At 45.2% G+C, this 143,675-nt stretch overlaps 4 protein-coding genes and 1 non-coding gene across 8 annotated transcripts; 2 read left to right on the top strand and 3 right to left on the bottom strand.

The window, feature by feature from the left end:
- Positions 1-6,180: 6,180 nt before the first annotated feature.
- LOC102573189 (uncharacterized) lies at positions 6,181-16,281 on the bottom strand. 3 transcript variants are annotated; one of them, XR_002088288.2, is made up of 4 exons: positions 16,145-16,281; positions 14,916-14,974; positions 14,699-14,809; positions 6,181-10,218 (listed from the first exon to the last, which is right to left on the bottom strand). It is a non-coding gene; the product is annotated as an uncharacterized LOC102573189 (transcript). The 3 variants fall into 3 exon arrangements; XR_363300.3 differs by lacking the exon at positions 16,145-16,281 and adding an exon at positions 16,014-16,134; XR_002088287.2 differs by lacking the exon at positions 16,145-16,281 and adding an exon at positions 15,373-16,005.
- Positions 16,282-16,370: 89 nt separating this feature from the next.
- CDKN2AIP (CDKN2A interacting protein) lies at positions 16,371-24,858 on the top strand. The gene is made up of 3 exons (XM_059721845.1): positions 16,371-16,600; positions 16,691-16,830; positions 20,232-24,858. Exons 1-3 carry the CDS (start codon positions 16,374-16,376, stop codon positions 23,873-23,875), a joined length of 4,011 nt encoding a protein of 1,336 aa, XP_059577828.1. The 5' UTR covers positions 16,371-16,373; the 3' UTR covers positions 23,876-24,858.
- A 23,618-nt stretch (positions 24,859-48,476) lies between these two features.
- ING2 (inhibitor of growth family member 2) lies at positions 48,477-56,869 on the top strand. Of its 2 annotated transcripts, none has more exon segments than NM_001317144.1 (3): positions 48,477-48,556; positions 48,558-48,562; positions 55,532-56,861. In NM_001317144.1, coding segments are annotated over 3 exon segments (741 nt in total). In that variant the 5' UTR covers positions 48,477-48,488; the 3' UTR covers positions 56,200-56,861.
- An 8,035-nt stretch (positions 56,870-64,904) lies between these two features.
- On the bottom strand, positions 64,905-90,806 carry LOC132248559 (uncharacterized). The gene is made up of 8 exons (XM_059721844.1): positions 90,605-90,806; positions 90,033-90,163; positions 88,607-88,782; positions 86,920-87,074; positions 85,330-85,536; positions 83,976-84,070; positions 69,674-69,798; positions 64,905-67,639 (listed from the first exon to the last, which is right to left on the bottom strand). The coding sequence occupies exons 1-8, from the start codon at positions 90,671-90,673 to the stop codon at positions 67,401-67,403; spliced, it is 1,197 nt and encodes a 398-aa protein (XP_059577827.1). The 5' UTR covers positions 90,674-90,806; the 3' UTR covers positions 64,905-67,400.
- A 2,228-nt stretch (positions 90,807-93,034) lies between these two features.
- Positions 93,035-126,003, bottom strand: LOC109281608 (NACHT domain- and WD repeat-containing protein 1). Its single transcript, XM_059721292.1, has 15 exons — positions 125,570-126,003; positions 124,985-125,139; positions 124,179-124,387; positions 121,636-121,775; positions 120,727-120,840; positions 118,111-118,234; positions 111,679-111,888; positions 109,306-110,180; positions 108,716-108,855; positions 107,378-107,506; positions 105,183-105,514; positions 102,325-102,461; positions 96,386-96,514; positions 95,953-96,200; positions 93,035-93,459 (listed from the first exon to the last, which is right to left on the bottom strand). The coding sequence occupies exons 1-15, from the start codon at positions 125,884-125,886 to the stop codon at positions 93,257-93,259; spliced, it is 3,462 nt and encodes a 1,153-aa protein (XP_059577275.1). The 5' UTR covers positions 125,887-126,003; the 3' UTR covers positions 93,035-93,256.
- Between the last annotated feature and the right edge of the window lie 17,672 nt (positions 126,004-143,675).

Raw genomic sequence — 143,675 nt, 5'->3', positions numbered from 1 at the left:
GTTTGGGTTGTGAGACAGAACTGGTCTGGAGAAGAAATGATGAAAGGTTGGAATGGAGACCTTCAAATTGCATTCAAAAGCTTGTTTATGTCTATCCCAAACATGCAGTTAGGCCAGGGGTTTTCAATCATTTTTAGTCTAAGTACCCCCTGGCGACCAGATGCCTAGTGCAGGGGCAACTGTGCATGGCTAAATAACAGGGGTGGGGTGTAACATGTGGCCAAACACTGAGCAGGGAGGCGAGAACAGCGCATGGGCGGGCAGGGACGGAGTGCTGCCGCCTCCCAGGAGCAGGGCCAGGGCAGGGCAGAGAAGCTCACTGGGCTGGGGTGAGAGTAGCGGTGCCCCTCCGTGGGACGGGAAAGCTCACTGGGCTGGTGTTTGGCGGTGGCAGCCACCACATATGAACTTCCCCGCCCCGCAAAGGGGCGTCACTGCCCTCGCTCCACCCCAGCCCTTCTTCTGGGAGGCAGCGATACTCAGTCCCCATTCACCCACCCACACGGACCCCTTAGGACCAGTCCAAGTACCCCCGTGGGGTGTGTACTCCCGGTTGACAACCCCCGAGTTAGTCCAATAAAAAATATCACCCGCAAAAATCCTTGCCTCATATTTCTTGGACTGGTACAGCTACAACATGTCTCCAACACTACCATGGGGGGGATTCTCAACCTTGCTGCAAAAGGCATAACAAGATCCAGTGGCCAGAAACTGTGAGTTAGACAATTCGGTCTTGAAATCAGATGCAGTTCCTAGCAGTCGGGATAATTAAATATTGGAACTGTATTGGAATCCACCATGGATTGGGGTCTTTCAGACAACATTAGATATCTTTCTAAAAGACCCGTTTTAATCCAGCTTGTAGGAAACATTCTATGGCCTGTATATATAGGACCCCATTTTATGTGATGACATTGTTCCCTTCTAGCTTTTGAATATGTGAATATAAATCTCTGAATCCAATGCTATGTGATGTCAAACCATACTGATTGTGTAGGGGGAGGGGCTATAGTTTCAAACTGGTAACGTCACTTTTGAATGAAACAGTGCCAGCGAATTCCAGGCACAAATTTGCTCTAAATATTTATAATCTACTATCTTGAGACAGATTTTTAAATTAAAACTGTCAGGAAATCAAACATGCATTGCCTATAAATATTTACAAACTTTTCATGGTTAATGCTGTTTTTATGTATCACTTTTTAAAAGCTTTTTGCTAAGTACCATGATTTTAAAAGTCAGAGATTTCTAGCTGTTCATGCACAAATTTTCCTGGCAGATACAATGGAAAAAATCCTTACTGAAGATACTATCAAGAAGGATAAAAATTGCAAAATATTAAACTTTGTTTTGTTGTTTCTTTACTATGTAGCTGGGTAGTTTACAGGTTGTTTAAATGTATGCTCCTGCTATCATGTGTACTGCCTCTGACATAAGCTGAGTAACGAATAGGTTGATGACATTATAAAGTTTATTATGATTGCTTGCATCTTCAGGGAACTAGATCCCTCCCTGTGACATTAAACAATTTAAAAACACCAGGAACAACCATTCTAATAGCAGGAAGCTATTAATTTCCATCATTTTCATAATTTCACAGGTGTCAAGTCTTAATCCATTATGCTCAAGCACATTATGTTGCATAGCTCTGTGCTGACTTGCCATGGGCTAATTATTGATGGTTTACTACATGCTAATAAAATCTCTATCACATCTGCCTATCCAATAAATGTGAAGCAATTGAGAGAAGTTGCTAAGTGAACTACTAACTTCTTTAAAAAATACTGAAGAGGAGAAAGATGCACCATTGTCTTCCCCTTCCCAGGACATGCTGAATATAGCCATTGTATAGAGTTTTTGTTTCACTTTTTAATTTACCTAATTTAACTTTCTTCAATAAAGAATTATTCTTGACTTGAAAATTAAACTGGACATTCTTTCCAAATAATTTAAAGATGATGCTTATGCATTTTAAATCACTTTCTTTGAGAAGACCACAGCTATTCTGTCAGCAGCTCTGGAATCACATCACCAGCAGACACAGGAGTTTACACTGTATTTAGGGTCACATTTCAGATCTTTGTTTCTAAGAAGGATGATCTTGGGATTAATGTAGTGGGAGACCGGAGATCTGGGTCCTACTCCCAGCTAACAACAGACTTTCTGTGCAACCTTGGACAAGTAATTTAAGTTCTCTATGTCACAATTTCTTATCTGTCAAAGAAGGATAATATTATGTAGGTGCCTCTCCAGGGGTTTTGAGCCTTCATTCATTATTTTTAAATGTTTTGATAGACTGGAACAGACAAAATTTTCAACACTGAAAAATATCATTATAATGCCATTATGATAATGTGGTTTCCTATGTTTTAAGAAGAATCAATATAGAGAGGAAAAAAAGGAGAACAGAAATCATGAAGTCCATGAACTATGTTAGCAGCATGGTTCCTGACTCCCATTTTTCCTGCCCCTTGTTTTGTCATTCACACGATGCAAGAATGATGACTTTTTGTTTGATACCACATTATGGTCCCATGGCATAGGTGTAGCTGTAAGGCAGTGAAGAATCAGACCTGTGCTATTCAGAGATTATCTTTTGAGGCACTTAAATGTCCTCCAATTGCTAATATTTTGGAGTGTGTTGTTTCTAAAACTTAAATTATATATCAATTCAGCACTGTATGTCATCCCATTTAAGTGCATACTTATGTAGTAAGTAGAGAAGCACCAATACATCAGTCCCATATAGGATCAGCACTGACATAAGGTAAATTGACTGTATTGGCAATTGGCTTTTTTTGACTGATGTGGCCAATAATGTGGCTGATAAATGCCCTGTGCAGGCTCAGCTGCAGCGCAGCACGCAGGCGGCCAGGAGCACAGCCTAGCAGTCTGTTGTGAGGGAAGGGGTGTGGGGAGAGAAGGGGCATGGTGTGGGTGGGGCTGATTGAGGCCAGTGCAGTGAGGGAGGGAGTGGGGCTGGGGCAAGTGCTGCACAGCTGGGGTGGAGTGGGGGATGGAGCTGCAAAACCCTGTGCTTCCCTGGGAAGCTGGGCCCCAGGCTGCAGTGCAGCCTGCTGAGGCCCCGGCCCAGAGTGCACCCGTCAACGGGCTCCAGGGGTGGCACTTGGGAGGGGTGGGGGTTGGGAGGGCTATAGCCACTCCCAAATTCACCTTTGCACCCCCACCCCCCATAGCCACCCCTCCCAGCACTGCCACTGCCACCTGCCCTGCACAGCTGCGCCTGCAAAGGTGCAGTGCTTCTGGCAGGGGCAGCACTAGCCTCTTCCCAATATGGGGGCTGAGCTGGGAGCAGATGGAAGGAGGGTGGGCAGCCGGTGGTGGGGTTGGGAGGGGTGGCTACGGCAAATTTTGGAGTGACTATAACCCCCACAGATCCTCTCTTGCGCTGACTCTGGCTCCTGGCCCAGCTAAGTCTAGCCCTGCCCCACCCGCACCAGGAAGAGGCTGGCACCGTCCCTGGCCAGCTGCCTCCTTCCTGGGGTGGGGGGCCCCCTGCCCCAGGGCTGCAGCTGCAGTGCAGCAGGAAGGGGGCAACACAACAGGCTGGGTGGGGAGGGGATGGCAGCGTAATCCCAGCCCTGCTGCTCTTACCTCGGGCTCTCCTTGGCCAAGCAGCTCCAATGAAACTGTAGCAGCCATGAGGAGCCAGGGCAATGCTGCTGCTGCTGCTGCTGCTGGAGGGGGAAAGAAGAGGGAGGGGAAAAGCCTACCCTGCTGGTGATGGTAGAAGGAGAACAGAAGGGGCTTCTTCCCCACACCTAATAGCTCTTCCTGAGGGCTCTTCAGGCAGCATCTCCTCCTGAGTCGCTTGAAAGAGCCTGGAGCAGCAACTTTGAAAAACATTTTTTTTTAAAACAGTCTCCTAGGCACATGTCCTGGCATGCCAAGGAAAAAGTCTCCACGTGCCACAAATTGGCATGAGTGCTAGGGGTTGCCTATCCCTGGCCTAACCATTTACAGAAACACAGAACCAATCTTAAAGGGTGAAGTTCCATGCTCCACTTAGACCATATTAAGGGCACTTAAAACTTACTGAGCTTCTGCATATTAAAGCTCATTAACTCATCCTAAGTGCCCTCTAAATGTCTGTAAGTTACAACACTTAAGGCAAGGGCTATGCTACTTAGCTCATGTTAGGATAACTTCAGTCTGCTTCACAGAGATAAAACAAGCAATTTGCAGTCCTCTAACATCCCAGGACGCACTGCTCCCCGCTCCACCTGTTTATAACAAGTCTACACTTTCAACAATCCCAAAAGTAGGAAACATTTTTTCCCATTATTTTGATCCAGCAAACCGACGAACCCTATTGCAGCAAACATCTTTTAATGAACTTTTTCCATAGACCCATGGGGCTTATTATAATGTGTGTATACAGCAGGGGCAGGCAATTATTTTGGGTGGAGGGCCGCTTACTGAATTTTGGCAAGCCATCACGGGCAGCATGACAGGTAGACAGGGGCAGATAAATATTGTCTAAATTTTTTAGGGGCTCCATGAGCTGGATAGGATGGCCTGGAAGGCCGCATCTGGCCCGCGGGCCACATTTTGCCCACCCCTGGTATACAGTCACAGCAAGAAGCCAGTAAGAGGTCAAGAAAGAAAACCTTAGAAACATGGTTCTAAAGCAGGGGTGGGCAATTATTTGGGCTGAAGGGCCACTTGGGGAGCTTTGGTGAGCTGTCACAGGCCAAGTCAAAAACCCGCACCCTCCCACCAGCTCACCAAAACTCCCTAAGTGGCTCTGCCCTGTGAGCAGCCAGGTGAATGGGATGGGGCTGCAGGTGAGCAGGGAGCAGCATCCAGGAGTGGGACAGGTGGGCAGGGCTGTGATCTTGGGGTCATAACTGCAGGGCCAGTACCTTACAGGTGTTGGCTCTGCAGGCAAAGGCATGTGGGAAGTGGATCATCCCCTGAGCCCCAGCCCCATGCTGTCACCACCCCGCAATCCCAGGTTCTCTGTGGAGACTGGCAGGGACCCATGCAGGCAGGGCAAGTGGCTAGGTGGATGAGACAGATCCACCGCCAGGTGGGGAGCAGTATCTGGGACTAGGATGGGCAGGCAGGGGCCAGGATCTGGGGGAGGTGACAGCTTGCAGCCAGGGCCTGGGGCAGAGCCACAATCTACAATCCCTGAACCTCCTTACCTGTGAAACCAGTGCCCGTCACAAAGGCATGTGAAGAGTGGATCATGCATTGGGCCCAGCCTGGTTCGCCCATGTGCCCTGCCTACACAAGTCCCAGCCTGGTCTCATTGGAGACCCCATCTGTCTGCCTGCTCTGGCATCAGCGGCAGAGCCTGGCAGCAGCAGCTGGCAGGAGCTGTCACCACTGGGGCTCCTGGAGAGCAAGACTGGCTAATGCACTGCTCCAGCCCCACTGCATACCTGGAGGTGGGTGGAGCAGCTACATGTTCTCTGAACCAGTCTGCCCCCAATGCCTGGGCTGGGTGGGGCTGAGGGACCCATCATGAGCCAGAACCTGGCTTGGGGACCATATTTTGCCCACCCTTTTTAAAGGTACTTGAGAAAGTCAGAGGAGTATAAAGTAGGCCTGAGAAAAGAAAGCTGCAGTAGTTAGGATGGGAGATGATAAAGAGTTGGGTAAGGATTTTAGTGATATTAACAGGAACGATGCGTGCCCTCGGCAGCTGTGGGGGGCACAGTGGCAGCGAGAGCACAGCAGCAGTAAGCAGAAGCTCCCACAGATGCTGCCGGCACTGTTAGCAGCAGCTGGGGGAAGGGGTGGGGTGGCGAGCACAAAGATAAATGTGCAAATCTTAAAAGATTTTATGGAAGAAAAGGTAGCAAGATTTGCATACAGGTGGGAGGTGTGAGTTAAGAAACAGAGTTAAAGATGACTTCCACATTATGCATCTGAGTGATAGGGAGAAACTGCATTTTCAAGGAAAGATCCAGGTCCTTACCTAGAGCAAGGCAGGGCACCTTGAAGAGACTGCCCCTGGAGCTCTCAAATCTGGAGGCTCTCCCAAACACTGAGTTAATTTTCCTTAAATTTGCAGGAACAAGTTTTTAATTTACAGAGATTTATAGAAATTTCTTATGCATTCTAAAGCTAATGTTATTAAAAGTTAATTTTCAAGGATTTGCAAATGATCATTTTGAGCTTTCAAATCAAAGTATGAACTTACTGATGTAGTCTAGATAATACTTTTAATGGCCTTTCAAATCCAAACCAAGGAATATGCAAAAATCAAAAACTTACATCTCACCCATGTCCCCAGAGAGGACTCAGGGATATGGAGAGTTGGAGCCCTGATTAGACTCAATACTGCAATTATTCCTCTGCTACTAACTTGTAACTACAGTTAGGACTTCTTAATAAATGCTTTGATTATTAATATATTGTATCAGAATTGAAAACTGGTCCCTACTTGTCTGATATTTCATCAGTGGCACAAATAAGGAAGCCACTGTCATTTTTAAAAGTTATATTGAACTTCTGGATATATTTACACACGATCTTGTCTCCTTCAGTGCCACCTTCAGTGCCATCCAGTGGAATGAATGTGAAATATCATGGCTGTAAGGAGAGAAGATATAAGGAAATATTGCAGCATGCAAAACAACCCTTTATCTTCAGGATGTGCTGTTTATGCCAGGTAAATTGCAGGTTGTCAGGGCTATTGGTATAACAACAATGAAAAAACAGAACTATGATTTTCTATAACAATAATTCAAATTAGACCTGACATTTGTGCCTGGAGTCCCCATAAAGCTCGCTATAACATTTCTAAATCAGTTATTTGTGTCTGTAAAATATGTGACACATACAAAATTCATGATAGTGCAGTGCAGTATAAAGATTTAATAGCATCCATTTGTGTAATGCAGCCATCCCCAACTCATGCCAATAAAATATTAGTTATAATTTTTCTCTCCCTCCAAGGCCTGAGCAATGTGGCTTAGGAAATGAAGGCTCTAGATTTACAGGCACTCATAGCCTCAAAGAATACATGCATACACATTTATATTTTTATATTTAGAATAAAAGAAGGCATCTTCTCACCTTGTTCCATATATTTTGGAGAACCATTTTACCCTTTGATATTACTTCTATTTCTATTGGGTTACAATGATCTTACTCTCATTTTACTATTATCATTAAGAATCTTTGGACCTTATCACTCCTTTCTTTGTTTCAGCTGTCAACTGAAATCCTATTTTACTTTATGCACTCAAGTGACACTTAGCCAGCTGCATAATGGCCTGTTTGCCACTTACGCACAGTTTGCAGTCCTATTCTGTGCATAGTGAACACACGCGTGTCCATAAGGCTATTAATCATGCACACTAGACTGTGCTCTGGCCAGGTAGGTGTCCCTACACAAATGCCTAAGTGCAAGTCCCCAGATTATAGCTGGTCAAGAAACAGAGAGAGGTTAAAGGGGGAAGAAAGAGGGCAGTCCTCCCCTGTGTTAGTCCCAAGGCTTCAGTCAGGTCACTTACCCAGGAACACAGAGACCCAAGTTCTAGGTCCCACTTACCTAGAGGGGGTTTGACTCTGCTACTCTCTGACTTGCCAGCATAGTGTTTTAAGCACAGGTTAGGCATCCAGCCCTCCTCTTAATGCAAAGCCACCACCTCTTGCATTTAACAGTATTCAGATAAAATGAAAGGAGTAAAATGGCTGGCGCTCTGGGAGCACGGGTGCAAGCTGGAACCTATTCCCTTCCAAGCCAGCATCATTTTCACTGAGTCATAACCTTGAGCTTGTTCTTAACCTCCTACTCCCACATATCTTCCTTGGCTGCCCAGCTTCAAGAGGAGAATACCCAACCCATAGCTCAGTGGTTCAAGCACTGTGATAGCAAGTCAGAAGAATGTAGGTTTGTACTTCCTCTTGCTGAGAAGCCCCCCTAGAACCTAGGCCTCTCATTTCTTGTGCAAGTCCCCTAATCACTAGACTATTGAGCTAAAACGTAGGAAAACCTGCCTGGCTACAAAATTTAAGATTTATGCTCACTCAGGTACAGCTATATAGATCTCCCTAGCAGGAGGGCAACTTACTGTGTGCATTCAGTAGCCTTGTGGGCATTTGCACATCCACAATGTACACCCCGTAGGACTGCAAACTTTATATAACTGCCAAAAGTGCAGTTACTCACCTGGGTAAATGCCATTTAGGCACAAAAGTGAAACAGGAGTCTGCCCTTACTGTTTGTAAAATTTTTCAAGGTGACTGCAGGGGTGAAAAATGGGACTGAATTTTTGTTTTGTTATGATGTACAAAGGAGGTATGAAAGGCTTTAGACATGAAGGGCAGGGGGCCTTTCCCTTGGTTATTACAAGACAAACTCAGGTCTTGTTTATCTTAGCAGGAGTTATGAAAAATGAAGGAGTATTGAAATGCTGACATCTCAAAAGCTAGACATAAAAGCTTAGTAATTTTTAGTTCAATCATTTAAAACTTTGTTTACCTCTCAACTCCTACGTCTATCCAGGACCTGAAAGAAAATATGTCTTCATTACAGATCCCTCATCTCCTTCCCCCAAACAGAGGACTGACTAGAAGAAGAAACAAAGTTTGTAGTACTCTTTCAGGTCTTGCCCAGGAAATCAGCTCGTCCCTTTTGAATTGCCAAACTGAAAGCATGGACAAGAGATTGCACAATGTTCCAAATATGTTGCTTTACAAACCTGCTAGTTTAGCTCTGTTCTGATTGGACTTCACTATGGCTCCTGAGCCTTACCAGACTCCTTGAGATAAGTTGTGGTATCTCCTAAGCACTAGGGGCAACACGTAGGGAGTGCACGCGGGTGCATGTGTACCCCCTGAGCGTGGCAGTGCACCCCCTACAAAAAGGCACTGCTGACACTGTTAATGGTGCCTGTGGGCAGTCACTGCTCACCAGCCCACCATCGCCACCACCACCAGCATCTGTGGGTGGTCCACAATCCCCGCTGGATGCCACCAACGCTATTGGTAGCATCTAGTGGTGGTCGCCAACCCCTGGTCGGTGTTTGCCACTACCCCCCCCGCTGACAGCACCAGCGGCATCTGCGGGAGCTCCCTGCTTACTGTTGCCTCGCTCCCGCCGCCATTGCTGCACTCCCACCGCTGCTGCCACGCTCCTGCCACCGCCATGCCCCCCCAGACACTGGGGGCACACATCGTTTATACTAAGCAACATCTACTGCTGGCACTATGACGAGACCTCACTGCAGTGAACTGTACATAGCTGAGAACTTTCAATTTATTCTTGTGTGTAGAAAAGCTTATAAATGATCATTTTTGGGTATCTGTCTTAACGCTGTCTTGAGATGAATGGGGAACTTTATGTCTTAGGGCAGATGTGGAAAGAAGGAAGTTCTTTGCAGAACGATCTTAAGTAAAATATTTTCTTCAGTTTCTTATTAACTTTCATATATGAAGAATAAATGCAAAAAATACTCTTTCCATACCTCCACTTATTTAAGGACATTATGTTGAACTTCAGAAGTCTAGGATTTTTTAGAGTGAATTTCTAGATCTTAGGGTTGCAAAGAAAATATACAACGTATAAAACTGATGCAAAGATGAATGTCCAAAAAGGCCATTTCCCTTGCTGTTTTCCAGTCCCAGTCTCCTTGTTCAGAAAGACTAAGCCTCCCCTGCCCCTCATGCCTGAGTCCCAGCCTCTTCGACAAGTGAGTCAGAGTTTATCTCCCCCTGATTTCCAGCCCCTCATCTAGCCAGTCCCAGTCTTCTTCCTCCATGCCTATTTCTCTACCAGTCCTTCCAGTCCCAATCTCATCACACACCTTGAATCAGTCTGGGAAGATCCTTCTGGGACCCCTTAGCTCACAACTGGAGCATTCTTAACCACTTTGTGGGGGTAGCATAAGCCCAATCTCAGTGTTGAGTTTATACCATACTGGTATTTGAGTGTCATACAGAGAGTATGAGGCAGGCTCAGCAAAGACTGAACTGTCAGTGATTTTAGCTGTTAAAAACACAAAATATATCCTGAGTAAACTGATTTTTTTTCAAACTATGGCAGATTTAGGCAGATTTTCACAAGGAGGACAAAAATACAGTTCTGATGCTCAGGAGGCAACCCCCCTCCCCAACTCCCATCTTCATTAAATTGTAAGTCCCTGCTCCAAAGCAGTGGGGCACAATAGTGTTTCAAAGAGATGGCTTCAGGAATGTTTTGTGATGAGCAGAACATTTTCAGGTCTCTAATGTTGGCTGAAATAAAAAAATAGAATAGAATCAGCCTTAAACATATACTTGGCATGGGAAATTTCAGCAAAATAGTTAAGTTTTAACTAAACTGAAACTATGGTCATTTAATGGGAAATACTGGACACCCTTATAATCAAGTAATATGCAGTGCTTTTGGCTTCACATGTAACTTATTATTAAACACAAAAGAAAGTTCTAACATTAAGGATCAGATGTTAGCACTGCACAAAAATGCACAAAGAAAAGAGAATCAGTTAAGACTTTCATTGCTAGCTGTAATTTTATCCACTGTGCTTGTATCATAATTGATTCTCGATTACGAAGCCTCAGAAAAGTACGTGATTCCAGAAGTTGTATTGAGTGGCACAACAGGATGAAGTAAGAATTCAACAACTGTCTTAATCTGGCTTTCCTTTGCCAATGGGTTTAAAGAAAGCCCTCAATGCTACTTTAACAAAAATGTCTTTGTATATTGGGTAGCAACTGAAAGTGTGGTACCTAACACAGTTCCATGGTCTGAAATAATTAGCTCACAGGACAAGTACCTATTTCCATGTTTCTAGCCCATTGCCTGGGCGTAGGTCAGTGGGTGGGTGTACACACATACACACACATAATGCCTCAGAGGAATTATAGCACGCTGGTGTCTCTTGCTTGGATGCAAGAATTCCCATGTGCTGCTCTAATAGAATATGAATGCCATCTTGTGTGATAGCGAAACTTCTGTTCCAACTTTCTTTTCCAGGCTTCTGTCTACTGGAAACTAACATGGAACTTTCATTGTAAGTAGCTGATTAAAATTACTTCTTCCAAGGACCCACCCATGGATGGTGTTCAGAAAATGTATCACAATTGCTATTAAGACCCCTCAGTTGTTACCCCACTGTGATATTAACCCTGAGCTCTGACTTTGTATTGGTGTGATATTGGGTGCATCCTCATAAAAAGGTGTATAACTGCTTATCATGCTTATTGCAAAAATATAATTGAACTCAAAGAAGAAAATGCCCTATATGTTTTAGTAGGATCTTGCTTTGTAAAAATAACTCTATCTAGCTATACTAGTTTAAGGAGGCAGAAATACTTTTTCTTATGCAGCAAGTGAGAGTGCAATAATTTGACTATACACACTGGCACATTTCACCGAGAGATTTTAGTTACTCACTAACAGAAGCCATTACCAAGCCCCAAATGACTCTGACAACACCAGCATCAATGAGGTGTTTAGAACTGTTATGCCTAGTGGGAACAAAAACACCTTTTTTGTTCCTATCTCGAAAATTAAATGCACAGTATTAGCACCATCAATGAGGTGTTTAACTTCAAAATTGCCTTCCCTGGTGAGAATGAAAACACTGCTTTTCTTTTGTAAAATTACCAGCGCACTATTTCTCTCTCTGCTCTCCTATGTAAACTTCTTTAATCAACCTACAGCAGTATAAATAGATGGGGAAAAGACAAGGCCCAATTTTTGCTGCTGTCTCTGTGCACCTAAGAGAAGTACTGTATGCAAGGGCTATAAGGCAGCAGTTCAAGGAGCTCCTGGGTCTAGCTGTATTCAGTGTGCTAGGAATTCCTGGGAAATGACAGAAACTTAGGGTGTTTATTAGGGTTAACATACATCCAAGGTTTCCTGGACACGTTGTCTTTCTGGTTCCTCCTATCTCTGTCTGGGTAGTTTTCTTGAAATTTGAACAATGTCTAGGATTTTGCTTTGCTTCGCTGATGGGAGCACACATGTGGCTGCCATGCAGCCAGGTAAAGTGGTGGGAGCTGCTTCAGCAGCTGGATGCAGGTAAGTCTGTGGGCAGTGGGGGCTGGAGGGCCAGGGCTTGGCGACTGCCCATGTCTGTGTCCTTGTGTGTGTGTACCTGCCTGCCGACATAGGGGGAAGCTGCCTAGGCGCTGGGGCTGCGGCAGGGTGTGGAGGCACCTGCCCCTCCAGCAGAGGAAGGGGGCAGAGGGCCCTTTCAGGGGTGGCAAGGAGCTCTGTAGCTGGGCTGGTGGCACCAAGGCTGGTGCCCATGCTCACAGGGGTGGGGCGGCCGGGAGATGCTGCCTGGGGGCACTTGGTGCAGCCCAGGAGCCCCAGGCCAGGGCAAAGGAGGGGGTCACAGGCATTCCCTCCTCCTACCTCCAGCCCGCACCAGGGCCAGATTTGCTCTGCTGTCATTTGCTCTGGCCCAGTCAGGATGGGGGCAGGTGGGGGCCCCCTCTGGCAGGACTGGGGGGAGCAGGGGGCTGTAGGTAAGGAGTGAGGGGCCTGAGGGGTAGGGGACTGTGGGTTGTGAGTGAGGTGTCCCCCCTGACAGGTGTCGTTTTTTGGAACTGGAAATATGGTAACCCTAGCATTTATACACATGCTCTGGGAGTGGGGGCACTTTAATTAGGTGCTCAGAGCACTAATTAAAGTGCCCAGAGCATCACATGTATCAGTGTCCCCATGCTGAAAAATGGCAGTGGGGGCACTTTAACTAAAGCTCATCGAACGACCTTTAGTTAAAGTGGCCCTGCCACTGTTTTTCACTTAATCAAGTCTCCTCCGACATGCTGTAATTGCATGGTTGGACCAGCCTTGCTGCACATGTATAGGCTCCTTTAAGGGTATGCTCTGTGCCCTAGCTCTTTCCCAGCTGTCAACATACTTAAGGGGCAGCCAGTGAACAATGGGATGAAATGGTCCTCCACAGTTCCAGAACTGGGAAGGTACAATTTTTTTCCATTGCTCCTATCTTGAACCCTAGCATCAAAGAATGAATGAAATCTCCCCAACTACCAGAGTTCTACACTTGAAAATCTGTGCGGTAATTCAAATTATTTCACATTTAAGAGTCTTTTATTCACAAAGAATGTTTTTTCCTCTTTGGTGAACAACCTGGTGCTTTGATACAAATTATTAAATTCATTTAGGAAGCAGCTTCATTAAGATGTGGTATGAATTCACCCACAACAAAGCAGAATTGGATGTATCTCCATCTCAAAGTAATTACTGCAATCAACATGCTGGTGTTCTACACCATTTTGTTGGCTACTTGTCCACTTATCTGGGCACACACTATTGTTAGTGTCCCCCTGGCTGGAGGTCACATCCTGGTTTAAATGCTGGTATGCTGCCTTTCCTGATTCCAGATAATGGGGAGCTTCCATCTCTGTACAATATTCTTGATTATTTTGAAGACTTACCTCACACTTTAGCATGGTACTATACAGAGAGATCAGACATTGTTTGCCTCGGAGGAGAGGTACATGTACGTGCTCACTTGCAGTCATTCAGGACAGCTCTCTAAGTGGTATCCAAATGCATGCTAGACAAGGACTCTCAAATGGGATGCTTAACCACTGCTGAAATAAGGCAATGGAACTTCAGGACATGCAGGAGTGTTATGTACAATACATGGCTCTCTTGAGAGCTTGCTTGGTCTGTAGCTGCTATGAGAAGTTGGATGATATGATCCTACCACTCACCCACTGACCACAACTGACCCTGAAATCCAGGATTTTGTAGAGTTGAAGAGACGTAGGACATATCCAGACCCAAAATCATGGCTTGAAGACCCCCATGCAAAACTCAGAGCTCACCTAACCCTTTCACCAAATTGCTACAAGTCACCCCTACCACAGACCCAGATGTCCCACTCAAAGGTGAATTAGCAACATTTTGCCATCTCCAAACTCAGCCAAGAGTGGGAACAATGTTTGGGAATAGAATTCTAATGCCAAACAGAAAACAACATTTCATCCCTGCTGGATCAGATCCGCGATCTGGATAATCATCTACATTGTCCATGTATCTGTTTTTTGCTTTGCGCAACTACACTGACAGGGAACAAGAGGTGGGGTGGAACAGAAAGAGAAGCACAGGGACAGACTAGCTGCTGGGAGTGGTACACAACTTTCTTGGAGCTTGAAAGCACAAACTTGTTTGCATGCAACCATTTGTCTTTTTACAGTTTGTTAATGACTGTAGATGTCCAACAGCTTCTTTTTACTCTCTCCCAACATTCAACATTGCATGTCATTATTGTTAATTAGAAACAATCAAAAAAGATGCCTTTACATTCAGGATTTTACATACTGCGTAAAATAATTAACCAGCATCATCCAAAAATCCAACTAATTTTATAAAAAGATCCAAATGTGCAATATTATTACAGCTTTCACTAAAACCCTACATGGTAAAATGGACAAATGAATCAGTAGAATCTTGTCACTATTACATTGACATGCAGTCATCCTGCCTGATGTCTTTTTCTATAAGACAAACATTCTTCACAGATGGCCTTCTAGATTTGAAGTATTAGCACTTAATGCTGCTTGCATTTATAGAACAGGGACCAATAAAAACTGCAGATTAAATCAGGATAATGAGAACGTAGTGGCCTTTTATTGTGCAAAATAATGCAGGGAGTAAGGAAGGAAATGTCCTTTGTTAAATATTTATCAGTTTGGTCCTAACAATCATAACAACGTTATCAGTAATTACCTCTATAGGGGGGCAACAGCAGGAACTGAACACCAGATCTACAAAGCCACATCACATGCATCTTCCAACATGTAACTCTTTGCTAGAGAATAGTCAGGCAGGATTCTTGGTCTAGAAGAGTAATGTGGTCAAATCACTTAAGAAGTGATTACAAGATTTGGAATGCTCATTTCAAAATATAATATACCTAGATGAGTGAAACTTGGGGCTCCCTTACCCAAAGTAACAATTCTGTTCTTTGTTGTGCAAGATAGTCCTCTATCACCTCTCAGTTACCTGTAAAAAAAGGAATGATATTTTTGTAAGTGTAGAGCAAACAGAAATATTAATAGGAAAAGGAGTGAGTCTTCTGACTTTCAGCTGAGTACACCTTTCCCTAGGTTAAAACCCGAGGAAGAAGCAAGTCTTCTTACTTCACACCATCCCTAGACTTAAAATTTGAGGATGAATGTCTTGCATTCAAAAGCTTGTCTAACCTTATCCCAAACTACATAGTTGGTCCAATAAAAGATCTCACCCCAAGAAATCCTTGCCCCTCACATAATTTCTAGACCATCATGGCTACATCACACTTACACTACTATAGACTAGAAACATCTCGTGTTGGTAAACATCCACTTGGTGCGACAGAATTCTGTGCGCGCAAAGAAATCTAGTAACAAAAAAAAAGTCACCTTTTTAATCGGTTGGGTCCTGGATTTTGACATATGCCATGAGAAAGGTTGGAAAGCATTTTATGGAGAGCCTCCTTTTGTCCTTTCCCCCGAGAACTTAGCCTGAATGCAGCCGAGAATCTAGTCACTAGATACAGGCACACACATGGCACCTTATTATAAAGAGCCAGACAATCCCAACAGCAAGAACTGTTATCTTCTTGCTATTAAGCTGTAAACAACTGATACGAGAGGCAAGGATTTCTTTGGCTGAGACAAACCCTGCTATACTGGGCACCTCTACACATTCATTCACCTGCCTTTGCATGAAGTAGTAAATAAAGCTGCTGTGGCAATGCATGGTAGCAAAGGTGAACTTTTTTTCTGCTTAACATAGCATAGGCTAATTCTACTGCGTATTAGTATGCTTTTTGCCTTGATGCATAAAACAGTCCACTGAGCATTAAAACAGCTCGTGTAGATGCACCCACTGTCATTAACTCCCCTCGGGGGTGGTCACAAGGAGACAGCACACGGCTGATCACGACGTGGGCGGGAGCTGCAAACACAGCCTCATGGGCTGAGGCTGCCTCCATGAACCCCAATTCCCCCCGCACTGCTCCTGCCAAGCGGCGGCCGAGCCGGACCCCCTACCCAGCCACCTGGGTCTAGCCCCGGGTAGGATCTGCCCAGCCCACGGCTCCAGCCAGCGCTGACAGACTCAAAACGCGAGACTACGTCACAACAACCCCAAGAACGCGACATGGGCGGGGACGCTTCTATTATGACGTACATCACCACGCCCCCACCGGGAGGGCGGGAAAGGAGGCAGGGATGAGATTTGGCGCTTTTCCTCCGTGAGGCCGTCCACCGGATGTGAGGTCATCATGAGCGGCCGGAAGGAAGCGCTGAGGCAGCCGCTTCCGGTGCAGTGGGCTCGGCGCGAGCAGGTTCTCCTGCGCCCGGGGCGGCGGCTCGGGGGGGCGGCGGGGCTGGGCCGGCGGGCGGGGCTCGCTGCGGCCATGGCGGGGGCGGAAGGGGGTGCGGAGCCACTGGGCCGCAGCCGCGCAGAGCTGGCGTGGGTCGAGGCGCTGCGCGGGGACTGCGAGCCCGAGCAGCACTGGCGGCACCGCCGCGAGTTTCTGCTGCGCAACGTGGCCGCGCCACCGCCGGCCCCGGGCAGCGCCGAGCTGCAGCGCCTCGTCTCGCTCTCCATGGTCTGGGCCAACTACGTCTTCCTGGGCTGCCGGTGAGTGCGGGGAGGACGTGCTCGGCGGGGGAGGCGGGAGGGCCCGGCCGCCGGCGGCGCTGACCCGCTGCTGCTCTTGTGCTCATGCAGGTACCCAGCTCAGGTTATGGCGAAGGCGCTGGACATGGCCCACGGGCTGGTGGTGAACAGCGCGCCTGCCCACTCCGCTGCCACCACCACACACCACCTGGTTGCCAAGGTGAAGAAAAGAGGCATATCGAGTAGCAATGGTTAGCAGATCCGAGCCGCGCCGCCACCAGGCCTGCGGGTCACCCCTTGGGATGGGGAGGGCACCGGGAGCCTGGGGAGGGGCTGCGGGGGCAGGAGCATGGGGCAGTGCGTTGGGGGGGGAGGCAGAGCAGGGTGCCTGTGGGCCTAGCAGGGAGGCAGTGGGCGCCATCCAGTGCAGCTCTGCCCAGAGACAGGCGTGGGTGTGTCGGAAAGCAAGGACAGGGCCCCGCAAAGAATTTGTCAGGTCCACCTTGCTAGAGAAGGTTGGTAACTGCACATCTGCAGATGCTGGGGGACAACCGAAGTGTGATGGGGAGGAGAGCGAGGGTCGGGTGAATTGCAAGTGCTCTGGGGGGGGCACCCAATAGAGTATGCTGGCCAGCGCCCGCTGGCTCTTGGAACAAGCCCAAGGAGCCAGTGGATACAGTACAGTGCAACTGTCTGGAGATACGAGTGGATGAGGGACAAGCCTGTTTGGCTCATAAAGGATCACGGGCCTACACAGAACCGGTTGGCAGGGGCTATTACGTGTGTACCTGGAGAATGCTTGGAACAACTAAAGCAAGGACGGGGAGAGGAGTGAGCGTCAGAGGTGAATAGAATCATGGAAAACTAGGGTTGGAAGGGACCTCAGGAGGTCATTGGTTCAACCATTTGCTCAAAACAGGGCCCTCCCCACTATATCATCCCAGCCAAGGCTTTGTCTACCTGGGTCTTAAAAACCTCTAGGATGCAGTGTTCCAGTAACAAGTGCTCCAAGGGGAATGCTGAGTAGAGCACGTTGGCCTGTGCCCACTGCCTTTCCAGCGAGTCCAAGGAGCCAGTGAAAGCCACCCAGAGCCTGGAGATGTGAAGCTACCCAATGCAACTGTACTTGGAGATGTGAAGGGATGAGGGGCAGGCCTATTTGGGACATGGAAGAATCATGGGTGTGGGCCCATACAGAAACAATTAGCCCCCTCCTTTTACAGAGGGGGCTATTAAGTATGCACCAACAGAGTTGTGGGACAACTAAAGCAATAACAGGGATGGGAGTGTGGTTCAGAAGTTAATACAAGTGTTCCAAGGGGAAGGCACCAAGCGGAGCACACTGGCCTTCTACTGATTCCAAGGAGCTAGTGGAAGTCACCTAATGCCTGGAGATATGAAGGCATGAGGGCTGGGAAGATCAGTCTCACAGTCACTGGAGTCCTGCCAGCTGCATCTTCTTTTCTGGTCAGATAGATGGCTCATTTAGCTGGGCCAGGAGGAGGCTGACTGGTCCTACTTGGTACACAAGATAATTATAGGTATAAGTCCCCACAGACCTGGCTAGCCTCCTTTGTTCTTAGAGGGGACCATTAAGTGTGCACCAACAGAGTTCTTGGGACAGCTTAAGCAATAACAGGAAGAGGAGCATGGGTCAGAGGTTAATAGGTGTTCCAAGGGGGGATATCACACAGACCACACGAGCCACTACCTGCTAGTCCTCCAACAAGTCCAAGGAGCCAGTGGATACAACTTAGTGAAACTGCTTGGAGACATAAATGAGGGACAGGAGGGTGGTACCACAGTCCCCAGGGATCCTCCCAGCTGTTGTCTCCTTCCTGGTTTGGTAGACAGCTAATTTAGCTAGGGCTAGAAGGATGTTGACCATGAGGTCCCAGGACTTGGTGTGGCCACAGATGAGGTGTAGGACAGCCAGAACAGGAGTCAGCAACCCCCTAGCACATGTGCCAGAACCATGATACACAAAGGTGTTTCATTTGGCACACATACCTCAGGGTGGGCAGTGGGGAATGGGGTGGGGCTGCGCTGCCACAGCAAGGATCAGGCCCCCAGCATGCCAATATCTTATAAGTCGAGGCTGCAGGTGTTTTGGGCACTCAGCCCAAAAATGTTGCTGATCCCTGAGCCAGAACCTCAGCAAGAGATTCTTGTGGATGCAATGAAGGGCCTGCAGTCTGGCACACTTGAGGTGTGTGCACAAAGGTCTTCCTCTGCTGACGGAAGGAGCTGGTGTTGGCATGATCCGTAAAACATGCCAGATATGCTCCTGTTGGTGATCGCTCCGTGGAGGAGCTACCAGGACACCAGGCCTATTTGCACACAGAGTCATGGGCTTGAGCCCACAAAGAACCTGCTGGACCCCTATGTTTTTTGAGGGAATCACTAATTGTCATCAACTTATGATGGGGGACAACGAAAGTAAAAAACGGATGGGAGTGGGGGGGGGGTCCGAGGTTAAGAACAGAGCACCTTGGCCAGCACCTGCTGGCCCTCCAATGAGTCCAAGGAGTCAGTGGATACTTCACAGTGAGACACGGCCTGGAGATGTGTGTGGATAAGGGTAAGAAGATGGTTTCAGTCTTAGGGTCCTCTTGGCCACAGCCTCCTTCCCAGCCAGCTTTAGCCAGGGTCAGGAGGAGGCTGACCAGGTGGGCCCAGGACTTAGTGGGGCCAGAACTGCAGCAAGAGGTTCTTGAGGTGGCAGTGAAAGGGCTGTAGCCTGGCACACTTGAGAGAGGTATGTGCTAGGGTCTCCATCTACTGACTGAAGGGGCAGGTGTTGGGGGTCTCTGTAAAGCATGCCAGTTACACATCTTTGGTGATGGTTCCAAAGAGGAGCTGCCAGGGAACCAGGGAGGTTTCCTGGCCACGATGAGTCTTCCTTCAGGTTTCTTCCCTTCCTCCCTCCTCTCTGTTTAAAAAGGAACTAGGGAATAACCCGGGTTCAAAGCTGCATGTGGAGGGCTTGTCCCACTGCCAGCTTTGGTTGGTCTCAGTGCTGTGCTGGAAAGTGCAATGTAGAGAGTCTGGGGCTTTGCTTTCATTGGTGGTGCAGTTACAGATTTGCGTAATCCAGTTTCTCAGAATAGCCAAGTCCAGTTTCTTCCACCGGTGGATTTTTCAGTGTGTTACAGGAATTTGTGTCCCTGGGATCCAGTTCTAGTTGTGCCCCAGTTTAATGCATGTTAAAATGACACTTGAGTAGGAGATGATAATAATCTTTCAACTCCACCCATGTTGTATCGAGTGATGTTCCCCAATTGGAGCTTTGGAGAGCCTTCTGGTAAAAAATCAAGTTTCTTGCTACAGGGTCTGTTTTTGTTTTGTTTGTATGTCACTTATCATAGTGGAATTTGTGTCCACAACATGGGCTTCCTTCCCTGTTAAAAGAAGGGGTGAGTCTAAATCAAAGCCTTGCCTTTTTTAAAAAAAAAAGAAAAAAAAATGGGGGGAGGGTGTGTGTGTGGTGGGCAGGGAGGAAGCGCACTGAAATGTCTGAATAGCATTTGGAGTCTGATTCTGAACTGAACTGTTTTGGCCCATCTGTAGAAAGTTTAAATCAACTGCCAGTAGTCAGGTACCTGTAATACACTGTTAAAGAATGAAAAAGTAACACTGTATTTGTTTTTAGAAGGGGTAGAGGAGCCTTGCAAGAAACAAGCTGTTGAGAAAAGCAAAGATTCCAAGGATGTTGGAAGTGACGGCAAATCTACAAAGACAGAAGCCTGCAAGGAGATGGAGAGCAGCTTGCCTAAAAGGCAGAAAAAGGATGCGGATGAGAATTCAGCAAAGGATTTGGAAAGCTCAAAGCCAGCCTTTACTTTGAACCAAATACCTGGCACAGCACGAGATGCAGGCACAGAAATGAAAGCTGCTGGTCATGAAACCACCACCAAGCATAATCCAGCTCCCACCTCTTCATTGGCAACTGAATCAAAGGCAAGCTGTAGCTTGAATCTACAGGATAGCAAACAAGAAAATGTGTTGCTGACTGAAAAGAAAAATATATTGGTGAGCGCTCCAGCACTAGTGGCCTCCAAGAGCGGTCCCCAAGCAAATGCTCCAGTGCCAGTGGCCTCCAAGAGCAGTCCCCAGGTGGGCGCCTTGGTGCCGGTGGCCTCCAAGAGTAGTTCCCAGGCAGGTGCTTCAGCATTGGTGGCCCCCAAGAGCGGTCCCCAAGTGGGTGCTTCAGCTCCAGTGGCCTCTAAGAGTGGCCCCCAGGCAGGCCCTTCGGTGCCGGTGGCCTCCAAGAGTGGTCCCCAGGCGAGCGCTTCAGCGCCAGTGGCCTCTAAGAGCAGTCCCCAGGCAGGTGCTTCGGTCCCAGTGGCTTCCAAGAGCAGTCCCCAGGTGAGCACTCCAGTACTGGTGGCTTCCAAGAGCAATTCAGGGGCAAATGTTCCACTGCCGGTGGCCTCCAAGAGTGGTCCGCAGGCGAATGCTGCTGTGCCGATGGCCTCCAAGAGTGGTCCGCAGGCGAATGCTGCTGTGCCGATGGCCTCCAAGAGTGGTCTGCGGGCGAATGCTGCTGTGCCGATGGCCTCCAAGAGTGGTCTGCAGGCGAGCGCTGCTGTGCCGATGGCCTCCAAGAGTAATTCAGGGGTGAGCACTCCAGTACCAGTGGTCTCCAAGAGTGGTCCCCAGGCAAGTGCTCCAGTGCCAGTGGTCTCCAAGAGCAGTCCCCAGGCAAGTGCTCCAGCACTGGTGGCCTCCAAGGGCGGTCCCCAGGCGAGCGCGCCAGCGCCGCTGGCTTCCAAGGGCGGTCCCCAGGCGAGCGCGCCGGCGCCGCTGGCTTCCAAGGGCGGTCCCCAGGCGAGCGCGCCGGCGCCGCTGGCTTCCAAGGGCGGTCCCCAGGCGAGCGCGCCGGCGCCGCTGGCTTCCAAGGGCGGTCCCCAGGCGAGCGCGCCGGCGCCGCTGGCTTCCAAGGGCGGTCCCCAGGCGAGCGCGCCGGCGCCGCTGGCTTCCAAGGGCGGTCCCCAGGCGAGCGCGCCGGCGCCGCTGGCTTCCAAGGGCGGTCCCCAGGCGAGCGCGCCGGCGCCGCTGGCTTCCAAGGGCGGTCCCCAGGCGAGCGCGCCGGCGCCGCTGGCTTCCAAGGGCGGTCCCCAGGCGAGCGCGCCGGCGCCGCTGGCTTCCAAGGGCGGTCCCCAGGCGAGCGCGCCGGCGCCGCTGGCTTCCAAGGGCGGTCCCCAGGCGAGCGCGCCGGCGCCGCTGGCTTCCAAGGGCGGTCCCCAGGCGAGCGCGCCGGCGCCGCTGGCTTCCAAGGGCGGTCCCCAGGCGAGCGCGCCGGCGCCGCTGGCTTCCAAGGGCGGTCCCCAGGCGAGCGCGCCGGCGCCGCTGGCTTCCAAGGGCGGTCCCCAGGCGAGCGCGCCAGCTCCGGCGCCGCTGGCTTCCAAGGGCGGTCCCCAGGCGAGCGCGCCAGCTCCGGCGCCGCTGGCTTCCAAGGGCGGTCCCCAGGCGAGCGCGCCAGCTCCGGCGCCGCTGGCTTCCAAGGGCGGTCCCCAGGCGAGCGCGCCAGCTCCGGCGCCGCTGGCTTCCAAGGGCGGTCCCCAGGCGAGCGCGCCAGCTCCGGCGCCGCTGGCTTCCAAGGGCGGTCCCCAGGCGAGCGCGCCAGCTCCGGCGCCGCTGGCTTCCAAGGGCGGTCCCCAGGCGAGCGCGCCAGCTCCGGCGCCGCTGGCTTCCAAGGGCGGTCCCCAGGCGAGCGCGCCAGCTCCGGCGCCGCTGGCTTCCAAGGGCGGTCCCCAGGCGAGCGCGCCAGCTCCGGCGCCGCTGGCTTCCAAGGGCGGTCCCCAGGCGAGCGCGCCAGCTCCGGCGCCGCTGGCTTCCAAGGGCGGTCCCCAGGCGAGCGCGCCAGCTCCGGCGCCGCTGGCTTCCAAGGGCGGTCCCCAGGCGAGCGCGCCAGCTCCGGCGCCTCTGGTTTCCAAGGGCGGTCCCCAGGCGAGCGCGCCAGCTCCCGCGCCTCTGGTTTCCAAGGGCGGTCCCCAGGCGAGCGCGCCAGCTCCGGCGCCTCTGGTTTCCAAGGGCGGTCCCCAGGCGAGCGCGCCAGCTCCGGCGCCTCTGGTTTCCAAGGGCGGTCCCCAGGCGAGCGCGCCGGCGCCTGTGGCTTCCAAGGGCGGTCCCCAGGCGAGCACGCCGGCACCTGTGGCTTCCAGGGCCGGTCCCCAGGCGAGCGCGCCGGCACCTGTGGCTTCCAGGGGCGGTTCCCAGGCGAGCGCGCCGGCACCTGTGGCTTCCAGGGGCGGTTCCCAGGCGAGCGCGCCGGCACCTGTGGCTTCCAGGGGCAGTCCCCAGGCGAGCGCGCCGGCACCTGTGGCTTCCAGGGGTGGTCCCCAGGCGAACGCGCCGGCACCTGTGGCTTCCAAGGGCGGTCCCCAGGCGAGCGCGCCGGCACTTGTGGCTTCCAGGGGCGGTCTCCAGGCGAGCGCGCCGGCACCTGTGGCTTCCAAGGGCAGTCCCCAGGCAAGTGCTCCGGCACCTGTGGCTTCCAAGAGCAGTCTTCAGGCAAGCTCTCAGGCACCTGTGGCTTCCAAGAGCAGTTTGCAAGCAGGCACATCACTGTTGGCTTCCAAGGGCATTTCACAAAGTGCTCCAGCGCCATTGGCTTCCAAGAGTGGGTCACAGGCAAGCACACCAATGCTGTTGGCTTCTAAGACCGGTTCACAGGTGAGCATTCCAATGCTGTTGGCTTCCAAGAGCGGGTCACAGGCAAGCGGTTCATTCTTGGCTTCCAAGAGTGGATCCCAGGCAAGCGCTTCACTTTTGGCTTCCAAGGCCGGGTCACAAGCAAGCGAAAGTTCTGCTAAAGTACTGCGTAAGCCTTTAACCAGTGAAGATGCAAAGGAAAGACAACCTTTTTTTAATAGATTGTACAAAGCTGTAGCCTGGAAATTGGTTGCTGTTGGAGGCTTTAGTCCTAATGTGAATCATGCAGAACTCCTGAACTCATCCATTCAGTCTGTAAAAGCTACCTTAGATGTTGCTTTTGTTCCACTGAAGGAACTTGCAGACTTGCCTCAAAATAAGAGCACTCAGGAAAATGTAGTTTGCGAACTGAGGTGCAAATCTGTCTATTTGGGTACTGGATGTGGAAAAAGTCAGGAAAATGCCAAAGCAGTTGCTTCAAGAGAAGCTTTGAAATTATTCCTGAAGAAAAAAGTCATTGTAAAGATCTGCAAAAGAAAGTACAGAGGAAGAGACATTGAAGATTTGGTACTACTTGATGAAGAAGCAAAACCTTCAAACTTACCTCCAGCTCTAAGAAATCCTCAGGAGATTCTGTAGGGCGGTGGGGGGAGGGGGAAATCACTGTTTATACCATGTATAGTATTCCAACATAAGAACTGAAGGTTAATTTTGTACTCAAAATGTAGGCTTCCGGAGATTTTGTATTTCTTTCTCGGTTATGCAGAACAGTTATATTGTTCCTTTCACTTGGTAGCAATTGTAAATAATTTGTTAGAGATGAAAAGTGCGCATTTAAAGATATGCCTTAACATATAGCACACTAGTGTGCTGTTTTATTTGCTAAATAGTCTAAGTCTTCTATTTTTAATTAAATAAGTAAGGTACAATTTGCTGTTTATAGTCTGAGAATTTTGTAATCTTACAGTTTGGTGGCTGTGTGCTCAGTTGTATATGACATCTTTTTTTAGCTGCATAGGAATGTGTATATAGAGAGACCATAGCACTTGAATGGTCAAAAGTTGTTAAAAATTTCAATTAGAGTTTAATCATTTTGTTTGAAATACATGTATGTTGCCCATAATGCTCACTGTCCCTCTTGAAAGGAAAGAAAATAGTTGTTGGACTATTTTTATGAAAAGTTGTAACATTTTAAATCTAATTATAAAATGATATGCAGATTCTATTTAACATTATTATACTAGCAAATTATCAGTAAACAATCACCAAGGTGACTTCAACTACGAAAACTAAGCAGATTTAATTTGAGACTTTGTGAAATACCATTTACACTTTTTTCCAAGTAAACATGGATTTCTATATTACGCATATTTTATGACTGCTACTAAAACAATCTTCTGAGATGCCCTCTTCTACTGTTTTGTTTTAGCTGTTAAGCATTTTGACCATTTTGATAATTGTTGGTAACACTTTTTTAAAAGAAACGTACACTAGCTTCAGTGTGAGGGGTTTCAGGATATAATCCCAGAAGTACTAGTTGCTCATTCTGTATAGTTTTATTGAGGTGATACAGATGTAAAACTCAGAAAGCATTTTCTAATAAACAATGGAATGCACACTAATCCTACTCTTGTGATATAAATTAAATAGTTGGGGGATAAAAAGCACTTTTTCTTGAGCAGAGAAGTTTCTAAAGAAGCTGACTAAGTTCATGCTAAGTTTCTAAAGAAGCATGAACTTTGCTTTGGTTCCATGATCAATGATTTTTAGGTAGTTTCAAGCAAAGCTAGGGAGAATATGAGTCTTTATACATTTGTTACAATATTAGATAGTAAAAAATATCTCTCACAGTCTTTCATCTCAGATGCGTTACACAATTTAAATAACTAGCACCATTTTATAAGAAGGTACTTCTTGGTTGATAGATCTACTGTCAGCTAGGTACTTCAGGACTGAACCATGGGGTTCAGAGAATCTCTATGGCAGCTAATATTGGACTTGAGGTGTTTATGTTTTATAAAGCAGGGGTGGGCAATTATTTGGGCCCGAGGGCCACATAAGGAGTTTTGATGAGCTGTTGCAGGCTGGGTCACCACCCCCCAACAACTCGCCAAAGCTCCCTATTGGGCTTTGGGTGCACGAGGAGCAGCAGTGTTCAGGAGTGAGACTGGCATGATTTGCTCCCTGCTTGGGGTGAGGGGGAACACGACACTGCCTGGTAGCCAGTTGGTGGCGAGGGGAGGGGGAGATGGATGGCATGTGTAGCAGAGCTCAGCAGGTCAGTGGGTGTCTCTAGCACTCTGCATGGGTCCAAACCCTGTGTCACAGCCCATGTCCTGCTCCCACCCGCACTTGCCTGTCCAGGCCCCAGCTAGCACACAGCTTCTGGTGAGGCTGTTCCCGGTGGGGCTGCAGCTGGCCGGGCTTACACTCTCACTGGGAGGTGAGGGGAGCAGAGCAGTATCCAGGTTGCTGCAGCCACATAGAGAACAGCCCCACTGGAAGCTGCACATGTTGGCCAGGGGCTAGGCCCTGGCTGCCTTCCACCTGCTCTGACCGCCCATAGGTGGCCTTTCATCTCTGGGTGGGCAGGAGGTGTGCAAGGCAGTTGGGAGCTAGAGCTGGAGCTCTAGGCACTGGGCAGCAGCCACCCAGCTGAAGCTTCCCCCCTGCCCTCCCGGAGCAATCACAGCTGGAAGCAAGGGGAGCAGAACAGCAGATGCTGGCCAGCCTACGCAGCCTCTAGTGGGGCTGTTCCCAGTGCAGCTGCAGCCACTTGGGTGATGCTCTGCTCCCCTCACCTCCAGTGGAAACTCCTCCCACTCTTGTTCCCAGTGCACTGCTCCAAGCGGGCTAGTGGGAAGCTTCAGCGGGCAGTTACCACTGGAGTTGGGAGCAGAGCAGTGTCTGGCCAGCTGCAGCAGGATTGGGAACAGCCCTGCCAGAAGCTGCACTGGGGCCCAGGCTGGCAGGAGTGCGGGCTGCCCTGGCAGGAGCAGATGAAGCTTGGCCTCATGTGGAGCACTGGGGGCAGCTGCAGGCTGGATTCAGGCAGTGACTGGGCCAGATGTGGCCCATGGACCATATTTTGCCCATCCCTGTTACAAAGTCACAGTGCATCTGGCCTAAATCCAAATATTGGCTTAATGTGGATCAGAGATCCTCAAAGTCCTTGCACATCTGCTGTGTAATCACATGGCACCTAAAAACTCTTGGTGGACAGTACTAATTCTGTCCATGTCTTGATGCTGTTAAACTGCTCAGAGCCCTAGTTTATGCCTAAGATCAGGTAGACGTCTCAAAATAGGTACTCACCTGATGATCATGCCTGCAGGGCCTGGTTGATAACACTTAGTAGGCTGGATATCTCTCAGGGTGAAAGAAACACTGGTGGCAGCAGAGTGTGTACTGCACATTTTGCCAATAACACAGTGGTTGGGGCATGAAATAAGGAATGGGGAGACCCCTCTGAATTCCTACTGTGTGTGATCATTTGCAACAGGAAAGGCAGAAGGCAGGGCAGAGTGACACCTTGAAGAATCATTCAGATTTGTTCTGAGTGGGTTAGTCTACAAGCCCTGCCTTCTGCTTGACTTCAGACAACACAGCTAACTACCTCTCTACAGCAGAAGAGGGTGAGTCAATGCTTTTGCTAACTGGTCATGGAAGAAAGTTGTGCTCACTGAACAGAACTTGTCATGGAGTCAGCAACTTGTGGGTACTGTTTCTTGTAACTTAGGCAAATTATAACATTCTTTGAATTTTTCTCTTCATCTCTACCAGGTTGCAGGGAAGTTGTGGTTTGATAGTTAAGCTTTGTTGGAACCTTAAATAAACACAGTTAAATGTGAATGGTTAATAAAAAGTACTCTAAACCATGCCATACACCAGGGATTGAGGACTGCAGAAACTGTGATCTGACTGCAAAAATGTGGGAAAAATAAAGAATATAATTTGAAATTAGTCATATTTCCAGTGAAGGCATTTAAAACACCTAAATGTATGTAGTGATATTATTGTTCCATTAGTAATGGCAAACTGCTAATTAAGTTGATGAAGGAACTCAAGGCAGCTGCAATCAAAGAAAAGAGGATTATTTATTTATTTATTAGGTGCCTGTGCTGCCTTCCCTAGAAGAGGCTCTAAGTGGCTTACAGTATAAACTAGATAGATTATAAAGGTGTTAAAATGGTGTATCATAAAATAAGCTCCGTAGACAGTACTCCAAACCTTGCCAGCTGAAAGCCTGCCTAAATAAGACCTTACAACCTTTCAGAATATGTCCAGGCTTGGGCTTTGATGAATTACAAGGGCAGAAATGCACTGGGTTTTTGTTTTGTCTTTTTCTTAATTCATTTTTTTGTTAACTACTTTAAATCTTGGGTATAGGTTGTAGCTGTGTTAGTTTAAGGACGTAGGCAGACTTTGAATCTTGCACTTTTATTTTACAAATAAGAAACTGATATATGAGAAGCTATTTTGAGGAATAACTTATTAATGAATAGATGGGAAGTTACATTTGTATCTCTAAATTTCTGCTTCTCTAATTTAAAGTATTTTATTGATCACGTGAGATACATTGGTGTCTTGCTTGGTTTTCTTCCATCCAGTAGCAATTACATATTATTATAGTTAATGAAAGAAAAAGCTTGTTCCTCTTATTAGTATATGGTTAACTACTACATAAATGTCATGCTTGTTAGAAATTCTACACTTTAATGTGAGACCCTATTTTCCATCTACTCTGAAAATCTATGACCTGGCTATTTCTATCACTTCTGATGTGAAGTAATGTATCATGGAAACTTGCATCTAAAGTCATTTGTGCTTGTAGATGTCTTTCATCAGAGGGCACAAAAGGACTTTAGAAAGGTGGGTAAACTCCTCCTTCTGTGGAGAAGAAAATTAAGGCATGTAAGTTAAATGAATTTGCCAAATTCGTGTAGCAATACATCCTGGAATGAAATCCTTTTAATCTGCCAGTTCACTGATCAAATTCTGGAGTAGTGGTGCTCTCAAACCGTTTGGTCCCATGTGCTGGATGGATGGCATACAGTTGTTAGTCTATGAGTGCAAAACCAGCTACAGAGCACCCTCGTACACCAGTCTGACCCCATATGCTGGATCCAGCTGTGAAGCAACCCCATGTGCAGGCCACAGCCCAGCCCTGCATGCCAGCATGATCTGGCACACAGGGCCATGTCATCCATCCTGTGGAGTTCCCCACAGGTCCAGAGTTTTGGTGATGGGGGAGCAGTGGCAGTGCCCTGGCTTCCAAAGAACAGTAACACAGTTGATGCTGTTAATGCCAATCAAGGGCAATTAACGCTGCTACCTCTTTCCCACCACCAAATGCCCAGACCACTGGGAAGCCCCATAGATTAATGTATTTCCTTCATGCCTAAAATCAATATTATTTCTTTCATGGTTGTGGGACCACATGTAAGATCAAATGGCAATGGCTGAAGATGGGAAAAGACAAGGCTGCTGTCCAACTTTAAAATATAAAAAAACTGAGGATGGGAAAAGGGAAAGGAGACTTATCTTTAAACCATTTAACAACTTTAGGTGTCTCAGAAAGCAGATTGTGGACCATATCCAGCCTGTGGAGTTTAGGCTGAGCACTGCTCTACTAGATCATATACAGTCCTTTGTGAATTTGAGCTTTGATGTAACAATATTTTAGTTTGCTTGCTTTCAAATAAACAGCTGGATTTTTCTAACAATTGTCATCACAATTTCCTACAAGCACAAGTAGAGTCTCTTGAAAAAGTGTGAACATCCACTGTTAATACAACAAAATAGCTTCCCAGGTCCAGGACTAAAGCTGTTGTTTTTTAATCAGTCTATTCTACTAAGAGCTGTGATGTGGCACTAGTAGGAGTGAATAATGGATGGACTATACATGGGTTGTGTACACTTACAGAGTTGCAAAAGTAATTCAGTCCTTCCTGCTGTGCGCCTCATGTCTTCTTGTAAAACACATTTGTACCCTGAACTTTGTGCTTCTGCTATATTTGAAACAAGCCTATAACGTCCTAGACCTGAAGATGCAAGAAGGTCCCCGGAGTCGTGTCTACCTCTACATTTGTACACGCTCAACAGTGTGCATATCATCAAAATAAACTTTTTTAACATGTTAGTACATGCTTTATTGATGTTTTACTCTACAAAATCTACTGGGATTTTAAAACCCCTTTCTTTGCAGGCTTTGAATAATTGAAAGGTATCTCAAAAGACTCAGGTAAATAATGTGAAGATAAATTGTATATATAAAAATAACGTATGTGAATGCTTATACCTTCCTCCAAGAGCAAATATATCTGAACATTTAGAATCCTTTGTATTCCTCCAATACCATTAAAAGTAGGACTGTGGACAGCTCTTGTGGGTATATGATGTATTTGCTAGCTTTTACTCATTTTTCTTTGGTCCACTTTATAACATTTATAAATATAATTTTGCAGTTTTTAAAATCACAAACACCTACTTCATTATCAAGGTGCCTTATGAGAAACTATCTTGTGGGGCTAAGCAGTTAAAAATGCAGATGTCCCAAAACACAAGGACAAGATGAAACCACAGCAGAGATTGGGGGTATCCATATATAGTGGGCACAGCTATAAAGATACAAAATAGTTGATCTGAATACTGGTTACCTGCTACACAGCTCCTCTTGTTTCTCTAACTGCGTATTACTGATCCCATCACTATGCCTATCTGAGTTCTGTCCACAAATTTAAAGTCCATACCTAGTCCTAGAACTCTACTGGATTTCAACCCAGGTAGTATTTTAGGTGGAAGCCTTGACAACAGTCCACTGTAGTTAAATATGAAAAAATGATTATGAGATCATCAACCCCTCTCCTGTCATTCCTGGAGTTTGACTTCTGTTTGGGAAGGTGCCACCAGTTGCACTTATGTCAGTCAGTGATAGAAGGTACCAAAACTCTTCTCAGTGCCTTGCACTAAGCTCCGTCTAGTCCTTAGTGTCTAGTTCACAGAATCATAGAGATGTGGGGCTGGAAGGGATCTCCTATGGTGCCCAACATTTTTCCCCCTTGGGCTAGATGGACAGTGCTCAGTGCCCTGGTGGGCCCTATGGGGGAAGGTGTGGCCTGGTCCCCATCCTTTGGTGTGGGGGATGGAAGGGAGCATGACCTGACCCTGATCTGGTAGTGTGGGGGAAGGAAAGGGGAGTGGCTCAACCCCAATCCAGCCATGCAGGGAGGGTGGGAGGCAGAGAAGGGGCTTGGCCTGGCCCCAGTGTTGCCCTGTAGAGCTTGGGAATTTGGCAGCAGGGAGGGATGGTAGTATTGCCACTGCTACCACACTGCCAAGTTATCCAGCCCAAGGGGAGCCCTGCAGGCCAGAATCTACAGGCTGGAGGTTGAGCACCCTTGATCTAGTCCAAACCCTTGCCTGAGGCAAAAATCAGCCCTATTAAAACCATCCTATACAAACCCAGGCAAAGCTACTCCATCAACCCTGACATAAGCACAAGACCCAACACCCTAGCCTGCCACAGGTAAAGCAGGGGTCCCATGGCAGACAACATCCTCCTTCTGCAAAGGTTGTTAACATCAAGAGATCCTAGGAAGGGGGTCACATCCCCTCTTATAGAGGAAGGCAAAACCCTCACAGTCCATACGAATCTGGCCATGGGGTAAAATTTCTTCCTTATGCCAAGTGTGATGATCGCGCTGACCTTGCGGCTCTGGTCCCAGCAGGAGCAGTGGCACACCCCCTTCAAAGTCCCCAGCTCTGCCTGTCGCCAACATCCAGTGCCTCTGAGGAAGACCTAAAACACCCTGGCACATGGAGCGGAAAGAAGAGGAAGGGGAGCCAGCTCGCAAATAATATTTTTTCCAGCTATTTGAGTTGCTCTAATAAAAGATACGGGATTTACCCAAGGAGCCTTGTCTGCCACGGAAGAACACAGGTAGCGCTGGGCGAATCATCCCCAGCCAGGGGCTGCCCAGCCTCTCAAAGCTCCTCCAGTGACGGAGTCTGCAGCTTCCCCGGGCAGCCTGTCCCACTCTAAACGTCCCTGCTCTAACACCGACGTTTCCCGCTGTCCAGGCTAAATGGAGTTTGCTGCAACTTCAAGCCGTCGGTCCCTCCAGAGACTCCCTGTAGCTGCCCCCATGCCCCCACCCCAGGGCTTTCTCGGGCTATTCAGGGGGCCGGCAGCATTTGCCACCCCCGCCCACACAGGAGGAGGAGGAGTCACGGCGGTCTTTATTTGCATAATATCTGCAGAAGGACCTCTGGGTAAATGGTTTTCTCTCACAGGCAGCGCCTCGTAAGAGGGCTTCCAGGGGCGACTACCCGTGGCCGCCTGGAGGAAGCTCTGAGCTGTAGTTAGAATTCCAGTCTAGCAGAACTCCAGAGGCTTTTCTGGCCGATATCCTTACCATGACAAGACAGTGTGGAGCAAGCGCGAGCTATATAAGGTGGCGGAGTGGCGTATTGGTTCGGGTGTTCTGAAGACCTGCTTTCTAGGCCACGTGCTGAGGACGCTCGTTCCTCTCGGGCCGCGCGCCCGCCTAGGGGAAAGTCCCCGGACCCCGGGCAGAGAGTGCCGCGTGCTCCGGCGCGCTGTAACCTGTCTCGCTGGCTCCGCGTAACACACCGCCAAGACGCCCCCGGGCGGAGCGGGGAGCTGGGACAAGGCGCCCGTCAGTCCCATAGGAACGCAGGTGGTGCCGCCCGACCGCACCAACACAACGGGGCTCACTCTCAGAACACCTGGTCTTTTGGGTGGAGATCTCACCTTTCTTCCTCCTTTTTGGCCAGTATTTACAGCATTGCTGCTGCCTCTTCCCGTAAGAGGGCAGTTAAAATGCACAAGAAAGCTCGGAATATCTGAAGACAACGATACGAGGTGACATTCCCGACATAAGAGAAATTCTCTTAGGACATTGGAAGGGGAAGGGCTGTGGAACCAGATGGGTTCACATTAAGTCACTCTTGCATGTCGGCGCAGGAAGAAACTTGGCTGTTGGGAAGTTGGTGAAAGACCTAATCATGTCAGGGTTAACTGGTCTGACCAGCTGTGAACCTTGCCCTATCTAATTATAACGAATTAGGGACTCCTCACGTGCCTAAGACATCCAGCCATTTAAATACATTGCAAAGAAAAGGATAGCACAAGTATGACACACCTGGAGCCAATGCGAGCTTTGCTTCAGCAAGCTGATGATGTACGAATTGGATGGATGAAATAGTTTTCAGTGGACGTATCTACCCACGTTCCTACAGCACCTTTGTTACAGCCCATACTGTGCCATGCACAGTTTTTTTAGCTGCTATGCCTCTGTAGCAACACGCTATAACAAGGGAGCAGGGGTTTAGGTTGTAGCCGTGTTGGTCTAAGGATATAGGCAGACAAGGTTCCTTGGGTGAATTTGATATCTTTTATTAGACCAACCCAAATGGTTGGAGAATAGTTATTAAGCAAGCTTTCAGGTTCAAAAACCCTTCGTCAGGCTAAGGACGCCGCAGCGTGCTCTTCCTGGATGGAATGAAAAGTAAACAAGCCAGGGGCTGGGCTGGGCTGGGCTGGGCTGGGCTGGGGAGTCAGTTGCCAGGCAGATTAGAATGTATCAAAAATCCAAGGTCTATGTTTAGTCCCTGATCTCTAGTATCCAGCAGGTTGATGAAATGGAGCTCATAGGCTCGTCTCTGGGATGTGTTGTGTAAATTTCCCTTGAGGATCAGGACTGAGAGATTGGAGAGAGTGTGGCCCTCCTGTGTAGGTCATAACCAACCTATCACCCATCCCTTGAACCTGTACGGAAAATCCTCAAAAAATTGCAACCCATATTAGAAAAAGACCCTATTCTTAAAAAAATCTTCCCAGAGCTACCCTTCCTAGCCTTCAGACAAGCACCGAACCTCGCCAACCTCATCACCAGAAGCAAACTTCCTCAACCCCAGAACACACCAAAAGGATCCAGACCGTGCCATGACAAGAAATGCAAAACCTGCCAACACATCTCCACCACCCCCACTATTACTACACCCCACAACAGAGCCATCAGCATCCCAGGATCTTACAGCTGCACCTCCAGGAATGTAGTATACCTCATCCAATGCACCAAATGCCTTGATGGAAGATATGTAGGAGAGACCAGACAACAACTGCGCACCAGAATGAATGCACACCGGAAATCCATCAAAGACAGAAACACCCAATTACCGGTGGGGGCACATTTCTCACAGGAGGGCCACTCTCTCTCCAATCTCTCAGTCCTGATCCTCAAGGGAAATTTACACAACACATCCCAGAGACGAGCCTATGAGCTCCATTTCATCAACCTGCTGGATACTAGAGATCAGGGACTAAACATAGACCTTGGATTTTTGATACATTCTAATCTGCCTGGCAACTGACTCCCCAGCCCAGCCCAGCCCAGCCCAGCCCAGCCCCTGGCTTGTTTACTTTTCATTCCATCCAGGAAGAGCACGCAGCAACTGCTGCAGCGTCCTTAGCCTGACGAAGGGTTTTTGAACCCGAAAGCTTGCTTAATAACTATTCTCCAACCATTTGGGTTGGTCTAATAAAAAATATCAAATTCACCCAAGGAACCTTGTCTGCCTATAACAAGGGAGTGCATTACTACGGTGACGTGACCGTGGCATCATGGCTTTTGCCTGCAGACGCTGCATCACCATAGCACATTGCTATGGTGATGTATGGTCATGTGTAGGTGCACCCAGTGAGCTCAAAGAATCAGGACCATTAGGAGGAAATCACTGCAGCAGGCCAATGAAACATCCACATCTTGTGCACCTGACGCATACAAATAAATAGAAGTAGGATCTAGGCTTGTTGACTTTAAGGGATTAGTTGCGAGAATAATGGAAGCAGCGTCTGTGCCCAAATCTCAGAAATGAAAGACAAATTTGGCTTGGTAACACAGAACAAGGTAGGTGTTAGCATGACTCTAATGGCTTGAGGTCTGACTACAGATGTGCTGATTAGAAAGGTAGATACAGGAGCAAATCTAACTGCAGCCCTGTTGAGAATGTGACAGCATGGGAATGGTCATGTTCAGCTCTACAATACAGTTGCTCACAAGTGGGTTTGGCACACAAGCTGCCATGCACAAAGCCAGGATGTGTGTACTCTGGACTGTTGGCACATTTTACGAGCTCCTCTTTCAGGCTGTCTACAAACTCATCCATACCTTGCTTATACTCAGTTTACATTTTGAAAGTTTTCACCTCAACTATACTAGCTAGAGATTTAAAACACTTGCTAGATAACAACATATCTTCAGAGAAGTGCCAGCACAGCATATGATCACACACTGATAGTTTCTGAGCCCTGCTCTGGGGCCTCTCTCAGTTGGGGGTTGTTGGCTTCAAAAACAGTCACCTGGAACAGTCATTTTGTTACTACCTGGAAGTTCACCATTGTTCACTTCACAGTTGTTCTTATTTTACCTTTTTCTTCCCTTCTGTCAATGTTTATGCTAAACAGCCATAGCAAGCTAAGCTAGGATAAAACAAAATTAAAAAAAAAGAAGAAAGGGAACATTATCAAAGAACAATCTATAAAAAAGCCATCAAGGGATGGCATAGGTCTGTGAAGTTGTTTTTTTCAGAGAAACTGTAATGAAATCCCTAGTGTCCTAGTTTCATCAGATATCTCAGGCTGTATAAAGCTAATATTTCATGCTTTGGTTCATGCCTAGTTTATTGGAGGAAGCAGCTTTTTCTCTATCTAGAAAATTATTTGGAGTAAAGTGAATAAACAGGTGAAGCTACAGTCTGGAATTATTAGCACTTAAGCCTTGGATCTGATTCAGGTTATAGACACTGAAGGACTGAGCTATAGTATATGCATAGTTTCGACTGGTTTTTCTTTAAATGTGCAACACAAATCCTTTTACTTGCAGGTTGTAATAGTTGGAATCATTCAACCATGTTGAAGCAGAGAGAGACAAGTATAAATACAAGCTAACTTACAGTCTTGAAATTAATTTAGAACGAAATAGTCTAGTGGCCTGAGAATTTAGAATGAGATAATCAAGGGATCTGAGAACTGGAACTAACAGCAGAGGTCAGGGACCAGGTAGGTTGGAGATATTCTGATATAACTTTTGATACTGGCTGTCTTAATATTGGACAAGTCCTGAAGATCTCTGTCTCAGTTTCCCTATCTGCAAAATGGGTAATAAAAGCTACTTAATAGAAATGTATTGTTCTCAGGTTTTTCTATCTCTGTTTGCCATGTAAATATATTTATCCATACAATGTTTCATATATGATATCTAATTATATGTGATGGACAACCCTATGACTTTGTGTGCCATCTAGATGACTTTGTTAGTTGCTGCTATTATAAAAGTTTCTATTTACTAGGTTTCCCTTGAAACAGATTTTCCATCATTTAAGCTCATTTCCCCCATTAGTTTCATATTTGCAGTCATATTTTAATCAAGTGACAGATTCTTAGGTTTTTCTAGGATAAAATTAATTTTTATGAAGGTTTCTCATGACAGGAAAAGGAACATATCTGACTCAGAATTGCATCTGATATGCCAGGTGCAGAGGCCCAGAGCAGCCCTGGTGGTGGCAGTGGAGAGGAGAGCCCTGGCGAGGGCTCTAGGCAGCTGCAGTAAGAAAGTGGCAAGGGGGAGGAAGTTGCAGCTGGCACCAGGTCCCACTTTTTCTGCTGTGCAGCAGCAGCTTCTGCCTGGCCCTGGGCAGAAGGGGGTCAAGGTCCCTGTAGCATTCATTCCAGACCTGCTTGCCTGAGATATGGTGAGCAGTAGCAGCAGTAGCCGGGCAGGAGCTGCTGCTGGGCATAGGAACTGGCAGTGGGCAGCTCCTGCAGCTCCTACCTGCTGCTGCTGCTGCTGCACCACTGGAGGCAGGGGCCTGGGGTGGTCAAGAGGCAGTACTGGTGGCAGGGAGGAGCTGCAGGGCAGCCCTAGCACAGGTTCCAGACAGCAGCAATGAGAATGGCCAGCCAGTGGCAAGGGGGAGGTAGCCATGTCTGCCATCAGGTCCCACTTTTTTCCTGTGCCCAGCAGCAGTTTATGCCTGGCCTACACCATTCATCGTGGCTGGTACGGGTGGGTCCAGAGTAGGCATAGGAGGGGTATTGACCCCCTGCATAGGATGGGCTGGGCTGGGCTGGGCTGGACTGGGTCTGCGCACTCAGCCCTGAGCTCAGGCTCTGCCTGCACAGGTCCTGGCCCGTACAGTAGGGCTGTGCAAAGCTTCAGTCCCTGATTCAATTCGGCGGAGATTTGGCCCGTTTCAGTAGCCAGATCTCTGAATCCAAATGGTATCAGAGTGTTGGCTACAAATGTCCAACTCAGGATCCTTAAAATTCTGGTTTATTAGGTGGATTGAAACAGTGTAATGAGTTAAATCATAAACCTTGGGGCTGGTCCTTCCACACACACACACACACACACACACACACACACACACACACACACAGTAGCAAGCTACAAGAATCAAGTATACCCATCCCACAGGCGCTGGAGTTTGTCATTGAGGCTTCTTTCAGCATGGTGTTATCTTCCAGAAGGGGGTCGCCGGCTGGTCCTTCTGGCTGGACAGGTCGGGTGCTGGTCAAGTTGGAGATCAAGAGAGCACCGCTGAGGGTCACTTTTCACTGCTTTTTATCTGTCCTTGGCAGACTTTGGTGACTCCCCAGTTTTCAGGTTTGCCCAATCCAGGGGTCGTTGACCCTCGTGGGACTTCCCCCCTCGGTGGCTACTGGATGGCATCTGTCAGCCCCAGGGGTCGTCCGCATGTACGTGCAGGTTTGGGAGTCTGTTGATGAATTTTGAATAGGGCTCTGGGAGCGGTCGATCTGGAGATATTCAGCCCAAAAGTTGGTCCCCGGCGTTGATTAACTCAGGCCAGGGCTTCTAGCCCTTGATCAGTGATGTTTAGAGATTTCCTGGTTGTTACATTGTCTTCTATTTGGAGTTCTTCCCTTGGTTGATCTGCAGTTTTCTTAGGTGTTAATTGCTACCTGTTACCGTGTTACACATTCAATCACTGATTCACTCACTCTTTCAGGGGCCAGCCTGATACAGGGAAGGGCAATTTGATTCCTGCCCTTGTTAACATTGTTACAATGTATAACTTACTCATGAAACTAAATACATTTAGTTGAAAGTTGAAAGGTGAGGAGTATAAAATATAAGCTACAAAAGTAATGCCATGGCACACAAATAGATAAAAATACCAAAATGCAAGGGGAGATACAAAATGCGCACACACAAATTTCAAAACACAATTCCTTATCTTAAAGTGAAAGAAAGAGGAAGGAAGAAAAGGTAGAAGAGGAAAAACATATCCAAGGAGGGGAGAGCAACTGCAGGCAAGAGGAAAAGGGGCTTTCTGCTACAAGAGGACCCTTTAATCTCTCTGAATTGAACTGGAACCCTCCAAATTGATTCAGACAGATTTGGAAAGATTCGGCAATTCAGACATGGACACAGCTTTAAATGTTTTTTCTACATACCTCAAGGTAGCAGGCAACTTGTGAATGCTGCAATGCTGTAGTGCATGGAGTGTCCCACAGCAGCATGGGGGGCTCCCCAGTGCACTCGGCAGCAGATCCAGAAGTGGACCAGAAGCACTTCCAGTCCACTTCTGGGTCCACAGGGGAGCGTGCTGCCTCCCCTCCTCCCCCCCCCTCCCCCCGGCTCACCCCCAGCTCAGTGACTGGTGCTGCCTGGGTTGGGGGGGGGGGGGCACTTGGGGTCTCCCTGCAGAAGTATTTCTGGTCCACTTCCAGGTTTGCCACCAAGCATGTGTAAGGTCCCCCTACACTCCTGTGGGACGTTGCATGCGCCCCAGCATCGCAGCATTCACGAGCCATGCTGGTACCTCGAGTTATGTAAAAAAACATTTAAAGCTGTGTCTAGGTCCTAATCACTGATTCTCCAAATCAATATCGAATCTTCAGATTCAGATTCAGGCAAATCGAATCGGGGACGGTGATCCAAATCAACGAATTGCATCACTGTCCCTGATTCAGGCCAGATCCAAATCCAAATTGAACAGGGCCCGCTTCGCACATACCTACTGGCCAGTCTCTGTGGGGCCAGGGTCAGCAGCGGTGGCAGCCAGAAGAAGTCACCCTAGCCCTGCTGCGTACCTGGAGGCAGCGGGATGCACCATGGACCAGATGGCGCCTGGGCCAGGCAGAACTCAGGGATGTGCTATAGACTGGACAAAGTCCCTTAATATTTAACACACCTCTGATCTACATAGAAGACAATGTGGGGCTGACTTTCAATATGTCCAACTGAGTATTTTTTTCCCTGAAGCAGTCTTCCCCCTCCAGAAAATGAACTGTTTCGTTTTGACATTTGAAACTAGAACCCATTAATTAAAGAACTGCCAATAAACATTAATGGTTTGGCTCCAGTAGACTGCAAAGCTACTTCTTTTTAATGCTATTGTCTGGGATGAATTTACTTGGAGAAAAAATAATTTTACCTAACCAGAAAAACAGATTTTACCACTCCTTGACATTCCACCCCCTAAAACTTTCTGTATTTTTTTACCTTTATTATGTTGTAAGAAACTTAATAGAGGTAGAGTTATTCACTGAAGTGCTGCCAATATTTTAACAATAGTCTTCCACAAGAAGGCTGTCCTTGGATTGTGATAAATGCCAGGACTTACTTATACATGTGTGCACAGAGAAGGAGTAAGGGGGCTGAGTAAACTATTCATATGTTGTTTAAACAAAAACATTTTCCCACAGTCAGAATCAATGTGGTCATCAAAAGTACTAATGCTGATCCATAAAAGCAGGAAAATACTGAGCAGAGTACCTCAGGTGTCTGTACACAAATGCACGGAGCTTGAGAAACAAGCACGAAGAACTGGAGGTCCTCACATAGCCACAGAACTATGACGTGATTGGAATAGCAGAGATTTGGTGGGATAGTTCGCATGTCTGGAGCTCTGTCATGGATGGGTACAAACTGTTCAGGAAGGACAGGCAGGGGAGAAGAAGAGGAGGAGGATTTTTATGTAAAAGAGCTGTATGATTGCTCAGAGCTCCAGTACGAAACTGGAGATAGGCCTATTGAGAGTGTCTGGGTTAGGGTCAGAGAGGAAAGTGACAAGGGTGATGCTGTGGTGGGTGTTTGCTATAGACCACCAGACCAGGAGGATGAGGTGGATGGGGCTTTCTTCAAACAGCTAGCAGAAGCTTCATGATCACAGGCCCTGGTTTCCATGGGAGACTTCAATCACCCTGACATCTGCTGGGAGGTAGAGTCGGCCGATGTGATTGCAGAGCTGCCGGCCATTATCTTTGAAAACCTGTGGCAATTGGGAGAGGACTTGCATGATTGGAAAAGGGCAAATATAGTGCCCATCTTTAAGAAAGGGAAGAAGGAGGATCTGGGAAACTAACAATTGGTCAGCCTCACTTTAGCCCCTGGAAAATTCATGGAGCAAGGCCTCTAGGAATCCATTTCTAAGCACTCGGAGGAGAAAAAGGTGATTAGGAACAGTCAGCATGGATGCACCAATGGTAAGTTATGCCTGACCGACCTGATTGCTAAGGACCCACTCAAATCACAATTTCATGGATTTTGCAGACATTGTGAAATCAGGCAATGTCCACAAAATCCATGGGGAAAAAAAAACTTACTAAAAATAAAATACTGGCTCCCCAGTGGGAACCAGCAGTCCTCCTCAGCCCAGCACAGAGGGCTGCCAGCATGAAACCAGCAGGCAAGACGGCTGCCACCTCTACCCATTGCTGTTGATTGGCTGAGGCTGCCTGTCGTGTAGTCCCCCCCTCTCCACCACTCAGCAGTAAGGGGGCAAGTCTGTATAATGTACAGCCCTCTCAGCCGATCAGTAGTGAGGGGCACGGCCCATGAAATCAGCCAGCTGCCACATTGAGTTGGGTAGGCCCCTACTGATTGCCTTCTCTGATGAGATGATTGGTTCTGTGGGTGTAGGGAGAGCAGTGGATGCAATATACCTTGACTTCAGCAAGGCTTTTGATTAGGGCTGTCAGTGAATTGCAATTAACTTATGCGATTAATGCAAAGACAAATTAATGCATTAATTTTTTTAATTGTATTAATTGCGCAGATTTTGACCAGTGAAGTGAACCAGCTAGAACCCATGCACACAGCCCTGCCCCCAGCCTGCCTTGTGCCAGCTCCAGACTCACCCGCCCATCCTGAGCAGTGGCAGCGGTCAGGCAGAAGCTGTTACTTGGCATGGGGGAAAAGCAGCCCCTCTCCCTCACCACTGCTGGGCCCTTCTTGCTGCAGCCGCCCAGAGCCTGTGCCTGGGCTGCCCCATGGCTCCTCTCCATTGCCATCACCACCTCCTCTGGTCTCCCTAGCAGCAGTGGCAGTGTAGAGGAGCTGCAGGGCAGCCTGGGCATGGGCTACAGGTGGCTGCAGCAGGAAGGGCCCAGCAGCGGTGAGGGGTGGGGGGGTACTTTTCCTCTGCACTGAGCAGCAGCTTCTGCCTGGCCGCTGCCATCACTAAGTGTGGGGAGGTGAGTCTGGAGTAGGTGTGGGGTGGACCAGGATCAGGGCTTTTTGCACAGGTTCCAGCTGGTCCGCTCTGGCCAGGGCGAGTCTGGAACGGGTGTGGGACGGGACGGGGCTGTGCGCTGTTGGTGGTGATGGTGGGGAGCTGCAGTGTGCATGGGTTCTGGGCTGTTGGGTGGGGGGTGCTGACTGTTGTTTAACTGTGCAATTAAAATTGTGATTGTGACTTTTTTTTAAATCTTGCAATTAATTGCTATTATTTTTAAAAATCATTTGTCAACCCTATTTTTGATATGGTCTCCCACAACATTCTTGCAAGCAAGATAAGGGAGTATGGGTTGGATGAATGGACTATAAGGTGGCTGGATCATTGGGCTCAAAGAGTAGTAAATATCAATGGTTCACAGTATAGTTGGCAGGCACTATGAAGCGGAGTGATCCAGGGGTCAGTCCTGGGGCTGGTTTTGTTCAATGCCTTCATCAACGACCTGGAAGATGGGATGGAGTGCACGGTCAGCAAGTTTGCAGATGACACCAAGCTGTGGGGAGTAGCAGATACACTGCAGGGTAGGGCTAGGATTCAGAGAGACCTCGACAAATCAGAGGATTGGACTAAAAGAAATCTCATGAGGTTCAATAAGGACAAGTGCAAAGTCTTGCATTTAGGAAGGAATGATCCCATGCACCAGTACAGGTTGAGGACTGACTGGTTAAGCAGCAGCTCTGCAGAAATGGACCTGGGGACAATAGGCTGTGGACAATGAATTGAATATGAGCCAACAGTGTGCCCTTGTTGCAAAGGCTAATTGGCATACTGGGCTGCATTAGCAGGAACCTTGCCAGCAGATCAAAGGAAATTACTTTTCACTTCTTTTTGGCACTCTTGATCCACATCTGGAGTGGTATCTTCAGTGTCCCGTCCCCCCCCTGAAAGGATATGGACAAATTGGTCCAGCAGAGGGCAATGAAAATGGTTAGGGGGCTGGGGCACATGACTTATGAGAAAAGGCTGAGGGAACTGGGTTCATTTAGTCTGGAGAAGAGAAGACCGAGAGGGATTTACTAGCAACTTTCAGCTACCTGAAGGGGGGTTCCAAAGAGGACAGAGCTGAGCTTTTCCCAGTGGTGGCATATGAGATGACACAATAAGGAGCAATGGTTTCAAGTTGCAGCCAGGGAAGTTTAGGTTAGAAAGTAGGAAAAACTTCTCACAAGAAGTGTAGTAAAGCACTGGAACAGGTTACCCAGAGGGGTTGTGCACTCTCCATCCTTGAAGATTTTTAAGAACCCAGTAATCAAAGCCTTGGCTGAGAAGATGTAGTTGGGGATGGTCCTGTTTTGAGCAGGGGGGTTGGACTAGATGACCTCCTGAGGTCTCTTCCAACTCTATGATTCTATGAAAATAGGGAAACAGAACTACATCTGTAGGTGGCATGGGTGAGATCATTACTGGAATACTAGCTCCTGTCCATATCACAAATATCATTACCATAACTAATCAAGACTCATAGTAGAGGTGATATCTTTTATTAGACCAACTAGATTTTTGCAAAAAGATTTATTTAATTACATTTAAAGATGTTTTTTGTGCAAAAATCTAGTTGGTCTAATAAAAATATATCACCTCTTCCACGAGTCCTGATTGCTTTTGCCTGTAGACCAATACGGCTACAACCTAGATACCCATTGGCAGTGGGTATCCAGGTTGGTAGTGTCAGTTAAAAGGCCAAGAACAGAAATGTCATGGACATTGAGATGACAGTCACCCACAGAGGCATCCCTGCTAGACTAGGACTGAGGCCCTTGGGTAAGAAAAGGAAAATTCAAGGTAGTGCTCTGCATGCTATAGATAAAAATTGGACTTCAATCTCCTAGGTTGTGATGGCTGCTGAATATCTTCATTTTTTAAAATTCATTAAAAAATTATTATTTTGACTGTCAGGGAGTGTGATTCCATTATTTTCTTTCAATTGTAATTTTGTGTGAGATTATAAGATTAGATTACTTCCGGTTTGGCTATGAGCAGACTCCAGGTCTGTATGAAGCAGTTGTGGTTTCCAGCACCCAGGAATTAAATCCGCTTCTGCATCACAGGCAAGGACAACTCCCAGTAGCTGGATCCTCAGCTATCCAGCCCTAGCAGCAGTTAGATTAGGAGACCACTTTAATTTCTGCCATTGTTTTAAGATCCATAACATAATGGACATTATGTCATTGATAGATTGGGTACACTGGAGCTCTGCTCCATTATGCTCCTTCCCATGCCCAGAGTACCACTGACATCCACCATTACAGAAGGGGTGAAGCTGGATAGCATAGATGGTGGCAAAGGTGCTTTTCCCACCTTGCTGCCAAGTGACAATTTTCCTACACAAGGGAATTCTCCATCACCAATTTCTAGTAATTTAAAGCCACCAGCAGCTAACAGTATCCAGGATTTCTTTGCTGCCTCTCTCCCCTTCCCCATTCAATGAAGTAGCTAACTGAGTAAAAAAAATTTCAAGCTATCCAAAAATATCAGTTTGATGTTAATTATATGTTCTTAAATGACACATTTTACATGTTTAGGTTATCATTCAGCAAAAGAACATGTGTAAAATCAAGATGGGAGAGTTTGTCACAGCTGTGTCCTAAATAGTGCTTGCCTTTCAATGCCACATAATTAGCAAATGTTTATCCTTATTAGTAAAATTACACAGAAGACACCACCTTCTATACATCATTTTCATGCTCCCTATGAATTATCTGGAACTGACTTTCCTATATGTTACTGGTACTTTTCCAATGGTTCATTCTTAGCTTTATTGGTTTTAATAGTTTATGTACATGAATTCAATATATAAAATACAACATAGAACAAACAGCATAGGTCTTCTTGCCTTTGTTCCAGGAATCAATGAGATTTTTTTCTGACACTTGAAAATATTACTAGTGTAGCAGAAATCACAAGTAAATGGCTGTAAAGGGATTTATGGATGAAATCCAAGCCTTTTGGAAACTGAAATAGCTTAATATAATTCTCTCAAGTCTTTCGCTACTAAGATGTACAAGCCTATGTTTCTTATTATCAGTGTCAGATACAAGTTCTGCATCAGACCTTGGGGAGACAGGGTGCTCTATCAAAACTAGAGATTGTTGGCTTGCAAGTGGACTTTTAAAAGACTAAATTTCTTTGACGCTTTATTTAAAATTCACTGAAATTACTCTTGGGGGATAAAATGTCACTGAGCTTCCTTAAATAACAGTTTTCCATGAATCATTACATTGCTCTTCTTGAAGGATGAGTAGGATAACTCTTACCGTGGGCTACAATGGCCTAAGATAGAGCTACTCACAACTCAAAAGATATAAATTACTGAGGCATCTCACCATTTCAATTGCCATTGCAAGAAAAGTGTGACTTCAGAGCATACTTTAGCATGATGGAGACTTACTGTTTCCTGAGTGTAACCTATAACTATTCTACTGATATAACGTCTCCCCAACCTGAATATTGCTCATCATTTACATATATATATATATAAAACCATAAAACCAGCATAACGGATGGCAGTGTTTTGTGGTCAATGTATAAACCACTTGCAAATATAATTTATTACCAAAGATCTTGGTTTTCTCTGTTTAAAAATAGCAAATTCTCTGATAAAACCCCCAAATTGGCAATTAAAAGATATATATAGCTATCAACTGGACACAATGATTTATTGCTATATATACAAGTTTTTAAAAGGGCTTGCAGCGTCAAGGAGCTTCCCAGCCAGGCCCCACTCTGCCCTGCTGCGCTGGGTCCAGCCAGGGCCATGGAGGCCCTGGGGGGAGGGCAACAGGGCAGGGAGCCCCGAGCTCACAGCAAGCAGCCTGCCCTCACCCCCACCCTGCACACAGATCTACAGGGCACATGTCTGCCTGCCCCCGCTGGGAGTGCACTCAGCATTGGGGAGCCAGCCCCCCCTACCCCTGGATGAGCTCTCTGTGGCCCCATTCTGCTCCCTGCCGGGGCCCTGCAGCCGCACATTCTGGCCCCGGGCCCCAAGCTCCACACGCTGCCTGGCTGGGCAACAGCCCCAGCCCTGCTCAACTCCCTCCCTCAATACCTGCTCCCACCCCGCCAGACTTACCTGCAGGAGCTGTTCCCCAGGCTGCCTCGAGGCAATGTGCATATATCCCCTTCCTGACTGCCCTCCTCCCGCTCTCCCAGACCCTTGCAGGCTGGAACTCCACATTTCTCTGTTAAAATGAGAAATCTGCATTATTCTCAGTTCAAAGGGAAAATCCACATTTGTTTACATTTTCCATGGGAAATAGAAAACCCAGATGCCTGTTTATCATCTGTATATGCATTAAAATAAAAATAAAACAAAATTGCTTGGATACAATGCATTTGGAAAGCAGCACTTCCAGAAATTAGGTTTCAGCCTTAGAGAATGATCTCCTCAGGAGTACCAGGAAGGTGGGACCTTCAGCATGGCAGAGCAAAGGGACAGGACTGGTTGTCTTCAAGTGTAAAAGGGAAGTTGACATAAATATTTTTTACATCAAACCTTCTGGGTCCTCGATGGGCCTCTTTCTGTAGGTGTATGCAAGAGAAGAGAATGGTAGTGTAAGAGTGATGTTGTAGCCCTGATACTGCAGAAATGAACACAGAATTGCCATTTGTTGGGTCAAATCATAGATCCATTTTGCCCAGTCTCCTGTGTCACATAGTTGCAGAGAGCGAATGCTGAAAGGGAGAGGGAACTGGGTATGACCAGGATTTTTCTTTTCCACTATTTCCATCTCACTTGCAGCCTCCTGCATTTAAGGCCTAGGAAGTTCTAATTCAGAGGCTGTGTCCGAGGGTGATCTCACCCATCCCTAATTGGGTGGGACAGTCCTGAAATGTAAACATCAAGTCCTGCCCCAAGCTGAATGACTCTGTCTCTGGGACAGCATTTGTCCTGGATTCCCCTCGACACAGTCAAACCATCGGCCCAGTATCATGTGCAGGGATCCAGGTTTTCTGTTCGCTGCTGAAAAACACGGATTTTCTTCTTAAACAGACAAAACCGTAGGAAACTGCTAAATTCCCTTTTCAGGCTGGCAGAGTTCCAACATGGAAGGAGCTGCTTGGGGCTAATGGAAGCAGGAGGCAGGGCATGGGCGACTGGTGTCTCCTGAGTCAGGGAAGGCACCAGTGAATGTGGGGGGCCCGGGGGGGGGGGGGGACGCCACGGCCAATTGCACCAACCTGGGGGGGGGTGGGGTGGGGAAGGTAGCTGGCATTTCCACGTTGGCACGATCAGCCGCAGGGGAAGGTCAGCGCGATCGGTCACATGGGGACCACAGGGATTGCTTCTCCTGGCACCCCCACTTCACAGACCTCTTGCTTGCCCCCCTACCAGTTGCTTAAGCAGGGAATGCTGGCTGTCAGGGAGTGCACCAGTGCTCTCAGGGGGTGCATGTGCACCCCAGGCACCTCCTACGCATTGCCACAGATGCAGGGGCATCACATGCCCAGCAATACAGCCAGGCAGCGTGGAGCAGCTCCCCCAGATGGCTATAGGTAAGTCTATGGAGGGGAAGGGAACATAGGGAACCTGGGAGGGGACAGATTGACACCCACATGGTGAGGGAGGGAGTGGGGCAGGGTTGGCAGCTAGGGCTGGGAGGCAGTGTAAGGGGCACAGGACTGAGGCAGGAATGTGATTATAAGATGACTGATGCTGAGGCAGTGTAAGGGGCCCAGGGCTGAGTCAGGTCTTGGCCACGGAGTGGGATGGAGCCATGGGCAGCTCGTCCAGGGGGCAGCAAGAGGGCATGTGTCCTGCTTTTGGATTTGGAAAAGATGAGTCACCCTACTGTGCCCCTAACTCCCATGCTCAACAGCTACCCATGCCCCTTTCTTCCAAGAACCTGGCCTATCCCTTTTCAAACCTGGCTAACGGGAAAGGGATCTTGGAGTCCTAGTGGACTCCAAGATGAACATGAGTCAGCAGTGTGACGAAACCATCAGAAAAGCCAATGGCACTTTATCATGCATCAGCAGATGCATGACGAATAGATCCAAAGAGGTGATACTTCCCCTCTATCGGGCGCTGGTCAGACCGCAGTTGGAATACCGCGTGCAATTCTGGGCACCGCACTTCAAGAGGGATGAGGATAACCTGGAGAGGGTCCAGAGAAGGGCCACTCGTATGGTTAAGGGCTTGCAGGCCAAGCCCTATGAGGAGAGACTGGGGCACCTGGACCTCTTCAGCCTCCGCAAGAGAAGGTTGAGAGGCGACCTTGTGGCTGCCTATAAGTTCATCACGGGGGCACAGAAGGGAATGGGTGAGTATTTATTCACCAAGGCGCCCCCGGGGGTTACAAGAAACAATGGCCACAAGCTAGCTGATTTAGACTGGACATTAGGAAGAACTTCTTCACAGTTCGAGTGGCCAAGGTCTGGAACGGGCTCCCAAGGGAGGTGGTGCTCTCCCCTACCCTGGGGGTCTTCAGGAGGAGGTTAGATGAGCATCTAGCTGGGGTCATCTAGACCCAGCACTCTTTCCTGCCTATGCAGGGGGTCGGACTCGATGATCTATTGAGGTCCCTTCCGACCCTAACATCTATGAATCTAAACCGACAGCTTTCCGCAACAAATCCAGTAACTGAACAAGACACCGTGGGACAAAGAGCTTCCTTGTGTTACTTCTCAACTTCCTGCCTACAAGTTTAGTGTGGTGACCCCCAGTTCTTGCCTTGTGAGTGTCCATAATCAATCCCTATTGCCTCTCTTCGCCATTTAGCATTTTGTAAACCCCTTATCGTGCCCTCCCCCTTCCACGAGGTGAGGCTTTCTTAGGCTCCCTCTACACCTTACATGCCCTGCCCGACTGCCTGGTTAATCGTGCAATTCATCTGTGTCAGCTGCACCGAGAAATTCACTATCCTGCCTCAAAACCAACTCTCAAGTGACGGCTAGCAAACGTGCAGTAACTTTGTAGCTGCTTTGTGTCCAGCTCTCCCGCGCGCGCGCACGTGTGTGTGTGTGTGTGTGGGGGGGGGGGTAGTTTTTATTGGACCCACTGCACATGGGTGGGAGTCAGACAAGGATGCAAGATGCTGCCTCAGCTGTACAGACGTCACCCTCAGGGAAGACAACAGCACGACGTGCGTTACGTTTAGAGCACCTACGTCACGGGCTGGCAGCCTACACTTTACGGGCGGCCCATGAAGCGATGAGAGCCGCGACCCCCAGGAGCTCAGAGCTGCGGATCCCCCGCCCCGCCATCAGGCTCACGCTCTTCCCCCCATGCTCCACAGCCCTGGGGAGCTTCGTAGCGTCAGCATAACACCACTACATCCCTTCCTCTCCGGAAGGACAAACCCGAGGTGAACGATCGCGCTCCAGCTCCTTTAAGAGTGCTCCGCCTCTTCGCCACTTCCGGCCTCGTGCCCGGCCCACCAGCCAATGGGAGAGGCCCGGGGGCGAAGGCGGGAGAATGCGAACCCCTCGCCGTGCCACTTAGCCGCGCCTTATAAGGGCAGGCCCCCGCGCATGCGCAAAGCTTCACCGACCGGGGCGGGGGCTCGGAGGGGGTTTGCTTCGGCAGCGGCGGTGGCGGAGGCCGCGCGGGCCGGGGCCGGAGCCGGAGCCGGCCGGGGCGCGCGGCCATGATGCTGGGTGGGCCACAGCTGGCAGCGGGCCCAGCGGCGGGCGGCGGCGACCGGAGCCGGCTGCTGGCGCTCTACGTGCAGGACTACCTGGAATGCGTGGAGTCGCTGCCGCTCGACATCCAACGCAACGTGTCCCTGCTGCGCGAGATGGACACGCAGTGCCGAGGTGAGCCTGGCGCGGCCCGGCCCGCGGGACACCCCTCCCCCACGCGAGACCCCAGGAAGGGGGGGTGGAAACGGAGCCGCCGCGCATGCGCCCACGGTCGGGGGCGGGGCGGCCCCCACGCCACGCGCACGTTAGGGGCAGCGCGTGGGGGGGCGGTGCCAGACCCCCCCCCCCCCCCCGTGCCAGTGCCCACCCCCCTTTGCCGGCCCCCCCTCCCCCCCGCTGTTGCCTCAGTCCCGAGGCGCCTGCCTGAAGCCCGTTGCTGAGGTGCTGCCCTAATCCCCCCCCCCGCCTGTCTCTCCTGAAACATCTCTGCGTCGGGGCAGCTGCCCAGGTTCACCCCTGTGCCCAGCCGGGCAGGGATGCGATGGCCCCCTCAGCCGTCTGTCCCTGCTAGGTGAGCCAGCTGGCCCGGGGTCAGGAGCTTCAGATTAACCAAAGGCAGCGCTTTTCCCATAGCAGCTGGCTTGGGCGTGGGCCCTGGAGCTCTGGAGCTGATGTCCCACCAGGCCAGAGTAGGGCTGAGGCGAATCCTAGGAGGAAAGGGGTGTGGGTGTCTGTGGAGCCCGCAGGTGAGGGGCTTGGCCTCAGCATTGGAGCTTCTTCGCTCGACCTTGAAGGTTGCAAGTAGGAGAGGAGCAAGGGGGAAACCCCAGTCGGACCCAGCTTGCTCTCCCTTTCAGCCTCCCCTCTCTGCCGCTGTATGACACGGGGCCAGACAGACTCGTGGTCTGACCCAGCCAACGGCAGCTCCTGTGCGTGTATGTGCTGCAAGTCGGTAGCAGAGGGGAATGGGATCGGAGGAAAGTCAGGTTGGGAGGGACCTTGGAAGGGCTAGTCCAGTCCCTTGCTCCAGGCAGGAACATCCCTGGCCCAACCATCCTAATACCTGTGGCCCATTTCTCATCTTGCTTTTAAGTTCACTCCTAAATCTGAATGGAGAAGGAACAAAACCTTTTCAGTGGTTCTCCTCTCCCTAAAGGATGTTGGTAGTGATTTCTCCTTATACCCCTCTTCCCCCGAGCTTCCTAGGGTGTGCGGTCTCCCTGCAACCTGGCTGATGTGCTGCTGAATGGCCAGATGCATCCAGGCCGGGCTCTCCGAATGAAAAACTCATGTGAACACTTTTCCCTTTCCAAAAGCTGTTCCTTTGCTTTGTATGAAGTAGGAATAATGTCAGTGTCAGCACACCTGAAGATGCAGGTGGGATTCATCATTACCATGACAGCTGTAATTGTGCTGCACTGTGTATTTGATGAGGTATTGACTTAACATAGTACTTGTTCAGATGTCCAGAAGGCTGTATGTAATCAGCTGAATAACTGCTGTTATGTTCAGGCCATTTTTACTACAAAATATGAGCGCCCTCTAAACTCACCTGGGCTGGATTTGACCCACAGGGCTCCTTGCAGGCACATGGCATGCAGTGGTGGAAGCAGCTCTGGCTCCTGTCAATATACCCCAACTGGAGCCACTGCTGTGTGCACTGGGTGGTACTGGCAGCTCTGGTTCCGTACAGGGTATATAGCAGCAACTCCAGCGTAGCATGGGAGTGGGGTGGCAGTAGTGGTGATGGGCAAAGCAGCCGGAGGGGGACCAGGGCTGTATCAGCTCTTGCTGGCTCGCTCTCCTGCTGCCAACTGCCCAGTGGTCACTGTGGTCCAAGGGCCCAGATTCTCTGGCAGGCCACTGCCCTGGCCACTCCCTCAACTTCCAGTGGCCTGTCAGTCCAGATGGAGCAGTTCCCCAGGCCTTCCATGTGACATCCCTGCTTTAAATGATTGATTTGCTATAACAAGTTGGATTCCCTCTTTACTTAAACCAGAGTAACCATTGTGTTTGTGCTAAAGCAGTCTGTAGTACAACACTGCACTTAAATTTTTTCACTTGTTCTGGATTGCAAATTAGACCTGGATTTAAAAAACAATCTTTTAAGCTATTTAGCTCTAAAGCCCATCCTTTCTAGTTAAGTCTAGAAGTGACAGCTGTTACTTCTTTCTCTCTTCCATCTTTCAGCCAATAATAGTGATACACCAATGTATCAATCCAACATCGGATCAGTACAGATATAAAAAAAAAAAATCTATATTGGATATATGCCTTAAGTGGCTGATAATTGGGCTAATAAATGCCCATGCTGCATGCAGCCTGTATGCAGTGAAGAGACAGCCCACAGTGTGGAGAGCTACTTCCAGCTGATAAATCTGGGGGTGGGATAGGGAGAGGGAGGCTGGAGCAGGGGCAAGTGTTGCCCTGTCTGGGCAGGTGGGCAGAGGATGAAGCCTCAGCTTGTCTAGGGGGCGTGGGATGGAGCAGGGCTTGTCTGTGGGGTGCAGGGCAGGCGGAGGTGACTCCTGCTGCTGCATGCAGCTCATCCTCTGGCTCCCACTGCTGCTGCTGTCACTTGTCACGGTGGGGGGGAGGGGGCCAGGTGTCCCCGGATGTGCATGGGGCGGAGCGGGCTGGGGCTGTGCCCATCAAAGCCTGGGCTGGGTGGGGTAGGTGGCAGTGCCGCTGGGAGTGGGGAGCTGTGAGAGGGCTATGGTGAATTTTGGGGTGGTTGCAGCTTCCTCTAGCCCCCTCCCAGTGGCGTTGCCCCCCACCCCGTGTGGCCCAGGCTCTGCTGGCAACAGGACCCAGATCTGCATGAGGCGAACTGGGGCTGGGGCAATTCCCAGTGGAGCCTGGGCTGGGTGGGGCAGGGGGTGGTGCTGCTGGAAGGGGGCTACAGGGGGAGCTGCAGCCACCCCAAAATTTGCCGTTTCCCTCATAGCCCCCTGTTCCCAGCAGCATCACTACCCACCCCTCCCAGGCAGCTCAGGCCCCATGGGGAACAGCCCTGGCCCCAGCCTGCCTTGTCCAGTGCAGATCCGGGGGCACACGCTCTTTGTCTTCCACCTCCCACCCCCATGCCCTCCTGGATGAGTGACAGCAGCAGTGGCAGGAGCCACCTTACCCTCCCCCTGCACCCCATGGATGAGTTCTGCTCCATCCCACACCCACACAGATGAGCTGCAGCTTAGTCTCATTGCCAGCCTGCCCTCCCTGACTGGGCAGTGCATGCCCCTGCCTCCCTCCCTCCTTCATGGCAGGGCCTTGATTTGCCCCCACCCCCTTTCTCCTACCACACCAGACTTACCTGCTGCAGGTAGTGTATTGGATATCGGATTGGTATCAGCCGATATGCCTCCTTAAATATCAGCAATTGGTATCGGCCTCAAAAATCTCTATTGGTGCACCCTCAGTTGATAATATACCAGGCTATCACTAAGAGGGGAAGTACCAATCCTTATTCACAAGAAGCTACACTACAGGATATTATGTAGCTTTAGTTAACATAAGAATGGTTTAAATGGTCTTTAATTTTGGGATATTACTAAGGAATCAGAACTCAGAGGTGATGCCTTTTATTAGGCCACCTAGATACTTGCAAAAAAAAAAAATATATATATTTGCAAGCTTTTGGGCAATCTAACCCTTCCTCAGGCATCAGAGAATGCAAGGATTGTAAAATTTCTCCTAGGTGGAACTGAAAATTCATATTTCACAGGAGAGCTGAAGGTGTTATAAAGTCTCGTGGTTGAAATAGTTCAGTTTGTGCAAATTAGGCTCAGATAAAAGTTAGAACAGTCTATTTACCTCAGTGTTGTCTGGTGTCAAGCAGGATGTTGAATTACATTTCCTTCTGGTTATGATGTTTCATATTTCACAGGAGGATGATGTGATGGATGCTTTCCTGAGCAGGAAATTCTCTCCTGTTGGGGCAGTTTGGGCTGTATGAACATGCAGATTGAGCTGGAACAATAGGCAGGAGCCAGGGAGTCAGCTTTCAGGTTGTTCCAAGGTGGTAAATTTGTTTCCTTGTAAAATTATGAAGTTTTATACTATTCAGGTATTAAGCAGGCATTCCCTTGAGATGCCCATTGTAGCTATTGCAAAAGTAAGTCTGTGCATTATCTTTCTAACTGATAAGGAAAAGAGCATAAGAACAGGCTTTTATGTAAACTTTTTAAGTTCCAGAAGTTTATAAAATGCTTACCTTGTTTGAGGGTAAGCACTTAGAAGAGGCCTAGCTACTTAGAAGAGGCTTACTAAATCTTTCTTGAACCTCTCTACAACTAAACAAAATAGTTCTACAAGCAACCATTTTTTTGGACTCTTACCTTTTAATTTATGATCTTGTTGCCACGCACTAATGTGCAGTTCTAGGCTGAAGGGTGGGGGGAGCATTAACTTAACTTATTTTAGTCTTAACTTATTTTAGATTACTTATAAACAAGTGGGGTTTTTTTAAAGCAATCTAACTGAATGGAAGCTGTTTCTTTAGGCTTTATCTGAGGTTAGTTTTCTAAATTTGGACCCCTGTTTATCCAAAGGTCCCCACCCTTCAGGCATGTTTAGGAGGATGGGTGGAGAGGGATACCTGTTTTGCTCATTCATGATGCACTTGGTGGTGTATATCTGCAGGCAAATGCAGAGCACCTTGTGTATGTACCTAGGGTACAAAATAAAATTCTGTTCTTCAGTTTCCCCTTTTCCTTTTTTCATTTAGATTTTAATATTGGAGCAGGGAGCTGTTAGGCCTCTTTAGTTATACTGATACTTAGTGGAAATACTAGAAGAAATAAATCCCATCCCTTTAAATTGTAAAAATAAAGGTTTGTGTTTTCTGTAGCCTTGCACCCAGTATGTTTCAAATCATAGGGCAGAAGCATCCAGACTCTCTCTCTTTTTTTAAGGCCCTAGGTTTCCAGCCTTTTCAGTCCAAGGCCTGCAGTATTACTTTAACCACCCTGTTCCTGCTCTTCCTCCCCACTCCCAAAGGAAGAAGAGTCGTGGGCTCCGTGTTAATACTGTTGGGGGCTCCATGTTAATACTGTTGGGGGCAATAGCTTGTTTGAATTGTAGCCTTTGTTCTTCTTGCTTCACCTGCATTAAAACAGAGGTTGCTTCTAGGTTCCCCTATGCAGGGACTCCTGTGAAATTGAGGTAGCCAGTTGCAGGTAGTTCCTATACTTTCTGTCTTTCTGCTTTATGGGACTAAACTCTAAATCAGAGAGAGTATAGATAAAGCACTGCTTATTATCAACTGTTAATATGATCCCCCTGAAATCTGCAGGCTGTTTTAACCTGTTGGGCAAGGCTGCAGGCTGCTTTAACCTGTGCCAGGCAAGGCAGAGAATCTAGTAAGTGTGTGCAACTGGTTTGTACCAGTGGGTTGATGGTTTAGCAATTGGTTTGGGATGTCAGAATTCTTTGGAGGGCAATGGTGCTGCAGGTTTCTGCTTCGTATTAAGCTTGTCAATCACAGGGGCTAGATGCAGATCTCTTAAAATGGAAACTAGGTTGTGGTGCATAATTCTAGAGCAGATTCTATAGATGTTGAAGTAGTGTACATTCTGCAGTTCTGGTTTTAATTCAGTTGATTTAAATTGTTTGTATCAAGAAATCCTCTGTAGTTTGTCACTTCCCCCCTGCACTCAGACTTCAGTAACATGTGGTCTGGCAGTATATCTATGCTAGCAGAACTCCTGGTGTGGGCTCACTTATGCTATTGGAAATATTGTACTGGTCTAGCTTATGATGTTTCGGGAGGTGGTATAGGCAAGGCAGCTGAAAGACCCCCTCTGGCCTGAACTACGTCTCAACTAAGAGACAAGGCCAGCATGATGGGTAGCAGGGGTTCCCACTCCGGAACCCTGGCTAACAGTGATGAGCTGTCATCAGATTCAGTAAACTCCTTGACAGTTGATCCATTTAATGCTCTAACAGGCCTTTGCCTTTTGTTTTGAGTGCAAAGGTTCTGGACTCACCACTGGTCTGGGGTAGGGCACTTCTCACAGAGGAAGAGAATGGAGGCTCACTGCAAGTTAATCTCATATTTGAGTACAAAATAAAAGCAGCTGGTTTCTAAATCTGGCAGTCTTTCACCTTTTACTTGAATAAAGTTGAACTTGTTTTTATAGGAAAAAGCTTGCACTCAGGATTCCTTGCAGCTCATCTGAGAGAGCAGGCGAGATGATAGTGCATGACTTGCAAAAAAAAATGCAAATACTTCTAGAAACTAAACAGTGAACTGTATTAGTGAAGTTATTTTAGTATTGTGATTAAAAGTATCCTGTGATGATACACCAAAGACATGGCTCCTACCCTGAAAAGTTCAGTCTATAGCCTTTTCTAAATGTGGGGGGAGCTGGTCTAGAGCTTGTGTTAAAATTGTAATGATACTTTTAAACAGGCCAACTGTAAACCAGTTCAAGTGGATCCCCAGAGGTCTTTATATTTATCATATAGCTTTGTTTGATCAATTTACCTAACCCATGTAGAACTAAGCCTGATTTATTTTTAATAAAGGAAAGAAAAAAGATTATCTTTAGTACTAAGATTTTCACAGAACAGAGGGGAGGTTGAATATTCATAATATGCCTGTTATTCCTAGACATTTAAGTGGCCACTTGTGTCAACAAAATTATATAATGCAGTCATGTCAATGGTATAGAGCAGCACAGTACATTATTACTGTTCATTGCCAGAAATGAGCCATATGCTACTTACAACAGGCTGGACCAAAATCCCTGGCTTGTCAGTTGAATCTTGGAGACTCAAACTATTGAAGCTTAGTAAGTACCAAGATTAATTTTTGTTAGCTGTGTACAGGGTTATACAATGTTCTGAATAGCCTTATTTTCTTCCTTTAGAACTTGGAAGAATTATTTTGCAAGAGATTGTGATATATATTGGTTACTTGAAATCAGCATTCCATTTTTGAGTAACTGGTCTATCATTAGCATTAAGAATTGGCTCTCTTCCTCTGGCATGTGCTTCTAGCTGAAGATATTGTATCAAGCAAATTGAATTGCTGTTTAAAACTTTTTGAGGATGTTCTGGGTTTTTTTTGTTTGTTTGGGTTTTTTTGATGCGTAAGCCTTTCCCAACCGAGAACTATTCTGTTTATTTCTTCTCTTGTAGAGGCATTAAAAGAAATAGATGATGTCTATGAGAAATACAAAGCTGAAAATGATCCCATTCAGAAGAAACGCTTGCAACAGCATCTTCAGCGAGCGCTAATCAACAGCCAAGAGCTTGGAGATGAGAAGATTCAGATAGTTACTCAGATGCTTGAACAGGTAGAGAATAGGGCCCGGCAAATGGAGACCCATTCTCATTGTTTCCAAGATATGTCTGAAAATGAAAAACCTTTAGAAAAAGCAAAGGTGGAAACTTGCCAACCAGAGAGATCTTCACGTAGGCCTCGTCGCCAGCGGACCAGTGAAAGCCGTGACCTGTGCCATATAACAAATGGAATAGAAGACTGTGATGATCCACCTAAAGAGAAGAGATCCAAATCTTCCAAGAAGAAGAAGCGCTCCAAAGCCAAACAAGAAAGGGAAGTTTCACCTGTAGAATTTGCAATAGATCCCAATGAACCAACCTATTGCTTATGTAACCAAGTGTCTTATGGAGAAATGATAGGCTGTGACAATGAACAGTGCCCTATTGAGTGGTTTCATTTTTCATGTGTTGGACTTACCTATAAACCAAAGGGGAAATGGTATTGCCCCAAGTGCAGAGGAGATAATGAGAAAACCATGGACAAATGTACTGACAAATCAAAAAAGGATAGGAGATCGAGGTAGTGAATGCAATTCATGTTTTAAAGAGTTGCGTATTTTATATATATAAAAAAAAGTTTAATTTACAGAAAAATGTTTTAAGAAATGCATAAGACTATGCAATAATTTTTAATCTATAGTATTAATGGGGTATTAAAGGCTGTTGTACTTTGTTCTCTAACATTCTGCACTGAATAATTGAACAGGGTGGCTTCAGAACTGCACAAAGAGAATTACCAACTTTGGTGTTCTGGTTTCAATTTAACTTCAGTAGCGTTTTTAAGTCCCACTGCCCCCCCCAACCCACCCCCAAAACAAAACAAAACAAAACAAAAACAACCCATAAAAGCCTGAAAGAGCAATTGAGGAAAAGACTGAAGAATTAGCTGTGTTTTATTGGAAGTGGCATTTGACCGTTCTTACTTTTTGTGTAACATCCTCTGTTACTAAAATCTTGTCTGTTAATCGAGTTGTTCCACCTCCCATACCTTTAAAGTTTTCAGATGCGTCCAGGTGTGTGACGTTACATAAACAAGGTTTTGAGAACTTTGCTGTAATTGTAAGATAGTCTTCCAAGTCAAAAGCAGCCTGTTTCCTCAGTGGCTTTATATGACCAGTGTTTGTTTCAAGGAAGAAAATTCCACTAATTTATGCCTTTTTATGTCAATATTAAACTCTTGCCTTGGTGACTTTATATTTGGGAGTCAGTTTCTGGATAGGGTAGTAATTTGTAATGGTTTCTGATTTGATTTATCTTCATATACTTACTGGGCTTGTTTCTGGCACACACGTTCTAATTGAGGATGATAATACAGGCTCTTCTGTGACTTGGTAAGTGTGTCATGTGGGTGGTTGCTTGTGTAAAGTTGTAATTTTACTTCAATCTAGAACTGCTTCAGAGATTTCACTTGATTATCACTATTCTTATCTTGCTGTTACCTATATAATTCTAGAATTGAAACCAGGAAGCTAATATTGATAGTCTCTTGAGTGCCTTCATCTTGGATCTGACTCTCAGTAGACAGTATAGATATTCTACATGTCATTGTATGTGGTATGGGCCTATATTTTAGCCTTTCTTTTAGCGGTGTTCAGAGAGATCAGTGGGCAGACCTGCATTTCAACACTGGCTTGTTAATAAGGCCATGAATTCCAGGAGGTATAAGGAGAGCAGAAGCAGACAGTTCCTTTTGAAGTGTAAAGGAGAAGGGTTCATGGAAGAAAATGGCAGAGGGACTCGGAGGGATTTAAAGTCAGGGTTCATGAGGTGGGTAATGCTCAATGAAGCAGTTTCTCCAGGAGCCTCTTTACTGGTGATTTGTTCCCTGTCTTCCATGTAATGTTGTCAGCACATTTGATAGTCAAGCAGCTGCATATGGCCATTTTCTCTCAACTGGTAAGTACCTTTTGTTAATAAGATCCTATATTAGGTAAAATCTACATTTTAAGTTTTGCTGTTGGCTAGAAGTCAGCTATAGGTGCTATTTCACACATAACTGTGTTGGCAAAATCTCTAGTTTAAATGCAGCTGTGGTGAGAGAGCTTTTGTTAGCTAAATTTTCCTCATTCAGGGAGATAGTGTAGCTATACCAGCAGAAAAGCTCTGGTCAGCATATTCTGTGTTTCTACTGGGGGCTCTGATGATAAGCTCTATTGGCATAGCTATAGTGCCAGAAGCTTCATAGTGTGAATGGAGCCTAAGTGTTTTAGGTGAGATGGTGATGGCTTCAACATGACTCATTTGAAAAGAAATGGCAGAATAAATTAAATAACTGGGATGGTCCTGCTACTTATCCAGATGATTCTGGGTTTAATCTGGTTTGGGGAGGGGTGGGTGGATATGTGCATGCCTGTGTGTTCTTACTTTGCAGGTTTTTGGGTTTTTTTAAATGTTGTTAGCTACATAAAATGGATATAGTTTAGAGAACCTGCTTGATTTCCTTTGAATGCTAAGAGTCCTGCCATTTGGATACTTCAGTTCAACTGCAAACAATTCAGATTTTTCAAAGCTTTTTAACTCAACATCAGGCACATAGGCCAAATCTGTCAAGGTAACTAAAACAATTGTTATACATGAAATGACTGCCTTATGGCATCCTTATGCTAATTTGTCTAATCCCACAGACTGTTATTTACCAGGTGTTCTATGAATTGATGCTGTGCCACAATGTAGAGCCCCAGTTCAAACCAAAATTCTGGAGACCCGGAAGCAAGTCTCAAAAAGGCATTTTTAATATGCATCTCAAGTGGGCCCTGATTCCTTGCCTGTTCAGAGCATGTGTAAATTGCTCAGTGGTTAGTGCACAGGAAATGGAGAGGTTGATTCAAGGTCTTACTTCAATAAATACATTAATTATATAAATGGAGGAGTTTCAGCAGGAGTTTCTTCTGGGGTATATCTCAAATCAACTGTCAGGGGGTTGGTTTGCTCTCCTAGGAATTGAACGTAGGTTTCTCATAACCTATTCTGCTGATTCCAGAGACTTGAGTCCACATCCACTCTGTGCTTTAACAACCAGGCATTTGGCTATTTGGGAGATGGCTTTGTTTTCATGGCCAAGGATTAGGCCACTCCCTGCAGAAGGAGGCTTACAGAGCGGGACTGTGAGGGGAGTTTGCTGGCTGGTCTGGTCATAAACAAATGCCTGAGTCCCCCTTTGTGTTTCATGCCTGCATAGCTTAGCTTCCTGCTTAGCTGGTTTCTGAGGACTCTTTCCTTGAGAGCTTCAATTCTCCTTACACATTGTATATGGAGCCTGGTATTACGTTTAAGTTGAGGATTCCACCTGGCATCAAGGTACCTGTTATGCAATGGGCAAATAGTGGCTAACTTGCAAGTGGGAAGGTGTTCAGTGTTCCTTCAGTTTTCTGAAAGCAAGGAAATTATTAGGGAAACTGCATGGAGCTCATGAACAACTGCTACACTTTTTCAGCTTTTGGTAATGGCGCTTCAACAAGGCAGTGTAGGTGGAAGTGTATATGGCTCATCTGATGGAAAGTCTCATGTTAAGACTTTTGAGGAAGCAAGCTACACCTTTGTGCAGTCTTTCAGGTTAGTATCCATTTAGCATAGACAACAAAGAAAAAACATTAATCTTCCAAAGATGACTATTATCAGATTCTTAAAGGCAAGGACATCAAATTGGTTGGGTTAACTGACCTCTTGGCCATCTCTCTCTCTCTTCTCCCCCCCCCCCCCCCCCCCCCGGGTGTGATTTATCACTGAACAAAGATCTTGTGATACGTCTCAAACATTTGTCTGCACAGTACACATCTTTAACTGGGCGCAGCATTTCCCATAGCCACTTCATCTAGGCTTGATGAATCCTGTGCAGTATTGTTTCCACTGGGATTAGGCAAATCTTTCCAGTAAACTGTTTTGGGTGTATTGCCTAGATATAGCTTTCAGGTTCTGACTTCTACAATTCAGCTGCTATTGGCAATGCTGCCAATTGCTTACATTGTGTTTGTATATTATTTTATGGGCACAAAATTGTGTTTTTGTTTTCTTGTGGAAGTTTTTGGCTAGTGCTCTTTATAAATGGATTCCTTTTCAGCAGTGTGGATTCAAGTTCCCTAATCTGGTACTGGTGGGGCTTTAGAACATCACCCTACTGCTTTCCCAGCCACTGTTGCTTAAAGAGCCCTAAAACTGTGCTGTAGAAAGAGCAAGAACTAAGGTAAAGGTACAGAGTTCTGACTGATGCCCTGGTCATCTGTAAGGAGCCAAAGATTCCTCATGGCAAACACCACTGGAAGGAATTCGCTTTGTGTGCATTGCAGCAAAGGGAGGCTGGCAAAAAGAGAATACCACAGGCACCATTTCTAAAGTGGTATCTTGCTTCCTGGTATCTTAAGGATGGTGTACGCTTGGTATTTCAGTATGAAAGTACTTGTGAACAAGGCTGCTTACAAGTGGATACCTGCCCCTATTCTATTCTGGATATAAAGACTTTCTGAGGTTTTCATGAGAGACTTGCTAGACCAACATCACCAGTAACTCACTGTTGGGGCACTCTCCTGGGATATGGCAGTGCCACATTTAAGGCTTGGATCACCCTAAACATGTTTGTCATAATCAACTGGCATATGTAACTTGAAACATTTCTGACCAGCTTAAATTAAAACTTATGGCTCTTCATTTCAGAAGCTAGTCACTTGATCATAAAATACTCTGTGCTGGAATCTCAAACTTTAATATGCGTTTATAAGAGTGAGAGGTGGTTTGTGCCATTTTCTCCCTACAACTGAGCATGGTTTGAAGCTATGCACTTCTCTCCATGTCAGAGTGAGCACGACTGGGCATGTGCAGGGGTGTTCCCACTCATGGGGACAAGTTGCCCTAAGGTGGGCTAGTGGGGGGCTAGGGTCATCACCTGGGTTGGCCCCCGGTAGCTTTACCTGGGGTCTGGGGGGGGGGCCTCAGGGTTCCAGCAGTGGCGATCCAGGTGCATGCAGCCTGGCCAGCAGCCAGAGCATAACTCTGGCTAGCTAAACTCTAGTTTTGGGTGGTGCATGCCCTGCTTTTCTTTAGTGCGGGTTTTTTTGACACCAGGATCTCTGTGTCAGAAAACCCTGCTGTGCTGCAAATTAACAGCACAGCAAATGCCTGCATGTGTGGCACTGCAAACTGCACGTGCAGGCTTTGTCTGAATGCGCATACTGAGTGCACTATGTCCTGCAACTGAGGTTTATAATGTCAAACAAGAAAGCTGTGGACATACAGCTGGTCTAGACCCCACTCTTTTGTATACAACTACCTTCATTTATCAAAGGGGAATCTTTCTTGCACAGATATGCAAGTCTTGGATGTTACAGATAAAAAACGCAAAGAAGAAAACTAAGATTGAGACTACCTCCCCATACAATTTAAACCTCAGAATGCTGTTGCCAGCTCTATTCTTACATGGCATTTTTTTATTCAGTTTTATAAGCTGTATATAGAAAAATCATAAAAAAGGTTAGCTGAAATGGGATAATGACAAAAAGTTAAGTTGTGTCTTTCAGTAGAAACAAAAGACAACATCCTTGGCTATGAGAACTTTTTACTAGGGGTGCACCAGTAAAGATTTTTTGGGCTGATACAGATGGCTGATTGGTATCGCCTGATACGGCTGGTCAGTAATCTGATTGCTGATGTGCAGCCTGGCAGCTTGGAGAGCAGCATCTGCGTGGTAAGTCTGGGGGGGGGGGGGCGCCCACAGGGCGGTGCAGGGGAGGGAGTAGGGCAGGGGCAGGCACTGCCCGGTTGGGGGAGGGGGGGTATGGGATGGAGCTGCAGGGGGGGGAGGGGGATAGACAGCTCCCACTGCTGTGCACACCCCTGGCCCTATGCACGCAGCTCAACCTTGCCCCACGCACAAATCTGGGGGACAAGATTTGGCTGCTCCATGCCTCCCCCAGATGGAGCAGCTGATGCCCCTGCATCCCTTGGACAAGCTGCCCACAGCTCCGTCCCGGCTGGGCAGCACCTACCATCCTACTCTGTCACTGGGGGCCTTGATCTGTCCCCCCTCCCTCCCATGACCTTCCCCCACCTCCCACAGACTTACTGACCGGACACTGCTCTCCAAGCTGCCAGGCTACACTTGGCCATGTGAATGCTGCTGCTGTGTGCCTGCATGCAGCATTTATCAGTGACATTATTGGTCACATTGGCCAAAACCCCCCCAATTGCCCATTATGGCAATCTTCCGTTTATCATTACCAATACAATATGGACCGATGCATTGGTGCACCTTTACTTCTTACTCATTCAAGCCATGCCTTTAGTCAAGTCACTTTACATGCTGTACAGCGCCTCAAAAGTATATTAGAAAATCATGTTACTTCCACAGAGCAATTAATAAAATTGAAAGTAGGGATGTTCTGAAGTTAAGAGTTGTAAATTATGCTTTAAAAGCACTTTACTACTTTTTCTACCAGAATGTCAGAAGATGGATGACAGTTTACAACATTACTTTTATAACACCAATGCTTATACTGTTTCTAAACTTGCTGAATTTTACTCATTGCTTTAAAAGGAAAATGATTTCTTGTACTAATTCTGTATCTCTAGTACATTACAGGGTTTGAAAAACAACTGCTGCTGTGGCTGGGGAGATGTCCATCTGATGCTACTTTTTTGTTTGCTGAAATACAGGAGCTAATTACATCTTTACTGCAACTACTTATGTGAACAAATGCTCTAAGATGGGACAGTAGCAATTTTGTAAATGCTAGACAGACTTAGTTTATAGTAATAGGTGTAAAGGTAGACACTGAAATCCTGGTTTGTTTGAAATAGAAGGGAATTTTTGCCACTGACTTCAATAGGGCCAGGATTTCAGGCAGTGTGGCTGCTGACAGACGTGGAGGAAAAACCCCCCAAACAATGCTTTACCCAAAGAGGAAGTGGATTGGTTTGGCTCAGTTCCCTAGCATCTTTAAGATTGGGCACTTCAGCAGGGATTTTTGGCACTTTTTAAATCTAAAACTGATTCAATCAGCTGTTTAGATAAGTACCAAAAAGCACTGCTGAAGTGTGCAATCAATACAGACATTGGGCAAGCTGGGTCAAACTAGCATGATGCCTTTTCTGGGCATGCACTGTGCTTGGTGCAGGAGCGAGCTGAGCTGAAAGTAAAGTGCAGGGGGGGTTTCTTTTTATTCTTTCTCGTCTCATGTTTGTAAGCAGCCTGTATGTCTGTAGATAATTTAGCAACTAGGACTAGATCAATAAAAGGACTTGGGCACAAAAGGCTATCTCTGAACATGCCTCAGAACCTCAGTCTTGAGGAGGCTAAGAAATGGGACAATTGAGGTCACACCTATGCATATAATCTATAAGTCTGCCTGCAGAGTACCATCTAGTTAGCATGCAGCACAGCATCCCTCTTACCCAATCATATTTAGTTTCCCATAATTCCCTCCCCCTGCCTGAGTGGATTTGAATGTACATGTGCTAGTCACTAGGCAATAGGCTACGTTATAATGGGGCTCTTGGTAGCTGTTCCACTCAGAAAAGAGTTAATTATAGCCAGTGGTTGTATCACTAACTGGGAGAGGAGAGACCCTGGTTCTAGCTCCTACCCAATGAATGTTCAAGTATTTTAATTAGTCATCAGTGTAGGACAAGATCCATCTTCCCTGCTCCCAGGCCAAGTCAATTGATTACAGCCCAGTGGGTGCATCTACACCTGCAATTAATGCCCAGAAAGTTGACTGTGCAGTAAAATATTGTGTAGTAAGCTTTCCCCAAGAGGGCCTCTACAGGTGCTCTCATCAGGTGCAGATTTGTTCCCAAAGGGAGCAGTTCCATGCAGGGCTACTCCAGCCTTGCTGTGCTCCCCTACAGTAGCCAGGGGAAGCTCCAGGCTCCCCCAGGTGCCAGCCCTGGGCTGACAGGTGGCACCAGAGTCAGGCCCTGGCCTCTGGGAGGTGAGGGAAGCTGTCTTACCTCTAGGGAAGCTCTCTCCTAGCCCTGTGCCCAATCTGCAGACAGGGACATGAGGCTGGGAAAATGTGCTCTCCTGCAGCAGCTCTTTCCCAGCCCCATGTCATGATCAGCCAGTGGGACAGCTAGCAGTGAGCCCCCTGCTGGGCAGGGAATCCCCACTTAGCCAGGGGCTTGCTGCTAGCTGCCCCACTGGTGGGACAACTCCCATCCAGCCCCTGGCAGAGCAGGGAAGGAAGAGCTCCCCTGTCCCGGCACCGCTCAGCTCCCTGGTCCTGTGGGCTCCCAGCCCTAGAGCACTGGGAGGAGGAGGTAGCGGGGCAGAGAGGGACCCAGTCCCTGCGCTGATCAGCTCCCAGCTCCTGGGGGGAGCTGGGAACTGAGCAATGCTAGGAACGAGTTCCCTGCTGGTGTGGCTGACCAGGAGCAAATTTGCTTCTGGTTATCTACTGCCCTACTGTGCAGTATCTACTGTGCAGTTAGTTTAGTACCTGTTTTTACAGGTACTAGCTAACTGCATAGTAGACTAATTTACTACACAGTAGTTTGAGCACAGTTACTTGCACAGTAGATTAGTCTGCTGCACAGTAAAGTGTCTTGTGTAAACACCCACTAAATCTCAGTCACTGCATATAAAGAGGAACACCATATTTACTCAATTCTAAGATTCATATATGTAGGGTCAGAAGGGACCTTGCAGATCTTCTAGTCTGATCCCCTGCTCTGGGCAGGAGAGAGAACTGGGCTCAAATGACCCCAGCTAGGTAATTGTCAAGCCTCCTCTTAAAGACCTCCAAGGTAGGAGCCAGCACTACTTCCTTTGGAAGTTGGTTCCAGATCCTAGCTGCCCTGACTGTGAAATGCCTTCTAATGTCTAGTCTGAACCTACTCTCTAACAACTTACGGCCATTATTCCTTGTTACTCCGGGAGGCACTCGGGGGAACAAGGTCTCTCCCATTCCCTACTGGTCCCCCCTAGTAAGTTTATAGATGGCCACCAGGTCCCCTCTCAGCCTTCTCTTGTGAAGGCTGAACAGGTTAAGGTCCTGTAGTCTCTCCTCGTAAGGTCTGCCATGATGAGGCTCCCCCCTCATTTAAAATGGGGGGAAGTCCCTTGTCTTAGAGTATGAGAGCAGTGGGAGGGACAAGCAGCTTTTGTGGCTTGGGCTTCATCCCCTACCTGAGGATGCTGCTTGCCCCCCACCCTGCCCTCTGCCACCCTGGCACCCTGCCATTTTCTTCCTGTAGCTTCTTCTCCCCCATCTTTCCCTCCCTCCACGCAGTCTCTGCTCCCCTACCTGCCCCTCCCCCCTTTCCCTGCCCTATTGCTCTGTGCTGGCAGGTTCTGTGCATGCTGCAGCTTGTGGCACTGAGCATTAGGGCTTTGTGAAACGGCATTGTTCCGCTCCTTCTTCAGTTTCGAGGTCTGGATAGAACAGTGTTTTGTATCGAATATAATTTTGAGTCAAAACAACCTCATTGTTTTGCTTTGTCGAAACAGCGAGGCTGTTTTGACTGTTTCGCCGGACCATGGAACTGGAAAAAGGAACTCAACCCAGCTGGGCTGAGTTCCCAACCCCAGCTGGGGACTAGATCATGCCGGGGAAGGGGGGGTGGTGAGGCAGCCCAGCTGAACTGACTTCCCATCCCTAGCGCTATGGTCAAAACATTTCGACTTTTGAAATGTTTCGACAAGCCTCATTTTGTTTTGAGGCTATTTCGACGGCCTTTGTTTCGATTTTTCTGTTTCAACCTCAAAATGAGTCGAAACAGTGTCAAAATGAAACGGTTGTTGAAATTTCGCACAGCCCTACTGAGCATAGCCCCAGCTTGGCTCCATAGCAGCAGCAGCACAGCCTGCATGGCTGCTAGTGGGGCTGGCCTGGGGCTGTGCTCAGTGCCCCAGGCTAGAATGGTAGCCATGACAGGGCAGAGCAGAGGCTGGGTAGGATTGGCAGGCAGGCAGCAGGGGGCAGGCACAAGTACAGCGCAAGTTGCTTGACCTCCCCACACCACCTGCCTCCCCACCTGCAGCATTGGGAGGGATGAATTAAAGATAACCCTCTGATATTTAGAATCTATGCATGAAGAACTCTTAAGGATGAGAGGAGAGACTGAAGGAGCTAGGCCTGTTCAGCTTGTGGAAAAGTTGCTTAAGAGGGGTCATGATAGCAGTCTTCAAGTACATGAAGGGCTGCCATAAAGAAGAGGAAAAGCACTGTCTCTCTCTTGCTGCAGAGAAGAGGATGTGGATGAATGGCTTGAAGTTGCAGCAAAATAAGCTTAGATTGGGTATCCAGAAAACGTATTCACTATTAGAATAATGAGGCAGTGGAACAGACTGCCTAAGGAAGCTGTGGACTCTCCATCATGAGGTGTTCAAGAAGAGGTTGGACAGCCACTGGTTGGGGATGATTTAGGCATGGCTATGCCTATGTTCTACTATGGGTGGTTATTTCCCATGATATGGGTGAGTATTTCCCAAGCTTCTGGGCTTTGCTAGTTCCCTCCACTGCCCCTTTCTGTTACATAGGTCAGGGTGTTTTTAAGCCCATTTCAGAGGCATTGGGTGTTGGTTACAACCAAGGCTGGGAACTTCGAGTGGGGTTTGCCTGTGCTCCTGTTGGGACCAAAGCTAGAGATTCCTGGCTAGAGGGTCTTGCCCCTCTGCTCAAAAGCAGACTGATCACCATATCTGGGGTCAGGAAGGAATTTTACATCATGGTCAGATTGGTATGGACTGTGGGGTTTTTGCCTTCCTCTGTAGCAGCGGGTGTGGCCCTCTATCTGGGATCTCTTGAGCATATATTGACAACATTTCATAGAAGCAGGACATTGGCTACTGTGGTTCTGCTTTTATCTATGGCAGGCTAGGGTATTAGGTCTGTGTTGTCAGGGTTGATGACAGTGTTATATACAATTTAGATTATGGTTTGTATGGGATGGTTGGGATAGGGATGACCCTGCTTCAGGATCTAGGGACCTTTGGAGGTCCCTTCCAGCCCTACTTCTCTATGATTCTATGATAAATTTTCCTTGCATAGTATCTAATTATTGGGTGTCATCTTAGATTTGAGTAAATACAGTAGCATTAAACATGACTGAGAATCCCAGCTCAGGATAGTCTAGCCTGGTGCTTTTGGCTGCCTTCCAAGACATGAGATGTGGGTTTTGGGGGGGGGTGGGGTTCAGGCAGGCAATATAATCCAGGTCTGCCATATTCTGGCTGAATGAACTAACCCAGTAGTGCTCAATCTCTGGCCTACAGGGCTCCCCATGGATCTGGAAATTTGGCAGTAGGGGAACAGTGGCTATAGAAGCTGTGGGCATCACTCCTCCAACAAGTTCCCAGATCCAGGAGGAGCCCTATGAGTTGGATGATATGGCCCCATGCCGCATCACCCCTGTGGACCAGCCACACTAGATTTGGCCTGTGGACTGACAGTGTGCTACTCATTCAGCCTTGATTCTGGAAGCCTGAGCACCACTAATCTATCTGGTTAACTACTAGACTAACTCCTGTGCATGAGGCACTTCCTGGATGGGGTATCTCACTCCAGGAGAAGGTTCAGTTGTGAATTCCAGTTGGAGATGAATGCCAAGCTCTAAACTGCAGGGGTGAGTTTAAGTCCTTGTGAAATGTAGGACTTCAGGTTCATTCTTTTCTCAGCATTTCCTAGCAGCTCCCCACTTATCATTTAGGGAACCTAAATCCTGCAACACTCAAACTTAAGTCCCTGTTGTAGATCCAGTCCTTAAAAGTGCATGCCTCTGTTTTTTGTTTGAACTTCTAGTTTTGTTCAGGTTCTTCTTCACTGCTAGTAGATTCTTCTCCAAATAAGTCTCTTTCAGTAGAACTTACAGGTGCTTTAGAGCTGGATGTCTTCAAAGTGATAAGAGCAGGGCTGTCGCTCACCCCCAGAAGAATAGTTTTTCTGTCCAATGCTACTGTTAGGCAGGAGATTTTGCTGTCAGGTGTAAAGACTGACATTACTGTGCAACTGTGCAAGTCCCATAGGCTTACCTCACCTAAAAATTAAATAAATAACATAATTACTCTGAAAGCAGCATTTGTTTTTTGGAAAAAGACGGAAAATACTGTTCCTTTCATGACCAGCAGCTTTTATTATTGTGACTGGACTCTTGAAAGACTGAAGTTTTCTCTAGAACCATTCTATTAAAACAATTCCACTAGCTCTGACCAGAAACCAGGTTGGCTTTGTAAGGGGTTGCATTTTCATTAAATGCAGTGATCAAAGCATCCTATTTTCAGATTAAAATATAAAAAGTCTTTGAGCTTTTTTGTCAAAGTACACTACTGGAATAGAACCTCCCCAAAACTTCTGGTTTGACAAAATTATTTCCATATCCCATCTCTCCCTTCAAAAGAATGGTAATTTAATTTTTAAATAGTGTTATAAAGGTTTGTTGGTTGGTTTTGGTTTTTTTGGGGGGGGGAGGGGGCTTGGGGCTTTTCTGAAGTATACATTGCTGCAAATGGATAAAATATTTATTCTGTTTTATTCCTAATGCATCAGCATTACTTACTTACTTCCCAAATAAGACAGACCCTAAAAGAATAAATTTAAATTACTTGTATTTCTTCTCTTCAACATTATATCCCCTGAAATAAGGGATTAACATTTATTGGATAAATTGAAACTGCAAGAGAATTAAAAGGCCTTTTAATGGTATATTTAGTTATTTATGCAATTTATATATTGTCCTTCCCAAAGAAAGGCCCAAGGCTATTTACAGCAAGAGGACAGGACAACTTCAAAGAGCAACTAGAAGTCAAAATAAAACAGACCCACTAAATGATATTTGGGCCGAGTTTTTCAAATGAAATCTGGATTCTAAGTAATTACCCCTTTAATTTTATTGGAAGAACATCATTTAGATAAGGTAAGTTAACCTCCTTGTGTATTTAAGCCTGACCCTGCAGCACAGACTGGCACTACTTGAGCTATCAGACTAGCTGGCAACAGAATGCAGCTGTTTTTCGGAGGAGGAGAGCCCAGCCCAACTTTCTCTAGTCTCATATTGCATCACAGAAGGCTGAGTGCTTGATAAGAGCCCATCTCATTTCTTGCCCCTTGTAGCATAAGATTTTTAAATGGGCAATTGAAACCGTATGCTACATTCAGGGTCTGGCTGTCTTCTCTTTAATGATCAATCAGATGGAGATGAACAGAGAACACCTTTCTTTCTTTCTTTCTTTCTTTCTTTCTTTCTTTCTTTCTTTCTTTCTTTCTTTCTTTCTTTCTTTCTTTCTTTCTTTCTTTCTTTCTTTCTTTCTTTCTTTCTTTCTTTCTTTCTTTCTTTCTTTCTTTCTTTCTTTCTTTCTTTCTTAAGTGTAGAATAAATTAGACCAGCACTAAGCAAAGAATACCCAGATCTCTAACTCCTTGTTTAATATGTGGATATTCTGGTGCTGTTAGTTTCCTTGCCCTTCTTGTTATATTCCCTTTTCTGATTTTTGACATGCCTTTTCTTTCTGCCTGAATGTAGATGATAAAAACAGGGTCTTGGAGTTTGCTTTCTTTTTTGTGGTGAGGCAGCTAACGCGAGACACTAGCATAATTTTCTGTTTTTTCTCTTGAATTGTATGTCCTCCATTGTATAAAAGTGAACCCTTATAGAGCGGCCTGTAGGTGAAGCAAATTTAGATTACATTGACATATACATGAGAGAAAGTGTTGCCCATTACTGCTTAAAAAAAATTATTTTACCATATAAAAATTACCAATGAAACTGCCAGGAGTAAGCTATGGCATTGCATGGAATTCATGTCAAGTTCATTTTAAAATTAGTATTTCATTTGTACCAAAGCTGCAGCTCAAGGACAATAATTGCATCTTTAAATTGCTGCACTCCCCTTTTGCTGTACAAGTTCTCAGCTTTATTACCTCCAATTAATACAAAGAGTGCAGTTAAAAGTAGGTAGAGTGTGTATCTGGTTTTCATATTTATCACTCAATCCCAATTGTAGTTTTTTGGGGAAGGATGGGGAGGGTAGTTTTGGGCAGAGTGTAACAGGAGACTAATGCAAGTTTCACATACCTGCAAGCAGGACTGCTTTTGCACCTCCTTCCAACACTTGCAGTTTGCTGTTCACAGTGAGATGAAGGCTTTCATAACCTGAAATAGCCTTGTGCCCATGTTCAAATGGATCCCAAACTTTAATCCTAGGAGGAGTCGTCAAAAACATGCTCAGTCACTTCTATAAAAACAAGACACTTAAAGGTAAGTAGCACCTTACTATTAACGATAATAAGGTATGGCCAATACTTCTAGCTCCTGGTAGAGTCAGTGACTTACCAGAGTTAGCTATCAGCACAGTTCAGCTATGGATACAAATTAATCCTCCTACTAATGGCTTGTGGGGCATCTCTGAAAATTTGAAAAACTAAAATGTTGATTTAGTTGCATTTCAAACAATTTAGGATTTTTATCTGTAGAAAAGTCTTTGTGATCAGTAAAAAGCTATAAATAGTAAATAATACTTTAAAAAATGCATAAGAGTGACTCATAATCTATTGAGGACATGCTGGAGCAGAGACATGGAGCTAAATTCAATTCCACCTATTAGATGCTCAAGTACACTCCTATACCAATTTACTCAAGTCCCTGCAAAACTGTTGAATTTACTTTTCTAAGCCTCTTTATTTTAGGACTAATTTGGATGAAGCACTAAGGAGGAAGACCTACTCAACTCTTAATCAGGGGTGACGTGTATCACAACCAAATTAAGTAGTGCCCATGTCACAAACAAGTAAAACCATTCAAAGCAGTTTTTTTTTCTGCACTAGGTTAACTAAGGGTTAACAATAATGATAGTAACTGCTTTTTTTTTTTGCTGTGCATGTCAAAAAGAGATTTATAACTACGACACTAACTAAAAATAAAACTTAGCCTTCTGTGCTATACATAAATCATTATAACTGGTCAAAAAAACCAAAAAATAACCCTGTGAGATAACACCCTAGCAAAGACCGCTAGATAATTGGCGATTCTAATTAAATTTATGACATGACAAAAAACAATTGGCTATTACACAAATAAAACTCGTCTTCACTTCCGTGAAAAACGGGAGACCTCCACACACACACCTAAAAAAACCTCTAAACGTATGCGTAAAAATAACTGACAAATTGATCGCTTGTCAGTCTCCCCCGTCTCGACCTTATCAAACATAAGTCAACGACCTACCGGCCTGATTTTTTTTTTTTTCTCCGTTTATCTGCCCAACCAAAAAACTCTTATACAGACCGACCTATGACCTACAAACCTTAAGCTATAACTAACCAAATATCTCTGACCTCTGCTATTCACCACCTTGACGGCATAAATAAATAATCTTGCTTTACAACCGATAAGCGTCCGCCTAATTAATTCCACTCCAAGCATCACAAATACCCGCCTAACGGCCTTCTAAGGCCCCAGACCCTTATCTGCCCGGGTGGGAGTCAGGGAGAGCTGCTGCCCTGGGTCCCGACAACGTGTAGGGGGTGCACCCCCTGAGTGTGGCGGTGCACTTTGTACAAAAAGGTGTCACTGTTGACACTGGCGGCAGTGATGCCTACAGGTGGCCGCCACTCACCACCCTGCCGCCGACACCACCAGCGGCATCTGCGGGTGGTCGGCAATCCCCGCTGGATGCCACCAATGTTGCTGGCAATGGTGCTTGCCACCACTACCCCCCTTGCTACCAACAGTGCCAGTGGCATCTGCAGGAGCTCTCCTGCTTGCTGCTGCCACGCTCCTGCTACCACTGCCACCATGCCCTCCCAGCCACTGGGGGTGTGCGTCGTTCATGCTCGTAATAATAGTTGTTCTCAAACTTGAGAAAAGTGTAATTCTATTGCACTCTATATGCCCAACTCCATTATGTTACTTAGTGGACACATCTACACATGCATTAATGTGCCTTTTCTAGTGTTCATTCAGTTTAGTACCTCTGTGAGGTACTAAATTGATGCACATTAGGCTGTGCTAATGCGCAGGGGTGCATTTGCATGCTTTTTTTACTGATGCTTACTGCGCAGTAGACTCTTACTGCGCATTAGTGTAATGTTACATTTTTTACGTGACACTTCAATGTGCAGTAAAATAGTCAACTTCACATTAAAGAGCACATGTAGATGCACCCAGTATGTTTAATCTGTCCCTTAGTATTTAGTGCAATTTGTTTCCTCAATTCCACTTGTTAGAGACAGAAGTGGTAGCTCAATCTAGATGCTGTTAATTCTGTAAAACTTGATTCATTAATAATATTTAAGGATTGTTTTGAGGGTGTTCTGCTTAGCACCCTTACGCATTAATGTGGTGAACGTAAGGATGCTTCAGGGCCATTCTTCATAATACATAGTGACTTCTGATTATCATGCTGCAGAGTACCAGTCATTCTGAACTCTGGTACAAAACTAACCACTCTATTCCAAGTACACAGGCCCTGACCACTTAAACTAAAAGTGAATCTCTGTGTTGTCATGTCTCTGTACCCACTATGATTCACCTAACAATGCTGCTTCTGTCCTTTAGATAGCAGAGTATTCACAGACAAGCCACTTTCTCATAAAATCAACGCATTTTAAATATTTTTCTTAGTAAACCCTCTTCTGTCTCAATGTATGTGTTCAGACTTTTGCAAACTCTTAGATGATAACATGATAGTACAGAATGTGTGAAAAGTGACATTAAGTGTTACTGTATTTATCTAAATTCAAGATAACCCCCAGTACATGGATTCTATACATGGAAGATGTATATGTTTATTTTTCCATGTGTAATTATTGGAGAGTAATCTTAAATTTGTTCCACCCACCACTGCAGCATGGGAGTCAGTAGCGGAGCAAGCAGTGTAGGAGTCAAGTGTCTGCAGTGGGGGTAAGAATGGCAGGGGGTGGCAGCAGCTGCAAGTCCAACTCTGAGCCTGTGCCTGGGGTGGGGCTGGATTTGGAACTGCAGCAGTTGCCTTCACTCTCTTCTGTACTCAAATTTGACACAAAGGTTTAAACATGCACGCAACCCTTGTTTTGGATACGAGTAAATATGGTAATTTCTCTGTAGAGAAATCCTGGAGTGTCCTGACTACCACACCTTGGTGGCAGCAGTGCCATTTGAGGGGAAGCAGTAGGGGTGCACCAATAAAGGTATTTCTGGGTTGATACATATGGCCAATTATTAACCAGCCATATTGGCCAATACTGATCTGATTGTCAATATTCAGCCTGGCAGCTTGGAAAGCAGCATCTGGCTGGTAAGTCTGTTGGGGGAAGGAGTGTGGGGGGGCAGGAAGGGCTGTGGGAGGGGGCAGATTGAGGCTCCCCGTGGTGAGGGAGGGAGTGGGGCTGGGGCAGGTGCTGTACAGATGGGGTGAGCTGTAGGATGGAGCCGCAACTTGTCGGGGGGGGGGCAGGGAGTGAGGATGACTTCTGCTGCTGTGTGAACCCCCAGGGCAGGCTGTGGTCAGGCCAGGTGGGACAGGGTGGGTGGCAATGGCACTGGCACTGGAAGGTGGAGGTGGAGCTATGGGTGGGGAGCTATAGCCACTTCAAAATTTGCTGTAGGCCCCCTCTCCTACTGCTGTCTGCCCCCGCCCACTCCAAGCACAGCCTGGGCCCAGCTCCCCCACTGGGAAGATGCCGATGCAGCCTTCAGCCCTGAGCACATAGTGGCAGCCTGCCCTCACTCCGTGTACAGATTTGGGGCATGCATGCTCCCTGTGCCTCCCCAAGGGATGTGCACAGTGGCAGGAACTGCCCCCTGCACCCTCCAGACAAGACACAGCTCTGTCCTGCACCCCATCCTGTCCCAGCTGTGCAGCACCTGCCCCAGCTCCAGCCCCAGCCATAATCCCTCCTTCACCGCAGGGCCCTTAATCTGCCCCCCCCACCACCCTTTCCCTCCCCATGCCCCTCTCCCTGCACAGACTTAGCTGCTAGATGCTGCTCTCCAAGCTGCTGGGCTGCACTGCTGGCTACATGCATGGTGCGGCTATGCAAGTGCATGTGACACTTATCAGTGACATAATCGGTCACATCAGCCAAAAATGGCCAATTGTCAATAATACCAATGTTCCTTTTATCGGTGCCAATATAGTATGGACTGATGTATCGGTGCACCTCTGCACCCAAGTCTTAGTTTTTAGCAAAAAATCACTAATAACCAAATCTACCTTGCTTTTACTGATATGTCCCCTGTGCTACCTGGAATAATTTGAAGTGGCACAGTAGTGAGTATGCAGGTAGATTTCAAAGATACAATGAGGGTGGGGTCCCCAGAATCCAATCCCAACTAGCAGGGGCACTGTAGGGTCCCTGGAGTCCAATCCTTTTTGGGCAGGGGAGGCGCAGAATCCCACACTGCATCCACCTGGCCAGGATCAGGTTTTATAACCCTCCGCTGCCTCTGCCTGGCCTCATGGGGCTGGGTCCCATGGGGGCTAGGGTGACCACCCATCCTTAATTGGGCAGAACAGTACTGAAATGGGAACATCAAGTTCTAGTCCCAGGCTATGACTCCAGAATAGCATTTGTCCCAAATTTGCAGCATTGTTCAGGGATCCGGGTTTCCCCTTGCAGGTGGGCAACAATCCAGCCTGCAAGAGGCTGCTGGGAGTGGGACATGGGGCGCTGCATGCATGTGCGCACCCACACACATGCACATGACTGGGAAAGAGCTGGGTGGCCTGGAGAGGACTTCCTTGCAGGTAAGTTTATTGGGGGGGGTCAGAGGAGGCATGGGGAGGCAGATCAAGGTCCCCACAGTGAGGGAGGCATTGGGGAAGGGGCTGGGGATGTTGCCATGCCAGGGCAGTGCATGGGGTGGCCAGGGCAGGGAGTCGGACTGCTACAGGTGGCTCATGAGGGGGCACAGGGCATGTGGAGGGGGGGTGGCTCCCCACTGCTGCATGCCATGCGCCCCCGATGGGGCAGAATGGGGGGCATGTGCCTCCCCCCCAGAACTGTGTGCAGGGTGGATGTGGGTTGCCTGCTGCAGTCTTGGGGCTTCCTGACCCTGACCCCAGTGGTGTGGAGTTTTGCTGCCTGCTGCTGCCAGGTGGTGCATGGCTGGCACAGGGCTTCCAGGGGAAGGACACTCATGCTGTCAGCAAGGGGGGCGGGAGGCGGGCAGCGGGCATATGTCCTGTCTTCCAATTTGGAAAAGGTGGTCATCCTAATGGGGGACCACCTTTACCCAGCCAGGACTAGGCTCTGCTTGGGTGAAGGCAGCATGGGGCCCATCCCAGCTTGTGGGGGTGGCATGGGGCCTGATTGGAGCCTGCAAACTGGCCCTGCATCATTTATCTGGCCCACAGGGCCCAGACTGAGCACCACTTTCCCATTGATATCCCCTCCATATAGCCAATTCTTAAGATTAGTGGAAAAGCTATTATAAGCAGAAATCCAGGTTTTCCATTTCCCACAGAAAAATGGAGAAAATGACAGATTTCCCATTTTTATCTGAAAAAACACAAGTTTTCCCTTTTAGCAGAGAAACCTGTGGCTTTCCCCTTTTTGCAAAGAGCTCTGCAGGCTGACTGAGTTCAAGCCTGCAAGAGCTGGTTGCAAAAGGGGTGGGAAACCCCCACCCTTGCCTGGAGGGGGAGGTTCACACATGGAAGTTGCTGCTGCGCCCTGCACTGCCTTCCCATGGTCAGCTGCGCAGCTTCGCGGGCACGGCAGCAGCGCGCGCGTGCCACCTGGCTGGCCAGCGGGGGGGGGGCTTGCATGTGACAGCTGCCACCTCTGGCCATAGTTCTATAGGCAAGTAGGGTGGTGGTGGCAGTCGCATGCTGCCCAGTTGGCGGGTGAGGGGGGGCTTGCACATGGCAGCCACTGCCATACTACTTGCCTGTGCATCCATGCCTGTAGATGGGGGGGTTCACACACAATGGCTGCTGTCAGGCCCCATGCTGCCTTCCTGCAGCTGTCTGCATGGCTCCATGGGCATGGCTCCATAGGCAAGTGATGCAGGGTGCGCCAGCCATGGTGGCGGTGCAGTAGCAGCCACTGTGTGAGAGCCCCTCCCCCCCAGCTGGCCAGCCAGGTAATATGCAGCTGCCACCACCCCGTGCTGCTGCTGCTGCTGCGCCGCTTGCCTGCAGAACCATGGCCATGGAGCTTGCCCGTGGATCCGTGCAGCTGGCTGTGGGATGGCAGCGCAGGGTGTGGCAGTGGTGCGGTGGTGGCCACCGTGTGCAGCCCGGTCGTATGCAGCCACAGAGGGACACCGCTGTCCTTGCCCCCCTGGCCCTGATCCTGGCAGTAGGCACAGAGACATCCCTCCCTTCTTGATCTCCCCCACCCCTTCCCCCCACACACACTTACCTGGTGGGGTGTGGGTCTGGGTCTGTGTCTGTGCCTGCATCTGGGGGGCTGTTGTCGGGGGGAGTGAGGGGCACCAGCAGAGCCAGGGAAGCTGTGGGGGGCCTTTAATTTTAATAACGGATTTTGGATTTCTTATTGGAGAATTTGCAATTTTATTTTTTTAATTTTTTATTGGGAAAAGCCAGGATCCCCGATTATGTTTGTTTAATTGGACCCCTAGGCACTCTACAAATAGGTAGGTGAGGTTGTCTTTGTCTCTCAAGTCTTAGTGCCTAAATGAATGCAGACAAAAACAGGCACAACTACATCTGAATCTTTTAAGTTGGGAGCTATTACTCATTTTAGCCATATTGCAAGTCCTACAAACCCGTATTAATGTGGCATCCTATCTTACTGGAAGATGTCTGTATTTTTAGCAATGCTTGAGTCTTCAATGGAACCACAAGTGAGGAAGGGCCCACAGGCCCAGGCCCTTGGACTCTGACACAGCTATAACCTTCTTCCAGGGAATGAGGGTCTATGCATCGTAGACAAGATCTACTGGCCATGTCTCAAGCAGTTTATGGGAAGCAACTGAAACATGGGCGGATCCAGAGATTGTGTAGTGGGGGTGTGGGGTGTGACTAGACCACTATGATTCCTTGGCATGGTGTTAATACCAATAAGATTGTGTAGTGCATATCCAGTGTGGTTTCCACTGCCTACCATCTGCACCCCCTCCCTTTTTCAAAATCCTAGATCCACTACTGTTGAAACACTTGTTTTTTTTCACAATATTTTGCAATCGTATAAAAGATGATTTTAGCAGTGAGGTGAACTGTGAAGTAGCACATCAGGTTGACTAGATGAGCAGATTTGTGATCTGAAGAGAAACCAGAGTTATGCCGACTTGACTTGAGTAACACCCAGTAAGGAACAGATCCAATAAGATTGTTGTACTGCTGTTTCTCCTGGTGATATATTTCACTGTCTACTCAACAAATAAATGGCACATGTAGCTGTTCACTGCCTTTTACTCCATTATAGCCCAGCCTGAAGAATCATTAAAAGGGGTTTGCTCCCTCATTGTGTTCTGCGTCTGTAGTCATGAATATCTGCAGGACAGGATCACAACAGAGCGTGCTCAGAAGGACAAGACAAATTGGGGAACAGGGTAGGGGATCTAGAATTTGAGTAAATAACCCTACCTGTCACTTATGCAGTTAGCTGTTGCTATGTAAATGCTATTTGCTCATTTAAAAGGGAACTGGGTTTGTAGCCACGTGCTAGTGTTTCCAAACACAATTTTTGAGAAGTTTTGAAATATGTAGTTTCTTGTGAACTGGATATTTGATATTCAAGCAATTAAATGTGGTATAACTGTGATTCCTCTGGGAGCCAGATGTGACCCTCATGAATTTCATCTATGCCCTTGTCACTTTCAGCAGGGCTGTAGAAAACCACTCAAAGTTCAAGCTGTATAAAATGTAGCTGTCTAATCGGTGATTTTGTGTTAAATAGAAACTCCTCTAATATCTACATAACTTCCAGGTGCAATTCATTGGACATGGCTGGTAAATCTTTCATACTTTAGGTCCTTTATCTCTTAGAGATTGCCTTTCTCTTTGTGCTGAGCCTGTAATAGTTAAGAGCAACAGGGATACCTGACCCAACAATAATACCTTTATTCAACAGGGAGCGGGGCAGAGACACATCTAAGCACTTGTGTGCCCTGGGCAGCAGTGGCTATTTTTGTCCCCCTGTTAAGTTAGTGCCTGAGGCTGGTGCCCTGTTCTCCCCAGTAGTTATGCTACTAGGGATGGATACTTCCAGTAGAGGGGCCAGAATTTGGCCTATGTACACTGTGTGGCCTATATAGTGAGCTGTATCTAGAAAAGAATGAGGAGGTTGGGAAAGAAGCATGAATTCTGTAGACTGAGGAGTTTCATAGATTTCTTAGACATTAGGGCTGGAAGGGACCTCGGAAGATCATCGAGTCCAGCCCCCCGCCCAAAGGGCAGGAAGTCAGCTGGGGTCATAGGATCCCAGCAAGGTAAGCATCCAGTTTCATCTTAAAGGTGTTCAATGAAGGCGCTTGAACAACCTCCGGTGGCAGGCTGCTCCAGACCTTGGGGGCTTGGACAGTAAAGAAATTCTTCCTTATGTCCAGCCTGAAACGATCTTGTAGTAGTTTGTGACCATTCGACCTTGTCATCCCTTGGGGCACTCTGGTGAACAATCGTTCCCCCAGATACTGGTGGTCACCCCTGATAAACTTTTAGGTGGCCAGCAGATCACCCCTGAGCCTGCGCTTTTGCAGGCTAAAGAGCCCCAGGGCTCTCAGCCTGTCATCGTAGGGTCTGCTTCCCTGACCTCTAATCATGCGCGTGGCTCTTCTCTCGACTCTCTCAAGCTTCTCCACATCCTTCTTGAATTGTGGAGCCCAAAACTGGACGCAGTACTCCAGCTGCGCCCTCACTAAAGCCGAGTACAGGGGGAGAATGACGTCCCGGGATTTGCTTGAGAAGCATCTATGGATGCAAGCCAGCGTTTCGGTCGCTTTACTAGCCGCAGCATCGCACTGCAGGCTCATGTTCATCTTGTGGTCAATGATGACCCCCAAGTCTCTTTCTTCCATAGTGCTAGCCAACATAGCACTGCCGAGCCTATAAGGATGCTGTGGGTTTTTCTTCTCAAGGTGGAGAACCTTGCATTTATTGGCGTTGAACACCATCAGATTCTCGTCCGCCCACTTGCTGACCCTGTCCAGGTCAGCCTGGATCATCCGCCTGTCTTCTGGTGTGGATGCTTTGCCCCAAAGTTTGGTGTCATCTGCGAACTTGGCCAGTCCGCTTCTGACTCCAGTGTCCACATCATTAATGAAGATGTTGAACAGTATGGGTCCAAGGACAGAGCCCTGAGGGACCCCACTGGTCACAGGACACCATGATGAGTGACTTCCATCAATTACTACCCTCTGGGTCTGACCCCGGAGCCAATTTTCCAGCCAGTGGATCGTGGAGGACCCAAGGTGACAATTGGCCAGTTTCTCCAAGAGACGATCATGGGACACCAGATGGAAGGCTTTTTTGAAGTCAAGACATATGACTTCAATCTCCCTTGTCCAGGTGATAGGTCACCTGGTCGTAGAAGGAAATGAGATTGGTCAAGCGAGACCTACCCACAACAAACCCGTGCTGGCTATCCCTTAAGATGTTGGCGTCGGCCAGTCCATTAAGGATGGCCTCCTTAATAAACTTTTCTAAGATCTTCCCTGGGATAGATGTCAGGCTGATGGGCCTATAGTTAGCCGGATCTACTTTCCTCCCTTTCTTGAAGATAGGCACCACATTGGCCTTCTTCCAGTCTTCGGGCACTACACCAGAGCGCCAAGAGTTTTCAAAGATCCACGCTAGAGGCTGGGCTATGATGCTCGCCAGCTCCTTGACTACCCTGGGGTGAAGATTGTCAGGGCCGGCTGACTTGAAGGTATCCAGCCTCTCAAGGTGTTCCTTCACGAAGTCAGCATTAATGGAGGGCAGGGGATCACCCTCACCCGGACTTCCCAGCCCTGTAGTGGGCATGGGCGTCCCATGGGGCTGATGAAAGACTGACACAAAGTACCTATTTAATAGGTTGGCTTTTTCCTGGGTGTCAGTTGTCAGTTGCCCCATCTGGTTCAGCAGGGGTCCAACGTTGCCCCTGCTTTTCCTCCGGCTCCCCACATATCTGAAAAAGGACTTTTTATTGTCCTTGATGCTCAAAGCTAGCTGGAGTTCAGTTGCAGCCTTGGCTTTCCTGGTCAGCTCCCTACAGGACCGGACCAGTGCAGAATAATCCTCCTTGGAGGTGACTCCCATCCTCCATCCTTTGTAGGCCTTTCTTTTTAGCCTCAGGAGGTCTGCTAGGTCCCTGGAGAGCCAGGGGGGCTGCTGTGCCCTCTTGCTGCCTTTCCTCCGAGATGGAATAGACTTAGTTTGTGCATTGAGGATCGCTCCCTTGAGGAGCAACCACTCTTCTTGAACTCCCCTCTCCCTGTGGTCACAGTCCCTTAGGGCCTCACTGACAAGCCTCCTGAGCTTGTCAAAGTCGGCTTTCCTCAAGTCAAGGACTTGCGTGTTGCTGACTGACTTGCCAGCTTTTTGGCGGATGGTGAAGGTGATCAGCTCGTGGTCGCTGTCACCCAGCTTCCCATCGATCACTAGTTCTTTTAATGCCATTCTTTACATTTTCATAATTATTGGTTACCTTTCTATATATTTTTTTAAAAGTATAGGCAACCTGTATAGATCAAAAATATTTTTGAAAGGAAAATCTACATACACTAGAAGGGATGGGGGGATAACGGCCATAAATTCATAGATTCATAGATGCTAGGGTCGGAAGGGATCTCAATAGATCATCGAGTCCGACCCCCTGCATAGGCAGGAAAGAATGCTGGGTTCAGATGACCCCCAGCTAGATGTCTATCTAACCTCCTCTTGAAGACCCCCAGGGTAGGGGAGAGCACCACCTCCCTTGGGAGCCCATTCCAGACCTTGGCCACTCGAACTGTGAAGAAGTTCTTCCTAATGTCCAGTCTAAATCTGCTCTCTGCTAGCTTGTGGCCATTATTTCTTGTAACCCCCGGGGGGGCCTTGGTGAATAAATCCTCACCCATTCCCTTCTGTGCCCCCGTGATGAACTTATAGGGAGCCACAAGGTCGCCTCTCAACCTTCTCTTGCGGAGGCTGAAGAGGTCCAGGTGCCCCAGTCTCTCCTCATAGGGCTTGGCCTGCAAGCCCTTAACCATACGAGTGGCCCTTCTCTGGACCCTCTCCAGGTTATCCACAACCCTCTTGAAGTGTGGCGCCCAAAACTGCACACAGTATTCCAACTGTGGTCTGACCAGCACCCGATAGAGGGGAAGTATCACCTCCTTGGATCTGTTCGTCATGTATCTGCTGATGCACGATAAAGTGCCATTAGCTTTCCTGATGACTTCGTCACACTGATGACTCATGTTCATCTTGGAGTCCACTAGGACTCCAAGATCCCTTTCTGCTTCCGTTCCACCAAGCAGGTCATTCCCTAGGCAGTAGGTATGCTGGAAATTTTTCTTCCCTAGGTGCAGCACTTTGCATTTCTCCTTGTTGAATTGCATTCTGTTGTTTTCCGCCCATATGTCCAACCTGTCCAGGTCTGCTTGTAGTTGTTCCCTGCCCCCTGGCGTGTCCACTTCTCCCCACAGTTTTGTGTCATTCGCAAACTTGGACAGAGTACACTTCACTCCCTCATCCAAGTCGCTGATGAAGATATTGAAGAGTATCGGTCCAAGGACCGAGCCCTGTGGGACCCTACTGCCCACACCCTTCCAGGTCGATACCGACCCCTCCACTACAACTCTCTGGGTGCGACCCTCTAACCAATTCGCCACCCACCGGACTGTGTAGTCATCCAAGTCACAGCCTCTTAACTTGTTTACCACTATGGTGTGGGATACCGTATCGAAGGCCTTCCTGAAGTCTAAGTATACGACATCAACCCCTACTCCTGCATCCAGGCGTTTTGTAACCTGGTCATAAAAAGAGACTAGATTAGTCAGGCATGATCTACCTGCTATGAACCCGTGCTGGTTCCCCCTCAGCATAATTTGTCCTACCGGGCTCTCGCAAATGTGAGCCTTGATAATTTTTTCAAAGACTTTGCCTAGGATGGAGGTGAGACTGACTGGCCTATAGTTGCCCGGATCCTCCTTCCTCCCCTTCTTGAAAATGGGGACCACGTTGGCCCTTTTCCAGTCCTCCGGGACCTGGCCCGTGCACCACGAGTGTTCGAGTATTACTGCCGTATGGTAATATGGCGGAAGAGATATGTGGGAAGAGATCGCTGCAAGCAGTTGAGCAATGGTCTGATACAGCAATCCCTGCAGAATCATTTGCCCATTGGATTTTCAGAGCTGACGGAAATTAGATCTGTCCTCCGAATCTATGCTAGGTGGTGGTGAAGGCATTATCTTCCTTCTGTAGAACTAAACTTCCCTTAATGCCATAGTCCTAACTACTGCTTAGAGGTACAAGTTTCAACTTCCCAGGGCGTCTACAGAAGACATTTGCTGCACAGTTGTCTAATTAGCTGTGCAGGAAACATCTCACATATGCATGTGCCATGCTATTAGGCTGCAAAAAATGAATAAACTCTGCAGCAAGGTTGTACTCAAATACAAGTACTATCCTACTGCAGAGTTATTTACTATGCAGCAACACGTGTGTAGACACTGATGTGGGCATAAATTGCACCCAGTCAGCCTAGCCAGCAGGGGGCCACACTCCTGCCTGCTGCCTAGCCACTTGGCTTGGCAGCTGAAGGAGCATTGTGGCCCAACCAGCTCCTCTGTTGCCCAATGCAGCCACCTGCTGCCTAGTCCTGACTCCCTGTGCTCCCTGCCAGCCTAGGGCTGCCCCCAGACCCTAAGCCACACTGCTGCCACCAGTTGAAACCCAGGGCAGACCCCCATGCTGGAGCCTGGAGCTCCCCCTGGCTGCTGCAGGGGGCAGAGTAGGGTAGGAGAGGCCCTTGCCTAAACTGCTCCTTCCCAGCTCAATTTGCTGTTGTCCTAGATGCACATTGCTCAACAGGTTATTCAGTTCCATTAATTGCATGTGTAGACATGCACACTGTGTCTAGACAGTAAAAGTACTTTAGGGCAATGACAGACATGCAGGCCCGCACTCTAACTCATGGTGCTTTACATAAAGTGCCATGAGTTAGTGCCCCCTGTGCCTCCACCCCCCCCCCAATGGATGGTAACCTGTTGGGTTGGGGGGGATCGAGTTCCACTTTGGAGCTGATGGGACCTGCCTGCAGCCTGTCTCCCCTAGTGATGCTGCCCCCCCCTGCTCCAGTGCTGTCTGCAGGTAGGGAGTGGGGAAAAAAGGAGGAGGAGCGAGCTGCTGGCTGGGGTTTACCTGGCCTGAGCTGGAGGAGGCAGGCTGGGGGCATACAAGGTGTGGAGGCTCTAATCCACACCCCCAAGCTCAGACTGGGCAAACTTCAGCCCACAGATCACTCCCCCTCCCCTCTCCCTTCTTGCAGACAGCACTGGGGGCAGAGCATGGCTGGGCTGAGGCAGCCCAGCCCTGATTACATAACAAATTGACCCTAGGGAACAGAAGTTCCCTATGGTACTCCAAATTTAGAGCATCTTCATCTAATGCCTCACTTGAGGGTTAAGTTGTCACGCCGTCAGCCACTTTTAAAACGCTCTGCAGCCATGTACATGTATCACGGTACAGCTGTAGAGCACTTTTGGGGAGCTGATCATGTGACAACTGTAACTTCTGTCTGTACCCTTAGTTTCATGGTGCTGAATTGGTCGCCGAAGACTTTCAGGTTTTTCTAAAGCAGAATGATTACTATCTACTCTACCTGGGGATATCTGTAAAGCTTTTAGGTTGGTAGATATTCATTTTAGACACATTGTAAAGAAAGCACAGATGTGATGAAAACATCTGCCTCAAGAACTGAAATATTTTTCAGCTTAAAATATGACCCTTTAATGATGTTATACATGATTCCCAACAAAACACCCAACTCATTCTTGACAAGTGGCAAACCTCTTGCTAATCTCCTGTTTAGAACACTGGCTTATTCTGATGATCTGAAAATCTGAACAGAATTTCCAGAAATTCTCTTTTTCATCTTGAAAATATATTCTAGTATCTGCCATATGTTCACCATAATTTCTTACCATAGAAGATATTTTAGTTCTTACTTATTTGGTTTAAGTGGTGTGGGAAAGGAGTAGGAAGAAGTTGGCCCTATTAGCAGAATTTTGCAAATACAATTTAAAGCAGTTATTCCAGATATGCAAGAGCCAGGCCTAAAATCTACTTACTCCCCATTTGTATTCTGCTGGATTCTTTGACTAGCATCAGTCCAGGTAGACTGGGAAATAGACAGCCCTGCTTTTCAGTCCCTTTCTCCTGAACATCATGGTGTAGGAGAAAACTAGGCCTATAATTGTACTGCAGGTATAAAGAAGCTATGATATGTTCAGGAGCATCTTTTACCTGTTTTCCACCATGACACCAAAAACAATCCGACTGGCATCGTCTGTAATGGCCACACAGCACACATTTGGCTCATTTTTTAATTGCTTTTTAACCTAAAAATGAAGGGGGAAGAAATTATTTTTAGTAGCTGTTTCTTAAATATTGCTACTTGTTTTACTGTAGTTGTAAGTCATATGTTTCTAATGAGTACTTACAAGAATACAATATGAAAAAAGTTGTCCAATAAGGAATATTTCATTTTACATGGTTTACTACAATCATGTTACTTCAGTGTAAATCTGAGAGAATTTTAAGCAGGTTTTCAGAATATATCAAAATACTATATATCAGATTTGAACTGTTCTAACATTCTCAGAAAACAATTTATTTATGTTTCATTGAAAAAGTTTAATCTTTTCTTGTTTGCAAATTGCTCATAAAGAAGCTGGCAAAGTGGAATCTGTTCATGTTTAGCAATAGTTTGGGTGATCTCAGAAACTAATCCTTGCTCTGAGATCATTGAAGAGTCACATGACTCAAACATTCACAAATACCATGTTTACCAAAATTCAAGGTAACCCCCCCAGTTATTAGATTCTATAACAGTTATAATTTTCCATGTACAGAATCTGCTTAATGGAAGGTCGTCTTAAATTTGTACCCCTCACTGCTGCGGTAGGAAAAGCAGAGGTGGATGGCAAGAGGCCAGACCCCTGCTTCTTGCTCGCCTGCCTCCCATCACCTGCCCCTTGCCCCCACACTTCTTGCCTCCAAAGCCTGCTTTCCCCACCCCTTGTCCCTGCATGCCCCTGTGTCTGTCCAACTCCCCTGTGCTTGCCCCCAACTCCCTGCCTACCCCTTCACCCTTACTCTTTCTGCAGCTCTGCTTCAGTTCTGGGGCAGTCAGCCACAGTGTCCCAGTCCCAGTCTCAGCCCTAGCCCTGCCCAATCAGAAGTAGCATCAGCTCTGCCAGGCCAGGTTGGGGCTGGAGGGACCAGAGCCAGAGCAGAAGGTAAGCAGAAAAGGAGCAGGCAGTGGGGAAGAGCAGGGGGTAGGTGGCAGGCATAGGCACAGGGGCAAGGAGTGGAAAGGCAAGCTGCAAGTTCTCCCATCCCCACTGTTCCCTCCAGGGGCTGCATGCCCCTTTCTCTGTCAAATGAACCATTCTGGCCTTGGCCAGTACTTAAATCCAAGATGGAGCTCCCCCTGACACGCCCACGCCCACGCCCACGCCCACCCCATTCTGATTTGGGGAAAAAACCCTCATCTTGATTTTACTTAAACACAGAAGTTCTACTTTGACAATGTAGAGTGTTGCTTTTACAGTCTTTTATAGAATAAACTATTGAAAGCTGCCAAAAACCATGTTACCTTTCCAGTTTGTAAATCCCACAATGTGATATAGCTGATTTTCTCCTCATCACTGTAGTTGGAAAGCACCAGGTAGTTGCCAGCATAGGTCAAAGCAGCATTGTGTAAGAAGAGCATAGATGTCCTACTTTCAAGTGTATGGAGGTGGGACAGGGTTTTCAAACTGAACACAGAAAGGTGGTGTGCATAATACGAACACACTATTACCTGGGAGAAGAAACATCTCTGATATTTCAGTCACATGTTTAAATACCTATCTATATTCAGACTTGTTACAATCTTTGTTTCTGTTTTAAACTTTACTTGGTTTTAACCAAAACAGACTATGACACAGATACTTTTGGAGAAATGTTGTTTCTTTAGAAATATTCTTAGCATATTTTCCCCCTTTTGAGTGGGTGGTAGTAGTAGTGGTTAAAAGAAAAGAAAAGAAAAGAACTCTATAACATTGTTTAAATGACTCTCAGTAGTTTTCTGCAACTGAGTTTCCCATAGAGTTCCACATATAGACTTATTGTAGTGACCAGCTTCTCTAAAAAGGATGCTAATCAGTTTCTCTATTGCCTCAATCATGAAATGACTGAGAAATCAAACCAAATCCTTTCACAATGGCACATTAGGCAGGCCTGGGAACAGTAAACCAGTGTGATCCTGTTCATTATAAACCACTAACAGCACAGCAGCAAAACAGCAGGGCTTACTAATTAATATCCTGGATACTTTTACAGACTTAAAAAAAAGAATTTTAACTATAATTCTCTACGTTTAGCTACAATTGTAATATACCCTGCTTACAATTAAAAACCTTGCTCTGAAGAATATAGCTGCCGCTTAAAAAAAAAATAATTATCACTGTATTTAAATGCTAAAAACCAAGGGACATCCCACAACCTTATGCAAAATGGATATTTTGCTTAGTTATTAACATTATTGGGCTCTTTTCTGAAACACACTTGTTTATGTCAGGCTATTCCTGTGGAGCTGATCATGACGGAACCAATAGAACAACAACAAGGTAAAAGGGGAGTCCAAGAAAAAATAAAGGGAGACAAAGATAGTAAGTTCAAATGGTTGTGAAATTCTCCTGGGCCTTACCAAATGCATATATTAGTAACCAGAATAAAATCCTGAGGTTTAAGAACAATACTTATGTTTGTTAATTTTCTATTGTGTTGCTAAACAACTTTATCATATCAAATGATGAAATACCTTTTGCTACATCAAGTAATACTATTTGTATTAATTAGCATGATAGCAAAATACATTATCTGCATTCTAGTGTCTGCAGTACTAGATGCATTAAAGGTTCAGTTTCAGCTCAAGGACTTTACAGTTCTGAATTTCAATCCTACAACTGCTTTTACAGATGTAAGAGCTACTAAAGTAAATAAGGCTACTTGCAGAAACGCAAAAAAGTTTCAGCATGTTTAGGCCTGAAGTGTAATTACCAAACAGGCTTAATTAGCTCACCCTTAAATTAAAACACTTCGAGAGTTTCAGATGAAAGGTACCACATAAAAATGCAAAGTATTATCATTACATATGTACATGTCATTGCATGTATACTAATGTCATTGTTCCAGTCCTCACCTTTTCATCTCCACTGAGCAGGTACTCATCAATAGCATTATATTTCTCATTTGCAAGCTGCTGTAGCTTTCCAGGGTCCTCTCTCAAATTTTTGTCTGACCTCCTTTTCTTTCCTTTCTTACTTTTAACATGCCTTCCCTGGGGGGCCTGAAGTACTAAAACAAAGTTGATATGAAGAACAGGGCTAGGGCTACTGTAGAAAAATCTTCATAAGAAAGATTGTTAGGCAGCAGTCTGAATCTATCTGCTGACCACATCACTGAACAAAGGTCCACGTGGGGAAGCAGCTAATAGGGACTCACTATGGACAAAAGCCTTAAGGTTATTCTGGCCCATTCTCCTTCATCTCTGCTGTATTTCAAATGGATGTTACTCCTTTGGTCATAAGTAACTACCGTACATTAGCTGTGGTGAATTCAAAATTATCCTGCATTTACTCAGAAGTTAAAACAGCAAAGCTGAGGATGTTATGGTGCTACTTCTGTTCTCATGATAAAAGATCATTTGATTGAGAGAGCAAGTTGGAGATATGTAGGCATTTTAAAACATATTCCCCAGTAGCATGACAAATAATTAGCCAAGAAAACAACACTGTATTCTGTAAACAGAAATAAAACCAAGATATGTAAATGACCTAAGAGCCCCATTAGGAGCCAGAGAGTGCCTGTGTGGAGAGTCCACCTTGTTTAGATTAATCAATATCAACTCTAGGGCTTCCCAGAGGAGCTAATAGAGACACTCTGACAAGGAAAAATTCTCAAGGCTCATCATCCTGAGATGCATAAAAGTCCTTTAGATAACACCTCTGGCTTCCTGATAGAGAGCCCATGAGTTCTCTATCTTGGGTTTCTCATAGAAAGTCTGCAGCACATGTAGCTATTTCAGGGACATTAAGAGAGTCCACACAGGTTTCCATGCATGACGATCCAGACAAATTAATTTTGTCTGAATAGGTCCTCAAGTTTCAAACTCATTATCACAATCAATAACAAGCAGCAGTTCCTATTTACTGATGCTAAGCTTAACAAGACCTTTCATTTGGGCATATCATACATACACAAACTATTATAGTATTGGTGAGAAATTCTTGTGAATCATATCTATAGCTATGTAACAAAATGTATTTGTCATACCTAGCTGAAGTCTGAGACTTGCTCCAGTATTAAACCACATGACACAAATTACATTCAAATAACGTAAGGGGCAAATGGTACCCTTAAGTGACACCGAGGGCAGGGCTGAGCCCCACTCCATGCTAAGAGGAGTTTTGACTGGTGTTGTATCAGGAGTTATTGAGGACAACCAATATTGCTGGACCACTGTGGAGCATGGTGCAACATGAATCTCTTTGTGACTGTCTACTATAAAATAGCCATAGCTGTGGCTTCACACCTCCCTTGGGGCAATAAGTGCTGGTTCTTGGAGGAAGTCACTTTTGCACAAAAAGTTCTGGAGGCTTTTTGCTTCCTCTCCAGTTTTCTCTTCCAAGGCACGAGATAGGCAATTTAGCCTTACAGGTATGAGCAAAAACATGACATTGTCACCTGAAGATTATGTGGCATTGTGTCTTTATTTCATTTCAATCACCTACATTTCATTCTCAAACATATGACTCCACTCCTCTGGACAACACCATTTCATTTGTGGCACTAGAGCCTTAATTAAGTGAAAATGAGGCATTGCTTACCTGTGGCTCCCCTTCCTCTTTCCCTTTTGAGCAGCATATCCTTGTATAGGTCCACAGTGTCCTTTGACACAAGCTGGCCAGGCAGAATGGTTTGCAAGGGAGGTTTGTCTTTATACTCTGGCCTTATCCGCTCCTTTATAAATCCACTTTCCAAGTTCCAAATGATCATATGGTCTCTGAACAGATAGGAATATACTCTGACCTCACATGAACCATACTGCGTTGGGATTAGTAACAACAGAGCTTTTCCAAACCATCCTCTCAAGCCACACAAAGTTTAGAGTAGTGATTCTCAACTAGGATGTCTTGAGAGCCTTTCAAGGGTGCCACAGTTTGCCATGCAATGTTAGCACTGTCACATGCACAAACACGATTCACAAGATTAACTCAAGTGATTTCAAAGGGGAATCCATAGTATTAAAAACATTCTGACCTGTTGTGGTCTTTTTGAGTTCTCTACAACAGAAGAATTGCTCTATTATTTCTCTGTAGTCAAAAGATGAGTGAAAGCTAAAAGCTGACATTTTTTCAGGGGTGTCTTGAACTTATCAAGGGGTGCCTTGGATCTAAAAAGGTTGAGAACCACTGGTCTAGAGACACCTTGCCCAGCCAGGTGAGCACATAGAAGTTGAAGTTATACCTCTCTGCCCATTTCACATTCAGTCTTTAGCTTTATTTAGAGGCACATATCCTAAACAAACAGGTGGCATTTTAAAGTAATATCAAATTAGGGATGTCATGTTTTCTGCTTGTGTTACCAGGAGGTCCTGGAGATCACCCTGAATCTCTCTATAGATCCCACAACCTCTATTTTGATTGATGTGCTGGTTTTGTTCCACTACACCTATTTTTCTGGTAAGGCTCAACATTAGCTCTTTTTCTTCTAGGAAGCCATTTTAGCAAGTTTTGTTGTGCAAATGAGAGATTTAGTTTAAGGGAACATAAACCTCCAATCTTTGTTGCTTCTCTCAAGCCAGTAAGGTGAGGGAGTAGTTAACCATAACACAGTTAGCCTTAAGTTTCTAAGAGCAGGATGTTTCCCATTTAAAAAAAAAGTTTTTAAAATCAGTGGAAAAAGACAGCCAAATAAGAGGCCAAATACTGCTGCCAGATAAACCCAAGCTATCTCACTGATGGCAATGAGATATCATGGATTTAATTAAGGACAGAAATTGGTCTATCATATTTACTTCTACAACTCTTAAGCATTTGATAGCTTTTAGGAGAAAATGCATTGGGGCTACACACTAATGAAAATATTTAATCATTATCACTTACAAAAAGGAAGAGTTGGCTGAATTACGGTACCAACAAGCCTTCTACTTGCATTTAGTTAACTGAACATATCATGAATACATAATCTGGGTTAGCTGAGACATGTGAAGCTTTTTGTACCACCTTTCTAGGAACCAAAATAACCTCTTACCTGTTCTCAGAGAGGCCAAGTAACAGTTCTCCCTCAAGAATCTTGTACTCGTGATTTTGGCAAGGAATGATGTAAAGGCCTGTCTGTTTCTTTACATATTTCTTTTTCAGAAGGTCATAAATAAGAAGGGTCTGGAGAATCATAAAGGAAACCAAGCTGTTTGCTTTGTATAATGAATAATATCAGTAAGCATTTCTTACTTGCTAGCTTCAAGTTCAGTGCAGGGGGTGTTCAGCCCCTGGTCCATGAGGCAAAGCCAGCCCACAGAGCCAGAGCATCTGACCTACAGGACTCCCCACGGATTGGGAAATTTGTCTACTCTTCCCCTGCAGACAGACTTTCAAGCCCTGCATAGCTGAATCAGGCCTGGGTCAAGCTACTGCCATGTGGTGGGATTGGACCCTGAGCATCCCTGCCCTGCACACCAGATCTGGCCTGTGGATGGGCTTGGCACTACCCATCTGGCCTGTGGGGCTAAAAGGTTGGGCACCACTGAGTTAGTAAGTAACTTAAAACACATGTGAATGCACATGCACATGCTCACAAAATTTGAATAAAGCTGTGTTTAGTACCTGAAAAATGGATAGTGGAGGGTCTGTAAAGGGAGCCATCCCCTTGTCTGTCAGGACAAAGAGTTTCATATCTCTAACCAGCACAATGTCTGTGTTCTCCACCAGCCCTCTCTCCACTCTTACTGCATTGCCTTTGCACTTTGATTTCACTATGTTCCACACTGTAATGGCTCCAGGACTCAGATTTCTGCATACAACATACCTTCAAAACCAAAAGAACACCAATCACCATCACCTTACTGACATTTCAGTCTTTTCAAGCAAAAACACATAGCAGATAGTTCCCAGAGCTGAAATCCTGATTCTGTTTGGTTAATAAGAATCCAGATTTCACTTCAGATATTTTGTTAGTAAGTTTCTAAATATTAATTTTTCTTCTGTTCTTTTTGGTGGATTATGAAGTACAATTTAATTTTTCAAAAGTTGTGGCTCAGCATGTTGCTATATGCAGTCTAACATGATGGGCTTCTCTGTAAATCATAATCATTCTTAACAGCTGGCAGTCTGCATAGAAAAAGCTGACATAGGGACCAAACGAGAACTCGTGGAAAATCTGGGCAGTCATCTCAGATCACAGTTAAAATCGTGTTTGGTGCAGTTGAGTCTTAATAACACCTCTGTATAATATTCAACATAACATTCAGGCTCTTTTGTCAGGCTTGTCAGGAGAGCATCAGAAAATGAGATTGATCAGCAGCTCCATTTTTGGTAGGCCTTTGAAATAGGTTACTCCCTTGGTACATAGCATTGGTCTTTCCATGTCCTTCTAGATCTCTGGTTAGGAGTTGATCCTGAACTCTTTGGGAAGAAAGTAAATAGTGTATTTACTTGAATACAAAATGACCCTGAATATAAGATTACCCTGCCCCCCCCAATAATTAGACTCTATATATGGATAACTTATAAATGTTATAATTTTCCAGGTATATAATCTAATTATTGGGGGTTTGCTTTGAATTTGTCCCCCTCCTACTGCTTCAGCAGGGAAAATAAATCTGGGGAGGTCAGGAGCCCCCTTGCCCTCTGCCCCTCCCCCAAGTTCTCCCTCCTGCAGCCCTTTCCCCACTCCTTACTGTCAGACCCTGCTCTCGCTGAGCACATGGAAATGAAGAGCAAATTTGAAAACACTAATCTCAAAATAAAGACCTGTAGTAATTTGCATATATTACCCATAAACTTAATTCATACAGACATGATGCACCATACCTTTTTTTGAAAATGTTTCAAGTTTTACCACAGGCATTCCATAAACACACTTTTAAGCAGCACTTTTGTACTTACTTATATATAGTATGAACTGGGCATGTCTACATGTGCGTTAATGCACCATAATAATAGCACATTTAGTACCTGTAATAACAGGTACTAACTTAATGCGCTGTAATTGGCACTACTGCACAGTAGCACTAGTGAATGTTTTTACATGATGCTAATGCACAGTAGACTAATTCTACTGTGTATTAACACAGCATTTACCATAACATAGTAATGCACAGTAGAATTAGTCCACTGCACTTTTAGACATGCCCCTTATGTATCATATTAGTCCAAAGCCAGAAACGCTCATGATTTACCATATAGTTCATTGGGTTGGACCCAGTAGAGACAACAGCATTTGGTGACCACATACCTCAACAATATTCAGTATGTGTGTGTACTCCAGATACTTCCCCACAAAGGATCCACATGCTAATTTTTCCCCTACTCATGGCTGGAACTGGGTGTTCATGTCACGAGTCCTGAGATACTCCACAAATTTATATGCAGATGAGGTGCAGGGCAATGTGGTCCAGCTCCACTTCATGGACACTAATCATATACACTAAGCTGAGAGGGGATAACGGGGGGATTCTGGATGAATATTTCAGGACCCATTTGGTGATGTTTGCCAGACATTTAAGACTGTTGAAGAAACAGGACTCATTGGAAATTACAGACAATGTATTTAGTGAGGTTTCCATATAGATGAATGTAAGGCAAGGGGCTTCGACTGGGGAAAAAAACCCTCATCTTGTATTCAAGTTAATACGATACCTTCCTTAAGATTTTAAAATCTATAAGTGTTGGGTTTTTTCTTTTTCAAGAGGCTTTGGATTACAGCTTGTTTACACTCATGAAAACTGTTGGATTCAGCCTTGGGTTCTGAAGTTTAATTTATCCACAGAATAGAGAGAGCACAAAGAGCAGCAGGTTTCTGTGCCCATTCAGGCCTTGTCAAGGCTACTAATATGGCCACTAAAAGCAGAACTAGAGACAATACCCTAGGCCATGGCCATTTGTTAGATGAGAATATGTTGCAAGCAGTTGAAACCAATAAGAGCAAATCATTGTGCCTTATGAAGGTATTGTGTTATGCCTATTTTTAAAAATTCAGAGTGGAAACCACTTTTGGATTGACCATTTTAAAACAAACACTGGCAGTGTATTCAATAGGGTACATACAAGTACAAAAGGACTCTGCCTCAAGCAGTGTGCAATTTAAATCAGATAGTTTAACATAAATGATTTATAGATTCTCTCCCAAAATAGCACACAGTTTACAAGGAAAAAGAGTGGAGAAACATCTCCTTTGAAAGACTTTACTGGTGGTTTCCCAAATCTAACATCTTGCCTAAAATGCTGCCTGACAGCTCTGAAACAGGGAGGAGTTCTCTAAATCAAAGAACAGTCTTTTTTCTGCACTTGCCTGGGATAGTTCTGTATAGTTACAATATCCTGAATTCCACTGATTTTCTTTGGCTTGTTTGCAGTAACAGTCAAAGACTGGTCGTTGATCTTGGAAGCCAAGTTCCATGATTGAAGGCAATTCTCTCCATCACAAAAAGCTAAACAGTAATGAAGATCAGAGCACACACCTACACATTTAAGATTAGGTGGAAAAAAAAAATGAAATGCCTGTACCACTGGGAACAGAATATATTGCAGTTATAAGAGCATATTTATCCTACCTGGGGCCAACCTTAAAGACTGTTTGGAAATCCTAGCTTCATTTAATTGCTAACATTTTAGGAAAAGCAGGCCAAGTATAGCATATTATCTGATGCTCTGTACTTTGCATTGGCTTTCAATTCACTTTCTAGGTGAAATGCAAACCATTGTTTATAAAGCACATATACTTTGGAACCAACTATCTCCCTACACCTGCCTTATCATGACACAAGGAATGCTTTGTCTCCAAGTTATGGTCGATGGGAACTGGAGACTGGGCATTCTTAGTAGCACTGTTCTTGACTTTGATCCTGAATGTATGCCTGAATCTGGCCTTATTTATGGCAAGTTGCAATATCTATACCCTTTGTATAAATAGCACACTTACTAATGGAAAGCTCTGAAACCTTTGGCATGTAGCTTATTGGCAGCTGTCTGTTGATTTACTATGCAGAGAAGCTGAGGTGCGCACAAGAGAGAAGCTGTTATTGTTTTAAGTTGTAGAAGTTCTAGAAAAGCTCAAACTTAGATCTTCAGTAATAACAATATTAATTTTATTGAAATGCTGAAACTATAAGATGCCTGAATTTAACAAAGTATGACATTCAGATCTGGATTTTCTCAGTCTGGAGTTGTTGAGATTTGGCACATGTTGGAGATAAGGGCCAGTCATGAAATTTGAATCTCAGTCCAAACATTTCAAAGCTTGGAAGTATTTAGCTCCAAAATTTTGATCCAGGCTTCTTCTATACTTGCGACAAGGGTGGACATGCATTTACATTTTAAAATGTCCCCTTTCATTCCATGATTTATTTTTGAGCAGTTAGACCCAAATCCTATTTTACTCTTAAGGTGCATAACAAGTATTTAGGTTTCTAAAGGCAAACCTGTTCCATCCTGCATAAGTGCCTACAAAAACAATCATGGATCAACTTTCTAACCCACCTTTATGTTGGTTCTAAGAATAAATCACTAAAAGCAGCAAGAAAAAGGACAAGCCATCCACCTTTTGCACTAACCTATTGCATTAGTGGTATTTCAGATACTTAGGAATAGGACTGTAGTTAGCTGCCTGAGTACCACTCAGAGTGTTCAAAATGTGAAATAGGATTTGGATGTTATATTATTCTCTAATCATCTTGCCATAGAACATTTCATATTGACATCTTTGTTGACACACTTTCTAACAAGTATAAAACCACCATGGATCTAACAGAAAAAGCCTATAACAGTGGTCTCCAACCTTTTTAGGTCAGAGATCACTTTTGGAATTTAAAAGGAACTGAAGATCTACCTCCCCCTCTCACCAGGTAAGTCTGTGGGCAGGGGAGAGGAGAGGGGAGAAGGGAAAGGGCCACGGGGGCTGAGACCGATTGAGGCCCCAGCCCTAGCCACACTCCCTCACTACTGGGGCCTCAGTCTGCCGCCCCACCCACAACGGCATGCAGCCCAGGAGGACATGGGGTTGTGTGTGCTCCCAGATCTGCACATGGGGCAGGGAAAGGTGGGTTAGGGCCGAGGCAGCACTGGGCTGTTCCCAGCTGGGCTGTGCTCAGGCCGGGCGGTTGTGGTGGTGGCGCTGGAAGTGGGGCCACAGAGGGTCTGTAGCCCCCCCCCCAATCCCCTCTCCCAGCGCTGCTGACATCTGTGCTGAGTGCAGGCCTGGCAGGAACAGCCTGGTGCAGCCTTCCACCCTGCAGCTGCAGCCCGCCCTCCACCATGTCCGCCAGCCCCTGGCCCCCATGTCCTCAGGGGGAAGGGAAGGCTGTGCTGGGCTGTTCCCATTGCACTTGGCTTGTGCTATGCTTGGTGGCAGTGCTGGGAGCGGTTATTGGGGGGGCTACAGCCCCCCTGTGGCCCTGTTCCCAGTGCTGCTGCTACAGCTGCAGCCACCCAGCCTGAGCACAGCTCAGCCAGGAACAGCCCGGTGCTGCCTTGGCCCCAACCTCAGCCCGCCCCGCCACACCCTGTGGGCAGGTCTGGAAGCATGTGTCCCCCCCATGCTTTCCTGGGCTATGTGGCCCCCTCCCCCAGATGAGCCATGAGCGGCTCCATCCCCCGCCCCATCCCAGCTGCTGCTGGGGGCTGGGCTTTGTGTCCTGAGCCCCACTGCATGTCCCCTGGGCCTCCGCCCCTTCCCTCCTCCACTGACTGACCTGCTAGGCTTATCGGGGGGTGGCATACATGTGTTCAGGATCAACTTCAAGAGGCTCTGGGATTCACCAGTCAATCCCGATCAATCGATTGGTGACCACTGGCTTATAACAACATTGAAACTCTTGTATCTACAATAATTCAATGCAGCAGTAAGGACTAAGGATGTAACTGAAAGTGTAAGGTTTCTGTTTTACATAATTCCTACATAATTCAGTCAAACCCATTTCACAATAACAAGGCTTAACAGAAGTGGAGTCACTCACCACCAACAGGGACTGAAGGTAATTTGGCCAGATGCTTATGCTCTTCAGATTCCAGATTCCATATTATTATCTCAGTGGTGCTGGTGTTTGGTATAGAGCTGAATGCCACAAGATGGGACCCCAGGTGATTAATGAAGTAGGTGGAAATAAAATCATTGCAGCAACCCTTCAGTGTGTGAGTGTAGACAAAGGTACCAACACTGAAGAGTTCTATATGAACAATATCCTGCTGTCCCATGAAGGGGCATCTACAGAAAATTAAGGAGATGTACAGAAACTGGTTTAAAATAAATACTAAACCAAGACTGAGTAGTATCCCATCAGAAATGTATTTTACAAAGGCAGCAAGCAAGATATAAATGAAAAGGTACCACATCCACTATGAACAATATTGAAAAATATTGAAGAATGCTATTTTCTACACAACCTTTACCTGAAGATGACAAGGAAGTATTCCTTAGTTATGGCTACTCCTTCAACTGCAACTACTGATTCTTGACTTGTCAATTTAGCAGTCACCTGTCCCTTTTTGGCACTGAACACCATAGCTTCTTTTCCACTCCTGTCAAGAGAAGAACAAATGAAACTAGAGATTCTACGTCACCATTCTCATTGCCAAACCACTAGGCACAGTATGATGGCTAGAAAATGGTATTTAGAGGTTTGTTTTTAGGAACTGACTTGTAGGTAAAGTAGATATTCATTAGAACAGTGGTCCAGGGGAACAGCAAGGGTGAATTGGTTTCAAAAAGCCTGTTTGTGACAGTTTCCTTCAAGGCCCACTGTGTCTGAAGGCAGAAGACACACAGGTTGGGAAACTGAAGACATGTACCACACTGTTCCATAATATGAACAGTGTACCCAAACCAAGATAAGGGATTCTGCAGCATTGGTGCCAGAATCCCAAGGCCTCTGCAGTTGGGCAGAGCCCTTGGGATTTCCAGCTTTGGTGGATGGATCAAATTAGGAGAAACCAGTAAATAAGCAAATTAAGATGTGTGCATGTGATGGGTTTGTGAAACAAGGAATAAGCTGACAGAACAAAATGTATATTGTATTATGACCACAGGGAAACATATCAATGATGCCCAGGAATGAAGAGTCATCAAAGGGAGATAAAGAATACAAAAGGAGGGATTTCAGAGCAGCAAAAGGCCCCAAGAAGGGAATCCAAGGCCACCATGAGCAGAGGACACACCACCCCACTATGGGAGTGGGTCTTGGCTCTTGCTCTCCAGGCTGCTGACATCTGATATTCAAGAGAGAACCTCAGGGTGAAGCTTGAGTACTGGCCAGATATATCTTTCCTCTGTGACAGCTCTAGGACTGGTAGATATAGATTCTGCTTGCCTTGCCTGCATTATTCTTATTCGTTATCACTGTCAATAAAATTTGCCTGTTATCAAATGGAGAAGTCATGGTCAGTCTGAGGGTTTGGGTCTGCTCAGAACAAGGTATCTCCATCTAACCCAGGAGGTACACAGCCCCACCAGGGGAGACGCCTTGTTGGATTTGGTCCTGGCCATGGGCGATGACCTGGTATGGGGTCTGCAGGTGCCCAACCACCTGGGCGATAGTGATCATCATCTGCTGGAATTCAACATCCAGTGCAAGGTGGTGAAAACCTCCAGCAAGGCAGCAGCCCTTGACTTCAGGAGGGCAGACTTTAATGAGGTGAGAAAACTAGTGGGGGAAGCACTGAGGTCCCAGAGCAGGAGGGAGTTGAGTGTCCAGGAGGAGTGATCGTTCCTTAAGGAGACGATCCTTCAAGCTCAAAGGGAAGTAATCCCTACACAAGTCAAAGGGGGCAAGAGGGCCCAAAGGCCCCCATGGCACACCAAAAGCATCCGGGAATGTCTCCAAACAAAAAAGGAGGTGTACACCCGTTGGAAGGGAGGGGCCATCACAAGAGAGGGCTATACCTTGGTAGCTCGGGAATGTAGGGGGACGGTCAGGAAGGCCAAGGCAGAAATGGAGCTGGGACTAGAGACCCAGATCAAAGACAACAAGAAGTCCTTTTTCAAATACACAGGGGGGCAAAAGAAGGTGCCAGGTAATGTGGGGCCTCTGCAGGACATGCTAGGAAATCTGGTCATCTCACCTGACGGTAAAGCTGACATATTCAACAATTTCTTTGCCTCCGTATTTCTGAGGAGGGACCCAGATATCTCCCCCACTGGCACTCCTGAGGGTCCTGTGGGTGGCACACCCAGGCCTAGGGTTAATGAGGACCTTGTCAGGGAATTTCTGGAGGGACTAGATGTATTTAAATCCACAGGTCCTGATGATCTCCACCCCAGAGTGCTAAAGGAACTAGCAGGGGTCATTGTGGGACCTCTGGCACAGCTCTACAAGCACTCATGGCGCTCAGGCAATGTGCTGGAGGACTGTAAAAGGGCCAATGTGGTCCCCATCTTCAAAAAAGGGAGGAAGGAGGACCCAGGAAACTATAGGCCCATGAGTCTTAACTCAGTCCTGGGGAAGCTTTTCAAAAGAATTATCCTGGCACATGTCCAGAAAGGGCCAGCAGGGGAGGTTATGCTCAGGGGCAACCAGCATGGGTTCATTAGGGGCAGTCTTGTCAAACCAACCTGGTGGCCTTCTATGATGAGGTCACCAAGTCCTTGGATGCAGGTGTCGCAGTGGATATAGTCTTTCTGGACTTCAGGAAGGCCTTCGACATGGTCTCTCACCCAATTCTCAATAAGAAACTAGGAGACAGTGGTGTTGATGCCTACACGGTCAGATGGGTCACTAACTGGGTCACACGGTCAGATGGGTCACCCAGAGGGTGGTAGTGGATGGGTCTTATTCGACTTGGAGGGATGTGGGCAGTGGGGTTCCCCCGGTCCTTGGGCCCGCACTATTCAACATCTTCATCAGTGACTTGTGCGAGGGGGTAGAAAGCACCCTGTTCAAATTCACAGATGACACTAAGATGTGGGGTGAAGTGGGTACGGTAGTAGGAAGGAACAGGCTGCAAGCGGATCTAGACAGGTTACAGGGGTGGGCCAATGAGAACAGGATGGGGTTCAACACTAACAAGTGCAGGGTAATGCACCTAGGGAGGAAGAACCAGCGGCACACCTACAGGCTGGGGAACTCCCTTCTCGCCAGTGTCGAGACAGAAAAGGATCTTGGAGTCATCATTGATGCCACAATGAACATGGGCCAACAAAGTGGGGACACGGTCAGGAAGGCCAACCACACCTTGTTGTGCAACCACAGATGCATCTCAAGCAGGTCCAAGGAGGTGATCCTCTCCCTTTATGCGACACTGGTCAGGCCGCAGTTGGAGTACTGCATCCAGTTCTGGGCGCCGCACTTCAGGGGGGATGTGGCCAATATGGAGAGGGTCCAAAGGAGGGCCACCTGCATGATCAGGGGTCAGCAGGGTAGGCCCTACAAGGAGAGGCTGAGGGACCTGAACCTGTTCAGCCTCCAAAAGAGAAGGCTGAGAGGGGATCTAGTGGCAGTCTACAAACTAGTCAAAGGGGACCAGCAGGCATTGGGAGAGTTCCTGTTCCCCCAAGCACTCCTGGGAGTTACAAGAAACAATGGACACAAGCTAGAGGAGGGTAGTTTCAGGCTAGACATTAGGAGGCGCTTTTTCACTGTCAGGGTGGCTAGGACCTGGAACCAACTTCCAAAAGAAGTGGTGCTGGCTCCTACCCTGGGGGTCTTTAAGAAAAGGTTGGATGAACATCTGGCTGGGGTCGTTTGACCCCAGTACTCTTTCCTGCCATGGCAGGGGGTCGGACTAGATGATCTCCTTAGGTCCCTTTCGACCCTACCAACTATGAAATTATGAAACTATCTGGGTCATAAATTCAGTGCCAGCAAGTCCACAAACAGAAGCCAAACCCACAAACAGCAAACCCTGTAAATGCTGCCCTACACTTTGGACAGAACAATTAAATACACAAATACAAATTGGGGAATAAGTGGCTAGGCTGCAGTAGTAAAGAAAAGAGCCTAGGGGTTAAAGTGGACAGAAAGCTGAATGTGAATCAATAACGTGCTCTTGCTGCAAAAAACTCAATAGCATACTGGATTGTATTAACAAGAGTGCTGCCTGCAAGTCAAGGCAAATGATTCACAACTGGTGAAGTCTTACTTTGAGTACTGTGTTTAGTTTTGGGCACAATACTTCAAGACAGACATAAACAGATTGGAAAAAAGTCCAGCAGAATGCAACCAAAAAATGATCAGAGGTCTAGAAAACATGATTTATGAGAAGAGGCTGGAAGAACTGGGGTAGTCTAGAAAAAGAAGATTGAAGAGAAATTTGGTAACATGCTTCAAATCCTCAAAAGGCATTTATAAAGAGGATGGAGATAGACTATTTTCTGTAGCCTCAAAGGATAAGTAACAGTTTTAAATTGCAACAAGGGAAATTTAGATTGGCTATTAGGAACTACTTTTTCATTAGGTATTGTTTAATGCATTGGTACAGATCACTTAGAGAGGTTATAGAATTTCTATCCTTGGAAGTTTCTAAGAGCATGTTAGACAAACATTTGACTGGGATAGTTTTGACAGGGATAATTTGGCCTTGAGCAGAGGGTTAGACTAGATGACCCTCTATATTTTCTACAATTCATTAGATTTCATATACAACCCATAAGAATAACCCTGTCAAAATGCTATAACTACAGCTTTCCCACTTTAGTCTGTGCTGTGCTATTTGAGTTTCACTATGGTTATATTTTAGAGAAATATAGTGAGAAATATTGGTATGGCTTTACCTCATTTCCTTAGAAAGCCTATCATTTTTCAATGAACAAAATATTTACATGGAGTAAAATTAGCTATGAAACTTCTGATTGGCCAAAGCAGTGCTGTGCTGCGTAAGCACAAATTTACTTCTCAGAAGCATGAGCTCTTTTCCTAGTTTTCAGTTTAGCATTCATTCTGACCAAATATTTGTGAGTCTTTATTTAATATTTGTGTTACCACATCTTTTTGATGAATGCACTGTGCCATTAAACACAGCAATGTAGATTATTACACAGTCTGGTGAGTAGAAAATTGGCTTTGGGGCCGCACCCAGAGACTGGTGGTGGACAGGTCGATTTCTACCTGGAGTAACGTGGGCAGTGGAGTCCACCAAGGCTCTGTCCTGGGACAGGTACTATTCAATATCTTCATTTGTGACTTGGACGAGGGAGTAGAAGGCACCCTGTACAAGTTTGCTGATGACACCAAACTATGGGGGGAGGTACACAAACTAGGCGGCAGGGAGCGAATCCAGGCTGATTTGGACAGGCTGGGGAAATGGGCTGAACAGAATAGGATGCAGTTTAATTAGGATAAGTGTCGTGTTGCACCTGGGGAGGAAGAATCATCAACACTCCTACAGCCTGGGAGGTACCACTCTAAGTAGCACAACTGTGGAAAGGGATCTCGGAGTTGTAGTCGACTCCAAAATGAACAAGAGTCACCAGTGTGATGAGGTAATAAGTAAAGCTAACTGCACCCTTTCTTGCATAAGTAGGGCATCGCAAACAGGTCTAGGGAGGTGATACTTCCCCTCTATGCTGCATTGGTCAGACCACAGCTACAGTACTGTGTCCAGTTTTGGGCGCCACACTGGGAGGGATGTGGATGGCCTGGAGAGTGTTCAGAGTTGGGCCATTCATCTGGTTAAAGGCCTACAGAAAAAACCCTATGTGGACTGATTGGGAGACCTGAACCTCTTCAGCCTTCACAAGAGGAGGCTAAGAGGTGATTTTGTGGCCGCTGTCAAACTCATCGGGGGGGCCAGCAAGAAATAGGGGATACAATGTTTACCAGGGCACCTGTCAGGGTAACTAGAAATAATGGCCACAAACTGGAAGAGAGCAAATTCAAATTGGACATCAAGAAAAAATTCTTTACAGTGAGGGTTGCCAAAATATGGAATAAGTTTCCAAGGGAGGTGGTGCTGTCCCTTTCCATGGAAGTGTTTAAAAGGAGACTGGACAGAAATCTGGCTGGGGTCATCTGACCCCAGTACTCATTCCTGCCCAGGGCAGGGGGTCAGACTCGATGATCTAATAGGTCCCTTCTGACCCAAACATCTATGAAATTAGGAAAATATAAACCAAAAGAACACATATTTTTTCACACAGACAATTTGCCAATTTCAAGTTATATTTGTGTTAGTCAGGGGAAGGTAAGGTACAATGAGAGAGGTCATAACTACAACAGATTCCTTTTAGCTTGATGCCCAATTACAGTGCAGACTGTTTAATGACAGTAAAAGTCTAAGAAAAACAGGAGCAGACAGGACTGAAGCAGAACTGCAGTGATAGAAAGGCTGGGCAGGACAGCTGAATTTGAAGAGGGATTTCATTTGTTCATGGACATGTGGTAAAAGTTTCTACTAACCTGTAAGCACAGAGGACATAGTCTTTCACTGAATTCTTTGATACCAGTACGGAGTGATTCTTGTGTACAGGGGCATCATCTTCTGCAGAAATGTGTGCTTCATGGAGCAGCTGGCATGAATCAGTCAAATCAAACACCTGGAACCAGATAGTACCTTAATGCACAGGTTCATTGACATAGCTGAATGTATCCCCCTTGCTTATCACCCTCCTGTTTCCCTTTTTTGGGCCTTAGAACAATATCTGAAGCAACTGAAGTTATTTGAGGAGATAGGGAAGAAGTAAAGGAGAAAAATTAGATGTTGCAAGACCATGCAACAGTCAAGAAGAAAGAACTTCAAACAGTAAATGGGCAGAAACTGAAACAAAAAGGACAAGACTAAAATGAAAATGAGAAGAAACACAAAGCAAGAGACTGTCAGAAGTAATTGAGAGAGGAGGGGAAAGAAATACACAAAACCCAGAGAGAAAGAGGATCACAAATTAGTTTATTTAAATGGTAGCTCAGAGAAGTTCATATATACTATATCAGTGGTTCTCAGACTTTTTTTTCGTGGACCACTTGAAAATTGCTGAGGGTCTCGGCGGACCACTTAAACTTTCTTTTGTTCTACAAATCAAAGCACACAACTCATATTTTAATATCAGTAGTCTTACCTTTCTAATGCAATGGATGTGCCTGTTTTTTTGAGCAAAGTTCTGGGAAGTTGGGTGTAATGTTTCTCAGCTTTAGCCTTAGGTCACCTTTCTGCAGACCACCTGAATGGAGCTCATGGATCACAGTTTGAGCACCTCTGTACTCCAAATCAAGGTTTTCTTTTCCTCATTCAAGATGGGGAAAAAAGCGTCAACTTGGATTAGAGTATGGCTTGGGACAGGGGCAGGGACAGGGGCCAGCTCCAGCTCCAGCTCCAGTTCCAGCAGGGACCCAGGGCCTGGGGTACTGGCTGGAGCCAGAGCTACCACTGCTGCCTGGAATCAACAGCTTTGGAGTTAGCAGTAGCTGTGGTGGGTCAGGAGCCACTGGTGTGTGTCAGGGAGCAGGCACCAGCACAGATCAGGGAGTGGGCATGGGGACAAGTGATGGGGGAGGGGCAGGGGACAGGTGGTGGGGGCACAAATAGGGGGCTAGTGGTGATGGGGGACACAGTGTTGGGGGTCAGACTGCCTGCCCCCCCCACTTGCATCTTACTGCCTGCCCCCCCCCACTGTTCTCCCTGCCATTAGCCCCCACTGCTGATGCTTTCCATGTTGCAGAAGCCAAGGGAACACATTTAATATGACCCTCCAATAACTAGATGCTATACATAGAAAATTATAGCAAATTTATAATTTTCCATGTATAGCATCTAATTACTGGAGGGTATCTTTAAGTCAAAGTCATCTTGGATTTGGGTTAACCTGCCTCCCAAAAGGCTACTGTTTTCTCCTCTTCCCTTTCCAGTCATTTAAAACTCTGCAGTACATTTCAATAATTGCTCAGGACACTGCACATCATAATTATTCATTTAACACCAACTGGTTAGTTTTGCAGGTATTTTTTTATCTCTTTCCTAAATGCAAGTCTCCTTTTCTGGTGGGTTATTTTCCACTGGCATGTTATCATTGGAAATCTTCTTTGGGTAGAAATCGTCTGAGAAGATCTACTCACTCTATCTTTCAACTGGGGGTTTTAATTGGATTAATTGTTAAACTAAATAAAGAAATAAGCCAGCCTCCCTGAAATATTGAAATATGGAGACCATCCATAAGATTCTATTAGATGGGATTAAATATTAATGAGTTATTAAAGTCTCATTCTTCAGGACACAGGGTATCTATTAGCTGAAGATGGTTAAGAAGAATAGTATCCCATGAGCAAATTGTTGGGGGGGGGGGGGAGTCAGGGAGTGGAGGAGGGATTTGGGGGATTTCTGCACCTTCCTCTGAGGTATCTGTCAGTGGCCAAAGTTACATAAGTTACTGGCCTGGAAGAATAATTATTCTGAAGTGAGAATTGGCACATTATCATATGCAACAATATTGAATTCTATGACAATATTGAATTCTATGATCACAGTTGTGATAGAAAGTATATATAGCTGCTGTCTGGGCAAGTCACTTAACCTCTCTGTCTTAGTTTCTCCTACTTAATAAGGACAGGAGAGATTAATTGACTAATGAGTTTACAGTGCATCAAGGATGAAAAGTGCCATAATAATACTAAGTATTCTAACATTTACCTGAGCTTACAAGGTACTTGTTCAGAAAAACCTACCAGCACAGAAGCCTGCTCATCTCAAATGTATTTTTCTGAATTACCGTGTTTTATAGGTTTTCCCATTAATATTATCTAGCTCTCTCTCCACCCATCTTTCCTTTCCACATAACTTTATGCTTATATTTGTAACTTGAAAAAGGTACATAGCTTGCAGGACAGCACAAGTTCTAATGATATGTACACGTTTTCAGCACCACGTTCATATTGTCTGCTGACATGTAAGTCCTGAAAAAATAATACAACTATTCAGAATGCCAACAAGTTTTTACAGGAGCTCCAGTGTGTCTTCTCAAAATGCTGTCATCCTCCCATTCCAGGATACATATTAGCACTCAGTCACACGTCTAAGTTTAATATATATTTGGATACTCTTTAAAAATTATAATTTACCCATTTTAATGTTCAGGTGATCTTTTTATTTTGAGCCAATTAAAAGAGCATAAAATGTATGTATGCACTCACCTCACTGATATGCTATTTTAAATGTTTAAGGCTATTTGTTATTATACGAATAAATACCTTCTGTAAAATGCCTGTTCTGTTACTGAAAACCAAGTTGTCCTTATCATTCATTCAGAGAACATTAAAAAAAATCTCACCTTGACTAACAGGCTTCCATCAAAAAAGACCAAAAGGAATTGCCCATTCATTGCAGATGTCAGTATTGGAGTGTCTGGAAAACCATCAGCTTTATAGATCACTTTTCCCAGGGAAAGATCCCAGATTTTAAAGGAGTTGTTTTCAGTCACTGCAACCAGCCTATTCTCTTGGCACACAGTAATAGAGCCAATGTTCTTCCCAGCCCCGCACAAAGTTAAGGTGGCTTTACCAGTGTTCAAATCCCAGTATTTCAGAGTGCCATCCTGAGATGCTGTCACAACCATGAGATCCTTCTGGGTTTCTGCAACTGCTGTGATCTTGTCCATATGACCTAGGAGTTCATGGGAGTGCAAATTCTAAATGACTTAGGTAATAGTCCAAATTACATTTGGTCACTTTTTGTAATTACATATTACTGTCTGCTTCCAGTACATTAAGTCTTGATGAGATTGATATTTCTGTCTTTTTCAGGTTTCCTCAAGGGTTTCTACCATAATGTATTTTAGACAGGAACACTATAATTAATTCAATATTTTATAATGGAGAAATCAATTGCGCAGAATTCAGGAAATGTAGAGGTAAGCCTAAAATATGCATTAAATCTGGCCTTCTCTTCACATTATTATTAGTATTATGTATTTTTCACTTAATACAAAATATAAATATAATGTCAAGTGGATAAAAAACACCAAACTGAAACAACCTATGGATCCACATATACTAGCAGTTACAAGCTCACAGTTTAGATAACCTTAGTCTTTCTCCAACACGCATCAAATTTTCCTAAGCAACTTTTTTTCCTTCTCTTTGTCTTCCAATTTTAAATGTAAACTGTCCTTACTTCAGAAATACTCAAGCAACTGTGTTCAAACCAGGCTTATTGCTTAGCATTCAGTATAACCTACAACATAATCATGTGGTTTTTAACTTGCTGTTGTCAGTCACTTTTGAGCTAGTAAGGTACAGCTTCTGATCGGAAAATGATGGGAAAAGGTTGTGGGGAAAGTGTACTTTCTCCAGGAGTGCATTTTGCACACTTGGAATAATGATTTTTTTTTTTTAATTTTTCCACAAGAACTCTCCCTTTGGTCAGAGACCAAGCATAGTCACCAAGAAACTTCAGCTCAAGAGGAACTTTGAGTTTAAGACTGTTGTGAACAATTAACAAAGGAGACTAGGTTAAAATTGGGACATCATAAATTCATTATTATACATCATTATTCATTATTTTATATCAACAATGCAACAGTAAAGCTAGCCATGTTAGTCTGAAGTCAGACAGAAGGCAGGACAAGGTGGCACCTTTGAGACTAATTTTTTTTTACTTTAAACAAATAAAGCTGTCAGATCCTAATTTGGATCTTTTCTTTTAAGTGCAAGATAAAACGAGTTGGAGGCATCTGTTATGGGACTTGGGCATTGTGAAGCTGAGTGCTGTTAGGCCCAGTTGTTAGGCCACTGGAGTGGAATCAACAGCCCTCGGTGAGAACCGATAATTAGTTCTGTAGAGAAGCAATGACACACAGATTCAGTTAGCTTTTGTTGTTAAAAATTATTTACCTCAAGAAATAAGGAATCATGAAACTTAGGTCACAGTCAGAACCAATTTCACAGCATTCTGAGTTTCCTGCTTAATAATTTTTTGTCTCCCCCTTAGTTCAGATCTGTCACTTTATACCCATTTTTGTGAAGATTGAGAGGTATGCTACTCAGAATCCTGTGCCTAGTTTTCATATTCATTTGTTCATCTTCTCTAAGGATTTTGTTCTTGGTTTTAAGCTGTTTTTCAAAAGCTCAACAAGCAGCTGGCCGTAAAACAGAACTGCGGGCAAATTAATATGAACAAGTAACACAAGAAAGGAATTTGCTGACACTGATGGCACAAAGCAGAAGTAGAGCACTGCCTTACAACTGGTGGATTTATCTTTTTTTTTATCAAACAGCAAATAAAAATAAAAGTCAGTTTTCCGAAAATTCAAAATCTAGGAATGCTGAATTTTTTATTGTCATAACCTCACTGAACAATGATCCTTTCCTTAAATTGGGAGAGAAGAGGTAGATTGCTAATAAGGGTCCTGATTCTACCGTTCTTACTCAGACAAACCTCCTGCCAAAGTCAGGCTATTAAGTAAGGACTAAAGAATTTAACCCCAAACCCTTTACAAAACATTTCAGAAGTATTTTTCCCACCTACCTGGCAGAAGTTCACAAAGAAGGCCACCAGGGGCCAGAAGACAAGTTGTCGAAGGCACAAGAACAGGGGTGGAAGACTCTTGGCACTGAGATAGCAGAGCTGGCAAGTGCTGGTATTTTTTAGGATCACCTTAATTAAGAACAAAAGAGAACATTTAATACTTCATATCTTGAAACCTCTGATTATTTAATAAAACCATTGGACACAGCCGTGACAAACCACTGTTGGGTTGCTCCCAGGGCCCCAAGCTACTCTTCACTATTTTGAGAAATAGACTAAAATTTGCCCCTTGTACAACTTCTTATCCCAGGAGAGCTTACTTCTATGTGCCCTTGGACTAGACCTTGCAATTCCAATAGCACTAGGTATCTTACCCTGGTTTGTATAAAATTATAGGGGATTGTAAAAGGGGCAAGCCTAAAGTGAACAATTGCTTTGAAAATCACTTTCACCTCAGGCAGTCAGTAAAATAAATAAAACCATGAAAAGATTCATTACACAAGAGAGTTAAATGGTACAAGAAAAAGTAACCACAGAACATGAAGACAGGATATAGATACAAAATGTAAGAATCTCACACTCTGTTCTGACTCTAAAATAGTCCTTTGGAGAGCAATGTTGGTATTTTCAGAGACCAACTTTCCTGCTGACTCTACCAGTGCTGACAGCTAGGGATGTGGATTTAGTCTCATACTTCCCAACAGGCCCTCCCTAAATACCTTAAAACCTCCCAGAGGCTGGGTGCCTCCATGTTTCATTAGTCCTCCTGTCCAGGAATGCAGAGCCACAGTGATTAATACTGTCACAGTCATCCTTCCCCACCCACCCCACCAAATTTGCAGAACCATGGGTATCCCTTTTCCTTGCATATAATGTGCACCCCATTTTCCCCAACTGTTTTTTCTGGGGGGGAAAGGGGGAACGTGCAGATTATATGCAAGAAAATATGGAAGATGACCAAGTCTTTCATTATATTGAATTTCTTAACATCTTCCAATAACCAGTAGTTCACAGGTTCTTTTATAATAATGATAATGTTTTCACCCCCCCAACTGCTCCAGATATGTGGATATGGAAGATAAATATTGGGAACATTGTTTATTACTATATGCTAGATCCAATCATTTAACAATGTTCTTATTGTCTCACTCAAAGTTACTTCTCATTCATAAAGGCAAAAATAACAAACCTTTAATAGTTTAAGTTCCTTTTTAAAACACAACTATTTATTAAAACATTTTAAAATCCAGAGCCAGAGAATGCTAAGTACAAATGCCATGGTCATGAAGTTGAATTTATTAAAAATAAATAAAATAAATAAATAAAAGTGGTAGGTACCTGGTGCTACTGGTTTATCTGCAGCTACAATTTGATGCAGACGACCTATAAGCTGTGAAGCCAGCTGATATGGGTCCTTTAGTAAAACTTTCTTGGATAACTTGAGAGTTTCACTTAACAGATTCAAGTCAAGTAATGTCCTGTGGCATAAATAAAACAAACAAATGCTCTATCAATGTATTGTTTTTACATGGAAACTCAGAAAGACACAGGTGAGTTTAGTATTTTTTCATCTAAACAGAGTTTTATTAGGTTTTTTAAACTGAGACATTTGATGACCAAAGTAGATGGCAGATGTGCTTTGGTTGGAGACCTTGGCCCCAAGAGGAGAATGGGGCATAAGAATACGTTACCAGAATTTCAAATCCTGAGGACCTAATTAGTAGATGTAGTAGATGGTGACATTTATATATAAAATAATTGTTAGTGAAAGAGGATAGACCATGATAAAATACTACACTGCTGTTCAGAGGCAATACATACAATGCTGGAGTAGTGCATGGGAATAAAGAAGGGAGGCTCAGGCCTCATTTAATTTCCAGATCTATTACTATTATTATTGTACTTCTTAGGTTCTATTGTAAACTCACCTCTCAACACTAGCAGCTGCTTTTAAATCCTCTTCTATGCTGATCACTGATAAAGCACATGCTTTATGTAAAAGAAACTCATAGTTAAACAAGCATTCTGTTATTAACATGGGAATATTATTAGATTTGATCAGGTGATATGAAGTTCCAACAAGCTTGCGAAGGTTGAAAACATAACTGACTTTGGATTCCTTCTTCAAAACCCAGGCCAGAGGTTGGGAAGTGGTCATTTCACCATTTATTTTGGGAGCCTTGTGTCCCAGGTAGTAATCTGCAAAAGCAGCATGCAAAGACAGCTGCAAATCACATGTTTTCAGGTATCGCTCCATACAGATATGCTTCAGAAATGAATGAGCCCAGCTGAAAACGTAGGTGTTTTCACTCCTTTGTTCTACCAGATGTTCTCCAAAATCTTTCTGAATTTTCATCCATAACACTTGGGGGAATGCTAAAACGGAGACCTTCTGATATTTTGTTATTTCCTGCATTACTGTTTCATCCAGGGACAAGAGATCAAGCAGTTCTTCCAGCGCTATACCATTTTTTGACAGAGTGATGTAGGCTGCCATTCTTTTGATGACTTGCTCTCCATGGTTTTTTTCCATTTTTTCCATTAACCATGAGTACATTTTAGATAGATCTGGAGGAAGATATACCTCTGTCTCTAGGCTAAACGATGTCCACAAGAATGATTCTTTATAGGCACAAAACATATAGAGTGGTAGTGGGCAGGCTACACAAGCCTCTATTAAGAGTTGCTGCTGGTAAGTTGAGAGTATTCGACAATCTCTTTTCAACCAGCAAGTGATAAGATGATTTATTTCTGTAGATGTAAGAGAAGGTATTTGTAGAATATTCTGTTCTACTCCAATTTCCTGCAAAAACAAAATAATTTTAAATGAAAACAAAAGGATTGCGTGTGTGTTTTCTGTAGTTGTGTCTGTCTTCTCCAAAAACTGCCTTAAACAATTAAGTGTTTCCCTACCTTCTCACAATAGGCACAATCTTCCCTAAATTGACATACTCACATCCCCACTGAACTGGTAAAGGAGGAGAATTCAGCACCAAAATAAATTTCAAGTAAGCATGTAATATTTTGATATTTCTAGATTCATTGAAAATATCCTGCGATGCATTTCTAATAAGACTCCTGGTATTTGTCATGTCATATTTTGTGTTCAGTAAATCAGGGAAAATCATGATATGCTCAAAGAAGGCTTTTATTTTTACAAAAGTAGTTATGTTAAAACTTGTTTTTCAGACAAAATGCCTACCCCACCATAATTAAACTACTCTTTTCCTGCACATGGTTATTTAATGATGTGCATTAGCCTAATAACACTGCACAGTAGGTTATTAGCACAGTTTTTGCCATGACACTCTACTGCACAGTGTTATTAGGTTAATGTGCAGTAAGCACCTCATGTAGATGCACCCACTGTGAGTCAAACCAGAACACCAAAGACAAACCTGATTCACAGCATATGCACTGAGGTATTGACATGGCATGCAATAGATGTGATATATATTTACTCCATTTCTTGCTAGGATTTGTTCACTGTACCATCCTGAACACGTTCTAAGAGTATAATAGTAAAATTAACATGGCATTGTAATATTTTTTTAAATCACATGTATTCCTAATATAGTCCAAAGCTTCAAGCTATGAAAATACATGGCAGGATTGTTTTGTATCTGTCATAAATTACCTGTTTAACAACTGAGTTCACTAACCAAATATCAAACATACATGGACTTAAAAATTATAGAACAACAGACTAGACTAGAGTTCTGGGTTTCACCTGTTATACTACTCTTTTCCTGCAGTCAGATCTGCGCTAGCAGACCTCTGTGGCCTAACCAACCTCCACAGACAGAAGATCCATCTGTACAGTTCCAACTGCAGCAACAGGATACAAATCAATAGGAGCTGAAGACGGTCAGGTCATTGTAAATTTAGATCTTTACAGGTTAAGAACTTGATTCTATGAGACTTTGCTCACAAGCACGATTCCACTGTTACCAATGGACTAACACTTGAATAAAGATTAGTCACATGGGTAGATGGCAGCCTTAATTTTCAAGCACAATGTTTAAAATAAATCAAAGGGGATATATCTTAGGGGATTTATTTATTTAGTGGGGAGGTGATTATGGACAGAAATGCTTTTGGTTGCATTCTGGAGGGTTAGTATGTACATTTTTTACTCTTTCTGAATTGTGTATATTTGGTTATATGTGTCCTAAATTATTCTAACCACATTTCATTATTCCCTTAATAAATAAAATACTCAAACATGAATAATAAAGAGTGAAACTAGATATTAAATGTCAACATACATCATGTTCCTTAATAGACAAACAATATTTTACCTTCAATGCTTTTAAGCATGAGCAGTTTGATTCTGTGGATGTAGAAACCATAAAATATACATTTTCAGGTAGTTTTGTGGGTATCCAGGATAGGTCAGCTCCATATTCCTCAGACAGCTCATCTAAACCATCCAGACTTATCAGAAGTGCTTTATCCTTTGTAGCAAATTCCAGCAATGAGGCAAACTCCTGAACCAATGCTTCAAAATCCTTATTTGAAAAAGAGGATATTTTTAGCCATGTGAAAATACTTGTCTTATTGTACTTGGTGCGTTTTATGCCTAATCCAGATGTCTCTGTGACCACTTTTGTCTGAGATGGGCTGGTTCATCAGTAATAATGAGATCACTGAAGAAATCTGGCTCTTGTAGGAAGTACTGAGACCTGACTGGGAAAGATATAAAAGATGTGGAAGAGGACAAAGTCCTCAGTTTGTCTGGCATACAAATACTGTGCTACCACAGTGCTAGGACCCAAGAGATTCAGATATCTGTTAAGATGTCAGTGGAATACATGTGTAAGTAAGGTAAGCAGGATTTGAACAGAATGTTACTCTGTGCATCAACAGTATCCCTATACATGAGGCTGGCTTGAACGGGCTGCTTTGTAACCATAAAGAAGGAAGAGTCAAATCAATGAGAATGTAGTGGCATGCTGTACCAATTTTTTATCACTTTAAGTATGCTATATTTTATGGACTATCAAGTCTTGGTTTTGCTTTCAATTTAATTGGCAGCTCTAGATTTTCTTTTGCCCTGAAGCTTGCACTGAATTATGCTGCGACTTTAAGTAAGTGCTGGAAGTAGCAGCCATATGAATTCTGAGTACTGAAAGTACTTAGGGAGGACAAACGTGATTTTTTTGGTTGCTATTTGCAAATTAAGCTATTACTGTTTTCCATTTTGGAATCAACTGAATGTCACAAGCACATCAATAACATTCTTGGTTGCAGCAGAGTTTCTTTAAATTGTTTAAACAATAGTTATATGCCTCAGCATTAGAACTAAATATAAAATAGTGTCAGCTAAATCCATCCACCCTGTTGTAATGAGGGGGAACAGATATACTTCCAATTGTAACCTCAGCAGAAGAATGGATTGCCAGTACAAATTGCTAACAGCAGCTGGTTGAGTGCATATTGGCATTCTTCTGCTTCACTGAGCAGGAGTAAAGCATCTCACTAGCTGCAATTGGTCAGTGCCTGCCATTGACACAGGATACAGGTTTCCCTCACTTACGCTGTACATGCGTTTCTGGAAAACAGCATATAACTCAAATTTGCATAAAGGGAACCCCCTTTACAATGTAACAAATAGGGATATGTTGCAAGACCTTGACTGTACTGACCCCCAGACCCATTTCTACCACTTTTACAAGACAATTTTGGTGCTCACCAACAGCAGATAGTACATACAAGCACAGGGTGGTGGCAAGTGTTACTATAATGGGGATGGCAACCACAGAAAACTGTGTCGCAGACAACGAACGAGGAACACAGATCCACACTGGAGACTATATTTTGCTGTGTATCATTCCTACAATGCAGTGCACAAAGCAGCTGACTGTGGGCTTTCACCACACTGGTCTCATAAGAGTGAATTTACCTTGCATATAACAAATTTTTGGTATATAAAGGGTCATCGCATAAGAATGAATTTGCACATACAGAACTCATATAAAATGAAGGAAACCTGTATCTAACTTTAGAGTTTTCTCTGATTCTCATCATTGTTGTACCCAAAAGTTTTCCATAAAAAAACCCAAAAAACAGATCAGCAGATCTAAGTTCAAAGAAGGGTATATGTATATTTTTACCTGGCTCCAATACTAACTTTAAGATATGCAGAATGATCAGTAACCACCCCCCCACCCCCGAAATAAAAAGGACTTGGGATATCTTTTAAAAAGTCAATGAATTTTATAGGACTCTTTTCTTACCCACATTGTCTTTTCCTATTTGCTAAATACTGTTTTTGCCTTCCATACTTATAACCAAGTATGAAATTACCTTATCAATCTGTGTTGGCATTATTACGCTAAATTACACATTTGACCAAATCCTGTAAGCTATCTGAACACAAATTAGCTGCTAAGGGTGTATACAGAAGTGCTTCATGCATGTTTCACAGTGCTATAATTTAGAGCACTTTTTATAGCACTATAAGGTGACAGAGTTCTTAAACATGACAGAAGTGCAGTGTTTGATCAGAGGGGCCTCTGAGCCTCCCTGCACTTTTCAGACTAGGAGGCAGGGAGCGCTCCACAGCCTCTTGGGGCTTCTCCATTGGTCACTTATTACAGGTACTAACTTAATGTGCAGTAACCAACACTACTGCACAGTAGCACCGGTGCAGTTTTTTAGTGACGCTAATGTGCAGTATACTTATTCTACTGCGCATTAGCATGGTTTTTGCCATGACATGCTAATGTGCAATAGAATTAGTCTACTTCACATTTAGTGTCTCTGTAGATGCACCCAGGGTGTGTACAGAAGTTGCTTTTTTGTCATTTAAAGTGATTTATTACTGTGACTTAACAAAGGGGCATGACTCTGCAGCACTTAAAAATGGGTACAGCACTTAAAATTACCCCTTGTTAGATGAGATATTAAATTTGAAATCCTATATTTTACAGCACTTTAGTAGCCTATAGTGCTTTAAATAACTTGTACACTGGTCAAATTTCTGACCAGTGGAGAAGCCCCAGGAGGCTGTGAAGTACCCCTTGTCTCCTAGCCTGGAAAGTGTAGGACTGCTCAGAGGCCTCCCTGACCAAACCAGAAGTTGCTTTTTTCACCATTTAAAGCACTATTGTTGTGACTTAACAAAAGGTGCTAAATTAATGTACAGTAGACTAATAACAAGTGCTAACTGAAAGGTAATAACAGGTAATAACTTAATGCGAAGTAATAATGGCACATTAATGAACATGGAGATGCTCCCCCTAAGTACAATAATGAGATCTATAGAAATCAGAAAGTCCCTCGCCTGCCCAATTCTGACTGAAGTTAAAACACTGAAATTCTGCATTTGATAAGCTTTCGGGATTGTCCTCCATTAGTACTGTAGTTAATTTCCGCTGCATCTGCTGGTCATGAAACAGCAGAACGCCACAGAAAATAACAGGTTCTAGCACGTGTGCTTTTAAAAAAAATACAAAATCCGAGACAGTCCCATCATGTAGTAATTTTAATTACAATCAATTTTTAGTTTTAAGCTTAGATGCAGTTGCTTTTAAAAGTAGAGGTAGACCTAATCTGTAATGTCTTCAAAATTCAGTGACAAATAATCAGATCAGAACTAATCATCCAAGCCTATCTCTATTTACAACAGTTGGTGTTGATCCACTGTGACAGAGCAGGTTCAGTGCGACGTCACTTTATGGGCTGGAGCAAGGGGGCTGGTTGGTGATGGTGGCCATTTTCAGAGCTTAGTTATAAGGGCACAGGAGAGCAGTTTGTGGTAGCAGCTGTGGAGGCAACATCTGGCTGAATCCCTGCTCCAGGAACACCTTGGAGGTAAGGGTGAGGCTATGGGGAAGGAGGAGGCCTCACTGGTCCTGGACATGACCTGAAACTGCACCTTGCCGGGATATGGAGGCCTGGTGGTCCAGCCTGTGGTGAGGCAGGGCCACTCAAATACCAGGACTGAGGACCTCCCCGGTGTAAGGTAGGTTGGGGTACTTAAACTCCTGCCCCCACCATAGGTGGGTATGTTAACATGCCCTAGAAGCAGGGCAGTGTAGTGGGCCAGATATGCTGAGAAGGGTACCTGAGCCTATGGAGGTGTTCGACCCCATGCCCTAGGAGCAGGGCAGTGTGGTGGGCCAAGCACAGTATGTGCCTCATTGTGGAGGCAGAGATGCAGAGTAGGGTGCAGAGGGGCACCTGAAGGGCTGCACAAGAGTGGCAGTTGTGGGGTCTTGGAGAGAGGAGCGATGTGAGAGGGGCATAGTTGAGAGGCCCTGCAAATAAGTGGCAGTTGGGGACCCCTGGAGAAAGGAGGTGCAGGACAGTATTGACCATGGCTGAGGAAAACTGGGGCCCTGAAGCTAGGCTGAGGAAGTCGAGGCCTGGTGTGTGCCACCAGCGTGGAAGTCCAGTACCTGACTGATGAAAACTGAGGGCCAGGTGCTAGGCCATGGATGAGACCCGGTGTGTGCCACCAGGATGGAGGGCTGGTACAAGTCTGATGAAAACTGGTGCTAGGCTGAGGAAGATAAAGGCTCAGTGTGTGGCACCAGGTTGGAGGCCAAGAAAAAGGTCAATGAGTGTGTTATCTGCGAGGCATAGGACATGTGTAAAGGGAGTTCGGAGTGTGTATGTAGGGCCCATGGTACAGCTGGGCCTGCAAAGGGCAGCCTCCCACCTATTAATAACTGAACAGTTGAACAGCAAGGCATGGCAAATGAAAGAGACAGGCAGTTTGCTCATTAACAAGGGGGTGGCTTGGTGTGGAGACCGGGCTTGTGAGATAGCCCTCTTGACATTAACATACAATATAATGAACTGGTTAAGCTATATTTCTTTTAAGAAAACATCCTCTTTAGAAAGCACTTCCATTCTTGACATGTACTTGGAGACTTGAAATTTGATGTCTCTGATCAATGCATTTTTATAGGATTCAGAAAGTTTTCTTCGTTCCATAAGTGTGATTCCTCATCATTTTCACTAATATGATCAGAGTTTTTGCCATATGCCCATCGTAAAAAAAAATCTGAGTTACTTTCTTTTAACGCTGAATAAAATAGCATTATCCCTGACGTTAACAGGATTCTCTGCGCATGTAAACTGCCATTCAATGGATGGAGCTATGACAGTTTCCAACTGTGGCGGCAAGATGCCCCCACAGGCTCCCAAAGGGGAGGGGGCAGTCCCTGCGGACCCCAAGCCACACAAGCAGCCCCTCCACCAGGGTAACCTTCGGGGGCTCAGTCGGACCTGGAGGAGGAGCCGTGGCTGTGCGAGGCAGCATTACGCCAGCTGTTTAATCAGCTGTTCCCCGGGCAGGGAACAGCGGAGCCAATTGCAGCGGCTGGAGCAGCCACCATGGGAAGATTAAAAGCCCCACCGGAACCCAGCTGGGGAGTGGAGAGGGAGCACACCGGTGTGGAGCATGCCCAGTGTGTTGAGGCTCCTGTGGTGGGCAGGAGCACTGCAGCCGGCTCAGTGCCAGCATCCAGAGCCAGGAGAAGCTGAGGCCCTGTAGAAGGCTGGGAGGGAGGAGGCAGTTTCACCACCTCTCCACCCCCCCACCCCCTTTCCAGCAGTCTACTTAATAAAGAGCTTTAGAGGCGTCCCGCCCAGAGGCAGCAAGGAGGATGCCAGCCGACAGAAGCCTAGCCTGTCAGCATCCGAGGCAGAGATGCTAGCTGTAGTGATAACAGGGCTAGCCTACCAGAACCCACGCTAATGCTGGTCCCCCTTATGAGAGGAGTCAACGGGGCATGGCCGAACTATGCAGGTGTCACCCATTCAGTTGGCAAGTGGATAGGGTGTAGGGGAGGTGGAGCCCTGCGGAACATCATGTCAAGACCATGAGTACTACCGTCCCCAGGGTCCCCCAGGAAGAAGATCTCCACTGAACCCCTCCCTTTCATTCAGTAACACCAAGTCGTGGTAGGAGAGTTGAGGGGAGGGCCCCACGCCAGATGGATAGTATAGGTCCCAATGTAAACCACATCTTTGGCGCTGCCACACCAACACATAAGGATCTGCCACACTACTTCTTGATGGCTACCAGTTGAGACCTGGCCCCATACCCTTTCCTGCTTGCATCTTGTTACAGGTTTAAAGAAACAATAGGAAAATACATTGTTGTGACCAGGCTGGTATATTTTCAAAGGCTGAGGGAATAAAGGTAACTAGATACTGGCAATCAAAGATAAAAGATATCTGCAGTGGAAAAATGAAATGATATGTTTAAATTAGTTGTGCTTTATATGTATATGGGACTATACATGTCTACACAGGATTATCAATTTAAAAAGAGGATTGTGAAAATTAAGTGTGCTTTATAGTTGTATACAAAATTTAGGCCTCCCACAATAATGGTATTACAGACTATAGCAGTGGGGACCAACCTTTTTGGTAGGTGTGCCGCAAATTAGCCCCACACCCACCCGAGTGCCACTCTGATCCCCTTTCTCTGCCCGATTCACTGCTCTGCTTTCTGCTCCCTGCCCTATCTGCCCATATGCTTCCTGCCTCCTCCCCAGTCTGCTGTATGCTACACACAGAGGCTGCCTTTGCCACTTGTGGCATTCATGCTGCAGGTTGGCCACCCCTGTACTACAATATATTAAATCATAACCATGCTGTGTCCTGAATGAATTGGTTATCTTAGTAGCAGAATCACCATATGATTTGTAATCTTACAAAAAGAACATTGATCAGTGCACCACCGAAGCAAAACTGAGATTTACTTTTGTTACCTCTGATAAGTTTATGGAGATCTGGTAAATGTCAGCAATTTGGTAGCAAAGGCTTAAGAGAACCAATCGGACATTTCTGCTTTCACCAGTAACACCAATAAATCGGATTATGACTCTGAGGTCCCTGTGAAAGAAAGAAATGCTGTTTTTCCACAAAAGCTTACTTCTTGATCTTAAGCAGGTTGTTTGGCATAATGACAATATCATTAAGGTCTCTCCACCAAAGCCCTTAGGTTGCCTGATTTTATGTTGCTCTCACCCAGCAACAGTTGAATGGGTCTGTCATTTGCTCATTCATTAAACTCATATAACCTCAAATCCACATCTATTTAAACAGGTTAAATGGCAAAAACATGTGTCTCACACCAATATTTTAATTTTCAAAACCCCTGGATATGTTATGAAAGGAATTTCTTTTACATTAATATGGACCCCAACAGTGAATTCTTAAGCCAAGCTTCATATACAAAGAGCCTGATACCTGCTACTTGTTCTAGCGAGCCAGGGGAAGAGAGAGAACTTCCTTCGTGTCAACAATATACATTTTCTGTTTTCCATCAGTCTGAGTGATCCTTACCCTGGTATCCAATGAGGAGCTAAGGATGCTGCCTTTGCCATGAGAGTACTTTTTCCACTTCCTGCCTCTCCATGCAACACAATTAATTTTCTGTTTGAAGATAAAATCTGATTCTTCACATGACAGAGAAAAGTTTCTCTTCCTATGACACATTTAATCCTATATGAAATGGAGGCAGACATGGAAGCACGAAAAGCCAGTGTTAAAAATTTAAGCTAGTGTCACAAATCCCTCATATAATTTGGAAAACAAGGAAACCAAGGTGAAGGGGCAAAGAAAGTCAAGGCAGTAAATTTTCCAACTTTAAAGAAACATTTTCTTCGTGAGAAACAGAAGTTCAATCTCATCATACTTTTATCTATTTTCTGTATTGAAATTCTCACCGTCCCAAAGTTTTTTTTTTATATAAAGTGGTAAATTAAAGACACACCCTTACTGATAGTGAAATAATCTTTTCCTCAGTTTTGTACACCTTGTTTTCCCATTATTTCATATTTTCCCCACACATCTAATATAGCTATAGTTTTTTTTTCTAGGCTAGTCAATCATAACTTCAGACAACTGCCCATTCTTCAATTAGATTATCAAATGTCTCAGTAAGTTATGTCTGAATTAATACTACTGAATCAAACTACCTCATCATCATCACTCCATTCATGAAACAGACATTTTAACATGTGTTTAAGTTCTCTACTAGATGACCAATGTTCCAAATTATTTTTGCAAGCTCTGTACTGTTTTCCATTCATGAAGACTAAGGGAGCATGTTATTAAGCTGGCCCCATGGAGAACCAGTGATGAAGGGATGCTCAAAATATACCGCTGGTTGTTTTTTTTTAAATTTGTTTAATTTCCAAAAAATGTCATTACTCATTTTTGTCCCTTGGAATTTGACAGGGAAATTGTGCTTAGTGACACTCTCTAATTCTCCATCAGAAAGAGAGTATATTTACTTGTGTTTATTAAAGAGGGTTGTTGACATCTGCCATGCATGCATGCTATGCACTCTGCTGTAGATTGGGAACTGGAGTCAGTATATTCTAGAGTCTCTATAGAGTCTATTTAGGAGTCAGTATATTCTAGATTCAGGTATTTTATTATTTGGAAGCAGACAACCTGGAAAGGGACCAGTAACCAGCCTCAACTGTGTTCCCAAGGTAACTGTATCTATGATAGCTGAACTATAAGAATGTTGATTTTCTGTGACCAAGGAGTTTAGCATGGAGTCTGACTCATAGGTCATATAACACAATGAGACTTGCAGGAAGCAATATTTGCCACCTTTCTCATGGAATAAAATACACACTAACATAATGACCAGCAATCTGGGCTGATCCTAGACAACAATGTTTATCTAAATTAATATGTGTGCATAAAATTTCACAATCATAAAGCACATTTTAATGTCAGAGAAAGCTTGGGCCTAACCCATCTGAAGCATAAAATTCTTTTCACTCCATTATATTCTCTCAGAAATGGTTGATCATGGGCAATTAACCTAAGCTTCCTAAAAACTTCACTCCCTTCTACTAGAATCTGAGAGGAAGGCAGGCAAAGCTGGACACCGTTTTTTAACCTTTGCAACAAGTCTCAGTGCAGGCTGAGATGATATCTGCTGCCTGGGACCTCACTTCATCTATTTTTCACTTTACCCAAGCAATTATCTGGTACATTGTCTTATCCAGAAAATGAGGATAGGGTGAAAATGGAAATTGAAATTGGAATTTCAATCTGGAAAATAGAGATTGAAATCTGCACTTGTTCTAAAATCTTACCAGCAAACTGTTTCTTTAGAAAAAGTAAAACAAAATAAAAATTAAACCCAGCAACTATTGCCCCGATTTAGATGTCCTGTGCAGGATTTTCACATGCATACAAAGCCAGAAAGAAAACAAAGTGATATCCTCACACATGAAAGGAAAAATCTCAGTAAAATTTTAGTCGGGTAAACTATCCTAACTCCTCTTTTAACCAAACCATGTTCCATTTGTTTTGTGCTGATGTGTATAAAAGAAGCAGCAGCCCATTGCTGAACTCACAGTCCCTGGCAATGCTGGATGTGTTCTAGGATCTCTTCATCCCTGTGAATTTGGAGTATTTGCTTTCTTCTCCTTGCATCCAACACATCTGGAATTTTTTTTGATTTGATCAGCCTAATCAAAGAAAAACAGAAAAAAAGGCTCTAAGTTAAATAGATTTACTTTCCCACTCCAGGAAAAAATACATACTCACAGCTTGTCAAAGATAAATGAATATTTTTTCCTTAACAGTGACTAGCAAAGCCAAAAAAATAGTTTCATGATGTATTAAAAACATCTGAAGGTTATCTAGGGTGAAAGCTATGCTCTTAAACATATATGAACGATTGGATTATTTTAAGAGAGTAGGAGCATGCACAAAAAAATTAAGATTCATTTCAGTTATCTTAGTCATTTCAAGGGTACTTCTTACAACAACTCAAAATTTCTTTGTAACCACCAAAGTGCCTGGCATTAAATTTAATACAAAGCCCAATGCAGTTGTATGGTTTGCAGTACTGGTCACTGTCTTAACAACCACACATCAAATAAAGACAGCGAGTGAGACTATAGAATTATCACTGACAGCAAAACTAGCAACTTTCTAGTTCCAAATTGTCATATTCTGTTGAAATGCTTGATTTTCACATGGTCTTTTACTTGTTTTCAATCAGACCATTCACTAGTATGTAAAAATTAATACAAAACCCCTGTTGTAAATACCAGTCTTGCAAACTAGGCAACGTGTCAGCTCAGTTTTTTCAGGCTTTTGTTCCTCTCGAGCCTGTTTTATGATTAATTTGAATGTGAAAGAATTCTTCAGTAACTTAGTGCAGATGAAACTCAGACCAATGGGAGCATGTCTTTCATCTCTCCATACGATGTATTCTTTCCCTTTTTTGTCTCTATAGACAGTGCTATGCAACCGACCTGCTGAAGTGAGTGATGACTATTTTTTGAAAGTCATTGCAGAGGCGTTCAAGGTAGTAGGCACGGGATCTGTTGCTGGCAGGATCAATCCCCCTTTTTCCCCAGCTAATACTTTTTTCATATATATTAGTGTGATGGAGCTGTAAAGACAGGGCAAACAATGCTGTACAAATAAAAGGAACCCAAAATGGTCCTTGTAACAAAAAAATAATAATCTTGGATTAAAAATTGTCATTCATCGGTGTGACTTTTAGCCACGAAATGTAGTAAGGCTTAAGTTCCAACAACTCTGTATGTTTTTTTTATACTTTACAGTTTTTACTTCATAGTGTTTGGATTGTAGATAGAAATGAAAAAAAAAGTGGAAAGAGTGGTTTCATTAAAAATAAAGAAAAGGAGCAAAGAGGAACTGTGAAAATATATTTAGAAATATAGGGAGACAAATGAGTCAAACCGAGATGAAGGTCAGAAAAGATCCATTCAAACTCACAAGGCCCATTGGCCCAGTATGAATAAGATATACCAGTTTCTGTATGTAATGGTGAACAAGGAAATAGTGTAGCTAACACTGTAATAAGCCACCTTTGACTCCCATCATCTGAATGAGCAGGTACCCATTTACACGACTGGGTATCCAACCAACTGGAGACAGGCTTTGGCACAAATCCAAACCAAAGCTAGAACACACACTTCTGGATTAACAGAAATGATACCTTAACCTCTCTGCCACTGCACCTTGAGAGATGAAGGAGGAAGGAAAAAGTAGCAAAGATAGGGAATAAAACATAGGAAACTTGATAATGTGGATTCTGCTTTATAAATCTGCACAGTCAAGTACACAGATGAATGGGGTTGGGAGCAAGGTTCCCTCTAAGGCGTGCACGTGTGTGGCTGTGCACAACTAAAAGTGTGGCCGAGCACAGCCTTTTCAAGGCCGTGCACCAGGAGAGGCTGGGGCGAGAGCCTGGTATGGGCTCTGCTGGCTCTGGGGAAGTGCTCCGCTACCCCACATCAGGGCCAGGGAGTGCAGCACTTACCCGGAGCCAGCAGAGCCCACACCAGCCCCCGCCCCAGCCTCCATCCCTGCCTTGCCTCACCTCGGGGAGAAGCTGCCGCCTGCTCTGAGTGAGGCTCCGCTGGCTCAGGGACACTGCTCCACTCCCTCACATCGCCTCAGGGAGCAAGGAGGCACATGGCGTCAGGGCTGGGGAGCGGAGCAGTGTCCTGAAGCTGGCGGAGCCTCACTGGGGCAGGCAGTGGCTCTTCCCCGAGGTGAGTCAAGGCAGGGATGGAGGCTGGCATGGACGGCTGGCGCGGGGTCCACCAGCTCCGGGGAAGTGCTCCACTCCCCAGCCCTGATGCAGGGGAGCGGAGCACTTCCCCGGAGCCGGGGAACCCACAGCAGGCTCTGGCTCCAGCCCCTGGCCCCCAGTTCCAGCCCCCGGCCCCAGCCTCTGGCCCCTGGCTCCAGCCCCTGGCCCCCGGCCCCAGCCACCAGCCCCTGGTCCCAACCCCTGGCTCTCGGCTTCCAGCTCTAGCCTCCAGCCCCTGGCCCCAGCCTCCGGTCCCCAGCATGCGGCCCCAGCTCCAGCCTCTGGCCCCCAGCCTTCAGCCCACTTCGGTAAGTGTCCCACGCTGGACCGAGGCAGCGCGCTCACGGACCAAGGTGGTGCAGTCACGGACCGCTGCTCCTTAGAGGGAACATTGTTTGGGGGCTGGGGAGAAGACTTAAGGAGAAAATTAAGGTGGAGAGAAACCAAAAATAATTATGCACTCATACTGCTTACAACTGTTATATTATCCTTAATAGATGGATACAAATTGCTTTGCTGTGAGTTCACTTGCAAAAAATAAATAAATAAAGTCATTGGCTCAGTTCTCATGCTTGCAGTATGTCCAAGAACACACTTTAGTCTCATATTTTAACACTTCTTGGTCTTCATTAGATCCACACAACACGTGGATTAATCAATTAATAGCTATTAATACTATTATTACATATTAAGGTTCAGATTCGCATCTCACACTGAATAATACATTATTCCATAACTGGTCTCAGTGTGACTCCTCACGGAACATTCAACATGAATTAAGAGTGGTATAATATGAGCCTTACATAACACTAGCTTTCCATGTCTCTTTCAGGATGGGTTCTTCCAGAAAGACCCTGTCCACAAAAACAGAAGATAGAGCTAATGGACAAAGCACTGAAGTAAAGATGAGTCAAATAAAGGATATAACAAATAAGAGTGATATGTGAGGGTGACTTAGAAGACTGAAGTTAGGGCAAAAGTAGCATATGCAGGAATGAAGGTCAAAGCAGGAAAAAACAAGGTGAAAGAAGTAAGTTGTGATAAAAGGTCTGATGGAAAATTAAAAACACTTGGCTTTGAAGAAGACATGTCATTGCAGTTGCAGGAAGCAGTGTAAAAAAAAGCAAAAAGTTGGATGCATGGGAAGATACACAAAATACTATTTTTTTCCTGACTAGTGCCCGATGCAGTGGGCAGAACCAAGCTATTGGAAAATGATAATTAGCATACCCTTGTATAAATGCTTTTTATGAAGTTCTGGTGTGCTTCATACATTCCTATATTAATCTCTGGTTTCAGAGGATGGACATCAATATATTTTGAAGCTTGTTTTCTGGACAAGTTGAATTGTAAGTCACAGATGTCCCTCTTGAAGCAGTGACAATGATCTTCAGGAGAGCCGTGGACACAGAGCCCTTGATCAACCTCTTGCTGCAAAACTTACAAAGGGAAAACATAGTCTGATTCTTAGTGTGCATGTGGGTACATACACACACAAACAAACACACTTTTTAAAATTAAACTTTGATCACTTAAAATAATATTCTGAAAAAAGTGGCTTGGAAAATAGGCAAGATACTAGGACAAAAGTAAGTATCTGAAAATTGTGTTTTGCTAGTGTCATATATATAAAGGCCAATACTCCTAGTAAACTCTACTAAATTAGACAATAGCTATGTTTTAATGATTATGGCTGCTGTGAACACAGTTGCCAACTCAAGACAATTTTTTTTTACTGACAACCAAACTTTTTTGTTGACTGTTTTATATAATGTAAATGTAACCCTTCTGCCAGGTCCTGAACAGGGGCCAGATTAAAGTTAAGTGGTTTAACACCAATCACAGTACAAAAGTTTGGTTGCCAGTAAAAAATGTGCAGGCTGTCAGTAAAAAAAAAAAAAGATATTTCAGCTCCTCCAAATTATTTGCCCATTTCTTTTCTAGTGGAGTCTACTATTTTTTATCCTGGAAACAATGTATTGTTACTCATTCCAATTAAGTGACATGTTTTTCTCTTCTGTATCTTCACAACTCACCTGTTTTAAGTAGCATACTCGCTGTGTCTTGGCCAACAGCAATTGAAGCATATTCCTGAAGTATCTTATGTAGCTTCTGAAAAGAGCTCAGCCATTTGCTTTTAGCTTGCTGCTTGCGTACAGGATCCTTGCTGAATATGTCCTTGTAAAATGTGCTATGCAGAAGAATGAGACAAATCATATGAAAACTATGAAAAAATATTAGTATAATTATTAACATCACAAAAGTAGATTTTGTTTTAAGTAATACTTTCTATTTGTATCTGTGTTGTTCATTTAACCACAGACACCATTACATTGCAGAAAAAGCTGAAAGGCACTGCCTTGCTCATTAAATTCATCCTCTTTTGCAGCTCCTCATGCTGGAATGTTTATTTTACTCAGCTGCTTAGTAATTTACCTTTCATTGATTTTTTTGAAGTGATCCAATTTTGGATTAACTGAAAATAAATCAAACTCTCAAATGGTCTGAAATTAAAAACATATATCTATATATATATATATATACATATATATATATATATATATATACACATATATATTCCTAAATTCATAACTTCAAAGCAGAAGTAATAGAACTCTAACCTGATGGGCTGCAGGCTGTAAACACTTGGGACATAATTTTCATCCAATCTGTACCACTGATTAAGAAGCCGCAACTCTTTCTCATATTCAGCTGCAGATTTATGTTCTGTGAGAGGGGATGTATTAGACAAATCCTGTTCATCTGAAATATTTGATTCCAATTCTTTATTGTCACGCATCTCAGTTATATTTTCTTCTGATGACTTGCCTGTTCCCAGAAACTCTTTAGAAGTGTCAGTTTGATTATCATCTACATGCTCTGTTTTCTCAGTTAGAACTGCCTCTTTTGTTCCATCAAGCTTTACACCACTTGACATGTTCTGCTTTTGCTGTATTGCAACCAACTTCAGGCTTTCAATTGTGTTTTTAATTGCCTCTAAATTCTCCTTTGATATGGTATGTGGGATGACAGGATCATCATGCTTTTGCCCAATGAAAACCTGAATATATAATGATAAAACGCTAAGGAGAAAACAAACATACACAGAAGACAAATACAGACTTGGTCTACACCTTCAGTAAATGGTTCTGAGGCTTGACTCAACATTAATCAGTAGATTGTCTGCAAATAACCTCTCTTTTTCCATGTTCTGGATTTGTCAGATACATGTTGTTTGCCATATAAAATAAATACAAATCCTAAAAAATATTAAAAATTAAACACAGCAAATAAAACCATAGCTTACAAAGAACATCTGCTGTCCTAACTCCTGACACTTCTTCAGAGCTTCCAGGTGTAATGAAACCATGTGGTGATCATTGCTGACACCATCTGTTAGTCCCCACCTCATGTCCAGCATCCGGAAATCATAGCCTCGTTCTTTACAGTAACTGTATAGCTGTGGGTATGATCTTTTCATTAATTCATTTCTTTCCTCTTCTGAATCTGATGTGAAAATAAGCACAGTGAATATAAACTGTTATACTGATAAGCATGATAGCTTTGCAGTATTTGATGATGAAACAAAAATTTGAGAGGCAACAGAATCACAATTTTTCAAATAAAAAGGAGAGCGCTTGGAGAGCATTTTATTTATGAAGGTGGATGGATTTTTTAGTTTATAACTAAATGCTATATATATACATTGTATCTTAGCATGATTGCATTATAGTCAGTATTTGAATGAATCTTGCATATTTTAATAGTTCTCCTCATAGGATATACATTGACCATTAGAAATTTACATACTCCCAGATATTTAAAATCTGGATCTATATTTGGACTGTTGTCCTGTCCCCCCGCAATCCTATGAACAAAATGGACAGTTGCCAAGGGTAGCAGAATCAGAGAGGCTATGGCCCCCTCTTTCTACTATGTGACAACCAAACTCCAAGTTTACAATAGCCCTGAAATTCAGGTTACTCAAAAGTCTGAATGAAAATCTAAAGCCAAACTTCGGAAGCTTTGGGAACAGCATTTCTTTGCATGTTGGAAACTGCATTTACATAACATAAGGGCCTCGCAGTTAAAATCAAACTTGGTGATTTGTTCCTGTATGTAAACTTTTGCCGTATCTTTTTGTATGGATTTTAAATCACCTTACAAAACTATTTTGTCATCTTTAAAATGTATTAGACATAAATACAGCATGCTTGATAACTGTATTGAAATAAAAACAACCCAGGGAACTGCCTTGTGCCTTGAATTCCCACCGTTTCTACTAAGACTAATGGTACCTCCACACCACAGACAGAAACAGGGAAACATAATCTGGAAATTTCTAATAAAGCAAGGTTGAAGGTAGGAAGCCTCAGGATTTGAGGGTTGGAAGTATTTTGGTGTAGTATTTTGAGTTTTTGTAGTCTGAATTATCCATATTCATTTGATGTTTGGTAGGATCCTGGACACGCCTGTTAAAAATAAAAAACTGCAGATGACTGCTGCTTCCCCTGACATACACACACACACTTTGAGACTGTGCAATGCCTGTTTAAATACCAAGTTCTTCAGGGCAGGATTTTCCTTTCTCCCCTCAATTTCGTATTTACCTAGTAAGTTAAAAGAAACTGACTTTAACCCCAGGAAGTGGGTAGGTGTGCTTTATTAAGCCTTCTGGGTAGAAAGGGAAATGGAGAATAAGTGAAGCAACTTGCTTATGGCAGTCATCTGATACCAGTCAAGAAAAGAACCAAACTGCCCTCACTCCTAAGCCTAATGCATTTTTTTGTTCCTGTTTTTTTTCTCCAAAGCACACTACCTACCACAATTCTGGTAACTGCAAATAGTGAACAATGATGAGTTCAGGTGCAGTGCATGATAAACCAGGAATCTCAGGGTGAAGAGAGTCTGCAAAGGGATTAGAGCCATTTTCTAGATGTCATACCTTGATAGCCTCCACAAATATAGACCATAAATGTTCTCTTTCTGACTGAACATGGCGTACTGATATATCCTCTTATTGCAGCTCTATCAATTTCAATGTCAGGGGAGTTTTGTTGTTTATCATCTCCCAGATCAGCGGGGACATCCCAGATCCTTGGCAACATGGCAGCGTATAATTTAGTTTTTTCCACCTTGCTTGCAGAATGGGACTTCAGCTGATCAGTAGTTTGAAATAAATGCTCATTGTAGACAAGTCCATCTGCTCCATTATCTTTCCAGGTATACTCATTTTTAGTTAAAACTGTTCTTAGTGAGGTGTTATTCAACCAGTCTGTCATCACTCCGCTGCTTTCCCTGTCAACCCTGATCTTGTGGCCCTTTGAGAAAGGCATCTCTTCTTCTTTCAATGCTGGCAGATCCCAGCTATTTATATTTATCCCTCTTGGCATTTCTGTCTTGTTGCTTTTGAGAAAAAACTCTTCTTCACTTTGCAAACTGCTTTTATCCCTACATTGAGATTCATCTGTAAATGTACGGGAATTTGCATGACAACCTCTGTCTTGATCTATAGTTTTTTCTTTGTGCTGCAGAGAAATAAAAAAATCCTAATTTCCATCAACATCAGCAGGAGTTATACATATGCATAGACCACCAGGGGCTGAACTGGTGGCTAGTGATAAAATTCTTATTGAAATCTGAGCCCTGGCCTTCTGTTCTTAGGACTGGGAGTGATACAAACACAGCACATGAAACACATGTACAAGCAAGGATCTCATGATGCCAAATGGAAAGCTCTTTCAACTCCTTAGAAACTCCCTTTCGAATTATTGTTTCTTCCTGCAAAGTGAATCTCTTGATCTTCATCTGTATAACCTTGTCCCTCTCTCCCCACATGCAACTGATGTTTCTAATCATTTTTATTGCTGTCTCAGGGTGGGAAGAAAGAAAGTGTCACTGAAAAATACTCTGCCCAAGGGGATACCAAGGGAAAGACCAATTGGAAAACTAACAACATAGGATGAGAGAGGTCAAAGGAGCACTTGTTGAGGAACCACACTCCCTGAGCCCACTCTTTGTGCTCCCATCACCCTCCCAAATAATCAGATACAATTTGTCTTCATCTAAAACAGGGCTGCCCAACTAGTGGCCAGCCTATGGGCTGCATGTGGCCTGGGAGGTGTTAAGTTGCAGCCCCTGGGCTCCTACCTGGCAACTGCTCCCCCATCATTTCAGTTGAAACAGCAGCTGGAGTCTTCAGGCTTCCCCTCCCTCTTCTGGTTTTTGCTGCCTGCCTCTGCTCCAGGGGGCAGGGCAGGGCAGGGCAGGGCAGTATGGCTAGGGCCAGGCAGGCAGATGATATGAGGGGTGGGGAGGGGGGAAGCACATGTGCAATGCAGTTGTGAGGGGTGTTAGGTCCCACTCAGGGACATGGTACAATAGTGGGGTGCACAGTGAAGCAGAAGGTGGCACCTGTGCAGTGCAGCAGGGCAGGCATCCACATGGCATGCTAATAAACTCTCCTGGGACAGTCTGTGGCTCATGCTGGTGTGGCTTGCAGAGGTACAGCCCCTGCTGGAGCAGCTTGTGTGGTGTTTGGCCTCCAGCTGCTTAGAAGTTGGACAGCCCTAACTTAAAACATTTATTGCCACCCAACTTAACTCAGGCCCTGCTTCCAAATCTATGGCTGTAAAATGGATGATATTCACCAATTCTTACCTTTAGAGTAAAAACCTCTGTATTTCCTAATGCAAATTGATTTTCATTCTTGAGCATTGACTCGCATCTAGATGGCTGCTTCAATCTTTGAGCAAGGCGATGTTGCATATGATGCTAAAAATGTGCATTAGAGATTTATTAGCAGACTTTAATTCTGTACTATTTCATGCAAATTGAAAACAAGGTTAGTTATCACATACCTTTAAATGGGTCTTCACACGTGTGTGTGTTTCTTCACTTATTTTTACATATGGCATATGCCAGTGGCAGTCTTGTCTCTAAATGTCACAATAATCCAACAAAAAAAAAATTTCCTCAACAGTACATTTACACTTTAATGGTAGAAATTTTGTAGGTTCTTATTAATCAATATGTATTCAGTGCTGAATCCCAATTGCCTTATTCACACAAACAGTCCCACTTTAGTTATTAGGAAGATTAACATAAGTGAATACTGCTGTAGCTCACAACTCTCAGGTTGAAAATCCTGATCTAGAGGAATAACAATACTTACATGAATGAAGTAAACAAGACTGGGCTCCAAGTACACTTTCTGGTCTTTACCTTTGTTATTAGTTTTTGCATTTCCTGAAATTACACTCTTTTATATTTAAAGAAAAATATTTCCTCACAGTTAAAAGGATTTTTCTAATAACATATTTTAGAAAAATAGAAAATGAAAGGATTTATTTTCATAACTCAAAAATTTAACTCACCGCAGCCCAGTTAGAGCTACCAGTTTTGTACATAGCTTGTTGGGGTGAAAGGATGTCTGGCTATTCATATTACTGCACTGCTAATAATAAAGGGAAACTATTTGTTAATGTATTATTTTTAATTTCTTTGGTTCAGTAAATTTAAATAAACTGTTAAGATGCAAACTGACCTTCTACTGAAGTGGAGTTATAATCTCAGTCTCACAAAACTTGGTTTACAGTATATAGCATGTTCATATTTTACTACATACCTGAGCATAGAGCCTTTATAAAAACTAGTCTGGGATGCAGATGAGGAAAAAACCACAGTGGTAGTTCCCTAAGTTTTACTACAAACAAACTCCACCTATGTGAGATACTACAAAGTGACACCATAATAGAATTCACAAGTTGATTTTCTTTCTCCTGCCTTGGATGCTTTGATCATGAGTGAAACAGTTAAAAGGCTTACTCAACTTTGCTGGTGGTCAGCAGCCTCTCGAAGTGAATAGGAGAAATCTTAACAGTTCCTACTAGCAGCATTATAGTGAGTTTGTCCTGTTTGATATTAGATATAGGTATAACCACCTCATAGATTGCTCAGTGGTGTGCTTTATTCTTTAATATCTCCTGATTAATTTAAAAAAAAATCAAACCTGAATACTTGTGATTCACTTGCTGTAGAATTTGCTGCAGAATTGTGCTCCAAAATCTAAGCTAGTGGTTCTCGGCCTTTTTAGACTCAAGGCACCCCTCCATAATTTTTCTGAATTTAGCAGAGCTCTCTACAGATGTGGACTCCTTGTCCCCATGCAAGGGAGATATGTATGGGGACTTTTGCTTTAATGCATGAAGCCTGGGGTTAACTGAGACACTTAAAAAGGACCTGATGTAATTTTTAAAAATGTAATCCAATTTTTAAAAATGCTACACACCCACAGCTCCCACTGAAAATCAGGCAAAAAAACCCCTTTGTTTTATCTGCACTGATATATTCCTTGCATAGCAAACATAGGCACTCGTATGCACCCAAACACATTCTCATATGCCAGACAAATGAACTGAAATACATTTTAACTTGACATGTTGTGTATCAACTAAATTATATTCACACTTTTCATTGTAGCATTATTAGAAGGTAATAACAATAACTAAATTGATTTTAGGTGATTGTGCAGCTACTCCTCCATATGAACTGCAAATTATCATTGAAAATTGATGGTTTAAATTGAGTATTTGCTAGATCATCTTTCACATTTATCTGTACAAGAAAGCAGCTTTTAGATGCTGGGTAATGTCCAAAGACCGACCTTTCAGCAATGTAGTGTAGCCTGAGACTTGGAAGAGCTTGAGTTTACTTACCTACTTCACTACTGACTGCTATAAGACCATGGACAAGGTAATTTTTCTCTGTCTAGTTTCACATCTGTAAAACTGGGATTATACCAGTAATACTGCATTACCTCATTGGGATGCTGTGTGGCTAAAGAGATTAAATATTATGAGGTACTCAGATATCATGCTAATGGCAACCACAAATTCTTCATTCAAGAAAAATAAAATACAGAACTCCCTCTGAAATCAACTGCGGACATATGGGAATATAACAAAACATAATCTGGCATGAAGATACAGGTAATTTTTTATGTTATAGACTGTGGTAACTGAAAATAATGTCTAATTATTCCTTCCATAGAAGTATCTAAAAACTGATGGGTCTTCACCAAGAGAAAGTATATTATTCAAATACTTACAGCAATTGCATTTTCTAGGTATCTCTTGGAAATTGAAGGGAAACAATGTGTTTCTTTATATCCCTGGATGAAAACAGTGCAATATAAAAATATCATTATAGCCCAACTTTGCAAGACTGTATTCACTTGAGGCAAGTCAAATATTTTTTTCTCATGATTGCTAAAGAGATGAGGAAATAGATGTTGTACCTGGTTTGGTAAACATGTAAGCTAATTTCACCCTATAGAAATAATGTGTTCTTTCCCTCATTCTTTTGTGATTATATGTTGGTCTATTTTACTTTTAGTATAAAAGGGACCATTATTTTTATCATACTGATCACACACAGACAATAAAACAATTATATGGTATAGAAAAGAAAACCATATAGAAAGTCTTTAGCTAAGGTCTCCCCATTCAGCAATTGATATAATAAAGTTTCCAGATGTTCAAATTAAAAACTGACAAATTTTGATTATGTTATCAGTTTAAGTGAATCACATATCCAGCTAAAACAGCTCAAATACTGCTTACCATGTACAGAGTTTTTTGAGAAAAACTTCCCATTGTATAAGCAGGCCACATGCTTTGGTACAGCTGTTCAATGTGTTAACCAAATTTTGAAGAAGCTAAATTTAAGTTCCTTTCGTATTTTGCTACAGTTTCACTAGCTATTTTTTAAAGTAGAAAACCACAAAATTCCAGTTAAAACACTTTTCTGAGTAACTGCTTAAAAACATTGTCCAAGAAAATAACATACTTTATTTAGTAATATTCAAGTAATGAAGGTAGTTCATATTCTAGTTGCTCTTATTTGCCTGAAAGGGTGTCAGCCTATTATAGTCTTCCAAGGTTCCAGATCCCTCAGTTTGGTTGCAGAGAACAGCAACGCAGTATTTATTTCCAAAACTCCAGTGATATGAGAGGGTGCTTATATTGTTCTCCTCTTGATTTTCCTCAAACAGTACATTCATCCATTTTTCCCTAGTCTCTGACCTTTGTAGCAGGTTTAGTTTACTGGCTCTTAAGGAACTCCAGACCATAGCAACGCCATCTGGCTCTACCTGTTTAGGTTGTTGTACCTTTTCCCACAGACATGGTTTCTTAGCCTTTGAATATGCTTTTCTCATATGCAAACAGTATTGTTACCAGGATTCACTCATAACAAAACATTTGCCAGCTCAACAGGAAAATGGGAGTGGCATGGAGTAGAAGAGAAATTTTTTTTTCAACATTTAACTCTATGAATCCTTTCTTCTTGTTAGTCTAATAGCTTGTGTATTTGGTTGATCTGTTATTATAGGGATGTCAAAATATAACATCCCAAACAAGAACATTTGTTGTAAGCATTATTCAGGACAAAATTGCCTTTGGTATTAGCAAAGATTCCATTGGCCTAAATAAGCGTAATACTAGCAAACATCAGTCTCTCTTCTGACCAATCTTTCTCTTACAAGGCAGCAAAGAGAAATCTAAATATGACCGTAACAGTCTGGCTACAAAGACCCTGGTCCCAGGAGACAAGTGGCCATGAATGACTCATGCTGCCTTAGTTGGGGGGGGGGGGCACATGGCCCCCCAGCGACCAGTCAGCAACTGAGGGGAGGATGGGTCGCTCCGTGGCTGATCCCGCCGACTGGCAACAGGGTACGTGTTTTCAAAAATGTTTCTGTAGGGTTTTGCTTTAGGCTGTGGACGGAGTAAACATCTGAAACATTGCAAATGGCTTTGAAATGTTTCAGCAGCTAAGTACACGCCTGATAAAACACTCATACATGAAAAAATGTACCTGGAAGAAGCTGGTGCTATTTTGTACTGTTTCCTTTTAGAATACGTGTATACAGGAGGTTTAACCTCCATGTACCCACAATACAGTGCTCTTCCCTCCACATGCCTCCTCTTGGGACTCCTGACACCGGGCACTGTGACTGCAGGACAGGAAAAAGGGTGCTATACTGTGGGATGGAAGCACCCAGGGTGTTGGGAATGCTCAGTGACTGTCCACTCCACTTTCCCCATGGGGGGGGGGGGTGAGGAGGGCAGTGCTGCAGAGCCCATCAGCTCCCTGTTGGAACCCCTGGAAGGAGGGTGGGTTGTGGAATCTATCTGGTTCCAATGTATCACAAAGAAGCATGGTTACTTTTAGTCAGAGATCTCCAACTGGTGGCTGACAGATCGCATGCAGCCCACAAGGGATTAACTTGCAGCTCCCAGGCTTCTACCCAGCCATTGCTCCAACTGCAGAAGCAGCCAGGGTTTCTGGGTTCCCCCTCCCTCCTTCCTGACCTCACCACAGGGGGCTGGATGGTGTGCAGTGCAGCCTGTGGGGTTGGGGGAGCCCACAGTTGGCGAGTTGAGGGTGAGACTGGGTCCCTCCTACTCTGGCACTGGGGTGTGTGGCTTGTGCTGGTGCGGCCTGCAGGGCTTGCAGCCCCTGGCTATTTAGAAGTTGGACAGCCCTGCTTTAAATAATCTTTATTTCATCTTGGAGCCTTTCAGTAATAATTAAAATTCCACTCCTAATGACTGAAAAGAGTTTATTTGCTTGAAGATGGGTAATAAGAGACAGTTAATAACTGCAAGACAGCCCAGCTGATATAAGCATTTAATTTGGAAGCCTCAGCTAAGGAACAGAGTCATGTAAATGTGTAGATCAAGTACTGTATACTTGTTGTACCAGGTATAGGTACAAGGACATCCTCCAGACAGGCAGCAGAAGCAGCATGAGTCTTACTGGAATGAGCCCCAACGTGGTTAGGTGGATCTACTAAAGGAGTAGACAACCCCTGGCATGGATGCCAGAGCATGGCATGCAAAATGGGTGAGATGGCAAAGGAGCTGTGAAGGGCCTGATCCTCATTGTGGCAGTGCAGCCCTGGCCCTTCCACGCTGTGTGCCTTGAGGTGCGGTTGCACCAATCACCAGCAACAAGCTAGGTCAGGGCTCTGCGGGCCTTGGTGCAGCCACTTGCAGCCTCTCTGCTGCCTGCTGCAAGCAGCCTGGGCTCTGTGGCAGGCATCAGGGGCCTGCCTGAGCCAGCTGTGGCAAGCAGTTGGGAGGCTGCAAGTAGCCGCACCAGGGCTGACTCATTGCTGGTGGTGGGTGCACACGTGTTTTGAAGTGGATGGTGGGAAAGGGATCAGGGCTGTGCTGCCACAACAGGGATCAGATCCCTTGCAGCTCCCCTGCTGTCCATCCGTGGCACACTAACATCTTACAAGTTGAGGTTGTGGGTGCTTTTGGCACTCTTCCCAAAAATGCTGCCGACTCCTGATCTACTGTTTCACTCCTCTTTTTGTGGATGGAGACCTGCTCAGATAATCTCTATCAATTTATAGGTTAGCTCCATCAGCAAAGGCTACAAATAGTTTGGGCATGTTCCAGAACAATATTTGTCCAGTCACTGTAGAAGTACAGTGGACATGAAGTTTAGTTTTCCCTGTTGAGTGAAGCTTGGGAAAGAAAAGCATGGTAGAATGGGAAAGGGTGGGAAAAAGTGGTGCCAGACAGGATGAGTCTCTGTGCCCTCAAGATTTTTTTTTTTTGCTGTCTTTCATGGATTCTTCAATATATAATCCCTTCCTAAAGCCCAAAGTACTATGTAGGATGTGGCAGCATAGGAGACTAGAAATGGGCAGGTGGTGCATGAACCCTATCATAAACAGCAGCAGAAGAAAATATTTCCTCAAGAAAAGAGCTGTTCTACCAGATTGGCCCTGGTTCTGTGTTAGGATATTGATTACCAAGGATAACTCTAATCTGGTGCACTCATAACTCTAAAGTTGGCATTTGGATGCCACTACTTTCTATCTTAAGGACCATTCCAATTACTCACCCATCACTGTTTGGGGAAACTCAGTGCCACAGTAATGGGTAATACAGAGGTAGTTGGTACCAAAGTAGAAGGTACTGGGACTCAAATACTGAGATTCCAGCTATTGGAGCACCCTGTGCCAAGGTGGGTACTGAAGAACAGCACGATCCTTCCTTTTAATGGGTATTGCATGTGCTGCTTTGGAAATCAGTACTGATGCACCAGAAAGTACTTTCTCTAGCTTTTGGACTTTGGACAAATGAGGCTAAGAGAAGTCAGGTTCATTGAACTTACACCTCAACTTGGCCAATGGCAGACATCTGCAACTGTGGCTCATTTCTGAAACCATTCTTTGTTCTGCTTCTATCAGAAGACACTGATACTGATGCAGTGGCAAACAGAGAAATGGGCCCTTCAGGTGATGTGGCCTGAGGCCAGGGCTAAGTACAGATAGTCAAAAAGCCTGAGGCTGAATTGATTCAGTCTTTACAGATTAATCTAAGCTGTTTAGATTGAACCAATAAGCAAGTGAGCAAACATTCACTTTTGATTCCGGAAATGTAGCCACATGCCTGCAGCGGCTCAGGCCAGAAGCTGGGGGATGCTAGAGCAGACAGCTTGAGCCAAGGGCAGTCTACCCACCCTGCGAGGGAAGGTTTGCAGGAGAGGTGCAAAGCATCATGAGATGCTGGGGGACTGAGTTAACTTGAAACTTGAGGGGATCTGGGACAGAAATTCAATAAGCTAATTTTATCTAAATCAGTTGAGTCTGATACTACATCCATTCAGACTTATCTTAAACAGGTTTCAGCCATTTTGAAAGTGGTTTATGTGCACTTCTGTTGTGTTACAGATTTGAACTGGTTTCTGATCACTTATATCAGTTTATGTGTAATTTCTGTCCCTAGTCCAGGAGCAGAATTGCAAATCACCTTGGCACAAACAGACATAATGACCCAATGGCTAAGACCTGGTTGTAACCCTCCCCTCTACATACAAGGAAACTTCCAATCATGCAAGGAGAAATGTTTGAATGTAGGTAAAGGAAGAAACAAAAGAAGTTCCACCATTCTGAGAAGTGCATTTCTACAAGACTGTACCATACTGAGAGAAAAAGCATCATGAGAGGGTCATATATTAAATCTCAGTGACTTAGCTTCTGGCATGTTGCTAACACTTTCTTCTGGGAGGCAGTAGGCACAGCTTAAACTAAAGAGAAATATATGCATGTATATAATTTTGCCACTAGACAAATAAGGCTCTAACACTAGATAAACAGGAAACGCTGCAGAAGCTGTCTCTTATCGCTAAATTCAATACGTAGGAATTATGGGATAGGCTAAGTCCACTCCTCCCTTACTGCCCTTTGAGGCAGGGATGCAGATACAGCCTAAATAGACATTGCGAGCCAAAAAAATCCCATCTCGTGCAACCTGGTGTGCGTGTACCAACAGCTGAAACTGCACGGGTAATCACTCAATGAACTTACATGTGGTGTGTCCCTTCCTTCCTTTAGTGGCTGGGCCATACTAAGGAACCAAACAGAGCCCTTTTGTAGAGGCAGAAGAGAATCATGCTTTTACACACAAAGTTCCAGTCCTGCTGCTGACAACTTAGTCAGGGCTGCCACCTTACATAGAAACCAAACCCAGCACTGGTTCTGAACCTTATAGGTAATCTCCAGCAGGAAGATAAAAGATACCATAGAGCAGGGTTGACAAACATACAGCCTGGGGCTGGTTGGTGGGGCTCTGCAGGATGGATCTAGCCCAGGAGCTGTATGTTTGACACCCCTGCACTATGATATCTCTCATCTTCCTGCTGTAGATTGCCTGTGAGGTTCAGAACCAGTGCTGGGTTCGGTTTCTATGTAAGGTGGCAGCCCTAACTGAGTTGTCAGCAGCTGGACTGGAACTGTGTCGCATGGAGTGCAGGTTCCAAAATGGCTGGAGTAGCCACCCAGATCAGGAGTCTGTGAGCTCAATATGGCCTAGTCTGATCAGACCCAAATGGTACATGGTGCAGGGCCAGTCCACAGGCCATATTGGGCCTATTCATACCAAACTAGGCCTTAGCCTAATTGAACAAGCAAGTGTGCACACAAATTAGCTAATAAACTGCTTTTGTCCCAGCCAGTCAACTATGACAGTGACTTGTGTTCAACAGTAAAATAAACATGTGCTCTTGAAATTAGCAAAATAAAAAAATGTACATACAAGTGTCAGATGCACTCTCATATACATTACAATAATTTTCTTAGTGAAGTGCTACCTTTTTCCCTCCTCCAGACCATTTACAGCTTCTGTTAATCATGTCCACTTGCCCCTCTTGAAAAGCATGAATCTTGATTTCTTTCCTTCTACAGAAGTCTGCTGTGTAATTTATTGGGAGAAACTGCATACTTTGATCTTTTCTTCAACCAGCATCTTTCAATGAGAAGTAAAGATGTCATTAGAGATCTTTAATAATCTACTAGAATCTGCACCAATATTTATCACGAACATTATTTTCAAACATTTAATCATGTATATGTGGAGACCTACAATATGACTCGCCCTTAGAAAAATTTACAAATTTGGCATTTATTGCTAATTAATTTGGTATTTGTAGGAGGGTGCTAATTGATTTCCTGCCTTGAGGAACTATATTTAGCCCAGTCCTGGAAAACTTCATCACCTACACAACTTAAATTCAATTCCCTTACACCAACCATTTTGCACACAAGTTCAGTAGGAAAAATGCATATAATCATCCAACTAGAAACTATTATGATAAGAACTCCTCAGCCCTTTTGCAAAGGTTATACAAGCTACGTGAGAACTGGCAGCTCCTTGATTTTGAATGGAAGCACTATTTGGATTGGAGGCACTATTCTGATCTAGGATTTTTTTTTTTTGGTAAGGTTACACAGGATTGTTTGAAATGCCTGGTGTGAAAAAGTCTGTACAGGAGACCCTCGCCATTCACAGATTTGTGATTTCGAATATTCGCGGTGCGCCGTGCCAGCCCACGCTCTCTCCCTGCACAGCGTGATGACACTTTGTTACTGCGCTCTGGTGATACTTTTACATTCAGTATTGTCACAACCCAAGGGTGTGATTTGATGTGTGCGCGCTTCGACACTGCTAAATTATTTCCCGCCACTCAGAGCTTTCTTTGCAGGGTGCATTTCTTAGTTGCAAAGAGAAATGCACGGTGCAAAGGGGTTCCCCTTTCTTTGCAGGGTGCATTTCTTAGTTGCAAAGAGAAATGCACGGTGCAAAGGGGTTCCCGTCATTCGCATGCAAATTTGTGTCCCACTATTGGCCAGTTCTAAATTATTCCCACGTGGCGGCTAGTGATTGGCTTGCTAGCCGTATAAGAGGCTTGAGCGGTTTCCGCCCAAGTTGGAGGACTCCACAACCATTTGGAGGAGGAGAACTTCACGTCTCATGAAGATCTCTAAGTGCTGCGGAGCCTATTGGACCCAGAGTGTACCTTGAGAAGGCTATAGGGGTCTGATCAACCTCTGGTCTCTCCCCGTCGCCGAACGATCCCTCGATGAACCCCTTCCCTGCGCGCAAGTTTCACAGAGCCTAGCAAACTTCGTGTGAGTGTATCCAGAGCTCTTTCTCCGAGTTGTTTTCTTCGGTTGACACGACGGGCTCGCGTGTTTAGAGCCTTCAACCAGATTGGGTTAGAGGTTCGCGTGGAAAGGACTCTTGTCCGCCTCTCTTCTTTTCTGTCTGTAACTGCAACTCAAGCAAGTTTTCCTGCCTGCACCACGACCATCTTCGGTGTAAGTAAAATAATCTTTAATCAACCGCTAAGCGTCCGTGCCTAATTCTAGTCTGCTGGCCTGCATTCCCCGACCCGCGTGCCAGGGCTGCTGGCCACAGCCTGCCGCGTGCCCCCGAGAACCTCAGACCGCTCCCAGCCCGCACATGGCGACGAGGATGGGATCAGGGGAAGGCACGCTGGAGCTAGAATTATTTAAGAACTGCCCTTGGCAAAGTGAAAAACGCCAAGTAGAAAGCTTTATGGAACTGGAGGCGCATATCGCTTACCACCAGGCGGGCGGAACGGGTGAGAGATTTATCAGTGAACGTCTTTCGCTGAAGGGAGAAGAGGGAGCTTCCGAAGATGGAGCCCTGAGAGAGAGGGAAGTGTATCTGCACCCCGCGGCATTCGGGCATATAATGAGCGATGAACGGGTCCTGTTCAGGCCCCTCGACACTGTGTCCCTCACCAGAGTCAACCCGGCGGGCGCAGTAAACCCGACCCTCACCCGGGAGCGTGCCCGTTGCCTAAGATGTGCTCGGGAGAGTGAAGAACCGGTGCCGATCAACCGGTTCGCCCCCTTTATGCTGGCGTCTAGATTAAGGGGTTGCGAGCTTCCATCTGAGCTCCGCGAAGATCTGGAGACGGAGGAACGCGCCGCGGATGAGAGGGTGGCCCCACAATACGACAAGGGGGGAGTACTAACTGCAACTTTTCGTACAATAACTGATTTAATGCAAAAGAATTTAAGTTTAAAAGCCCAGCTGCGTGTGGCCGTTCAAGCGGTCAAAGAAGCGGTTGCGAAAAAGAATCCTGAAACGCCACGACAAGATGGCGCCGAGCAAGAGGGAGACCGCGTGGAAGAACCGGAAGAGAAGGGTGGAGCTTCGGAGGAACCCGCGAGAGTTCGGCCAGCGACTCCACCCACCGACGCGGCGTCGTTTCCGGCGACCCCGCCCACCGACGCAGCGTTGCTTCCGGCGACCACGCCTTCATGCCGATGGAAGGGAGAATCGAGCGGAGGAGTGCATCCGCCCCTCCTGCCTGAAGCAGTAACAGCAACAGTAACTCCTGCAGCAATAGTTCAGCCTGTAACAACAACTAACCGAGTTGCTACTGCCTACTATGCTCACACCAGAACTGAACTACAGGATTTGTGCAGAGAATCAAGAATCCAACCTGAAGAAACTCTAGCTGTGTGGTTGGGACATTTGGTCATGGAACTTGGATCCGACCTGCTGAACCAGGAAGAAGCAAGCTTCTTGGTCAGACAAGCTTCGTGGAGTAGAGGACATGTCACTGACATCGACATGGTGGCGTTTAACGTTCACTGGCCTATTCGACTGCCAGCGCTTGTTGCAGGACTGATCGGTCAAAAAGCCCACGCATGGCATGACGGACGGCCAGAACATACCGGCGCAGAGCAACTCATGCTAGCAATCATCAGAGTCTCGTACTGTGCCTGGAACCCCAGAACACGTGCGCTGGGACTGACATCACTCCAACGAATAAGACCATGGCCTCACCGTCATCTACGAGATCCTGGAACCGTTCCAGTGACCGTTCACAGCATAGATAGTTGTCTTGAGGTTTATGGGCGAAAGAACATCGTCGTCCTCCGGATTCTGCTTAACCCAATGGTAAACCAACCTGTGAGTAACCTCCTTCGTCAGTTGTCACAACTGCATATCCTGATGGAGCCAAGATTATCTAGTGATTGGGAACGTTGACACCTGACCGAGATTCAGGGCACAAGACATCATGAATCCAATCTTCCATCATTGCCACAGAGAACACCAGAGGAGCGATACATGTTTGGGTTTCTCCTACAGCGTTCTGGACTCAATAAGTGGCAACTTCGGATTTTAGGGGACGCAGGCCAATGGCAACTGGCCTATGAGTTAGGTTTCCATTATTTAGAAGAACTAGACGACGGCTCCTCGACGATTTCATCTAGTTGAGCGTGCAAGAGAAGGTAGTTTAAAGTAACGAACACTTGTATTATATGTTTTAGAAATGATAGTGTGGTTCCATGGAAACTTTGTAAATATTTTGATATACATTAACTTATTTTCTGAGAGTTTTGTTTACAGATCCGGAATTCAGAGTGCGTGGCGGAGAGAAGCCCCAAGAAGGACAACATCATCGAAAGAAGTGAGGGCTTGACGCGCGACTTCACCATGACGCCCACTGAAGCCCTGATCGTGCAGTTCTTTGTTATGAATCTGATCATGTGTGTATGTATTTGTGCTGGTTATTATTTGATTCGATCCCTTGAGGACGAACTTCTTATGTTAGCGAATTTTGTGTTTATCCGTTTAGTTCAGTGACCTGTGGTAAGAGCTCTTGATCACCCGAGTGATGAGCATGTGGTATAATTCAGCTGTGCCTTCAGCAAGGGGGGATGTCACAACCCAAGGGTGTGATTTGATGTATGTGTGCTTCGGCACTGCTAAATTATTTCCCGCCACTCGGAGCTTTCTTTGCAGGGTGCTTTTGTTAGCTGCAAAGAGAAATGCACGGTGCAAAGGGGTTCCCGCCATTCGCATGCAAATTTGTGTCCCACTATTGGCCAGTTCTAAATTATTCCCACGTGGCGGCTAGTGATTGGCTTGCTAGCCGTATAAGAGGCTTGAGTGGTTTCCGCCCAAGTTGGAGGACTCCACAACCATTTGGAGGAGGAGAACTTCACGTCTCATGAAGATCTCTAAGCGCTGCGGAGCCTATTGGACCCAGCATGTACCTTGAGAAGGCTATAGGGGTCTGATCAACCTCTGGCCTCTCCCCATCGCCGAACGATCCCTCGACGAACCCCTTCCCTGCGCGCAAGTTCCATGGAGCCTAGCAAACTTTGTGTGAGTGAATCCAGAGCTCTTTTCTCTGAGTTGTTTTCTTCGGTTGACACGACGGGCTTGCGTGTTTAGAGCCTTCAACCAGATTGGGTTAGAGGTTCACGTGGAAGGGACTCTTGTCCGCCTCTCTTCTTTTCTGTCTGTAACCGCAACTCAAGCAAGTTTTCCTGCCTGCACCGCGACCATCTTCGGTGTAAATAAAAGAATCTTTAATCAACCGCTAAGCGTCCGTGCCTAATTCTAGTCCGCCGGCCTGCATTCCCCGACCCGCGTGCCAAGGCTGCTGGCCACAGTCCGCTGCGCGCCCCCGAGAACCTCGGACCGCTCCCGGCCCACACAAGTATGTTGCAGCATTTCAGCATTAATCCATATCCTTAATCAAAAGAAAAGTAAATGATAGTGCAGTGAGTGCAGCGAGGATCCAGCCTGTTTATCCAAGCCTATTATCGGTACAGCACAGTATTCGCAGATTTCCCCATTTGTAGGGATCTCTAGAACTTATACCCTGAGAATGGCGAGTGTCTCCTGTATATGAGGTCAGTGATGTTGCTAAGAATTTGTGTCAGTCTTCAGAGAAAAAGTAAAACTGATAATGTTAAAGAGAAATTGCCAAGCAGAGACCATTTACTTACCAACATCTTTTCATTACTGGACTATATTCCCTCTTTTCTGTTATAAAAGCTCTTCAAGGTCATTGGAACACCATTTTTCCCATTACTAAAGATCAAATGGCCTGCTATGGTGAAGATTATAGTCCACTTGATAGCAATGTTCTTCTCATTCTTATTTTCCCTGCAGGAAATAATAAAATATGTTATTGACAAAGATACTCGCCTGATTCTTCTCTAAAAGGTGACACTACATGATGCATCATCGGGTTTTATGTTTATTGTCTCTCAGTGATGCCCTAATAGGTATTTGCTTTAGCTTTTTTTTCTCAATGATACTCTATAACCTCACTTTGGGTTCTGAATTCTCTCTTTCACTGCCCATCAGCAGTAATAATAATACTGCAGAAAAAAATATGCCCTCAGAGACAACTACACAATATTAATGGTCTCCATTTAATGTGCATAGCTATCATGTGGCCTAATGCTCCCTGGTATTACTAACTTATGCTCTTACTTTATCAGATCTTATAAGCAAAGCAGATTGGAATATGGCATTCAAATAAGAGATTTTTTTAATTTTCTGCCATGTTTTAGTTTCCAAA

The sequence above is a fragment of the Alligator mississippiensis genome, chromosome 2 (assembly GCF_030867095.1).
Source record: "Alligator mississippiensis isolate rAllMis1 chromosome 2, rAllMis1, whole genome shotgun sequence".
NCBI classification, from domain to species: domain Eukaryota; kingdom Metazoa; phylum Chordata; order Crocodylia; family Alligatoridae; genus Alligator; species Alligator mississippiensis.
Note: the sequence above shows the minus strand (reverse complement) of the source record. Positions and strands in the feature narration are given on the sequence as shown.

Coding starts and splice junctions, on each gene's coding strand:
- CDKN2AIP (XM_059721845.1), top strand. CDS start 16,374: ATGGCGGGGGCGGAAGGGGGTGCGGAGCCACTGGGCCGCAGCCGCGCA. Junction 16,601..16,690: donor TACGTCTTCCTGGGCTGCCG/GTGAGTGCGGGG, acceptor GTGCTCATGCAG/GTACCCAGCTCAGGTTATGG. Junction 16,831..20,231: donor AGGCATATCGAGTAGCAATG/GTTAGCAGATCC, acceptor ATTTGTTTTTAG/AAGGGGTAGAGGAGCCTTGC.
- LOC132248559 (XM_059721844.1), bottom strand. CDS start 90,673: ATGAAACTCTTTGTCCTGACAGACAAGGGGATGGCTCCCTTTACAGAC. Junction 90,164..90,604: donor CTCCACTATCCATTTTTCAG/GTACTAAACACA, acceptor ATGATTCTCCAG/ACCCTTCTTATTTATGACCT. Junction 87,075..88,606: donor AAGAGGAAGGGGAGCCACAG/GTAAGCAATGCC, acceptor ACTTTGTTTTAG/TACTTCAGGCCCCCCAGGGA.
- LOC109281608 (XM_059721292.1), bottom strand. CDS start 125,886: ATGTCAAGTGGTGTAAAGCTTGATGGAACAAAAGAGGCAGTTCTAACT. Junction 107,507..108,715: donor AGATAAACCAGTAGCACCAG/GTACCTACCACT, acceptor TTCTTAATTAAG/GTGATCCTAAAAAATACCAG. Junction 102,462..105,182: donor ATGGAAGCCTGTTAGTCAAG/GTGAGATTTTTT, acceptor ATCTGGTTCCAG/GTGTTTGATTTGACTGATTC.
- ING2 (XM_014594989.2), top strand. CDS start 48,489: ATGCGTGGAGTCGCTGCCGCTCGACATCCAACGCAACGTGTCCCTGCT.